This window comes from Takifugu rubripes, chromosome 6 (genome assembly GCF_901000725.2).
Source record: "Takifugu rubripes chromosome 6, fTakRub1.2, whole genome shotgun sequence".
In the NCBI taxonomy this organism is placed as follows: Eukaryota; Metazoa; Chordata; class Actinopteri; order Tetraodontiformes; family Tetraodontidae; genus Takifugu; species Takifugu rubripes.
In genome coordinates, this window is record NC_042290.1 from 6,292,143 (window position 1) to 6,414,038 (window position 121,896).

Sequence of the window (121,896 nt, forward strand, 5' to 3'; positions counted from 1 at the left end):
TTAAACAGATCCAAAGCATCACTCGAAATGATTTACAGCCCCTTTTTGAGTATGGAATAGTCACACTGGAACGCTGACTGCACCTTAGGTTGCTGAAAGTAATAAAGAGGAGCAAAGACTGAATCTTCATCATTATTCCATCTATCTGTCTGACCCATATATTGACGTATATATTTTTAATTAATGTCACTATTACACACCTCAACCAAACAGGCCAAGTGTCTCTCCTGTCACACTGTGCCGGTTTGCTACGCACCGTCTGACGTGTGAGCGGATGGAGTGTAAAAAATGTAGTCATCATTCTTGCTGGAGGGAAAAGGTTCCTGTTCATAGAGAGCCAGTTGGACGAAGCTGGAGACTTAACCTCGCACGCGCACGCACACCCTCCGAACATTTATAAGGAAGTTCTCTGTTTGTCTCAGCTGCAAAACAGACTTCCCGGAAAAAAAACGACATCATTGCAAGTGAAAGAAGTTGACCAGCAGACATCTATAGCTGCTGACAGAGAGCTCACACTGAATTTACGATTTATTTTTATTTTTACTGTTGAATGAATGACATCAGAGCTGTCTACCATGCTGCTGTGTGCGCGGCAAAGTGGGTTTTATTACGTCCAGCTGATCGGAGCGGTTACACTAAAAATGCCTCCCATTACATAGTTATGCTTTATTAATGGGCCGGTCAGAACTGGCGTGCCCATAAAACTGAAGGAAAAGCAGCGAGAAGCAGCGTGTTTTCAGATATAAAATCTCTTTCTGCCTTCTCCAGGTGTTGCAGGGCATTGCTTCAGAGGTGCTTGTGCATGACAGTGACCCACTTTGTGACGCAAAACAAAACTTTATCTTGTACATTCTCAGCCTAAACTGTAAAAAAATGTGTGAAAGATTCATCGCTTTTAATTCTTATGTAATATATAACATTTTCTTATATTATTCTACGGTTGTGTTGGTAGTAATCCAAGATCTGTGTTTATGTACATATAATAGGGCCACACAGGGATACCAGGTGAGACTGGACCCATAGGACCACCAGGCAGACCAGTAAGTTGGCACTGATTTGCTCCTTTTTTTTCTTCATTTCCTTCTTTCTGATCTTTTCACTTGACTATATTTGCATATGTTCATCAGTGAGAGGTATATTGTGAGGCTCTATGGAATATGTGCGGCTGTGTCAGGAAAGATTTGGGAAAGGAGTCGCAGGGCCGGTGGCTTAACAAAGATGCCTTTGAGTTCCTGTAGATGATATTAACATGTTGTGTTAATAGCCCGCCGTGTGTTTGCAAAGTTTTCTCTGAGCATGATGAGAGCTGGCAGGCTCCAGCTGAAACCGCATTACCCTCCTGTCAATCAAAAACCCAACACCTACAACCAATTAGAAGGTGCCCCTGCCCTTCGTTTCCACTTGCCATTGCCTGGTTTGACAGAATATAGGACACAGTTGAAGATGGGGGCCACCGAGCCACCAAAACAAACATAAATACGGGGCTCTTGGGTACAGCAGGACAGGATTCCAGAGCAGGCACTTTAATTGGTGTGACTGACAGATCTAACAACAAACCCTATAGTGTGTTCCTGAGGTCGCTCTGCCTCCCCCCAGGGGTCAACAACCAGGGGGCTCTGTGCTCTGTCAGTGTAAACCTTTGTTTTATATCCCCTTTTGTTCTCCCCTTCATCCAAGTTTGTTTATATTCATCAGGGCCCGCCAGGAGCTGCTGGGCCGGCTGGCATCAGAGGACCCAAAGGCTTACGGGTGAGTCAAAAAACCTGTCCCTACCTGTTACTTTGTCAGTGTAGATGCGCTGTGGTGGAGCGCGTCCAACCACGGACACATGCGATAAATAGAGGCTGATGAGTGCTTGTATGCAACAAGCCCTTGACAGTTAAACTTTGGGGTCTGTTTCAACTCACTGGAAGTTGAAAGGCTGTATTGATGAAAAGCTTTGTTTTTGAAGTTTTGGTTTCCGAATGAAGGCAGCGGTGACGCCCATGACGGCTTGTTGCAGAAAAGCTCATCTGGCTCGGCGGCTTTCACTCTGCAGATACATGAGATCAAGGAGCTCATCAGTTTTTATCTTTCCATTATTTTCAATCATTTGGAGCATTCTGGATTACAAAAAGAAGAGAGTAGCTGCTCAACACGAACCCTTGATTTTTGCTTTGCCGTTGAAATGATCTTTACTGATCCAGCTGTAATGTAGGATGAAATGCATCAGGTTTTAGATGTGTAATTTATGGTCATATGCATTACTAAGGAAATCCTACACTGTACATTTACATGTAAGCATTCGCTGAGACGTCACCATTGTACAGCATAAATAAGAGCTTGATGATGACATCAATGCAACTGATCTCAAATTTTACCACCCAACTTTCAAAAAGGAACACGAAAAATGTTGTAAAATCAGATGCAAGTGATGAAACAGCCCCTGTGAGGGGTTACTAGTAGTACTGTCTTGATTTTCTGGGTTTCTGTTTTACTTTAAGTCACAGGCACAAAGTTGTCAACATCCACCCCGAGCAGTCTGGGGTCTGACTAATCCTTCTAATAATTCTCCACAACATCTGACAAATCTTCTGCTAATGTTCTCCGCATTGAAGGCATTAATACTCTCACGAAAGGTTCTAATCGAGATAGTTGAAATAGATATTTTACGATTGTTTTGAAGATATTTCTGCATGCCTCTGAAACCTTTTGTTTTTTTTAAATGCCCCTAATTGCTGTCAGACAAGATAATGAAGCATCTTCAAACCCTTATTTTCCAGATGGAGAATTTTTGCAGCTGGTGCAATATTTTCTCTCCATATTGGCTAATCAGCCTATGTAAACGCAAGCAGTGGGTAGCAGGTACCCCAGACAGGAATGTTAATGAGTGCTGCTTATCCAGCTCTGTGTATAATAGGCTTATCGCACTTCAGGTAGCGGCGTTCTCCTTGGGCCAATCTCCGACTCTACTCAGTCATCAATCACTCGCACTCCTGCTTGGCTGTGTTATGTTATGTTCATGCGTTCTTTCCATTTTCTGCTTGTTATTAACGAGCTCTATGCGTTAAGACGATCCAAGCGGTGATATCAGTCGCTGGCCATCTTTAATATCTCACTAAATCACCATCAATCACAGCTTAGAGGAGGGAAGATGCATATCGCTCCACTGTCTGGCCCCAATTTATTATTGCTGCACACTTTGTTAGCCGCTATGCAATTGATTTGGATTGAGAGCTGCACCCGTGTAAGCTGTCACACACTGGTCCATCAGTACTGGGGTGTTTTGGGATTTATTTTAAGTGTAATCATGTTTAGTTTGTGGTCAAGTTGAATCCTGCAACCAATACAGCACGTGACATCATGAAGCAGCAGTTCACAACAGATTCCTTCCCCGTTTGTCATAGAACACGTGTGGGTGCAGGTACAGGCCCCTGACATGGGGAGTTACTGGCATCGTTGCCCTAAATAGAGACGTTTATTTATAGTGCGTTGTTGGGCTTCTGGCAGTGTTACAGCGACCCCTGTCGGTGAAGTTACAACTGTCTTATGTTTCAGGGAGCGATAGGCCCTGATGGTCCAACAGGAGAGTCTGGATTAGAGGGCAAGAAGGTGAGCCCCTGCCCTCATTTAAAGTGTGTGTGTGTGTGTTTTTTTTAAATATATATATAAATAAATTGTCACTGGAAATTGATTATTGTAGAACTGTTATGCTTTCATGAACTACAACAATTGGCAGATTTTCAGTCACTAGGAAATAGCAATGAATGTACCATCTGTCACATGGATGATATCTTTCATCCATCGTTGTCATTACAGGCCTCTGATGGTCCTCCAGGAAAAATGGGCTTCCCTGGACCACAGGTAAGACTCTGCTTTTCCTCCTCCTTCCTGCCATTTATTTCTTTTGGTGCTTTGTGTCTCTCTTGAGGAGAGGCATCAAAGTGATTTAGGAAAGCTTTAGAAGACAGGAAGTTGGCCGTCAGATGAAATATATTACTTTGGAGAAGAACTCGTCCTTGAGGAGCTTCGTACATACATCGTAGCTGCACACTAAAAATATTAGAGATACGAAGTCTGCAGCAAAGCTCCATGCTGCATGTGACTTAAAACAGATGTATAGGAAATATATTGTCCTTATATGATTGCATAGCTTCTTATGTGAATTTGAAAGTAGAATATGCTTCAGAAAATATGTTAAAGTAATTTTTCATTAATTCCCTTTTTCTCTTCCTGCTAATACTTTTACATCTCTCAGGGAAAGATTGGTGAGCCTGGGGAACCGGGACCTAAAGGTTTTCCTGTAAGTTTTAAATGCTTGTAGAACATATACATGTACACGAACACAGTTCCACGCTGTGCGTATCATGTTCCCCTCTATCAAAAGTTTGACATATACGGTTGCATTTCTCTGCAACAGTGCTTGAGCATGTAAGAAAATTCACTTTCTTACTTCAGGGTGTTCAAGGACCATCAGGGCCTCCAGGAGACAAGGGAATAGCAGGCGAGCCGGTATGAGCCATGTAATCCTTTTAACCTTTGAATATTTCCCCGCTGTTTATATTTTCGCCATATTTATGCCTGATATTCACTAGTTGGATATCCTCCCCCTGTGTCTTCCACTGTGCTTATTTTTCATTTTGTTTCCTGTTTATATTTTCTTCCTGCAAATGCTGCAGAATTTTTACTCGAGTCCATCTACGTTTTTTTTTCAAATCAAATCAAATCAAATCAAATCAAATCAATCTTTATTCATATAGCGTCTTATACAATCAAAATTGTTTCAAGGCGCTTTCCAGCATCCCAGGGCCTGACCCCAGACAAGCAACAGTGGCAAGGAAAAACTCCCCTTTAACAGGAAGAAACCTTGAGCAGGACCAGGCTCATGTCGGGGGACCCTCCTGCTGATCGCTGGCTGGGTAGAGAGAGAGGAGAGGGGGGAGGATAATGTATAATTAGTTGTATTATGAATTAATGGGACTCTCCTTTCAGCATTGTCAGCAAAAAGGGGAAAAAATAACAGACGGAAATTTACGAGACATGTTTGAGTGCTTGGGCATATGTTCACCAGAATTAAATATTTCCTTGAGAGCAGCCAGATGTTTCTCTCATCTCTCCTGCATCTGTTTTGTAGTGCTGAGAAAGTGAATTATGATCCTGCTGGGCGACTGAATGGATTTACTGCCTTTGAATGAAATGAAGGGGGATTTGTAATAGCAGGGATACATTCCAGTTTCTTTGTCAATGTTTTTGCGATTTTTGTTTTTGAAGAAAAAAGAGATTTTTATAAAATGTAATTTATGTGCGCTCAGTTTTGTCTCGGTAATATTGGAAAATGGCATGCGTCCTCTTTTTTTTAGTAGTATGAATGGCTCAGACACTCTTTGAACTTGCTGAAGAAAATAACTCTCAATATCTCAAAGTTGTTTAGTTGTAGCATTTGACAGCTCCGGTGAATTTAAATGACCAGCTATCACCTTTTGGTCTTTCTTTAAACAGTACGAACAGTTTCCGTTAGGAAATGTGATTGTGCAGTCTGTACAGTTCTAATTACAAGAGGTGACCTATACATAAATGATTTTCCACATAAACTGTATCTGAGGAAGAGAGTGAAAGTGTCTGTGAACATGGGAAGACAGCGTTTATGCACCATTTCTGCAACAGTTCAATGTCAGCGGGAACGGCTCAATACAACTGAGAAAAAAGTCTCCATAATCCAGAGCATAAAAAACCAAGATGTTCAAACAAAAGCTATCTTTAGAGGAAAAATCATTGGCTCGGATTTAATATTTGATGATCTATTGAATAAAAATATTTCCTTGGCAGACATGAAAGCATCTGACTGCAAGGGCAACAGTAACTCCACCACAATCAATATAACTCAGTTCTTCTCAGGTTAAAATATTAAAAAGATCAAAGTTTTATTGTGTTTAACCCAGGAAAATAAATCCTGAGGTAATCTACCAAAGAATGAGACCCTTATTTGGTGGCAACCAGGGAATATTGTTGTTTCACAGTGAACTTATCAAGTATAAATGCCAAAAGTTTAAAGATTTAGAACTAAAATTGTGGACGGGTTGATTGCACTAGCCAGACATTTGTGTTGTTGTTTTTTTTATTCTGTTACCTTTTAAAGGAAATGAAAAATATAAATGTATTGTCATATTTAGGGACCACCCGGGCCACCGGGAACAGTGGGACTGCTGGGAGAAATCGGTCAAAAGGTGAGAAACTTTGCTCACATATCAGATGCACTGATGTATATAAAATATTGAATCCTCATTCATCCTGTATGAATTTATTACATACCCACCCTTTAAAATGTTTTTTCTCTATCATCAATGCAACTGAAGGGTCCTCCAGGAAAGGTTGGGGAGCCAGGTCTTCCTGGAGAGCCAGGAGAGAAGGTGAGGTGTGATATCCATGGACAGTATTAATAACACTGCATGACTCTTTGGATCACAGTCATGTTTCGTCTGTATCAGGGAGACATTGGACAGGCTGGAAACATCGGAGAACAGGGGCTAATAGGACAACGGGTATGTTTATAGTGGTAAACTACTAAATATTTTCACTCCACATTGGCTGTGGCACCTGCTTTAAATATTTTTATTTGAATATGTGTGACAACAGGGAGAGCCTGGCCTAGAGGGAGAAGCTGGCCCAGCTGGTCCTGATGGAGCCAAGGTGACCCACTTTCCAAAACTACTCACGTGTTTTTGCTGCTAGGATTCAGGATCCAAACAACGTCCTGGTAATAGCAGCTATAGTAATTATAGCTATAGTCATTAGTATTCTTGTTTGTGTACGTGCATGCCCTCAGGGAGATAAAGGCGATATGGGCCAAGAGGGCGACAAAGGAGAAAAAGGTGAAAATGGGCTAAAGGGAAAGGAAGGCACACCTGGAAGTTCTGGGCTCACTGGAGTCAGAGTAAGTGGTCTGCCCTGTTGTCACGTTTCCACAGTGACTTAATAGTCCTTGAGTCCCAGTGCTGAGCTCTTTCCTTATTGTTCTCTATGTGAAGGGTCCTGAAGGGAAACCTGGAAAATTTGGAGAAAGAGGCAAACTAGGTTCAAAGGTATTAACCTTAATCTTTTATATCATCAATTAGAAAACAATGACTGTACCTGCAGAAACATTAACTGACTTAAATGGCTCATGTATTGACTTTACTTGTACACGTTTAGGGCTCCAAAGGTCACCAAGGTCAGCTCGGGGAGACGGGACCAGTGGGGAAGACTGGACCACCAGGCTTTGTTGGGCAGAAGGGGTCCAGAGGAACAATTGGGCACGTGGTAAAGTGGACCAGTAATGATATCATTCATTTTCATCATAAGTTTGAATGACATCTAATATTTTGAAATGAGGTGTCACTGATGGAAAATGTCCCCTTAAGGGCGCTCCTGGTCGAATGGGTCAACAAGGTGAACCTGGAATTGCTGGATATGAGGTGAGATTACAGCGTTTTAAGTAGGATGAAGCACATTTTTAGATCAATGATTTTGGAGTATCATTTGATTTCTGTCTTTGCAGGGTCACCAGGGACCGCAGGGCTCAATGGGGCGTCCAGGACCAAAAGGTGAAAAGGTATAAGTATTAATGTCCTTACAGAAAATGCAGTCATACCAGTTGTTTAAATGAATTTGCAAAAGGGAACAAATTGCTATGTTGCAATTAAATATCTAAACTAGATGATTATTGTTTGCAGGGTGAGCAGGGAGATGACGGGAAAGTAGAAGGTCCTCCAGGCCCTCAGGGTGATATTGTAAGTTGTGCTGAGCTTTCTCTTCATCAGCTGCCATGCGGAGCAATATAGATTAAAATATTTAAAGTTTATTAAATATCCATTGCTTTAATAGGGTCCTTCAGGGGACAGAGGAGAGAGAGGAGAACCAGGAGATCCGGGTTACAAAGTATGGAACCTTGCATGATTTCCAGATGATTTATCTGTTTTCCATTGGGTTTCCATCTATTGTCACTGTTTTGCAGGGTCAGGTAGGCGTGGATGGAGAAAGAGGCCGACCTGGAGCTCCGGGACTTCCTGTAAGTGTCAAAACCCGATGGTGACTTCCATACACAGATCTGTTAACAAATATGCATTGACAATATGACATTTGGACATTTGTCTGGTGATTTACAGGGACATCCTGGACCCCGTGGGCAACAAGGACACAAAGGCGCAAAAGGAGATCAAGTAAGAATGTCAAAACATAAACATTTTATCTGCTGTGGGTTTGGGCAAAAGTGCCACTATGTGCACATTTGATGGTTTCTAGTTTCATTGGCTGGCTGGTTTTATCATTTGGGAACATTAGCAGAGGATACAGCTTTGTTAATTATATTTTACAGCATTACAACTGGCAAAGATCTAGGAGAACAATATAATTCAAGCTTATTTTTGCTGTTTTAAGGGTCATATAGGCAAAAAGGGGCAGCCAGGACCGAAAGGATCCAGAGGAACAGAGGTAATCCTACAACATGGACATATATGTCAGTGAACTGCATTAGTGAAAATGACACAATTTGCATGCATGTATTGCATACATGTATTTGTAATCAAAATACTTGAACAGGTTAGAAAACTGATTTAGAAACCAAATATTATACGCTTGATTCAGATGTAAAATAAAGCAGCAAGACTGATAAATCCTTTAATCTCTTCAGGGTGTTGGTGGCTTGCCTGGTCCAAGAGGTGTGGTCGGTCCAGAGGGACAGGAGGGAATGCCAGGGATGGATGGAACCCCAGGAAAAGATGGCAGTAAAGGCATGCCGGTGAGACTAAATAAGACACCTTTTTATGTCCATTTCTAGCAAGATCATGCCTATACTATGATGCAGTAGTAGCAGGGCATTTTGGGGAGGGGTTATTGATGATTACATTTAAAATGTGGTATTGATGTTCATTCAGGGGGGGCAAGGGGATGATGGCGAGACTGGCCTTCCTGGCAAAGCTGGATCACGTGGTAAAACTGGCATTCCAGGACTTCCAGGAGAGCAGGGCACCATTGGACCAAAGGTAAAGGCAAAGCACAGGTTGTCAGTGAGGCAGCATCTTAAGATAACTTAAGATGAATTGTGGATCGCTAACAATGGCAAGGTGTGGTTTGATGGTGGTGGAAATATGACTGAGTATTTCACTCCTCCTAGGGTGAACAGGGCCTTCGCGGCCAGAGTGGACCTCCAGGCAAAAGAGGATTCAAAGGTGGAATGGGACTACCTGGGTCACAAGGAGACGCGGGACCTAAAGGACAACCTGTGAGCGTCATCCTCGCTAACTAACGCAAAAAAGATTTTCTCACATTTCATTTGTTTTTTGGACGATTACCTTTCCCTCAATCTTTGCTAAATTCTTGCATAGGGCGACACAGGGGAACAAGGATTTCCAGGATTTCTGGGAGTTTTTGGACCAAAGGTAAACAAACAGCAGATATGAATGAGTGTATCGGTTATGACAAGTATTTAAAGCATATAAATTGATTATTTTTGGTTTTTAGGGTCCTCCTGGAGACTTTGGGGCAAAGGGTATACGAGGACCAAAAGGGCCACAGGGTACCATGGTAACTACCCCAGCAATGTAATCTACTGATGCACAATGCTGAAAGGGTAGATTCATTTGTTTTCTCCTATTATTCACCAGGGCAGAGGAGGAGTTGTTGGCCCTGTGGGAATTAACGGTCCTAATGGAAGTGCAGTACGTACTGTGATAAAGACAGAGAAAAAGATTGACATTTCTACCTTATGGTTCAGTAAACTAACTGTACACATCTTATTTTAGGGTCCAAGAGGGGAAAAGGGCAATCGTGGAGAGACTGTGAGTTGTGATGAAGATTTAATGTGCATTCTGTCCACTTCATTATAAAAATGAAGCTAAAAATGAAGCTAAAAATACATTTTGTACTCTCTTTGAACAGGGATTCCAAGGACCAAGGGTAGGTCTGAACCTTCTTTTCTGCTGTTCCAAATTGTGTATCACTGTGAGCATACATGCATACTACCGACAAGATGTCTGTGTAGATTCTCAGTCATCCAGGTCATAGTTATCCAAGGTAGTTTTCTGTGACAACTGGACAAGTTGACAAGTTGACTGTCCAGTTGACACAGAAAACTACCTTGGATATTCTACCGACAAGCAATAACTTCACCCAGAATGTACTTTTTTATTTGATTAGGGATCTCCTGGACCTCGTGGACCTCGTGGACCTCCAGTACGTTTCTTCATACATATTTAACAATGATGTGCATGTCCAACATGTCAAATTTGGCAGTATAGGATAATTTATTGTCTCAATAACTCTTCTTCTCAGGGTCGCCCAGCTGTTCCTGCGTCATTTGTAAGTCATAATTCACTAATTTCCCGAATGACTTGAAGTTGTTGCAATTTGTATGTCATATTGTTGCTGATCAAGTAAGATTTTTTTTTTTTTTTACAGCAGGAAGATGGTCTTTTGTTGATGGATTCACACACTCCACTCAGGACAGAGGTTGGTGGAGTCTTTTTAAAATACCTCTTAAAATCTTGTGCTTCGCACAAACTCACTTTTTTACTGTCACCCAGAATAAACCAATGATGGACCTGCCGACGCTGGACCAGGGTGCAGAGATCTTTAAGACCCTCCACTACCTCAGCAACCTGATCCAGAGCCTGAAGAACCCACTTGGAACTCGGGACAACCCCGCACGCATCTGCAGGGACCTTCACAGCTGTGAGCAGAAGTTAAATGATGGTGAGGGGTGTGTTTGTGTATCAGAGAGAGAAAGAGAGATGCTTAGGTGGCCTAAAGAAATCCAAATTTGATGATATTTTCAGGCACTTATTGGATTGACCCTAACCTGGGCTGCTCGTCAGATACCATAGAGGTGTCCTGTAACTTTACTGGAGGTGGACAGACTTGCCTCAAACCAGTGACAGCATCCAAGGTATTAAATACATAAGAACAATCTTCCACTTGCAGATTTAAAAAGAATAGCTTATGTTAACAGCACTTGTCCTGCCTCTCCGAGCAGCCGGCCTTCAGCCCTGGCCGCGTCCAGCTGAACTTCCTGCATCTGTTGAGCTCAGAGGCAGTGCAGCACATCACCATCCATTGCCTGAACACCTCAGTTTGGAGGTCAGCAGAGGATCTGACAGCCACCCAGGGGTCAGTGAGATTCAAAGCCTGGAGTGGGGAGGTTTTCGAGGTTGGAGGGGAGCTTGAACCAGAGGTCATAGAAGACTCCTGCTGGGTAACATTGAAATATTAGTTCCCTTGGTTGCTTCTGTCATTCTGTGCTTCTAATTTTAATATAATGGCCAAAAAACATTTTCTCTCTGTGTCTACAGATGAAAGATGGGCGCTGGCATCAGACTCATTTTGTGTTCCACTCCCTGGACCCCACCCTGCTCCCTGTGGTTGATATCTACAACCTCCCGGAGACCAACCCTGGCTCACATTTCCACCTAGAAATAGGCCCTGTTTGCTTTCTGTGATGGTTCATTCTAAGTCACCTGAACGCAGAGGGGCGGATCATCCCAAGTGATGCCCTCTCTCATCCATGGGGATCAGAGCAGTTGCCTCCAGTCTATGGATCCTCCATCCAAAAAGATCCAGCTTCACTCTGCCAACCTCCCATTGGACTGCAGACACAGATGGGGGGGGGGGTGGGTGCAGGGCTGCCGAGAAGCGGCAGAGCTGTGGAGGAGACGGGGAGTTCTTGCACTAATAGCTTCTCACACAGCAAAGGCTTCTTCATGCTCTTCTAGAAGGATCTCCATAAGTATGCCAGGTTGGAGAAGAGAAGGGCTCTATGCCAAGCAATCTCTCTTGAACATTACTAAGTGAAGGGAGACAAAGGCCAAGTTATCACAGGACATTAGAGTAACTTATTTTTTTAACTGTATACCATCTGTATACTGTGTGTACTTCATACCAGGAATTCTGTTAAAAGAGAAGAATGAAAGTTTTTGGGATCAGTTAAATGTACATAATATATGTTTATTATTATTATCTTTTATACCTGTATATCTTATGTAAAGAAATAACCTTCAAGTGCAATAGAAAATAAAAAGATAATTTGATATTTTAAAACATACAGTATATGGAAGGATTTTTCAGGTGTAACATTTTATTTCTCCCTGGGATCTTTCTGACATAACTCCAGAGGCAGGTTCTAGCCTAAACTGAGCACAACTCACAGCTATACTTACTGGTGCTCCATATGGGGAAAAAAGACTGGTGCCTGTCTCGGTAATGATATCTGAATCCTCACAGAAACCATCCTCTTTGAGAGCGCATTAAATAAGGGGGTATAGGTATTAATCATACACTGTTAATCCAGGTGCCATGGAAAATTTTGAGGATTACATAGCGTCATGATGATGGTTAGAGATGAAAGAGCATGAAACTCAAGTTCTCAGTAGTTTTTTAGCAAGGTATTTACAACTGTGGAGTGTTTGTTCCCTACAACAACAAAAAAAACATGAAGGTGGAAATTATTAGACACTCGCCAACACATCAGAGCAGAGTTTTACCGGTAAAGAAGAGAACTGAGCCACATGAGAGAGGACAATCTGCCCCAGAACCCAAGTAAACACACACATATGCTATTACATCCTCTCTCTAACACATGGTGCTAAATTGCCTACGGTGATAGCCATAGTGCTGTAATTACACCACTTTGCTGAAAAGACTTTATAGTGCATGATTGCTTTAAAGAATTTAAAAAGTCATTGTAATATAATGCAAAAGCATCCATAAAGCATTATTATCCCATTTAAATTTTACAGTCAACTATTTTCTGTGTCAAAACTGTTCTAATTGAAAACTACTCTATTAAAGCTATCTACAGATTTCTCCTGATGTATCCAGGAACAATCACAGGCTTTGATGTATTTCAAGAATAAGGTTTCCTTTATTTCTTGTACAAACCCCCCTGCAGCTGTATGTAATATTTTTAGACACAGCTAGTGCATATAGATTTAATTGAACAAACTTTCTTTGTTGAAGCTGGACACAAGTGTGTATAACTGTGCAAATCTTGCTGTATACAGTGGATCCCCTCTTTCTAATTTAATGTTATTTAATGTTAACGTGGTTGCAGACTGAGCAAATTTCTGTTGGCTGAAGCAATGTTACTCATTCTGACAAGTTTATTTATCAGTTGCCCAACTGGTCTTGGAGTTTATAGATTTTTTTTTTTTTATGTGTAAATTTGGGGCTCCAGAGAACAAATTTATTACAATGTTAATTATCTTTTATTTTTCTAATTTTTGTTATCCTGCTTTACGTTGTTTATTTTTCCTCTATAGTAACCAACCATGTACTGTACCAGGACTATGTACTATACTATAACTTCTGTTTTAGAATAATATGCAAATATGTGAATTTTTTCCTTCTTTTCTTATTTTTGTAAATCTGTTGTAGACATTAAGCGAGCTAAGAATACCTCACATTTGTAAACAAAACTCGGAGAAAATATTTTCTGTTACCTATATACAGTAATTAAACTTGTTTGGAAAAATAAGCCAAATACAGTAAATCCTCAATCTCTGAACAAAACCATTTCTGATGTCAATATCTGTACTCTGTCCACTGTTACTTCATTGTTCATTGTCTGTTTGTTTAATAAATTCATTCCATTTGGATAAAAAGATTATGTTATTACTAGCCGGAATACCAAAAAATAAATTGTAAAATCAAATTTACTACAAGCATATGTGAGCTTTGAAAGGCATGCAAAGACCTTAATATGCTATTTATACATTTAATTATGTGCTGATCTACAACTGTATCACTAGGCTAGATCCTTAGTTTAATGGATGTGGTATAGAGGGGCACAAAGGGGACTAAAATGATCCAATACAATAGAACATCTTTAAAAATATTATTAGGTCATGTTGTGTTTGTTTGTTTTTTTAATGTTAGTAGGAAACACAAAAAGATCCATGATCTGGACCTATAAAATGTCTTTTTGTGTATTTAATGGTTGGTCAAATTATCAGATGGTAGGGAGAAAACCAACAACAACAAAAAAACCAAAACACAAGTCGTCAAACAGTTTTCTACCACTCCCTCGTTGCTTAGCCCACGCGATACCACTTGGTGGCGCTATTGTTTCATGAACGGATTAGATCCACGTCTTGTTTTCTTTCATGTGTCAGCAATACTTTAGTCCTCACTGAAGCCACCTTTATAATAAACAGGAAGACTTCTAATTGCACCAATAGCCACATTCATTTACTCTTATATTTTAAATCAATAAAACTCAATTCAAGGAGACTTTATTGAAAATCTTTGCAACAGCACAACATCGATCTTCCCATATATTCCCGTGCGCGCTAAAATAGATGGTGTCACATACAAAACATGTATGTTGCTCTTAGTCCCGCCCTCAATATTTGTTTTGGCCAATGGTTTCATCCGCTCATCATCCCAATGCCGTGCTGCATTTATAGTCCTCGAATATTATATACTTAGGAGGCGTAAACACTTCAATTTTATTCATTTATTATAATAAGAAAAATATGGACCACTGAAAAACAATTTTAGAAAACATATCTTTGAGTCTTCTAAAAATCTTTTTGTCATGGCTACCATTTGTAATATAAGGTTGGAACATTTCCTATGTAACATGAACGCATCACATCTTTCCAACGTGCACAATGGTGACGTTTACACTATCGTGACGGCGGTTGTCAGGTCTATTTTGAAATTCGTCCCGCTTTTTGAAGTTAACGCTTCGTTTTGTCTTTGAAATGTGGAACAACTTCCAAAGAACTCGAACTAACTAAACTGTCACCATGGATTCTGTCGTGGCGGACGATATGACGCTTCCTGTTGACATAAACGGAAGGTAAACCTAGCATTTGTAGCTAGTTTGCTAACATTGCCAGCTAGCTTTGCTATACATGTACAGCTAACACATTTAAGCCTTAACTAGCTACCAGGCTGTGGGCTGTACGACTATTAATTGAAACAAAAGCACAGACAATAATATAATTTGTTAAAGCCATTACTAACACTGTCGCGAATAAGCACTTCTAGAGCTGCGCATTTGTGTTCAACGTCTTAAGAAATAGGGCAGGACATTTGTGTTTTCTTGTACGCCATGTTTGTAGGCCACTGTGTAGTTGGGTGATCACAACAAATAAGCTATGGGATGTTTAATGTTTTCTTGAGAGAGGTTTTTGGGAAGAAAATGCATGAGAGGATACATGTAACTGTGAAGATGTGCCTTTATCTTAGAACTTGAGTTTTAAATTTGAGGGATTACATAGTTTATGAGGATTTCTAAAGCATAATGTATAAAGTCTATTAAAATTCAACCAGAAACAGCCGCAAGTGAATAGGAAACTGTTTGGCACCCATATTTAGAACGACTGAGCCTAAAACTATCCCTGGACATCACTCTTCTGAATGATCTCCATCTCATTGGATGCTGCTGCGATATTGCTGCGATTGGTAGCTGTTGATAATGTCATTGAGGGTGGAAGAAAGCGGAAATTCTTCCCTCCAGCTTTACAGTAGCGACTTCTGCTCTCTGTGTGCAAAATGTGGCGTTAACGTGTGCTGTTTCCCCCCGTGTGCTCACCATCACACATCTCCCGTTGGAGGAGGCTGTAATTTCGGTAGGTGAATTCCCTGCTTCTTGATTTAGCTGCCGTGTAGATTCATTGGAAGTTATAGCGCAGCATCCCCGGTCTCGAGCGCGTGCGTGCGTGTCTCCTTTTTAGACGACATCGTGCAGGTGGTGCGCGTACCTCTGAAATACAAGACGATAGCTGATATGTTTGCTGCTTGATGTGTCCCTCTGCCATTCGCATATTTATAGTTGCAGGTAGTTTGTTTTTGCAGAACTGCCGCATTGGTTTAGTCTCGTGTTTTCAGCTCAAAGAAACGAAAAGAGGAAGTCAGTGTTTATGGTATGGAACATTGTTTCCACGAAGAGATGTTGGACCTGCTGCAGATTCAGCTTCGACACCGATATGTTTACATCCCTTCTCAATGAGAGGGCTTCATTTGGTGCCATTTTCATGCTTGGGCTTGTTTGGTGTTCATATTATGGTGGTGTTTGCTCAAGGGCGCTTCCTCTCTGCTTTCACAGGAAGGTTCTTCTTGGCATGTGAAACCCCAGTGATGCAACAGTTGTAAACACATTGTTGTGAGCGTTCCAATTTCTTCTGCCCCTTATGATTATACTTCATTCATATCTTTGTATGTAATATGCTGCAAGCACCATTAAAGTATATAAGTTAATGCAACATAGGAAGAAAATGATTGCAGGAATTACTTGTACGTTTGTGACCTGGAAGTACCAGTTTTGCCCCTTTTGTGTCATTAGGGACCTTGAGCTCTCCCTGAATAGCTGCGGTTGATGTTGTGCCTGTCAGGGTCGTCTCTGTCCCTGCTCTGGGTGACGTTTCGCTGCTCGGAGTCACAGGAATACATTTGTCTCCCCTCCAAAACAAGACAGCCTTCTCTGTAAACTGGAATCACTCTTTGCCATGTCTCTGAACATGAGAGCTATGCTGCCACTGGCAAATGTTCTCTCTCCCTCTCCCTCTCCCTTCGTGTCTCCTCTCTTTCTTTTCCGCGCACCCTTAGTCTTTATTCTCTCTCTCTCTCTCTCGGACAGGCTTCAACCGGAGTGGATGTAAACGAGGCAGAGTCATTCTTCAGCTATTTTTAGAGCTTACTTGCTTCTAATTGGGACTAGCCAGCATGAGTAATTCATAAATAGGGTAGATTTGTGTTTTTAATCAGAAAATGGCCTTCTTGTTTCTGTTTTTTGAAATTCCCCCCCTTTTTTCTCCTCCTTTTTTTTTTACTGAGAAGTCTACATGGACTGTGGCAGACATGTAATTAACCAATCTCCAAATAGATTCCTAAAAAATTGATTCTGTCTCTAGCTGCCGACTACCAGACTCCTTCAATGCTGGTGAAGACTCCACCGACAGCATGACAGGTACAGTAAGAGCCTATGTTTGTTTTCTTGTACGGTGTGTGTTCCTCCCGTTGGGGATTAATTATTATTAAAACAAACCACTGCTGTGACCTCCCACGGTTGCCGTTCCAAAGATGTAATGAGGGATTAGTTGGATGATGTTAATGAGCTAATCTTGTCTCTCATTTATTGCCTAGCTTTTCCAGCTGGCAAAACATTTATAGTTTTGTTGCATTTGAATAGTTATATTGTAAATAAATGCATTTTTAATCAAAGCTTGTGTATTCATGTGTTGTGTGAAATCTATTTACATGAACACGTTATAATTCTATGGGTTTCTGATAGAATATTTGAGTATCATACCTCAAATACCTCAGACACATTTAATATTACAATGAATATAGTTCTAGTTAATGTATGGGGTGAAAGCTACCACCTTCTCTATGTTTAATTAAGTTGAAGTTATTTTATGATGTTTAAAATTTAATGTAACTGAACAAGTTGCTGAAACAAATGTGAGTTGCTCACAGTGGACAAACCTTCAGTGTTGGGAAATATGTTGTTGCCTGCAAGTGTTATATGATCAGTTGTGGACTGCCTGTAGCTGGCTGGAGCAGAGGTGCTCCCCGGGAGCTTTTTCACATCTGATGCCTCTACGGTGAAAACAGGATTTCCTGCAGCTTTTGGGGTTTTTTGTATGCAGATTCAAGTGTAGGTGCTGTGATAGCGCAGCTGTGATTCAACTGAGAACTCTTGTTTTGCAGCTCCATCTTTTCCTGCCAAGATGTCCCCAATCAAAGCCCTTACCATGAAGGACTATGAGAATGTGAGTGATGCATTAAATAGCTAGAAGGGCATGGATGCTGCTCCATAGAAATTGTTTGGAGTGTATATTTGTCTTTGGTTTGTTCTGTTTGTGTCTGGCGGGCAAAGTGACCAGAGGTTTTGAAAGGGTGCAGACTTCTGCCTCCTCCCTCCCACAGTCTACCCAACCCCCCATTACCAGATGTATGATGGTCTCAGCCCGCAGCACAATGATGCACAGTTCACTTAACACAAACTCACATTCACGCACACATCAAGGCCTCCCTTCATTGTAACAACCATGCAGTCCTCCACCATCTGAAATTGTAGTCCTGCTCTGGCCACAACACTCCTAATTGCCCCGTTTATTTGATTTTAACTTTTAAAAATACAATTCCTTATGTTCATTTTGGATTTGAAAGCATCTGCAATATGAAATGTTTTTGTTACTGTTTATTTACACGACTGTTTCGATCACTTGCAGCAAATCACAGCACTGAAAAAAGAAAACTTTAATCTCAAGCTCCGAATTTACTTCATGGAGGAGCGGATGCAACAAAAATGTGATGATTCCACAGAGGACATCTTCAAAACGGTGTGGCATTGCCTAATTCACTTCACAAGTTTTTCAAGCATTTTGGCATTATTATCTTTATCAGTGTGTTACTTTCAGTGAAAGCAGCTGAGTTTTGTTCAGCTAAATAACACATTTCTTTTTACCTTTAATGGTTGGAAGACAGATGTAAGCACGCATGAATGTTCTTTAAGAACACATCATTGGCTCTGTCGAAATGAAAAGTGAGTCAAAGGAAGTCCTGAGATTCCAAAGTGCTTACATCTGCCTTGCAACCATTTGTGTGCTATAATGAGCTGAAACCTGTCTTTTTTTTTTTTCTTTTTTTTTTTTTTAGAACATTGAGCTGAAAGTGGAATTGGAGTCTATGAAAAGAGAACTTGCAGAAAAGCAGGAGTTACTTGTGTCTGCATCGTGAGTCGTGCTTAGATGTGGATGTCCAGTCACCAAAAATAGCAAAATTGCTCTCTAGAAGTTCTGTTCTAATCTCTTCTGTGATTTTCATTTTTAAAGGAAAGCATTGGATAGCCTGGCTGGCCGAGAATCTGGGGAACCTCAGCGCTTTCGAGAGCAAGCTCAAAGAGAGATTGATGCACTTAATGATGCATTCAACAAGAAGATAGCCGACCTAGAACAGGTGAAGCGCACTTTTAGAGTTACATTTTCACATGTTCATTTTCTTATTTACTTCAACATTTCCAAGTTTCTTTTATGTCAAATTACCAAGTTTCAATTCATTTTTCTTATTTACTTGACAACAGAAAACCTTATGTATGTAGACCTTTCCTAGATGCATATTTAGACCTTTCTTAATTAAAATTATTATAAGAAATTCACATGAAACTAGTATCAAAGCTGTCTCCATTTGTCTTGTCCATGTATATTTCTTTTATTCAAGGGTTGCTTAAAGGATGGCTGATTGAGGTAGCAGATTATACACAATGCTTCCAATTAGAGAATTAAGACACTGATAGCCTTTCTACCTTTTTAATAGAGGTTGTTAAACTCAAAAATAACTACAAATTAACCAATACCAGGAGTATACTGCAGTATATATAGGCAGTAGTAATACAAGGTTATATAACATTGCAGGTGCTCAAAGCTCTTTGGCTTGTCAAAGTCCCTTCAAAATCTACAACTATTATTGATAATTTCTTAATAAATTCATCAGGTAATCGATCAAACAACTTCAGTTGTTTCAAACAGCACAGTGAAACTGTTGCAATCGTCACAGGATGATTACTAATGCATCTAATTTGGTCTTTTGGTCCCATGTTCAGTGTTTGCAGGTAGCAGAGGGAGAAGTTGAGAAGATGGCAGCCATTGCTGAACAGGAAAAGCTTAAAAATTTTAGTTTGGAGAGACAGCTCCGAACAATGAGTCCACAGGATAACACCAGCACACCAGCTGAAGACCTGCAGGCTGCCCTGCAAGAAAAAGAAAAGTAGGTTTAATACGTGAGATTAAAGTAGTAATGGTAGAAGCGTAGCATTAACATTGTGTTTGTTGTTTACTTTTATCAGAATCATTGAGCAGCTCCAAAACACTGTGAAGAACCAGGAAGTTTTGATTCATCAAAGGAAAAGAAATGCAAACCAAGCCACAGACGCAGCCTCAGCTGACACAGCACAGCCATCAGAGCTCATCACCAAGAAAGAACAGGAACTTAAGGTTGGATTTTCAAATGCTGATAAGACACACTGTTGTCTGTAATTAGAGCTAACCTAAACAGAATTACAGGCATTACCATGTTTGAACTTCAGATAGAATGATTTTTATGTATATGTCTTACCTGGTTTATGATAAACCATCAAGTGACCCTTTGAACCTTTCTCAGGAACTGCGAGAGGAGCTCCAAAGATTGAAGGATCAGACCACACCAAACCATCAGGTTGGTGACTTAGACTTCATTGCTAAATTTCTGGTGTTGATAAAAACAGAAATCTTGCTCAATAACACCGACTCCTAGTAAACTACATCATATTACGACTAGACTGATTAATTACCCAGTGTCTTTTCTGTGTGTGTTTTCATGTGTTTACATGAAAACACACTGCAAGCTCCAGGGGATTGTCTGTGTTGTTATGGTGACTCAGGAAATGTAGTCCAGCGTCAGATTTTTTTCCGCTTCAGGTTGTTCCATTCTGTGCAACTCCTTTAATTTTGGTCCCTCCTTCAGTGCAAGTGCTCCTGTTTGTTGTGGTTTACGATAATGTTGATTTTATGAGATGATGATTATTAGCAATCTGTGTAGTAAATGAATAGAAAAACATCTAGCTTATTATATCCATCAAATCTAGTTTTTATATTTATACTTCATTTTAATCAACAATTTTAATTTTCTTTATTAATTATTAGTTTTACTTCGACTCTGGTGTCTTGTTTCCTTCCTTCCTACTTGATGTCTGGGTCATGGTGTTAAAACTGGATTACCTGTCTGGAGGCAGTTCCACTGAGAGCTATTCATATCTAGTGTTTCTTGTGGAATTAGAAAATAGGACAAGCCCGATGATGTCTATCAGCTCTGTAAACAAGCTATTTTAAATCAATTGGTTACAAAAAAAACAAGAATAACTAAGTCTAACTGTGTATGACTGAATGTATGACTGGGAGGTTTTTTAGGACCTGGCGGAATTTAGATTGCCATCTCCAAATGGGTGTAATCTCTTAGAAAGTATGACAAAATGATTGTTATGATTTTCTACTGCCTCATATCAAAAAGTTCTTTTTTAGATGGATTTCCAAGCCCATAGCATAGACTGGTTTCCATATTCACCAGTCCCTAAAAGCATTTTTAATGGTCTTTAATACTTCTTTTCATACTGATACCCTTTTTCAGATATTTATAGTTTTCTAGAGACGATTTGGCTTTTTGCATGAAACGGGTCATTTCAGCAATCCAACAGGACTTGCTTTTGATTGGATGTGTTAGAGGAGAGTGGAGCAGAGGCGGGTAGTGGGATTAGCAGCGGCTTACGGCTTATAGTGCTCCGCAGTCATTCTATTACTGATGCAGGAGGAGAAATACATGGCTATCCATTGGTTAGTGCTAGTCTGTGTGCCTCTGTCCCAGTGAGAAGACTGTTGGAATTTATTTAGGTGAGTCTGGAATCTAAACATCTAGAGTGTCATGAGGGATCCTTGTCGCATTTGTGGTTTACGTGCGGTGGGAAGCCAGTGCCGCTGGATCTTCAGCTCTTCAGCCAAGAGGAAGCTACATGTCATCTTGTCTCATGTGCTCGGGTGGGAGGTGACTCGGGATGGCGGCGGTGAATTTCTCTGTGGGAAATGCGTGTTCCAGTTGGAAAAGGTGGTCCAATATGATGTTGACCTCAGCCAGCTGCAAGATGAGCACAACAGTCAGATCCAGAAGCTACAGGCAGAGAAAGACCACCTCATCCAATGCATTGTCCACACCTACCGCAAAAACAACCCAAGCCTGAAAAAGATTGGGGAGAACAACAGCTGGAAGACATCGATGAGATTTCCAGTAATGGGCAGTTTAGATGATGACGGACTAAACTGTCAACGGACCTCTGAAGTACAGCAGGTCAGGAAAAGCCGAATGAAAAGATGTGTGAGCCTGGACCAAATTAGCAGTAAAGCTGCATTCCTAGGACACTCTCACTCTGTGAAGAGCTTAGGCCACAGAGGCTCATGTCACCGTCCACAGAGCATATACCTTGATCTGGTTCAGCGTAAGGGCATGCTGCCGAGACCAGGATTTGGAAGCCGCTCAACTTCTCTCCAGTCCCTCAATAGAGACTTTTCTTCGGATATGACTCCAGACCCTTCACCCAGGCATCAATTCAGAGACTCCAGTCTGTTTGTTGACAGACATGGTGTTGTTAATAAGACAAAAGGGATGATGCAGGCAAAGGTGTTGCTACATAGATCCTCAAGTCAACCCTCTATCATTTCTGACCTGATTCAACTCTTGCGCTGCATTTCCAAGCAGAAAATATCCTCCTTTAAAGGGAGCCATATCCCCATCTTGAAAAGTTTAAATACTATCCCCCCAAACTACCGATCCATGTACAAACACAGCGAGGCAGGTTGGCGGTCTCTGCATGACCTTACTGAGGAATTTGATGATCAATACACTCCTGCCACCGTAAAGGTAGTTCTTTTATGCAATGCTAGTTTATATATTCAAATAACATGTCACAGACAACAGGTTACTTCCCTCTGTTAGTGATATTAAAGCATTTTCCCAATTATTCTGTGTTCTCTCTGAATTTGTGTGGAATGCAGCCTGGGGTTAACCAATTGGAAGTTCATAATAAGCTGCTGACTGAGCAACTTGCGGAGACAAAAAGCACAAGTGAGACCCTGACTAAAACGTTGGAGGAGACACAGAATCAAAACAAGGTATTTTGAAGATGGCTTAAAGGTGTGATTTTAAGTTGATCCGGTCCAAACAATTCTTTTAAAAATGTAATTTCTTTACATCAACAGGACTTGTTGGTGAAGCTGGAGGAAAAGGAGACTGAGCTCAATTCAGAAAAGAAAAATGCCCTGAAGCGAGACAAAACCATTCAGGGGCTTACTCAAGTCCTGAAAGAAAAGGAAAAAGAGGTGAGTATTTAAACTTTGGCAAATTTAGATCTCTATATTGACCAACTGTTAACTTTAGCTCTTTAAAAATTCTGTTTGCTCTCAAAGTTTTGTTTGATGCAATTTTTATATCATATCAAACTGGGATTTGATGTGTCCTACCTGCACAGATTGCAGAGTTGTTTCATGAGATCGAAGACAGAGACGACGCTTTGGCCAAGGCCAGAGAGGCAGCTCATAAAGCCCAGCTACAGAAGTACCAGGCAAGGCAAAACTTGGATCTAAAAAGAAGCATAAAAGAAGTCCAAATGCTTATTGCTAGCATTTTACATTGTTTTTCTAGGGAGTAGAAGAGCACCAAAATCTATTAATGGAGAAGCAAACAGAACTAGCCAAACTCCAGGGAGAACACAATGCAAAAGTGTTCGAAGCCCAAAAGCTCCAACGTGCCCTTCACAGGAGAGAACAAGAACTGGCTGATTTGCAACAAGCCAAAGACCAGCTAGAAGTGGAAATGGAGGACCTTCAACAGCAGAAGAAGAAAGGAGACAAGGCCTTGAATGTATGACAACTAGAGAGAGATTAGAAGAGAGTGATGGTGTGTGGCATTTAAACATTGATTCTGTGTGACTTTCCTGCTCCAGGATCTAAACAATCAGCTCAAAAAGATGAGTGATGAGATTGGGGAGAGGGAGTCTGCTCTGCAGCAGCAGTACCAGGAGACTCTGGAGCACACCAAACGAAAACTTCAGGCTCATGAAGTGACCATTCACAGGCTTACATCCACTCTCTCTGATAAAGAGCAACAACTACAGGTGACACATTAAAACATTAATAATATGGCAGAATATAAATTATATATTCAATGTATGCATTTTTCCCATTTAGGAGAAAAAAAAACTCTATTAAATATAGCACATTTGTTTTTCTATAATGTCCTTTGTCGTTAGGATTACATGAACATGGTCAGAGACTTTGAAAGCAGAAGCCCAGTCGGAAACGATAATGTACTTTCCAAGATGCGGCAAAGGCTAAAAGATAAGGAAAAAGCTCTGGAGGTGAGTAAATCTTTTTCCCAAAGGCCACCTCCGATTATTGATTTCTGACACTCCTCTGTACACTCTCACAGCAAGCACTGGATGAGAAGTTTGCTGCCATTGAGGAGAAGGATAATGTGATACACCAGTTGCAGTTGTCACTTAGAGAGAGGGAAAGAGACCTTGAAAGGCTAAATAACTTGATCTCCCATAATGAGGAAACCATCAATGTAAGTAGCGTTAGCCTCGTATGCTGGGTGATTATTAAACCTTTTTAAAGTTAGTTTTGAGCTTTTAAGGAATTAAATCACTTTAATCCTTACAGAGTTTTGATAGTGTTATCAAAGAGAAGGATGTGGAGCTGCAGCATCTTGCAAACACGCTGAAGAACTTGCAGAGAGCCAAGCAAGATGTGGAAGATAATTTGAACAGATCACTGAGGGAGAAAGACTCCATCATCAGCCAGCTGCAGCTCTCCTTGGAAGGAAAGACAAAGGACATGGAGGTCGGTTTAAGTCAATCTCTACATTGTATTTTATATAATGAATTTATTATATTATATATATATTTTTTTTTTTTTATTGTAACACATTAAGAATATACATATACATATTCCTCTGATGTGATTGATGGTCTAACTTTTGTGTGTAGGAAATGGCAGAGTCGGTGTTGAACCAGTCACAGACACATGCACGTGACCTCATTGAACAGATGGGCCAAAGATTAAAGTTCACAGAGGCGATGTTGGCTGAGGCTGTGAAAGCCAGAGAAAGGCTGGTAGCTGACAATGAGAGTGCGGTGGAAGGACTGCTGGCTACAATCAGCAGTAAGGACCAGCTGCTCAAGGTCGGCATTTAATCACATTTTCACTGATTTCAAATAAGATTACCTAAGGGAAACCTAGTTAATGTGTCTACTATAAGTGGTGCAAATGTGCCAGTAAAAGCATCATAGCAATGCAGATAAAATGGCATGCAAATGAGGCCAGAATAAATGTAATTTATTCTGGCATTAAAATGTTAATTGACATTCAAATGTAAGAATTAAAATAACCTTTTATTGCTGTTTCAAAAGTGCAGTTCAGTAGCAGTGAATTCTTTGATTTCCTCAGGAATCAGCAGAGCATTACAACCGGCTGCTATCTGACCGCACACAAGAGATACAGGAACTGCGAAAACAGCTGTCAAACAGGCAGCAACAGCTCACTGCTGCTGAGAGGCACAACTCCACAACAGCCCAAGAGGGTTATTTAGAGATCGCAGAACTCAGAGCCTTACTTGCTGAGAAGGACGGTATCATCAATGTGAGTTCTTCAGGGATGCAATGCTTTAATTGGCACCGTTTTGGAAAAAACGCTGGTTTAAAAGAATACTGCAATCTTTATTTAACTTTTTGTAGAAACTCCTGCATCGTGGTCAAGACAGAGAGCAGTTCTTAGCAGATATGCAGAAGGACCCTGATCATGTTTTGGAACTCAAACATACAATCCAGATCATGCAGGAGCATTTGGATGAACGGGATGGTAAGGTCATTTGAATCTTTACTTCTCTACAGTGGGTCCTTTTTAATCACAGTCCATTGTGGTCTCATCTGTGATCCCCTTTTATTTGCATTGAAGCTGAACTGTCAAAGAGGATCAGTGATGACAATATGGAGAATCTACACGTGCCCCAGAATACAGTCATCCTCTTGAAGAAAGAGCTTTCACAGAAAACTGAAGCACTAAATAAAGCACTTCAGAGGGAGAGTGAACTGAAAGTCAGTTAATCTAAAGTGCTTTACTTGACCCATAATCATGAAAAAGTATTTTCTTTTCCTTTTTCTGGACATCAGTAATGATATTGCATAATCACCTGTTTTTGTTTTTTTTCTGGGTACACAGATTTCGCTGGCGGAGCTACAGTCATTACTGTCTGAAATGGAGGGTCGTAATGAAGCCCAGGCTGCTAATATTGAGTCTCTAACGGCCACTCTAAATACCAAGGATGACATTATCAATGTAATCTTTCTACTGGTCACACAACTGCACATAATGGCATCTTAAATCAGAAATGCACCAATATCTTTTTAGCAGAGGTCATTTAAGTTTTTATATTATATTTACACTTCTGTGCAGACTCTTCATCAACGCTTCAGTCAGAGAGGAGGCAGTGGGGTAGATCAGAGCCAGGATCCAATGACTGGTTCTGGCATAGAGGGATCCCTCCCAAGTCTTCCTCAGAGAGAGACTACTATGATTGGAGGAGACAGCCAGCAAGAAGTAATCTTTCCTCATTTCTCCTCAGTGTAATGATATACTCTTGTTTTGACAAGACTTCTTTATCTTCTAAGGTTTTACCCAAATCTGAAGCATTGCAGCAGGAGCATGATGCTTTATATAAAGCCCTTAGAGCTGAACAACAGCTCTACTCCAGCCTTGTCAGGACTGTGAAGGAACAGGACAGGTAATAATACTAATACTGTAACCAAAATGGTGTACTTATTGCATCAAACTTCACTCTGAATCTACATTTGTTTTTTTGCAGTACACAGCGTCTCCATGCTCTGCAGCTGGAGCTGACATCGGTGCAACTCCTCAGGGAACAGTTAGAGGAGAGCATCAGAAATAATAAGGAGCTAAGGGACGATTTGAAGAGTGAGATTCAGAGAGCCAAGCTTAGAGAAGGTGCAGTGCGAATAAACTAGGTGGTCAATGACAAACAGAATTACAGTGATCCCTCGTTTATCGCGGGAGTTGCGTTCCAAAAATAACACGCGAAAAGTGAAATCCGTGAAGTAGTCAGCTTTATTTTTTTTTTTATTATTTTACAATGCAATACTGAACTATAGAATGAAACCAAAAATCAAAACCTGTTTTAAAGCCCAAAATTTGTTTAAAACAATAATTTTAATCTAGTAATACAAGGTTGGAAACATTGTCACTCGCGTATTTCAGTCCCAGCTGTGCCTCTTCGTCCTGACTCCGCTCCGCTGGAGCGTCTGTTTCTACTGAAGGCGCAGGAGTCTTTCTCCGAGAGAAGAACATTGTTATGGGTAGTTGTTGGCGCTCTTTCTTTTTCTGAGCAAGAAGATTTTTATAAACGGATATGCCACCTTCGATTATATTTGAGAACTGCAATGAACGACTCGCAAAAAAAATCCGTGAAGCAGCGAAGCCGTGAAAGATGAAACGCGATATAGCGAGGGATCACTGTAAAGGAATAAAACAAAGCTAAAAAGATTCACAAAAGCAAACGAAAAAAAAAGATCTCCTAATGGTTATTAGAATTATTATCATAAATATAAATAGCTGTCTGGGAAATTGCACACAAACAACTATGGGTTTGCTGTCAGGTTGTTATATTTCCTGCTATTATATGAACCTTCACATCTCATTCATCTCTTTGTTCAGCTTGCACTTCTTTGTCTTTATTCTTTTGGTTTGCTCTTTTGGTTTGTCATCACCTCATATGTTGTTTTGTCCTGTAGATTTTCTGCCTGTTTGATTTGTGTCTTCTTCAATGTAATGACTCCCACCAATCTGCTCTGTTTGCTTTTGTCTCTAATAAAGTCTGCTATTCATTCTGTCTTTCACGTTTAACACACATCTTTGACAGTGCTGTTAACACATTTCATTGTTCTTTGATAGAATCAAGTTGTCTGTCCTCATCATCCCCTGACTTTTTGTCTTTTCAACCATTTTTGTCATTGTGCATCCTTTGATCCATTTTTTTAAGACTGCTTTCAGTTTTGACAATAGTGACCCATCCAATCAACTAACACTGATACAGAGACTATGATCACTGTGAATGTTTAACATCATTACACAGTCTTGTTTCTATGCACAGGCAGTCATGTCACTCTGTGTATGTCTGCATGGCACACGTGACTCTTTGCCTGTAGATGCAGACTCATCCCCCTGCTCTGTCTAGAGTCAGGTGTACAAAATAGGTCAGCTGTGAGTAATAGGCTTGCTTTCATATTGAAACAAAGACGTGTGCAGCCCCAGCAGTCAACACTGATTTAATTTCTATATTTTGATTTGGTCATATAATTATGAGATATATTTATATATACATATATGATATATTATTTATATATAGTACATGAAAGCTTGCAAGCTCCATTGAAACCAATGCACTGCAGACAAGAGAATAAATTGTCTCCCTAATCTTTTGAGCACTGATCAAATATACAAAAACAACAATCAAGGAAACCTTTTCTTATCTTAATTTTTTTTTAGCATTTTATACTGCTATGTTATATTTTATAGAATTTCCTTTCTTAATATACTTGCTAATAATAATATATACTGTTAAATTTTGGAAATATTAATATGTACTATATTTGTATTAAAATGGGATGTAGAAGGCAGGTAAAAATCATTTTACACATGCTTGGTTTGCATTTGGTTCTGATATATTTTAAAGTTATTGATGAGTACATCACTTATTTTTCACCTTAAATGTGTCTAAATCAGTATTTGATATATGTCACAATCCTTTGAATGCATTACAAGAGTAATATTTATAAAGAAGATTCTCTAGGTGGACTTTCTCTTCAGATAATGTCACAGTATTTTATCTGATGAAGCAAAAACATCTAAAGACAATTTCTTCACATGATACCCTCTTTATATTTTCAGGTGTAGATGCAATTGATCCTAAAGAACTAGAGAGCATGAAACATCAGCTGGAAGACGCACAGCGCTGGAATGCCTCCTTACAAGCTCGCTTAGGAGCCATACAGAACCGTGGAGGAGGAGTGGGAGGGGCGAAAGATAGTGGTAAAAAAAATGACACGAGCTTTTTAATACAAGATTGATGCAATTTTTTTTTGTGGGTAAATGTTGAATATTTTGTAGGTGACACATTGAGTTTCATTGGAGATCAGACTTCCTACATGAGTATCTGTGTGGGAGAGGAGCATGATGAAAGCTTGTCTGAACTTTCTGCACAAGAGCTTAGACACAAGGTGAGTAATACAATACAAATGGTAGAATTTTCATTAGATGTCACATCATAAAAACTGAAAACTCTTAATACTGAATGTCTACAGACTCAAAAGGTTAACAGTGTACCGGTACATATATATTTCTGTTGGTGTCATAGGTGCTAGAGCTGCAGGACTGTGTAAGCAATCTACAGACTTTGAACAATGAGCTACAGAACCAACTGTCACTGGTGGACAAATCTGATGATGTTGCTCACAAGACCGGCACCAAAAATATGAGCAGTAGCCCATGGAAACAGGTTAGAGCCCAGGGATGACTGCATCTCTACCTGATTTTAAGCTCAAACTTTACCTATTCCAACCCTATTACATAGATGGCTATTCTTTAAGCTATTGTTTGTAGTTTGTCCATATTTTCTGAATGCCTAATGAGTCATGTTAGAATCATTGTCTAACATTCACCTTTCTTAGCTCCTTTCTGACCTTTGATCCCACATTTTAACCTTTTTTGTGTCTATACTGTTGGGAATTTGCTTTGTGCTTTGTTTGATTCATCTCCAACAAGTGTGTTTCCTACCTGTTGCTGAATGTTCCCTCTTTTCTTTCTTCAATTTTCCTAATCAGTCCCTCTCTTTTATCTCTGTGTCCATGATATATCGTCTATGCCATGCCACATTAGACACTTCATACCATTCTGCTGCTTCTGTGCACTGTTTTATGGATTTTGTTCCCTCATTAAAATTTATTTTATGGAGCCATGTGTGTCATACTCGCCTCCCATCCCATTACTCTAGCAGCTCAAGACAGCCCAGAAGATGCACAACAAAGGGCTTCACTATTCTGTTATTGACAAAGAATGTCAGACAGACATCAGAACTGGAGAGGTATGATATTGATATTTATTCATTAAAGGACAATAATGACATTCTGGAATTTGTGTAGCTTCTAAAATATCCCTTTTTCGATAACGATTGAAAAGCAGTTTGACGTGGGGACAGATGAAGATCTTAGACAGAGTAGAGAGGATGCTCATTCAGCCAGTGACACCCTGTACACTGAAGAGAAAAAAGTAAAGGACATCACTGCTGATGTATTGGCCCTTGAATCTCTGCTGACAGACTGTGGGGCAACATCTGTTTCACACCTAAGGTGGGTGCTGGCTCAGTGATGTTTCCATCCAGATATTTTTACTACAGCTATGAAAGTTGCCTACAAAGATGCTAATCTAATTTTTCCTTGCAGAGAGACACTGCTCAGACTTAGAAGAGAAAATGCAGAGCTTCGTGGTCTCCTGAAGGAACAAAAATCAGCTGAGTGTAAAGAGAAAGAGAGTGCAGATGCATCAGGGGACAGCAGTGATGGACAGGCTGAGTTAAGGAGGAGTCTGGAAACCCTTCAGTCTGACTCTCAGAGTGGGTCTTCAGTGTCGGATGGGAGCTCAGCACCGGTTGTCAGCAGCACTGATGGGATGGTGAATCTGCAAATTAAAAACTTGTCACACCGAAGAAGTGCAAAGCAGCATGTTGCAAAGCACAGGGTACTATGTTGTGTTTTTTGTTATGGTGAAACTCTTTATAAAAAGCAGCAAATTACTACTTTATTGTATTGTAAGTGTATTAATATAATTGTCATGTATTTCAATTGTAGGCCGGTCTCAAATCTCGACTTCCTGTTCCCTTGAGGCTAAGAGGGGAAGCCAGCAGTAGCAGGCAAACGATGAGCTCCGACATTCTAAAACCTGATCCACTTTCAAACCCTCTTTCTGATGACGCTTGTGTGTCTGACCAGCAACTCCACACGGACGCTGATGGCGCCATGTCATCACAGTACAGCACTTCCCCTTCTTCCACTCTTAGATATTCACATCGTAGCTGCAGTCCAGTTGGGTCAGACAAGGGCTCTGATGCCAGCGTGACACTGGATCACACCTACCCCTTGACTGAACTGGAGCTTCTCCACCAGGAATGTCAGGAGAAAGAGGTGCTAATCAACAAGCTAAGTGAGCAGCTTGCTGACTGGGAAGAGCTTCAGTCGCAGCTCCAGGAAAAGGACCAGCTCAATCACCAATACATGGAAGCCTTACAAGCTGCAGAATCCACCATTGCTTACCTGACTGCTTGTAGTCTAGACAGCCAAGAACAACATGTGGCACACAATTTTGGAACAACGGGGAATTTGGACATAAACCACTATACTGGCCGCCAGCAGAATGTGCTGTGGGAGCAGTGCAGGCCTCTTACTGGAAACCAGGACAAGCCTAGAGTTAAAGATGCTGCCACACAGCATTGTCATTATAACACTGGTGAACACAATATTAAAAGTTTGAGGCAGATAGCTACAGAATCACTTAAAGCACATGGGGAAAGCAAAAATCAGTTGGAATTGGGAGCTTCTGATTACATAAGTTTAAATCCTAAGATGACAGAAGCTGTGGTAAAATGCCTTAGTGCTATAGAGTCTGCTGTTGCTTCTCTGGCAGAACACTGCACAGATATTAGTTCACTGTCATCTGGCAAAACATCTCAGATGAGCTCTGACCTACAGGTGAATCTAGACAATCTTCAGAGAGCCTTGCAGGACAGCAATGACCTTGGAGAGGCCACACAATTTTCTGATTTGTGTGAAACAAAGGGACACATTGAGCTCCATAACAACCTCTGCCACCTCTATAAGGTCTTTGGTGATAAAAGTCAAAGAATTTCAGAACTTCAGGCTTCCTTACAAGAACAGAAATGTCGTAAAGAGGATCACTTGGAGAACAGAACTGTACCAGAGGTGAAGGGATTGCCACCAAGTGTTAAATCTGAACTGGAGACTCTCCATAAGGCATTGAGGGAGAAGAAGAAGGCATGTAAGAGCCTGGAGGAGAGACTGGCCACTGCCCTCACCAACACAACCATCCCTGAAAATGCACAAAAAGGTACTGAAGCTTGCTTTGTCTTGTAATTTAGGGATTGAATTTTGTTTGAATTATCCTGATTTTTAAAATATATTCTTTCTACTTTTGTGTTTATAAACTTCAAAAAGAGATGCGTGTGTGTCTTTAACCAAGCATATTGCTTCCAGCTCTGAGACAGGATGATAAAGGCGTGCAGGTGGATTTGCAAGATCTGGGTTACGAAACCAGTGGCAAGAGTGAGCAAGATAGGGAAGAGTGCAGTAGCACAGGTAGATGTTTTTGAGGCAGACTTTGCATGTCTGTCTGTTGAGTGGACACTAATTATAACTGTGGATCAGTTATCTGCATGGGGAGTGAGTAAAGGCAACTGTATCACCGTCTCTCATCTTGAGATGTGACTTCTCTCAGTGTCATAACATCACCCTGTCGATTGGTTTCGGTTAGAGATCGTTCTGCACTCTTTCCAAAATTTTGCATGCTTTCACTCTGGCATTTAGGGGTGTACTCATTAACCCTTTTCTGTTACTCCTTCTCTTATTTCACAGTGCAGCTGCGTCTGACTTTACTTTTCATCTGGTGTTCCTAACATCTTTTCCAACATGCAGTGTTTCTTGTTCCTGTGCTGACGTTGTCCGTCTGTTGCGTTGATAGATTTCGAGGCCGGTTTGAAACCGAGCTGCAGTGCCTCTAGCCTGCCCACTCTACTGAAACATGAGCAGGCCACATTCTCCTCCACTGAAAACCTGGACTCATCATCCAGCACCCCGTACCCTAGTTCCCCAGCTCTTAGCTCAGCCAAGGTATTAAACTTTATATTGCTTGACCAATTGTTTGGGATTTCAGGTATTTTTATGAGTAAGAAATGCATGTATCATTATCAGCTAACGGGCTGAGTGCTTCTGTAGTCAGCATTCACATCTAATCATTAGCATTAGCACAGCAGCGACAAGCCGCACTGTGTCATTTGAACATTGTAATTTAACATCCTGTGTCATTTTCAGGTCAGTCAAAAAAGCCTTCAGGTCTATAATAAGTACGGTGTTTCTGAAGATCCTCTTCAGCTTCAAGGACAAGTCAGAGAACTGAAGGCCCAGCTGGAAAACCAGGCTAAAGTCATCCTCCAAATGCAAAGTCTCCTGCATCAGAACTCTCTGTCCAGTGATTTGGAATTCCGCACCTCCGATCCTTCCTGTGTCAGGGATCTAAAGGGGAGAAGGGCTGAAGAGGAGAGCCAGGAGGGGGTTAAAAAGGAGGGGGACAAGCCAGTGATGAATGACAAAAGTAGCCACCTGAGCATGGAACTGGAAAGAGAGCGGGCACAGAACAGAAGACTGAGCGAACAGCTGCAGCAGACCCGCAGTGGCTCTACATCACCAGCAAGGTCGGAAATCTCTCCGATTATTCATCTTTTAACCTGTGTAACCTTTTAACTGTTATCTCTTCCTTCTCCCCAATTTCACTGTCTCTTCCTGACAGGCTGGACTCTCTGGTGCAGTCTCAGGCCAGGGAGCTGTCACAACTCCGCCAGCAGATCAAGGAGAGTCGCAAGCTGGGTGCCCTGCAGCGTCAGCAGCTGGAGGAGCTTAACAAGGCCTTCAAGGAGCTGCTGCACGCTAATAAAGTCGACTGCTACATGGGGGAGGTGGTCAAGGAGCAGTTGGACAAAAGCCTTGGCCTTCTGGACAGGCTGGAGGGGAGGCTTGACAGAGGTAGCTCACTGCTACACTCAGAGCCAGTACATTAACATGTCATATGTTAGTCATAGCCATTTCTGACTGTTCTTTACAGACAAGTTACTAACAACATCTTTAACTCTGCCTGCTAGGAGATTCTTGTCTTGATAATGGCGATGTGGCAGCACTGGAATTATCCAGAAGGTACATTTTAAAACTGCATTATTCTTTTGTGCTACTGTCAACTTATTTATTGTTTTTGTTATTTGTAAACTAAAATGAAGAAGTCTGTCATCTTTAGGGACTTATATTATTATAAGGTTGCGTGAAAGTTTCTGGCCGTCAGAGATCCATTTACAGAGGGCGCGGCGTGTAGGATATTATATCAGGGTACCATAGAAATGTCCTTGGTATGACTGTTTGTTGGTCTGATGTTAGTGGCCCTTGATGTAATTTTGTGTAATAACGTTTGTCTGGTGACCTCTTTAAAGACCTCCCCTCCTCCAAATAGCCAATTGCCTCATGTCCTCAGGCAGTGCATGTTTTGTTGGTGTCGAAAAGCCTTTTGCAGTTGACCTGATTTTTTTCTGTAACAATCAGGACTGTTGGGGTTATGAGGTACATAATGGGGTCACCAGTTTGTCTGAGGAATCACGGGGCACATTTAGCACATCTTGTAATTTCTTTTCCCCCAGATTTGAAAAATGCAGTTTTCTCTAAGGTTCATACTGTTTGTAAAATCTTTTTTCATGTATTAATATTACCGATGAGTTAGCATCAAAAGCTGAAAGAGAAACGCATTCATCAGTGTTATTATTAATGTGGACAGTCTTGGGGAGCGTCAGCCGGGATCACAGTCGCTGCTGTCATGTGAGGAGAGCATGAAAGATCCTCCTGACAGCCCGTGTAGAATCCAGCAGGAGTTAGATGACCTACGAATGGAGTTAGAGGGCGAGAGGGAGGTGCTGCAGCAGCACACCAGCCTCCTCGTCCAGCAGAACCTCACCCTGGCTGAATGCACCAGGGAGCAGCTGGACCTGTGAGTTGCTGTGATCCAGACAGGGCGCATGATCCTTTGCTGTGAGCTGGGCTTGAGTTTGGGGCTGCTCCTCTACAGTTGCCTTTGCCTGAGTTTTGCTGTGCAGTGCCCGTCCAGATAATCTTAAAGGCCAAGTTTAACTCTCAGATCTACCAAGAGGAGCCGTATTGATTTCTTTTTCTCCTCCTACTCAGGTTAGCGCAAGAGCTGCAGGAGAAGAACTGCATCATCCAAAATCTGGAGAGCCAATTAAGAGACCAAAGTCCACACAGTCAGCACAGCTCACACTCAGATCTGTGCCACTCAGACAGGACATCGTCCTCCTACAGCAGCCCAACAACTCATGGCAGCAGTGGGACACAAAGTAAGCACAAGAAGCTGTAGATTTCTAGCTAGAATATTAATTCTGGATTATATTTTGATCTTCTCAGCTGTGTGTCAATAAGGTTACGTGAGACTTTAAGCTCCACACTTCCTTCAGCAACACTTCCTTTCCACTCATGTCTATTCTACTGCAGTGAAGCATCGCGGAGAACAGAACATGCCATCCAATGGCAGAGGAGGTGTCCACTTTCAATCCACCTCCACTTTAAGTTGCATTATTCATTGGCCCTATCCAGTTCTGTTTCAAATAGTCTTTCCCCTGGGGAAATATGACAGCAAGAAGCGACATTTTAAACATTTGCAGTGGTTTATGTGTTTGTTTGGTGGCTTTTACTGTTATTGAAATGTTGCCGTGCATTCTGTAGTTGCTGTTGGAGATCAATAAGATGATCCTAATCATAATTGGTTTCACATTCCTGCATTAATGTCAATCTGTTTCTTTGTGCTACGTATGATTAGACCAAAAACAGCTCCCTGATTGGAAAACTGCAGCCGCTCGTCCTGGAGGAGGAGTTCCAGAAGAAGGCGTCTCCGGTACCAGCAGCAGACTGCAGGGCCTGCAGAGGGAGAATGGACGCCTGCAGGAGCAGCTGAGGAGCAGCGAGGAGCTCAACTCCTCCCTACGCAGTGAACTGGATCTGCATCGCTCAATTATGGCCCAGACCTCCTCCCGCCAGCAACAAGACGATGGAAAGGAGGGGTCGAGTTCTCAGACATACATACGAAAACTAGATAGAGAAGTCAGCCCACAGGATCATCCTGCAGACCGTCACTTGAACTCAGGTAAATTCCAAAGGATTTAGATATATTTACATTTCTAGACTGTATCTGTGACACAAATACTGTAGTTAGGATGCACGTGAATTGGATGGAAACTGGGGTCTTTTTGATCCAATGTTTTGGGTATGCCTGCCCATCAGACATGCTGGGAGAACATCTACAGGAGATTCGAGCTTTGCGCCTGCGCTTGGAGGAGAGCATCTGCACAAACGATCGTCTTAGGGAGCAGCTGGAGAAGAAGCTGGCCGAGGTGGAGAGGGACTCAGGTAGACGAGAAATTGGCTTTTGTTCTTGATTTGATGAGCAGGCGGTTGCTTTATTATTTGTTGATTGGGAGGATTTTTTGTGTGTGTGTATGTTGAGCAGCCACAAACATCTTCATTCACGGTGAGGAGCGAGGCCAGCTGGCCAATGAGATTCGAATTCTCTGGGGACAAAACCAAGCACTGAAGGAGCAGCTCAGCATGGGGTCAAAAGGTAGACCACACTCGGAGAATCAGTCACAAATGATTTGATTCAACTCCATTCAAGGCTCTAACCATTAACATTAACACACATTCTTTGAATTCTCTCCAGACAAGCAGAAAGAGAACGAGAGACTGAGAGAGACTGTGGCCAGAAGGACCGCCAAGCTGGAGCAGAGCAGGAAAGAGTGTGAAGCTCTGAGGCAAGAAAACACCCGACTGCAGGAGAGGCTGGAGCAGAGCAGCCAAGAAACGTCCCAGCTGCAGGAAACACTGCAATACAGCAAGGAGGAGCTGCACAGGTACGCACACGCACGTGTACACACACACACACACACACACACACACACACACACACACACACGCACACGCTCCCATGTAACATAACACTACACTCGGCTACTAATGACAACTCTAAAGAGTCACAACAATTACCATTGTTCCATCCGACCGGTACCTCCCAGAAACATGAGTGGACCATTTGTAGACCCTCCAATGACAACATGCACACATACATATGATAATGATGCCATGTGACCTCTTGCCCTTGACTCTACGGACAGTTGAGTGAGGCTGACACCCAAAACCTGGCATCTAACTCACCATCACATCTCTCCCCTCCCTTTCCTGCTCCTCTTCGGTCGGTCCGGGTGGTTTTGTTTTCTATTAGTCTGTTTGCATCCACATTTTTAAAACGTGTGTGTGTGTGTGTGTGTGTGTTTCCAGGTTACAGAGCGAGGTAAACGCCCTGAGGCAGCAGCTATCGGACTCTCAACATCTTCTGAATTCTCTTCGGTTGGAGCTGCAGGTGTTTGAAAAGATGAAAACTGACGTTCATAGATGCCATGGTACTGAAGTTACCTTATTCTGTAGCGTCCTAATCTCCCCGTTCTTGCTGTTAACCTGTCATTTACCTCTACGTCATTGTTCGCAGGACCCAGCGAGGCTCCCCAGGATCCTGCTCCCTCCGGCTCCTGGGATCTCAGCGAGCTGCTTTCGGAGATCCGACACCTGAGGCTGCAGCTGGAAAAGAGCATCCAGACCAACACGGCCCTGCGAGAAAAACTGGAGGAGCAGCTGCTCAAAGGTGCCCACCGCTCTGAAACCATCAACATCAACTACCTGCTGTCCTCTCCAGGTACACGGGGATCACCCAGCACACACGCGTCCTAGAAACAGGGTTTCAATAGTGTGGGGTTTTGTTTCTGTCTTAGACGAAGGTGGCAGGTCACCGGGCCGCGAAGGCAACGACGCGCTCCACCACTCGTTTCATAGTCACAACAAGTGCAGCGGTGGCCTTCAGGGTAAGAAAAACAGGATTTCAATTCACCAGCTAATGCTCCTCTGCAGGGGAGACTGGTTTAACTCACTGAGCCACCACATCTGGATTTGCTTTCTTTCCAGACGAGAGATACCGTGGTCATTTGGAGCTGGACGGCAGTTCACGGGGCAGCAGCTCTGGGGACAGCCTGTCCGGGGCCCCCTCCCGTCTTGTGCCAGGCCATCGGATATGGGCCAATCGCAACGGGCGTCACATTTTGGGTCTGATCGAGGACTACAGCGCCCTCCGCAAACAGATCTCAGACGGCCGGAAGCTTTCGCGCAGCCTGATCGCACAGCTGCAGGAGTGTGTGCAGATTTTCAGACACTCCAGCTCTGACAACAAGGTTCCTCTCATCATGATCCGTTTGCTTTCTATTCGTAACGACAGACAAGGGGAAGGTTAAACGTTTTGTTTCAGCAGATGTTGGAAGAGCAGCGCCTGAGGAGTCTGACTGGCAGCATGAACAATATGCAGCATGTGCTGGAAGAGGCCGGCCGGCTGCTCAAACTGGTGTGGAGGGTCTCTCTGCCGGCTGCTAACACAGCGGGAGACGGCAGCAGCAACCAGCAGGCACGACCAGCAGAAACACACAGCGCCCGATCAACTGAATCCATTTAATTATCTCCAGAAAATGTTAATCTTTTTATCCTGCTCAACAGGATGAGCTGATGAAAAACGAGGTAGCCAGACTGAAGAGCAGGCTGTCCCAGCAGGAGAGGATGCTGTGTGGAGCTGTCAAACGCCTGCGCACCACCAACCAGCTCAAAGAAGGAATGGAAAAAATGATTATTGACCAGTGTAAGATTCTCTTCTTTGATGCTTATCCGGGACAAGCCAAACAAAAAAATGAGGTGTGAGGTTTATTTTCCCCCCTCTCTCTAGTGTATGTAACCCACGGAGTACTGAAGAAAGCCCGGGGGAATTTGGAGGTAGGCTCACGCAACATTTGTCCTTTTAAGGTCAAACCAGCATTTTATCTTTCTGTAGTGGTAAATTCTGTACCAGCAAATCACATTCCTTTTCCTTCTCATTCTCTGTAATTATGATAGACGAATTATAGTTCCCTCTTTAGCCTGAAAGAGCCGTCTGGAGGACCAGACGAAGGTTAGTGTGGTCCAGGTGGCGTTTGATGCATGAGACACCGGCGAAATGTTCATTATCTGCATGACGCAAACAATATGACCACTCCGAGTTGCTGGATTGTTTTAAAACGGTTTGGGACTTTTCTGGATTTGTGTAGCTTTTTGTGAAGCTATTTGCCCACCAGCGGCTCACACATCGTGCAAACTGTTTTAAACAGTATCTGATGCATGCGTTTGCAGTATTCCAAAGCTCATCACAAGCTGTTTCACCCTGCATGTGGTGGATCAAAGGTGCACCGGATGACTTATCTGAATTGAGTTCATTTCTGTTGCAGGAGGTCCCCGCCGGTGGCCAGTAGGGGGCGGTAGAGACCTTCAGCCTGGCAGAGCCGCCGAGGACCCCAGCAGTGACGAATCCTAAAGTTTGCCCCCTTGTTCTCAAGATGTAGGAAACATTTTAAGAATTGCACGTTTGCCTGTAAATTTCAGGTACTAAAGTTGTATTTTTTTTATTCTGGAAAGCTGTAAATAGAAATCCCAGCAGTTTAAATATTCTTTTAATCTTTTTATATGATACATAGGAGAAAATGGAAATGTATTTTATTACTGACTCGTCTTATTACTTATCCGTCAGTATGCAGTATGTATAGATTAGACATTGAGCTATGTACAAATGCAGAAAAGAAAAATGATGAAACTAAACAGAAGTCCCTTTATTGTATATTTTATTGGTAAAAAGTTTGGCAGCTGCTTCAAGGTGGTATAACAGAACGAGGCAAAGGATTGAGGACAAAATTATACAAAAGCTGCTTCTCTTCTACATTTTAAGCTTACATGAACACTTTTCAAACCTGTCATCAAAACGACCTATAAAACTAGGCCTCAATCGGATAAATTGCAGTCAACGACTGTTTCTGAACAAGATCTTTAAAGATGGAGATCACTTCATTAAAAAAAAAAGTTTCATCACACAGCTTCCACTTAACTTCAACACTGAAATCACAATATTTTACATTAGCCAACACACTGGTGTTAAAAAGAACCTTTACATACCCCTTAAACACGTCACAACGTGTGCTTGCTTTTGTCATCTCCCTCCACATGGCCTTGTCAAACTGGTCAGAATCTCCCTTTAGCTGAAATGTGCATCTATCTTTGCACAAGCCTGACAAAGGCCTGAACGAGCTGGATAAAGGGCTCCTGGCCTTCAGGGGCTGCCTTCGAGCCTGGTGTGGTGGGCTTGGGCTGGGCAGAGGGAAGGAGGCTGCAAGCTGGTGATGAGGGTGAACCCCGGCGGAAGTGGCGAGACAGGCTGGACAGAAGGGTGCTCTGGGGACAGGACAACACAAAAGTGAGATTCATCTGAAGCGTAAAGCTAAAATTAGCGCAAACAAGTGTCCGATCAGGTGAAGAGTGCTGCCTCACCAGTTCAGAGCTGAGCTCCTGTTTGAGTCTCTGCTTGTCCCGAGGTACGATGGCAGGATCTTTGAGGTACCGAACAGCTTGAGAGACGAGCACGTAGAAACAGTTCTCCATGGTGAACATCAGCAATGACCTGGGAATAGAGCATTGATCGCCATTTAATGTTGCAAAAGCAGCTGATTGGAAACAGCAATTCAGGTTTTGGGAGGAAGAAAACACACTTGAGTGCCTGAATCTCCTCTGATGATGCCATTGAGGCAATGCTCAAGGACGCCGGCTCTTTCTTCTTCTCCATCTACAAGGCACAAACCAACGTCAAGGATCCGTTTTAAACATAAAGCGACTATTCGTTGATAAAATGACTCGACCTCGCTCAGCATGCTCAGGCCCACGTTGATTGTGGCCAGCAGGGTTCCAAATGAAGGGGCCACATCTGGGTCGAACGCTGGAGTGGTGAAGCTGAGCACAAACAAAGTTCTATATTCGGCCAGATCCATACACTGAGAGGCAGAGGGGGGAAATAATCAATGGTGTTATTGGGTCCTGCAGCTTGGTTGAGTTAAGGTCCTCAGACAACTACCAACAGACCTGGTCCAAGAGAATCTGGCAGCAGTCGGGAGTGAAGTGCTGCAGCGTTGCTAACGTTTTGCTCAGTATCTTCAGTAGACTGCACTGAACAGCCAGCAGAGCCTTCTGCTCAGCTTCCTCTCTTCCCGTCTCCCCTCCGCCAGCTGGCTTTTTAGAGGAGGTGTGGGGGGGCCGCTGTGCCCGAGGCAGTGGTCCAGGGGGTAATGCTTCTCCATTTTTCACCTGAACATTTCCATAATGCCACAATATAAATAACGTACAATTCCGGTGTTGCTTTAGCTTTTAGCCACCGTTTCTCCCAGCAGGGCCGACTTCAGTAAAACTGACCTGAAGATAATGATGAAGCATCTTCTTGCTGTGCAGCAGATATGTGCAGGTCTGACACAGGTAGCACAGGTTTACCTTCAAAGAGAAAGACCGGATGACTGACGGCACCGGAGGAGCTGGGCCGCCGCGCCGGCTGACCTGTGCTTACCTGGACATCATGTAGCAGCTTGGGCAGGTGAAACTGCCACTCCTTGCAGAAGTTTGAGAGCTGCAGCAGAAAACCAACCGTGTGATCCGCCTCATCTAAACACGCCAGGCTCTGCACCGTGCGCACTGCGTTCAGGCACTGCAGGAGAGAACAATCTTAGCAACGGAACACTGAAACCCTGTTGTATTATTTACCTGCGTGTATGTTAATCTGCTGTTTACCTGTAGAATGCGTTCCTGGTGTACTCCCACAAAGTCCAGCGCTTCGTTGATGAAGTTGTAGCGAAGCGTCTTGAGCAAACTCTCCATCAGGGACACGCACAGGCGGTAGACTCCTGGCCAACACGTGAAATCCTGGGACTTTCGGGCGAAATTCTGCACAGAGGTGTCCTGATTTGGTTAAATGACCTGATAATCTGCTTGGGCCTTGATCGAAAATGACTCCACACAAAGGCTAAAAATATCCCAGTAACATGAGTTGCAGTTACCTGTGACGCTCCATTTGATGAACCCTCGTACACACTCAGAAGAGGGAGGCAGATTGTTTGGGTGACTCCTGCTGATGCAACCGCTGCTGCCCCCTGCAGGACCAATGAGACACTGTCACATTCTCCTGTGTCCTGAAGCACGTTTAGCCACTCCCGTATCCCCTTCATAGCATGTTGACAACGACAACGTCCCATAAACAAAACTGATGTGTAGTTTTGAGTCTACCTGAGGTGTGCGGGCCAGTGTGAGCAGCAGGTGAAGCGCTGCCTCGGTGAAGTAAAGGTTGCGTTTGGATCTGAGGCTGAGCTCGACTGCGCTGAGGACAGAGGGAAGTACCGGAACCTTCTTCATCACAGAGACCCAGTGCTCACCATCCTCATCGGTTCGACACAGTTCCTTTGCCAAGTGCAGCGCCATAACACACACCTGATAACGGAAAAAAGTACCGCACCTCGAGTTAAAGTTACTTTAATCTGGATTTACACCATTCCTGTGGTGCAAAAAAAGAGTGAAATCAATCGGCTCACTCCGTCTCTTTGGTCTTTCTGTGAGCTGCGTGGGGAGTCCGTCTCCATGCTCTCCTCATCCTCAGGGCCATCACTTTGGTTCAGGCGACCGGTGATATCAATAAGAGTCAGGACCTCGTCTTTCACAGTCTCACACACAGACGACAGTAACTGAGGTAGCTGGGAAATGTCTCCGCCTAGTGGACAAAAGACATAAACGTAAGACTGTAAAGAGATTTTGGCTTTCAAAATCAGCCGGCAGCAGCATGTCTCACCATTGAGACCCTGAATCTGTAGCACTGAGATAAGACCAGACAGGATTTTGGTTTTGGTTCTCTCCATCATCTGCTGGTCAGCTTTTAAGACACTCTCCAGGATCAGGGAGAGAGGTGATAGAACATCGGGCGCTGTAGCAACCACACTGCAGACAGCAAGAGATCAACCTTTTAGATCACGTCAGCATGACAATGTCATACAACTCCTCGCTTCACCATTAAAAAGAACACATGAAAGCCCGTTCAGACCTTCTCCACTGCTTGAGGAGGACGAGGAGGAGGGTGGCCATCACGGACCCAAGGCGCAGACAAGGCGCAGACCTGGGTGTCGTCAGCTGAGGAAACAACGGGTTTAAATATGGAAGAAAAGTGAACCAAGACTGACAATTATACTGTACCACAGTGTCATGGTTGGGAGGACTTACAGCAGCTTTGGTCCCATCCAGGACATCCATAAAAAGCTTCAGTTTGGTGGAGTCGTCCGTTAGGTGCATCACATCTGACTGAAAACACAGGATAGAAACACAATGCATCTCCCAGACACGAGGACCATCGATGCCTCAACTCTGCAGTCTGTGCTGTGACATACGTGGGTGGTGGAGAGGATCAGCAGCGTCCGCCATGCAGAGATCAACATCTGGGTCTCTGTGAAGTAACAGATACCCTCTTCCTCCAGCTCCACCACATGACACACCAGAGACTTCACATACTGGGACCAGTACTCGTATCGCCGGGCGGTAGAAAACCTCTGCAATCCCTCCTTTAAAGGCTGCTCCAAAGCACCGCTGCAACGACAGACTTGGTTATGAAACTCGAGATGGGATGTGTAAGTGAAAGAAACGAGCCGACGGGTGGTTTGGACCGGGGAATTACCTGACCACGTAGTAGATCTCCAGGCCGATGATTTTCATGACAAAGGCACACGTCTCCAGGACACAAGGCTGAAGATAAGAGACGAACACGAGTCTTAATTATTTGTCCGTTAGTTGCAGAAAGAAATCATTTCCTGACTGTTCAAAGCAATGTACCTCTGTGGTATCTGATGGTGGAGTGAGGGTTCCAAAGAGAGGCGTCGTTAAGTTTTCCCAAAACCTCTCTCTATATATCAACAACAGCATAGTCCATTAATCTTATTGTCAACAACAGGTGAACAAATACTTATGGGATGAACTCGCTCTTTTTCCGAGGACGTGCTTACTTTTTCCGCAGGACCGAGATCGCACTATCTCTGCGATCCTGCCAGAGTGCAAGCAGGAAGGACAGAGCGGCTCGGTGGAGCAGAGGGGGGCACCAGTACTTCCCCTGCTGTTTAGAGTCAATCAGCTCCAACACCACATGTAAACAGCTCCACTCACCAAGCAGAAATGCCTAAAAAGTTCAAAAATAATCACACACCTTTGAATACGAAGCAACACTTCTATGCCACACCGAGGATGTAACAGGCTGTTACCTTGGACCCTTCGCTGCCATCTTTAACTTCCAGGTTGAGGAAAAGCTCAATAAGGCCAGGCTGGGTTTCTACGGCAACAGTGAGGAACTCCAGGATCATAACCTTGATCCTCATGTCTTCGGTCTTACTCTGCAGCCGAGTTAGGAATGCATCCCTGATGGCTGCAGCGTCGCTACCCAGGCAGGCGTAAACCGACATGGGAGCCACCTACAACACAAATGTCAGCGATGTTAGTCAACAAAAATAATGATGGCCCAAAATGATCACAGCACAAAGCTTCACAGGTAGTGGACGGATTGGTAACGCGGTCATTAATGTTACCCTGAAGCAACATGATGCATTAAAATATTCCACGTGGTTATGGTTATTTACAGATGCCCTGGAAAGAGTCATTTGGAGCTCTTGGTAAATAAAATAAACCATATATTAAGAAGGACTTTCTTACGGTTGCAAGTCTTTTAAGCAGCTGGATTGCCAGACGAGGTAGTGCCGGGTCGTGTTTATGGTATATATACTTGGCCAAGACGGCGATGAGATTGTTGCCATGGCCGCCGTGTTGTGTCAGAGCTTGCTCCAGTGGGGACGCCACATCGGATGGCGGCTTCAGGCGGATAACATTGTTGGTAACCGAGAAAGCCAGTTTGACAGTCTGGATCAAGATCTGACCAGGACCTTCAGAAAAAGAGCTAGGCAGGGCAACCATGGAGAAAACAGTGCGATTAATAATCACTTAAAAAACAAGTACTAAATATTTGGAAGAGAAAACAAAGTCATGAGCACATGTTCACCTGCTGGGCTGGGCAGCCAAGACCACGTCTATGGTGTCCACTCCCACTCCCATGATATTAACCACCGCTTGGCCAGCCTCTGTGTTTGCCAGGCTGTAGATGCACAGTGACTGCAGGGTGGGGGTGCTGCATGAAGCAACAGTTTCAGAGATATCATTCGATGTGTCAGACGAGTGGCAGTATCCGTTACCGTGACACTAAAACCAATAACAGATGCAGATGATTGTTACCTGCCCTGATCCTCCCCCTCTGAGCTCAGATTGAGAATGGCATGGATGAGCTCCAAAATAAGACAACCTGTCGTAACAAAACATTTCATACTTACTTCCAATTCCAGAACTTCAACTATTTATCTATTTCTTTTTTTTTACCGATTCTCTCTCTGACTCCGTACGTGTTGTAACGCCACTTATGGTATGTAGGCAACATTTCCTTCAACACCAACAGCACACAGGGAATGAGTCCTTTGTTCTGAGTGCTGCCTAACTGACCCTGAAATGCATCAACATGGAGGGGGAAAAAGGTTACTCTGGACCAGATGAGATGCAGGTCAACTCTAAGGGCAAAACCTCACCTTCACTAGAGTTTTGATGAGGGAAAGGAAGGCGATGGTTATGGCATATTCTCCTCTGGGCTGCTCGATCTGGACCAGCAGGTTACCGTAGTTGCCTGCCTTCATCCCCTCAGCACTACAACAATAGTGTACCCAACACAATTTAGCACCCGTACTCAACCCAAAGGGGTGTAAACACATTAGAGAATTTTTTTTTTTACCTTGCACATTGTGCCAAGCTGCTCAAAGGAATAGAGGAGAAGGGAAGGAAACCCGTGTGATGTAGACTGGACCAGACCTGAAGGTAACAACAGAGCCACAACATGTATACACATAACATTTACTTTGAAAACCTGAACTCTTTCTACTCCACAGCACACAGCAGCTACCTTCACTGGCATCCTGGCAGCCAAACTGGAGAGACAGTTGACACAGGAGGCGATCACATCCACAGGAGGGTTAAGGACTGATGTCAACCTGTAGATTAAAATTCACAAACCACAAAATTCTTTGTTGGTTTCCAGGCAAGAACATAAAGATGGCAAAGCTGAAGAGGGCTGATGAATACAGGAAAGGCCAACTACCTCTGCAGCAACATGTAGATGCGCGACGTTAGAGGCAACAGACAATCGGAGATGGTCCAATCGCTACTTATGATTTTATTGACCAGATCCAGGATGGGTTTCACACGTGCACAGTGCACTATGACATCTTGGATAAATGTAGGAACACAGTTATATTCAGACACTGAGTGGAAATGCCTTTTACAACAATAAAACAAATATTAAATGATGACAATGAATATAAAACAGAAGCCAACTTTAACCCAATTCATGAATTCAAACGCGTACATGTAAAAATTAAATTACTAACAAACTGAAAGTTGGTTTCAATCTTCATGTGATACCATCTATAACCCAAATGTGATACTACAGTGGAATTGGTTAATTCTTTCCCACACAGTGAAAATAAATGGAGTAAACAGTTGTGTACCTGCAGTCGAGACAACATGAAGCAACATCTCCACCTCACAGGTGAAGAGAGTCCAGGAGCTGTAAGAGAACTCCCAGCGAACCACATAACCCTGCTCGCCTCCGATTATCACTTGGCCCTGCACACCCTGAGGCATCCAGAGATTAGTCTGCCCCGCACCTGGGGGATCACATGGAAGCATTATGCATTGTACCAATATTCATCAAATATTCATGATTTAGGGAAATGGAGGAACATAAAAACTAACCAAGAGGGTAAAGGAGCTTTGGCGTCTGACTCCTCCAGACAGTCTCATCATCCCTAGAGATAATATCAGCCGACTTGTGTTTGTAAACTTGAGTATAGAAAGACATCTTATCCAAAAAATTGTACACCTGCAAAAACAAAAACAAAAGTTTGACTACTTAAATGAAGCAGAGCTGATGTGTGTGTATAACAGTGCATTTGTGAAATCGACCTTTTTAACGGTTGATTTGTTTGAAACAAGAGCAGTAAGAAGCTGCAGGAGTGGTCCGATCTTATGGGGGAACATTCCCACTGCACTGTCCAGGATCATTCCCAATCCCATGTTTGGTTTCTGTAAATCAGGATGCAAGTTTAAATAAAAATAAAAATAAAGTACATCTTTTGAAACTGTTTCTCAATCTCTCCCACTCACCATTTCCCAAAAGATTTCAGTCAAACTGGGCGCAGACAGAACTTCACAAGCAGCATCGATCAGATTGGAACTCTGCGTTGCTGCACCGTCAGTCTGTCAAAGAAATTACAAATGTAAAGTTCACAATGCCCAGAAGCATATAGGAGAGTGCACCAGTCACATTTGTAATTATATACCTGAAGGCTCTCCTCTTCAAAAGAAATGATCACAAATGAAAGCAGCCCGTAGATACACACCTTTGCTGTGCTTGCTGTACACTAAAGAGAAAGTGGCAGAAAAGCTTTTAAGTGAGAAAGGCAATGCAGCTGAAAACAATCCTTTCGATGTAAACATCTTCTTTTTATCCTCTTACGTTATTCCCCGAGACTCTGAGGCTCTTCAGCATGGTTGAAATGTACTTGAACACACCCAGCTGCAGAGCTGTGTTGCCTATCCTCCTGACCACAGGGCTGGACTCCTCCAGCTGCAGAGTGTGCCTGAGTAGGACCCAAGCGAGCAGGACTGGGCCATGATGAGGAATGTCACCCAATGTCAGCAGCAACCGATCCATCTCCTAGTGTAAACAACATGATCAATATTATATACAAGCACTACAAGTTTTAAATCCCAATTTAATAACTGTATATTAAAAAAAAAAAAAAAAAATCAGGTCAAACCTTGATAATGTCTGGAGCGGTAGAGAACTGATGCTGTTCAGTGCAATCTTCCAGCGCACACTTGTGCAAAAAATCTATGTCAATGCCTTCAACCAGGATGAGAGAACTCATATATCTGTGAGGAACATGAATTTATGAGTATGGTCAGCAAAGCAAATAGGAAATCTATATAAATAAGTGAAAATGAGACATGATGCTACAAAGAACTAACTATATTCTCAAATGTCAACTGAAGCAAAACATTGGTTTAGATTAGACTTTCTGCAAAATCTATCTTTACATAAAAATTTGGGCAATCGAAGTAATATTCCTTTATTTTAACTCACAATTGTACTCACTAGAGAAGAGCTGATTTTACTATACCAAACGACACGAACTCAAAGACGCTCATACACGACTCTTACCCAATGCGATCCACCAACACGTCCATGCTTTTGTCTACAAGGTGCCTGTTGGTTTGACGTAAACCGAAGCCTTGTTCTTTAAACATTTTGGTGAAACCGAGGAGGTCTGAAGGGCTCATTTCAAAGTAAGCGAAATACAGAAAGATGATCTCCAGGAGCAGAGACTGTTCTCTCAGACACTGGCGAAACCACAGCGACACCTGCTTCTCGGTCTTGGAATAATACAAACAAATGCATTTGTTCATTTTGTGAAGTTCTTTAGAGTTAGGACAATAATTACCGTAGCAATTAAACATCTAAATCAAATGATCTCACCATGAGGCTGCCATGAGTTTCCCATGATGGTGCTTCGGCATTAAAAAGCTTTTTAAATTGCAACTGGTAGTTGATCACCAGGTCCTTCTCCAGTTTGTTAATGCAGTTACAGTACTCAGCCTGGAAATAAAAACCCTCCGTGAGTTGCTACGTGATTCAACTATTTTCAGTTTATAAATGTAAAACAAGGAATTCCGAATTCAAAAGCTGCCACAGCTCACCCTGTAGGCATGTCGCTCATCCTGAAAATACGTCAGCAATAGCAGGACACATCGCAGAAGACAGATGCGCTCGTCATAGTAATAGTCTGCTATCTGTGAACAAAACCATAGAAATGATGCTAATTGCATCCAACGTGAAGCCTCAATGAGACATAAACTGTCACACAGAGGCGAGTGTAGAAGAGTGTAAATGAATATAAATGGAACAGTAGGAATTGTAGAGCTCTGGACTGACCTTAAGAAGTAATGCCTGGCTTTGTCGCTCATCCTTGAGAACAACCTATATGAAAATCTGTGTTAGCTACAACAATCAGCTCTTCGAGTAACATGTTACATTCTAGTAAGATGTAACTGAAAAAATACACAATGCAATATGAGAATCTTTCAGAAAATATTCTGAAATAATAAAGGAAATAAATTAGAAAATGGAATCATAAAAGGAGTAAATACCTTTAAGGAATCACGTGTTCCTCGGTAGTCTTCCTGCAGGTAGCACTGTAAAAGCTGCACGCTCTGTAGCTCATCAAGACCCTGTAACGTGAATATAGTATAAAATCATTACCTTCAGCAGCACAAAAGGAAGACAATATTGATGTTTTGGACTACCTACCAATAGTTTACTAATCCTTAAACCAAAATCCTTCAGCGGTTGTGCAATATCTTTGTTTTCTTTGACCTTTGCAGCAGACGATGAGCTTCAACAAGCAATATGGTTACCATTTTACAAAGATATAGAGGACTTGTAATGTTACAACCAGCCTGTGACCTACCAGGGGGGCTTGTAATAATTAAGGCCTTCATGTAGTCTGTCCCAGTGCCTATCAAGCTCTGCCTCAATCTGAGCCTGAGTTCAACGACATTGAATAATCAATAAAAAAGGGGAAATCAAATTTAGGAAGGTTCCATCACAATAATAGGATTGTTTTTAATAATTTAAGAATTCTGTGCAATAATTAAATCAATGCACTCTTGCAAGTGAACAACAGATTGGTGGCTGAATTAACTGAGGGAGGATTTGGAATTTGGATTTACAGATCCCAACTTAACATTTCACTGATAATAACATGAATCAAAGCACTTAGAATAAAACCTGATCCTCTCTCAGGAATTTAAGCAGCAGGCTGTTCCGTGTCATTGTTCAACACTTGCCAAAGAGTACATGAAACAGTAGTTGTGATGCATCTTACCGGTTCTCTTAATGCAGATCTCCCTGCTAGTATGGTCCACAGCTCTCTACAGCTTCTATAAATATAAATAAATAACAATAAGTGACACTAATGAAGAGGTCTCGCTGCCACGTCTGGCTGCAAACAACCAGCATTAACATTTAACTGCACATCAGTTGTGACATTTCATATGTGTCTGGTTATACTGGCAAATATCGGTCCTAGCTTAGTCAGTTTGATATTTTAATTAACCCATCTTGGAGCTAAACCGCCCTATTCTCTCGTATTTGATTATTTTGGTTGGCTCTCATCCGCTTACCACATCTCCAAAAGACGAAGATGTAACAGTATTGCAACCAGAAAGAGAAAGGACCGATCGTAGTGCTGCTAAAGATAATTTAATATAATCCGATTGCTGACATGCGGCTGACACACCATGCCGATAAAAAAGCCATTCAAAACTTGTGCGCTATAGCATGTGCTAAATTAGCTTAGCGGTGGGGTAAGACCTCGACAGACACACCGGCAGATGTCTAATTGCCAATAAAAGTTTAGAAACAACCAAATTATTACAAGCATTTGTATGTTTGTAATATTTTGCGCAGTTAGATGATAAACACCCTAACTTAATTTCGTTGTTATATGCCTACCTGATACTCAGCTCCGATTCCGCCATCTTCGTTCCCGCCATGTGATTCGTTGTTGTACTATGTCGTCACCGGTGTCGCGTTAACTTTCTTCTTCGTTGGTTATCCGTTTAATTTTGCACTGCCACCCCTTGGCGATAGAAGAAAAAGCACAACGGGGATTGCATTTCTGGCCCAAACAATATCAAACATATTCTAGAAATTGAAATAAATTCTGTGTTGCCACTTAATCCATCCTCCAATGGTATGATTATTTAATTCCTGCATATGTTCTTTTTAAAAAAAATCTTATACATAAGTAAGAAAACGATCTTGTTAAATCTGTGGGGTTTCCAACAAAGTAATGAAATGACACATTATGATGCCCTTAAAAAATGATTTTAAAATATATAGTACATTATTAACGTCATAAACATTAGCCACGCCCTTACGTTCACGTTACATCCGCACCACGTGACTTCGCTATCAAATATGGCCCCCTCCTTTTAGGCGTGAGAGGAGCCGACTGACAAAGAGAAATCTGCCTCAAAGAAAGAGCATTACCTATCCGTTTGAACTGACATTGTATGGTACGTACGGTTTCCTTTGTCAACACGAATTTTATTTAAATTCTGTGTGCAGTTTCGTATCTTTTGCTGGTCTGGTAACTCAGAAGATTCAGCTATATTTACAATTAGCTTGATACTGACCGTCGTTCCAGCATCCTTGATTTAAAGAGGGAGCATTAATACATTACATATTGCCATTTTTTTCCCGTTTTTCCTGCATTGTTATTTCGGGACGTGGGAAATATATTTTTTAAACATTCCACTAACAAGTTATTTGGGAAATATGGCCAACCATTTACCCTACAGGGACAAAAGGTTGCAGTTTATATATATTTAACCTATGCGTGTCTGTGTGCGGCTGTGCTGATTTTATACCTATTCTTAATGTTCGGTATAGTCATATTCATAAGATTAGTAGATGGAGCAAGCTTCAATAACGTTTACATTTTATTCTTTGACCACGCTCGCTGATTTATTGTCTCCTTTTTTTTATACCCTCAGCAAAAAATGCCTGCCAAACGATGAAGCATTCCAAAGAAAGAAACTAACAGAGCAAGGCCGTCATCGTTCAAGACCATCTGTTTCTTCTTCCCTGCAAGCCTCCAGCCAGTGGCAATGGAGATTAATCCAGTCTTTGTAGAGTCCGCTATAGTTTTTGCCATTGTGGGGTGGGTCCACATGGTGCTGTGGAACCAGCATTCCTGGTGCAGCATTGCACTCTTCATCCAGGCTTTCTACGTTCAGCACAAATGGGATCGTTTGCTCAAGTCGGGGGGTGCCGTGTTCCAGTTCCGTCCAGCAGCAAACAGTGGCATCGTCCCAGCCTCCATGGTGATGCCTTTGCTGGGCTTGGTGCTGAGACTAAGGTGCTCTGAATCAGGGAACGTTTACCTCGAGCGCTTCTCCATGGTCATCACCATCACCGGCATGATGCTGGCACTGTTCCTCTCCCTGATCGCCTTAGGCATTACAAGACCTGTACCCACCAACACTTGTGTGATTGCAGGCATGGCCGCCAGTGCAATTCTGTACATGACGAAACAGACGTTAACGGTGTCTGAGGTCATCGAAGTCTTAGAGGTGTTGTTGATCTTCGTCTATCTCAGCCTGATCGTGCTTTTCCTGCTGCCTCGCTGCTTCACACCCGGAGAAGCCCTTCTCATCATCGGTGGAATCAGTTTCATTGTCAACCAGCTTATCAAGCGCTCACTGAACTTGACAGAGGTCAAAGGCGATCCAATAAATTATTTCCTGCCGGTCGTGGTAGTAGGCTCGTTGTTGCTGGGCGTGTTCTTTGCTCTGCTGTTTTGCTTCATGGAATCAGAGACCTGGGTGTCATCTGTTTTTTTCCACATCATGACAGCCGTTCTCAGTCTGGGAATTCTGTTGCCATGGCTATCCCTGTTCATCGGCAGGCATCCCATCATGTGGCTACTGGACTTTGTCACATTCACTGACAGAAGGCTCTCTCTGCTGGCATACTGGGTGTTTCTGGTGGTCCTGGCCACCTGTGTTGTGTTACACCAGAACTATCAACGTCAGTCTGGGTCCAAGAAACACCAAGCCTCGACTGTAGTCCGGAAGTACTTCCATCTAATTGTGGTGGCCACCTATGTTCCAGGTCTCATATACGACCGGCACCTGCTCCATGTGGCCTCTGTTGGCTGCTTGGCAGTCTTTTTGTTCCTGGAGTACGTGCGCTACTTTCGGATCAGGCCACTGGGTCAGGTGCTCAGACAGGTTCTTACATTGTTCCTGGATGAGCGGGACTCTGGGCCTCTTATCCTGACCCACATTTACCTCCTTTTGGGCATGTCTCTTCCCATATGGCTGTTCCCTGGACCATGTGCCCCAAAAGGAATACTTCCTGGTGCCGGTGGGCTGATACCATATGCAGGTGTCCTGGCTGTCGGGGTAGGAGATACTGTGGCATCTGTGTTTGGCAGCACCATGGGAGAGATTCGTTGGCCCGGTACTAAGAAAACCATTGAGGGGACTGCAACATCTGTGTTTGCACAGATTATTGCTGTGGCCATCTTTCTAATCTTTGATACTGGCATCAATCTGAACTCCAGCTACTCCTGGATTGTTGGTTCTATCACTCTGGTGGCAATGCTAGAAGCTTACACCTTCCAAATAGACAACCTCCTCCTCCCACTTTACCTCTTTATCCTGCTGTTGCTTTGACCAGCAGACTGTTGGCACAATCAGAAATGGATGATTTTGTCTGTCAGCTCAATCTGGAGATAAGAATGCCGTAGAGAGCACTGCAGCACTGTGCAGATACTCAATGCAGACACGACATTCAGATAACTGTTTCCACATCTATCTATTTTTTTCTTTCATTCAACCACCACTTTAATTAAGTTGGGAAATATTCCGAAAAACACCTCAACACTCGTTATCTTTAAGTGATTTTGAGTTCTTGACCTTTGACACTAATAAATCCTGAATCACATAACGAAGGTACTAACAAGGATCACAACTGCGAAAAATGTTATTCCTAATAAGTCACATTTGGATACAGAGTGTGTTGTCTTATCCAGGAGGGACATTTTGTTTTAATCTAATACGATAATAGGTGCTGTGGATGGAAACATTTACATCACCACTATTTCTTCTTGCAATAAGGCAAAAGGAAATCATTGACTCTGCATGTTCAGATGTGGTCATGTACACATTATGCATTATATTTCATATTTGAATGTGATTTCTTCAAAGTAAACAATACAGATTTGTTTGTGAATCCTACGATCCCTGACATTTTGAGTTATTATTGTTTGTATTTGGGCCAAGCATGAGTGCTTAATTGCACCCACATTATTTGCATTATCAGATAATACGAAATGTCCCCAGGCTTTCTCTTTAGAATCTGAAGTGTATTCTCTGCAAGGATCCATTGACATTTAATGTTTGCAAAAAGATATTGCTGTTTTGCCATAATCCAACAAGAATGGTTTTGTTTAGAAATGGTTTTTGCAATGCTTTTTTCATCCAGATATGTAATAATGCATGTTGTGGGCTTCAGACAGGAATGGTGCAATGATTTTCTTCATAATGCAAGGATGTCAAGAGCGGTAACATTAAGATAAATAGGATTAAACTAAAGTTGACTTGTTTCTAGAAAAGGCTGATTGTGCAAAACGGAACATTTGTACTGCATGTAAAAAGTTTGGACTTCTCAGTTTATCAGTGGCTTCTCATAATGCAGAGGAAATTCTATATACCATCAACGTGATACGAGTAACTCTGGTCTGATCACCCCCAGCTGGATCACTTGGCTGGAGGTGGATGAAAATTAACCCACACACCCGATCACCTCACCCCAGGATAAATCACTGGTGATGCGTTCAAGTGCTTTGAAAAAATGAATTCGACAGGGCTGGTTAGTTATTCTGACCTTATGGTAGGACCATTTCTATAGAATGTGGCAAGAAAAATGCTGATTTCCTGATGTCTTTGTAATTCTGCATATTATTATACTGTATACAGTATAATACAGTATCCTGTGATTTGTTCTACTTCCTATTTAGTTATTGTAAAACTTTCAACATTTTACAATTCAAAACATTTTTATCTTTTTCACATTCTTCCACTTCTAAGTTTTTGGATGTAAATCAAGCATTGATGCCCGGTCAGGGGTGCATTCAGGTGTTTTCCTATCAACAACAAGCATTACTGATTCACCACTGTCAACGAAGGTAATATAACTAATGTGTACATATCTTAATATGAAAAAAGGCTTTGAATAAACCAAAAATCTCAACTCGTACAAAAAACCAAACCTTTTATTATGTGGGAAGTGTGTTGTGTTTACTATCACAGTAAACTTCCTTCATGTCCTGGGACAGATGTCTAAAACTGAATTATTGGAACGTACAGTTTATTCATGGTGTGGGGAAGCTTTGCTGCGGGGGGACCTCGCCGGGTCACCCTCACAATGACGGCTGCGTCCATGGACTGGCCTTTCATAGTTTCCTCAGTGCTCAGAAGGGATCATAGAGGAGTGCGTCTGTCTGGAGGGCTGAAGGCATCGGCCGCTATCAAGAGGATTCCTTCAGTAGCCAATTTTTAGGCCTAATCTTGGATGGAGTTCTCAGACGCCGATGTCCCACACATTTGATGGGATGTAAAGGATTCTGTGTTCCCCTCATCAGTTTCCCCTGGGTCTGGGGGCTCTGATAGGTCAGAGTCCCACTTGTTGAACTGCACCTCCTCGTCTACCTCAGTGGTGATGGAGGAACAAGCGCTTCTGGTTGAGTTTTCCAGCGGGGTCACGTGAGCATTTTCAACTGTCGGGTTTGCTTTTTCCAGCTCTTTTTCCATCTGCTTGGTCTTATAAATCTCCACCTGCAGTAACTTGATGTACTTCTTTTCCCTCTTAGTGAAAGTGGAGACTGTAGCAGAGAGCTTCTGCTCCAATCGCTTCCTGATGTTCTCGTTGTTCTTCTTTATCCTCATCAAACGCGCAATCTTTTTCTCCTGAGCTCTGATTTTAGATTGATACTTTGTTTCCAAGTTGTCCAGATTAGGATCTATCTTCCGGTTGTCGAGGTAAATACTTTTAAGAGTAGCGACTTTGTGCTTGAGCTCTTTGGGTTCCGTAATGATCGACGTGCAGGCCTGCAGGTCCTCCTCGAACCTCCTGATGTAGGTCTGCAGTTGTTGGCACTGCGTCTGTAGCTGCTTGCTGTTAGCCTTTTCGGTGTCGATGAGGATTTTGGACTGGTCCAGTTTTTCCATCAGAACCGTGTTGTGGCAAATGAGCTTGTGCATCTGCGGATTGATGTTTTTGTTTTTTTTCAAACTGTGCCTCCTTTCAATCTCTTTCATAATGTTCCTGTATTCTTCAGCAAACGCTTTGTTTTCTTGAAGTTGGACCGTTAAACTTTCTCTCTCTTCATTGGACCTGATCAAATCCGCTTTGAGTGTTCTGATGACTTCTTTCTGTTCTTCCACAGTCATCTGTAGCCTGTTCTGCTTCTCTGTGCTTTTATACTCCAAATCCTCCACCTTCCCTTGTAAATTTTCCATCTCTTCTTCAAGTCTCCCAAAGTTATTTTGCAGAGAGTTGAGTTGCATTTCCTTTTCTACGCTTAGTTCCCGAAAAGCACAATTTGTGGCTTTGACTTGAAACTGCAGCTGATCTCGCTCTTGCTGTAACGTTTCAAAGGCCAACTCCGGGCTCCTCTGGCCTTCTAGCTTTTCCTGGGATGGGCTTCTTTCCTGAGCCTTGCTCACCAACTTTAGCAACACTTGCCTCAGCTGCTGAAAGTGTTGCTTCGCGTTAGCTATAATCAGACGGCCCCGTCTGATTTCATTTTCCGATAATCTCGGACATTCAAAACCCTCATTTTTCTCCGTGGCTTTTTTGTTTTTGTCCGTTCTCTTCTGATTGATTTTCTGACAAGGCAGATTTCTTTGAGGCCTGCGATTTTCTGCACTCATGTTGAACTTTGTATGTGAATTTAAAACCAGATAAACACTAAAACCGTCAAATTATAAAACAACGTATATATTATTAACTGTAGTAGTTATAGTTTTTTATAGTTATAGTTTTAACTGTTATAGTTTTACGTATATGCCTGCAAATAAAGGATCAAAGCAAATGAAAGCAAACAGTCAAAAGATAAAAGCCAGACAGTGTTGGCCAATGTAATACAATAATATTGCTTTCATTTCATCTCCTGGCTAAACAGACCTTAATTCCACTTGTTTTATTCAAATATCTGTAAATGTATGGCAGACACTATTTTTGAGGCTTCTTAAAAAAAGGAAGGTAAATCAAATATCTCAGATAGTTTCAATGAGTGGAAATAATGTCCTCAATTTGAGAACAGAAAAAAGGGGATGTTTTCATGCTCAGTATTTTTGTAAAAATGCATTTAATTGAACTTATTAAACAGATGTTCAGATCCCATATTGTAAAGCAGCCCTATCATATAACGGAGCCGCCAAAGAGAGGTATCATTGTGAGTAATTAGCTTGTGGCTCCACCATTGGCAGCTTTTACTTGATTGACTGGAGATCAGTCTCAGGTGTGTTTCGATTGTCCGGCGGGGTCTGGAAGCCGCCCCGCCCAGCCTGAGAATAGACAGACAAGGGGAACAGACAAGCCATAGATGGGGAGGGGGAGAGGGAAAACACTCGGGACTCCTAACAAGGTGCTGCTGCGCGCTCCTGAACGCACCTTTCAGTTTCAGTTTCAGCTTGAGGGAGCGCGAAGGTCACGTTGCCCGGGTAACTCTGAGCGTCACATTTCAGGGCCGACAACATCAAATTAGCATTTTGGAGCTGCACGACCAGTTCCCTGTGTTCATTCAATTCTTTTTCCAATGCGTTGGACTTCTTCTTCTCCTTGCTCAGTAGCTGAGTGTAGTGGCTCTCTTGCTTGTCAAATCTTGAAAGAATTTCAGTCAATTTATGCTGCATTTGCTGCCTGAGTTTTGCATCATTCTGCCTTGTTTGTGTCAAAGACTCCAGCTTTTTCTCCAGGAAGCTGATTTTAGCCTCATATTCTTGTCCGGGCGTCTCGCTACAAAGCACTTCCTGACTGTTGTCAAGGTAACGACTTTTAAGGTCGATGAATTTCTCCTTGAGCTCTTTGGATTTGGTTATTAGTGGGACGCATGATTGCAGATCCTCCTCAAATCTCCTGATGTAGATCTGTTGTTGGTGATGTCGCGTTTGCATTTGCTTAAACTGCGTCTTATAGGACTTGATGAGTTTTTGGGGATTTTCCAGTTCTTCCTTCTGGATTAAGTTTTGGGACGTGAGCTTGTTCAGCTCTTGGATGACCTGTTTGTGAATTTCCACCTCCCTGCAATGCTCCATTTCCAATTTGTTCATGAGTTTCTTGTTTTGATTGATTCTATTTTGACTTTCTTCAACTTGATAACGCAAACTTTCTCTCTCATCCATCAAACTACTGATTTTCCCATTTTGCTTTTTGGTGATTTCCTCATTCTCCGCAACAGTAGCAGTCAAGGCCTCCAGCTGCTGCAAGCTCTTTGTCTCCAAGTCCTTCAGACTTGTTTGGAGAGCAGCGTTCTCTCCTTTGAGTTTTTCAACTTCCTCCTGCAAAGTAGAGCGTTTTGCTTCATTAATCACGTTCATTGTAGAAAGGGAATTCTCCATGGCTTCAATCGCAAATCTGTGGTCCCGGATTTCTTGGTATAACCTCGCCTTCTCCCCCACGTCAGCAGCCTCACTCTCGTCCGAGCTCATCTCCATGAGGCTCGTCCCGTTTGACAGCACCGTCTTCTGCTGACAATTCTGCTTGGCCGTACATCTAAGTTGTTGCCCTGTTTTGAGCATTTTATCACTCAAATCAGGAACGTTTGACTGAGAATGAAATTCAGCTTTGTTACATTCCTCTTCTTTCTCTAGCTGGACTTTTTTTATCGTATGTTCTCTGATTTGTGCCTTGATGTTCAGACGAGGCAAATTTTTGAAAGACTTTGTTTTTCTTGACATCGTTTTGTAGAAATGTGCTACTAATAATTTAATTCCAACTGTGGCAGCTGTCCACTTAAACACCTGACATTTTCCTTTACTTAACCATTAAATATGTCCTTATAAGGGCATCAAAGCTTATAAAAGCAATGAAAGCTCGTAGTCAAATCATCAAAGCATGATAGGATTGTAGTTTGATAATGGGACAATAATGCTACATCCATTTCCCTGTTCATGTCACATTTTTACACATTCTACACACATTTTGTGCACCACTGTTAGTTGTTTGTACAGAACAAATGCAACCGCATTAAGTGTAAAAATGTTTTTTTTAAAAACCCTTATGACTGCAAGGGAGCCTATAATAAAAGATGGCTTCAATTTAAAATAATTCTCTTGGATACAGTTAAGGAAAGGGGTGGGAATGTTAACATATGCTACAAGTATCAGTAAATATCACTGTTTAGCTCTGCTTGTCTCAAATCAATTTTTATAATTATAGCAAATTCTGTCAATGCTAGTGCTATAAATGACAAAATATACTGCTCATCTGCCTGGCAATATTTGTAAAAGATGGCTTATTCACATGATTTTTATCAGTATAATTGTAAAAACATGAATGGGAAAATAAACCCGAAAGTTTACAAAAGGTCGGTGTATTCTTCAGCGGTACTGACAAAAAAGACACATTTATATGGTGTAGAGAAGTGGAAAAGGGAGCTCTTCGGTGGGTTGTAGCCTAAGGAAGTGCAAAGAGATAATAAGAGCTGGGTTAAATGATTTGTCTGAGAAACAAACTTTCTGGTTTTGGATTTAAAAGACTTTAGATTTAGAAAATTCAAACAGTTGTAAGCAGTCTCACATTAGATGTTTTTCAGTGTTGGAAAAGTGTTTACACTACTATTTTTTGGTAGCGTTTCAAATGGGTCTCACCAGTTGTCGGGGCTCCAGCGAGTGTCCTGCGACTCCATGATGTGGAAGGTGTAGACGTGGCGCGAGTCGTGTGAGTTGTTTTGTGCGCTGCGATGCACCACCTCCCCATGGATCAGAATGACCCCACCTGAGAGAATAATGTGAGCATCAAATTAATGTCATTGGTTCAGAACAAAAAACTCTGTGCAGGATTATGCAGTGAGGACAAAATAAACCCCTAATTCTCATCACTTTAACCAGAAGCTACACGGACGACAGATCCTCGTGGGCACTGCCCTCCCTCAACATTGAGAGTAAATCATTCATTTGCACTGAGCACAGCAGAAGGGGGTGTAGCGATCGGTTCAGTGGCACAAAGGTCATTGATTCAATTCCAGGCCCCTTAATAAATCTGGAAGTCTCCTTGAGCAAGTGACTGAATCTGAACCCCCCCCCCCCAAATGGTTCACATAAGCTTAAACTGGGTTATCTTTAGAAAACTGCTGAGCGCGATACCTTTTTTAACTGGTGCAGCCACAAATTTTCCATCATCATATTCAGGTTCTCTCCCAATGAAGTCTGTCAAAGGAAATGTACCAGGGGGGCTTCGTACCATACGCCGGGAAATACCGCCTGGAAGAAACTGATTTATTAGCATTGATCAGGTAATCAGCATTTCAATAGGCAATTTCTGATATTGGCATTTAATTCTACCTGTTTATTGTCAAAATATGCTTTTTATATCAGAATTTCATTAAACGTCAGGCTAAAACTTTAGTGTTGTGTCTTTTGCTTTCATCAAAGAGAATTTACATTTTCAACAAAACATTTTGAAGCTTCTTCAAGCACTTTTGGTGATGCAGTAAAGCCGAAGCTGCTAAACACGAGGAGCGCTCACTCTTGTGTGATCCCGGGATGAACCACAGGCAGCTGTTGTCAACGGTGGCGTCCTCCAGGGCGATCCACATCCCCATAACTCTGCCCAGGGGCTCCGTGTTTAGGAATGAGGCATCTTGATGTGGCATCACTGAGATGCACAAACCATAGAAAGTATGTTTGCTGCCAGAACATCACATTTTAAATGATGTATTTCAAAACAAGCAGGTTTCTTTTACCTTCGCCGCCAATCCCTGGTTGCTGGAAGAAGAAAGGAACAAGAAAAGTTACACGTTGAATTCTCCTGCCTGTGCTGTGATATTGTGAGGCGCTTTTAGAGGCAAACGTGAGGACTTTACCTTAAAAATGTACATACTTTGCAGCACAACGGGGCGTGCAAATCCCAGCGTCCTTGCAATGCTCTAAAAAACAGCGCTTGTGAGTGGGGGCAGGCTCTTCTGTCACTTCGTACACATCGTTCAAGAACTCACCTGAACTTTGGGTGAATGTGTAACCCTTTTGTATAATGGTTCATAGGCATGGAGAGCTGAAAAGACAGCAAAGGGGATTAGTCAAGACAGCCAAAGGAATCTCTTTGTAAATGAACAAAAAAGTCACCGTGTCCGACTTTGTTCAGTGAGCGATGCTTTGGGACTGTGAATTCCCCTGGAAAATGTACACATGTACAGATTTAATTCCAGAAGCAGGTAATGGCATCAGATCATTTCACAACTCACCTTTGTCATCAAAAACTCCTTTTTCGAAGAAAAAACGAATCTTATCTCCACTGGTGATAAAATAGTCAGCACTTCCCTGCAGGGTAAAAGGTTCGCAGTAGTCACATGATTCAGAAGGAATAAATAAATTATGCATATACATAAAGAAAGCTGCTAAACAACATCGCTTAGACTTAGACTGTTGATCTAAGGGTTTACTATTAGCCTGGAATCAAAGCAGGAGGCCAAGTTAAACAGAGGGAACCAGAGAAGTTAAACAGCTACAGGCTGTATCTTTACCTGCATCTTTAAAAGCAACATGGAAAGCATGCGAGAGAACTCTTCAGTGTTGAAATTGAGTCATCGGTTATCTTCTGGAGTGTTGGGCTACCTGTGCTTTAACCTGCTCTTCCTGATCGGTGGAGAAGGTGATGCGGCAGTGTTCAGGGACGTCTGTCTCATCCACGATGGCTGAGATCCTCTGCCTTAACTCGTCACACTCTTGGGAGGTCAGCAGGCCTTCCAAAACCACATATCCGTCCTCCACGTACTACCAAGAGGAAGAATACCTTCATGTTGGCTTTTTTTTTTGTTTGACTTAAATTGGTTCTGAAAACGTCATAGCAAACTACAAAGCAAAATAAATATATTCCTGAGACAATAATTATAGCAATAACTTTTCAGTCCAACAGTCCATTAAAAAACAAAAACAGAAAATATAGACAAGAAACTAAAATCGAATCGAATCGAATCGGTCTGTTTTTATGTTATGCGATTCTTACCTTTTGCGCGTCGCGGTTTGTCATGAAATCCTCCATATCCCCCGTACGGATACTGCTCGGATCAAACGCAGGCCTGAGTTGTTCTGGCGATATTCGACGCGGCTGGATCAATAAGAGAAGCCTTTCTGTGAAATCTGTGCAGGGTTAATCCGAAAGGATCGGGAGATTTTCTATTTAACTCTTTCGCTGCAGCGGAGGTTTGCGTGAGACGGCTGTAGTACTCAGCTAGGCCTCTAGATGTCGCTCGCGTTCTCCATGTATATAAATGAGCAACAGCGCCCCCTTCTGACAACCTTGGTTCAATAGCGCACGCTGCGTATCTGCGTAATTAAAACTGATAAACAGAAGCTGCAGCTTCGGGTTAGTGTCATATTTTCCCTTTTTGTGTTGCAAAAATCATTGAATTGTTAGCCTGCGACTCCAGCCAGAGGTTAATCAAGGTTTCTAATACAAACAAATGAACATACTCAACGTTATTTTCCCCCCAAATGTTTACTTTAACAATGGAATTTTAAATATACTCGTGAACTTTCCCAGACAATGCTGTTAAAGTGGACGCTCAAAACAAGCAGAAAAACGCAGGGTTTAGTGTTGTGTATTTATTTTATTATCATGTCTCAGAATGATACAAAAGTCAGTTCTGATTTTTAGCATATCAAATATAAGTTGGCCTGATTAGGAAGCCAAAGTTGAGTCCATCTGGCAACGATTTATTGATCACTAGCTCGTCATGTCAGCTTGTTTATTGAACGATTGCTTTCCCTATGTTTAAACAGTAATGCTCAGCATCAACAGTCATGCTGTAAAACAAACAAACAAGAACTGATGTGAACCTGCGGGAAAGCAACATTTCATATTTCCCTGACATACAGGCTTTACAGTACAGAGAATAAAACAGACAATCATGTTCTTCAAAGGTGATATATACAGGTAGGGATGTGATGTCAACTTAACCAAGGCAGGTTTTTCATTTTTTTTGGACAGATCTTAGAAATGTCTCAGCAACAATCCAACAGCAAAGCGACAGAGATGGGCGATTACTTCTGATAGCGTATTAAGAAGTAGAAGTAGAAGTGCTGTATGTCGCCTGGTTACACAAATCAACATGGATTATGATGCGGGAGCATGATGCAGCAAAACACACTTTGATTATTTGGAGTAAAAAAAAAAAAAAAGTGGTCAGGATTCTGCCGTTTTCCACAAAAACTTTTACTGTAACAAAATTATTTATATTAATAATGGACAGGTATTTTTACATAATACAGGGTGATGTTTTTTGTTAACAGCGACGTGTTCCTTCTTTTTGTTCCCTGTAAAGAACTCCAGAGGGGCTCCAGCAGAGAGAAAAAGCTCACCATCACACTTCACGGTTCTGTTTTACATTCAGTGTTTGGCAAAAACAACTCTTTAAAATGTAGATGCCTTTACTCCAACCCAACATCCCACCCAGAAAAAAACAAAACCATGGCAGACCTATTAAGGCAGCCCTGCCACTCCTTAATGCTAAAAAAATGTGACTCAAAGTAGAAAAACAATCCTGTGGATTCATCGCTTCCTTTTCTTTTTCTCCTGTGACCTTTTCCTTCAACGCTAGAACTGGTTGCTAGTCAACACATTCAAGACGGGGTCTCCTCTAACACAGCACATGTGACCTAGAGAAGAATGTTTTACTCCTGAATGGGCGTAATTACAGAGGAATCGAGCTCACCTTTCTTAAAAGTTGGCCACATGTGAAGTGACTGTATGGATCATGGACAGATGTAATCATTTCCCTATGGATTTTACAAGATATTCAAGCAATAAATGCGCTGTTTGTGATTTTAACAGGGAGTGGAGCTTGTAAAAGATATTAGCAATGAGCAGTCTGGCTGGTGTATGGCATAGCTGGGTTACTGCAAATTATGCTATTAAATCCAGCCTTTGAAGAAGGAAACTGTTCAAAGCACACAAAGCATATTGTATTCATTTGGACCATGAATGTTGAAATCCCATATTTTGCATACTCTGCAAGAAAAAACACCCAAGTTTCACTTTTGTGTAGGTCGGTCGAAAACCCGCTTTGCTAAACCAGGCTGTGCTAATCAGCGTCCACCCATCCACTAAAAAAAACCCAGTGAGGGTCATGGCTAAAGCCCGACTGTATTTGAATAAATAAAAACAGATTAAGCATTAAAATGCCTTTGTTACCCTGTATATTCACTACAGGGACTTAAAAACAGAGAGGGAACATGCTGTAAAACCTGACATTTTTGACCAGAGTCATGAGAACTAATGAAGTTTAAAAATCAATAAATATGTGGGATGCCAAACATGATTTAAACAAAAGTATAGCATCAATAAAAAAAACAAGAAATCGCAGTAGTTTGTGATTTTAAGGCATGCAAATAAAGTGAAACCAATCATGATGTGAAATAATCCAGGAAGAGTAGAGCACTGTGTGTTCCCTCCCGAGTCAAACTCGCAGACTTTAAGGCCGAAGCTGTAAAATGAGTTTATGTTCTCAAGTGTCTCGTTTCAGTTAAAAATGTCTCACTGTTGTGTGTGAACAAAAGTCCTGGAGGAAACGCGCTCGTGAAATGAAACCCCTCGTGAGTTGAAGGGGTGGTCCACAAAGACATGATCAATGAAGTGGGTTGCAAAGAAGAATGGCTGAGGTTTGACTGCAAGCGATCCAACAGGAGCAGTGGGTCGACGCTCACATGCGTTTACAGAATCAAGAGTCAGCTGAGGGGAGGGGAACGCCTCTCAAATGGATCCTTCCTAAGCAAATTAGGGATTTGACCACAAAAACTGAGCGTCAGTGGTTTTGACATCTGCCATTATCGTGAAGTACAACTAGAGATCAATACTGCATTAGTTAAACTAACTGCATTGTTTTCTGCGTGTGTCACTTGTACGGTAAAGAGCTGATAAAGGCATGGCTGAGTGACTCTACGGTTTTTTTTGGCTTTCATCAATAAACTGGTTTGTTGGTGTTCCGGTGGCATGCATAGTAGACGACGCCCGCTTGCATCCCTGCAGCTTTTACATTCAAACTATCCTTTCTTTGCCAAGCTGGGTTGTTAGGCTGTTTCTTAATGACTGAATATAGGGTTGGTAATTTCCCAGCTCCAAATGAAACCCCAGGTCCTCGGTTCTTCAGGCCTGCTCCTTGTCGGCCCGCCAAAGCTGCTCTTTGACTTCTGATGGCAGGGTGTTGAACAGGTCTTCCTCCACCACCAGGCTGCTCTTCTTCAACAGTCGGCACTCGCCCAGCTCCACCGGCAGGCACTCGAGGCGGTTGCCCCTCAGCTCCAGCTGGGTCAACCCGGTGAGTTCACCAAAGCGTGACGGCAGCGTCTGCAGGCAGTTGTTTCCAAGGTTCAGAGTACGGAGCTTCTTGCACTTAAACAGCTCCGGGGGCAAAGTCTCAACCTGAAATGATAAAAGGAAACATTATGATCATCTCATTCGACCTTTGAAGAACGGAGAGGAGGGCAGAAAGAAGAAAAGGTCGCTCCTCACCCTGTTTGCCGTCACGGCGAAGTATTGCAGGTTCTGGAGGGAGCCAACGTCGGGGTGGATGCTGGTCAGATTGTTGTGACTCAAGTCTAAGAAGCGGAGCTTGCGACAGAAGAAGAGCTGATTGGGAATCTTCTCGATCTTGTTCCTGTTCAGGTACAGTCTCTCCAGGTTGGTCAGCGTTCCGATCTGAATGGGGATGTAGGCGATCTGATTGTACCAAAGCTTGAGGCACACGAGCCTGTGGAGATGCTGGAAGCTGATGATCTCCTCTATCGTCTTCAGGTTGTTGTCCTTCAGGTCGATCTCCTGCAGGTTATGCAAGCTGAAGATGGAATGTGGAATGCGTTCAAGATCGCAGCGGAGGAGCTCGAGCTCTGTGAGGTTGACCATTTTCTTCAGGCTGTTGAGCACGATGAGCTTGGTGCCCTCGTTGTTGACGGAGAGCTTCTGCAGGTGCACGCCCACATCTGTCACCACCTGTGGCAGCTTGGTCAGGTTGCTTTTCAACCGGAGAACTTTGAGGCTCTTGAGCTCCCGAAGCCCATCGATGACAATGTACCGATTGTTTTCAGCACTCAGGTTCCCAGTTAGGTGCAGCTCGTTGAGGTTCTTCAGGCTGTAGATCCACAGAGGGATTTCCTTGATGTCGGTGAATTTGATGTGGAGGGACTTGAGGTTCTCTCTCAGGAAAGCAAGAGCTGGGGCCTCAATCTTGGCGGGTGTGTGATAGAGCCACATCTCTCTCAGGTTGGAGAGCTGGGCGATGGTTGGAGGGATGGTCACGTCGGGGATGAGCTCCAGCTTGAGCACTTCCAGCTCAATCAGATCGAACACGGTGTCTGGAATCCCGCTGAGCATAAACAGATGCAGCTCCAGCTTCTCCTGGGAGTTTTTGGTGATGCGGTGCCTCAGCTTCTCCAACGTCCACTCGTTGTTGAGGTTCAACTGCCGAAGTTTGTTCTCGCTCACTTCCGACAGGAACACTGCAAAGCGTTTAGAATAGAGCGGGTCATACTGATCGATCATGTGAAGCATGAAGGCAAAGTCGTTCTTCAAGTCGGGGATGTCGCTGTAGCTGCTTTCCTCGCGGATCGCCTCGAACGAGTACCGTTTAAGGGAGCGGCTGAGCATCCACCAGAGGGTGTACATGCAGATAAGACCATAAACCACCACCAAGCTGATGTAAAAACAGGCCAGGATCTTAAAGAGTGTCGCTAAGGGGTGAGCGCAATGAAAAGTTTTGTAGCCCGTCAGATTCTGAATGTTGACTGAACAAACTACGCTAAACCTGATGTAGCGAACATGATAGGCCGTGTAGCAGATGATTATCATGAACTTGATCACTTTGATGATGGTCTGACGGATGTAAAGGCAGTACACAATGTCGCCCTCCTCTACGTGGATCCTGAACTTCTTCACCTTCTCAAACAGAGCCTTAGCCTGCTCCCCCTCCTTTTTGTCCAACACCCCGGTTTCAGAGTGGTCTACAATTCCTTGTTCGATCCTGGACTTTGTACGCTGAAGCATGGGCATGCTGGCCTCGACATCCTCGCTCACAGACGAGGCCTTCTTGTCCATTGAGCCGTTCATTTTCCCCAGCGGCTTGGGGTCGCTCTCCTCTACAACGGTTTCAGACAAAGCCCTTGTTGTCCACGGCGAGTCGAAGCATTTGAGGAGGATGGAGACAAAGTGCTCCAGTTTTGAGCTCGTACGTGGGAACTTGAACCAAAAGTTGCTGCAGGCCAGGAAGATGAGGGTGTGGAGTAGCACCAGATAGGGGAAATATTTGGCAAACCAGTGTAGTTTGTTCTCATAGCAAACGGCATCCACATAGTTGTACTGGTGGCGGTCCAGGTCGTACTGAATGCCCTTGGGTTCTGGCTTATAGGCAGCAGTCATATTTAGGGTGGGCATCGTCTCGCACGAGTCGTTGATCACCCATTTACAAGGCAGACAGATCATCTTGTCTTGCGTGACCTGCAAGGTGCCACCAAACACCGCGATCATCAGCATGACGATGGAGATGTAGTCCGTGAAAACGTCCCACCATGGCTTCAGAATACGGTACGCTGGCTGAGTGTCAGCAAAGTACCGGAGCTCGGTGATGGGAATCATGATGGTTTATCTGGAAATCAGGAATAAAGCCCAATTAATTATAGGTTTTAATTTTTACATCGTCCCTTTGGCATGAATAACACTTGTAACTTTACTTGTAAACATTAAAAAAGCACCAGCAGTCTCGTTTTATCCAGTTTAAACTCGAATGGAAGTACAGTCTCTGCAGGCCTCCGTTAATCAGAATGTCCAGCACACAAAGCTTTTGGTCATTTTGCATTTAAAAAAAAAGAAAAGAAAAAAGATTTGCATATATTTACATGTTTAAAAAATACTGTTAAGTGTACATATGAAAATAGAACAAAATCTTCTCAGCAGGTGAGGAATAAAACGCTCCCTCTTTCAAACTGTCAACTAATGACTCAAAAGTCAAAACCAGTTTGGTGTGAATTTAAAAGGCTTTAATCTACCGTGCTGCTCCTCCCTGGTCCAGCAGGTTTCTTACACTTCAAGATCTCTGTATAAATGAAATGTCACCGATCTCTAAACTTGATACCTTGTTCACAGCTTTGCGTCACAGTATCTTTGCATAGAAAAGAGATTAGTTTACCCTCCCTAAGATAAGTAGATGAAAGCCATCCTAGTTCAAGTCTGCTCTTTACTTCCTGTTTTTAACAGTAGTTGCAAAGATACAGTTTCCTTATTCACAGAATACTTTTAACTCATGCCTGATGGTTGCTTGGATAATTTCCAGCGTACTGTGGGACCAGTAATTAACAGAGGATGATCGGCAGATTAAATATTCGTGTATGACGGTGCTTTTGTGCATGCAGCTTCTGATGGCGAGGTCTCAAGAACGAGACTGTTGCATGTGGACTTTGTCCAGAGTCGGCAAATAAAACCAGATTAAGTTCTTCGTAGACTGCAGCTCTACTTCATATTTTGAGGGAAATCAAATAGCTCCATTAGAGGCAGAACATTTACATTCAAAAGTATTTAGTCCTCAATAAAATGTTTCGGACCATATTCCCCACAAAAGTGCATTGACCGCAAGTAGTGTTTGCAAGTCAGTAATAGAATATCTAAAATTAAAGATGTAGCTGTTTAAACAAACCCAGAGAAAATAAATATGTGGTGGACTTTGGAAAGTGGTTCAACACTTCAATAAAGCTGGTGGAACTGATCCAAACTGGTGGGTGTCCAGTACCTGGGACAGCAGCTACATGCCAGACTGGACTGGTCATCCAGTGATGACACCATGTGCAGGAAGGGGCAGAGCAGACGCTACTTCCTAAGGTGGTTGGGGTCCTTCAACAGCTGTTACAAGCTGCTGCTGCTGATCTGGTATCTACCTGCGTAAACACTGGCTCACATTTCCCTTGGGGTAAATAAATGGATCCATCCATCTACTTCCGCTGCATCTAATCTGGACACTCAAAGGTATTGAGCAGCATCCCTCTGAATGACACTCTTGTGATTGTGCTTATCTTTTAAAACATACAGTGAGTTTATAATGACAAATGTTCCTGATTCAGTGGATCAAATTGCCCTAAACTATAAAGACTGTTTATGAGAAAAACAAAGACAAATGTGTATATTGTTTTATAAGATTGCTGGACTTTCTCTCCCATTATTCCATTTAATTCTCTCAGAAGTGGCTTGAACTTGAGTCCATTGAAACTGGGCAATGTTTCCTGAGGTGTGAAGGGTAAAAGTGGACGCGAGGATATGAGTCGCGTTCTTTGAAGCTGGAAACCAGATCATGAGCAATCACAGATTCCCATAAACAGTCCCCATCTTCCCAAAAACAAAATTCCTTGGTCAGCACTAGAAAGCAGTCCTGTTCCGGTGTTTAGAACTGACTGTGGTGGATTTGACTCATCGCTCTGAGGTCTTGACCAGATCTGACTTGTTCTTACCTCCTCTTGTTTTCATAGCAGGGTCGGATGTTAATCTGTCCAGTTCTCTATTTAATATCTAATAGATAACGTTTATCAAAAAACATCTTTCAATTCCATGAGGAACATACGGTAATAATATGTTACAATTGTGACTAAGCACATCAGAAAAAGGCTACAAAACGTAATTAAAATGATATTACATCAACAGTAGATTTGGTTCACCCATTTAGAAAGTGAAATACTAATTCAAACACAGACGGAAACATTAAATATGAATAAAAAGTAACATAGAAATCCAAATCTCTTGACTCAATAACTACACAAGAATATCCAATTTAGCTTGATGGCTTTCGACTTAAGACCAAAACCTAATGAGTGACTGTGTACCTTGGCTTTTCTTCATGGGATAAGAGTGCACGGTGTGTAAAATAATGACTAATTTACCACAGTGAGTAATATTTGCGGTGGACTTTTCAATACACAGGCAGCAACGGGAATCCTCTCACCCGGGACTGACAGTCTACGGCGGCAAAGAAATCATGGTTAGATGGTTCCAGAGAATAAGCCATAACGTACCTGGTTTGTTGAAGTTGAGGTCTCTCGCCGTCTCCGTGCACGGGCGACACATTTCTCTGACGTTCCTCAGCGGCTATGGCTGGTGACACAAGGCCGGAGCCCCGTACAAACAGCGACGGAGAACAAACGGCAGGAAGGCCCTTATATACACGCGGGGGGAGGGGCGAGTGAGGTCAACGGAACACCCGAAGAAAACTTCCTGCGGAAGTGCTAAAGCACAGTGAGTCACCGTGAAAGTAAAAGCACGGAGCCGACGGCGCCGTCAGGCCCTATAAATGCAGAAGTGATTTCAAGTCTGTGTAAATAGCAACTCTCCATTCCGCATACCACATGACGTGTTTTAAAAGCACATTTTAATACAAACGTTTTATAAAATCGTGTCATTATTCGCACAACTATTCTGCAAGCTTGAGAAGCTACCGTTACGATTTTTAAACACCGCATTCTTATAATGTATTATTCTGAAAAACACAGCGGTGACGTTATCAGAATGCGACACTCTATACGGTATTGGAATCTCGTGTAAGACATACTTCATCAAATACCTGTACATTGATTGCCATGTTGGCTTTACGGGGATATTTTGTTGTTTTACGTCCATTGAATTCTTGGAGGACGATGCAGACCGCCTGTCGGTTGTTTCGGTGTTGTCATACCCGATCATTATCGCCAAGATACGGAATTATGTCTTCCTGTGGACCTGCAACTGCCAGGACAGGTTATCTCTCCTCTCAGGACCGCTACAGACAGTTGTCAACTAGTAAAGATATTGGAAAGATCCAGGCAACACATTATCATCTTATTTACACCTGCAAGGCACGTCCATTTTTCCCGTGTGTGTGTTGGAATATGTATTTCATGTAAGCTTAGCTTGATTAATTTGTAAGAACATTCGTGTCTTGCAGGTTTGCTCTACCAGGTCCAAGCAGAAGATTTCCAAGCACGCTTATCATAAGGGCGTTGTGATAGTGACATGTCCAGGCTGTAAGAATCACCACATCATCGCTGATAATCTCAACTGGTTCTCTGATTTGGAAGGGAAGAGGTTAGTGGTGTTTATGAACGTAACCCTGCAAAAAGGTGAAAAATGAGTGAGACAGAACTGAGCAAACACAAAATAAGCATCAGCTATTTACATGAATTATTTACAATATCAAACATAGTTGATATATTTTACGATATTTATTGATTGTCTGTGGTGAAACAAATATATAATTATTGCCTTTTGAACAGTGAAACAGTGCTTTTGGAGTGAATTCGGAATTCTCTGTGCTATGAGAATTTTTTTTTTTGTATTGCAGAAACATCGAGGAAATTCTCGCTGCCAAAGGAGAAACAGTGAAACGGGTGGATGGAAATGCGGCTTTAGAGATAGTTGTGGAGGAAAGCATTAAAGAGAAGTCACAGTGTGATAAAGACGTGGAAGATCCTGACAGTCAATCAGAAAAATAACGTTAGTAAAATGCAAAAAGTTGCAAAAAAAAATTTTACAAGACATTTTTAATAAACGTAGTCTAAATCCCATTTGTTGCGAGTTTGTCCACGAAAATCTAATTAAACATGCAAAATCTACAAAGGCGATTTTATTTCAACTATTATAGAGTAAATATTGCAACTCTCGCGAGATCTTTGCGGTAGCTTCGACAGTGCAGCTAGTGCAAAGTTATCTGGAGTTCTGCACCTATTTTATCAGACTTTGTGGGCCGAAATGGATGCTTCTGGAAGCCAAGACGAGGGGGACAAACCACATCACCGACCCTTTCTAATAGGAGTCAGTGGGGGAACTGCCAGCGGCAAGGTGAGATTTGTTTTCTCCCCGATACAAACATTAGCATCCCGCTTAGCTTAGCCTGCTTAGATCGGCGCTAACATTTTCAAACTCGCTGTTGGATCCCTGCTAAAATAACATCTTCTATGAATCAGACATTAACACCACTTGATTTCCCACCTTCTGCTTTGTCAATATTTACTGACGGTGCTTCTTGCGAGCCTTTATCGTTCATTTACATGATACAGGAAATGAGGCGCTGCAGTTTGACAGTTGCCTAATTTTGCCAAACTGTCACCTGATCACATCGGTTAATAACCGCAATAAATCAATTTTCAATCACTTATAACATTATATTACACGTTCAAGTACAGAATGTAAAAGGGTTCTCTCACAGTCAACAGTTTGTGCCAAGATCATGGAGCTCCTCGGGCAAAATAAGGTGGACCATCGCCAGAGGAAGGTGGTGATTGTCAGCCAGGACTGTTTCTACAAAGTGCTGACACCAGAGCAGAAGGCAAAGGCACTCAAGGGCCAGTACAACTTTGACCACCCAGGTAACATCGACACAAGTGTGCTTTTTGTTTAAGAAGTTTAGCACTTGTGCCGCTAACTGCAGCTAATCATTACACTGATTTGTGATGGAGGTTTATGGTCGCCATATCTGATCATCCAAGTGTAGGAAATGACCAACACATTTATTGGGTATCTGGAAAGCTCTTAGCAGTCTACATGTAGTTGTGCTTGTTATTGTGTGACCCGTTTCCCAAGATGACAAACTAAACATGACACGTTTCCTCTCTTCCCACTTAAATTTCAGAGGCTTTTGACAACGAGTTAATGTACAAAACCTTAAAGGACATTGCCGAGGGAAGGGTAGTTGAAGTGCCAACATATGACTTCGTCACTCATTCTAGGTAAGACGGTCCTTTTCTCAGAGCTTGTGTTTTACCCTGAACCTGCATAAAGTCTTTCTTATTTCCAGGATGGAAGAGAGGATCACGGTCTACCCAGCAGATGTTGTCCTCTTTGAAGGAATCCTGGTGTTTTACCCTCAGATAGTACGGGAAATGTTCCACATGAAGCTCTTTGTGGACACAGATTCTGACGTCAGACTCTCTCGCAGGGGTACGTATGACATTCTTCACACACCAAATTCCAGATACTGCCACGGCCTAATGATAATTTCTGGTTGTTCCCGTAGTTCTGCGAGACATGAGCCGAGGGAGAGACCTGGAGCAGATTCTCACACAGTACACAACATTTGTCAAACCTGCCTTTGAAGAGTTTTGCCTGCCTGTAAGTGTGACTTTCCACTGTTGATTTATTTTTTTCTGCTTCGTTTAAAACACGTTTTGAATTTCTCCGGTCAGACTAAGAAGTATGCAGATGTAATCATTCCGAGAGGGGTTGACAACATGGGTGAGTGTTTCTGTAAACATGGCTGACCTCAGAGGTCTTTCTCCGGCATGAACGGATTCTTCACAGGTGATCTCTGTCTCAACAGTGGCCATCAACCTCATCGTGCAGCACATCCAGGACATACTAAATGGAGACATCTGCAAATGGCAGCGGGGCCCCCTCAACGGGCGGACTTTGAAGCGGGCCATCACCGAGCAAAGTGACCTGCATAATGGAACCGGTAACCCGCCAGTGAAGCGGGTCCTGTTGGAGCCCAGCTGTCGACCTCACTGAGACGGCGAGCTTGCGGCTGTTTTCAGACGAAGTTCTGAATGGAAATTGTTACTACTGATGAGTGGCGGGCATGTCAGTGTTATTCATGTCATCTCCTTCGACTAAAACAAGATTGTCCCCGTGGCTATGACTGGTGCATATATGTTTTCCTGTGTAACCATCTTCCTTGGTGTGGAACAAGTTTTTAATGTTGAACTGTGGAGGAAGGTTCATTTGGAGGGCAAAATATTGCAGGAGTTATTAATGTAATGCACTATGACTTTATATTTATAACCTTAATTTGAGACCTTATGTCAATTAAACTTAAGCTGATGTTCTTGTTTTCCTTGTGTGTTTTAAATTATTAATATCCATTGTGGTAGCCGTGATCCAAGTGCTTCCGGTTTGATTATACACAGCACAGGCCTTAATTTTTTTTGATTTCTCACCACGTATCATTCTGTATCATGTTAGGTGAACATTTTCAAATGTGATATTAAAAAATAAAGATTTTGATCACAGTTTGTATAGAAACAGAGCTGTTTGTTTTATTGGTGTTGGATAGCACAGTGTGATGTGTTGGTTTTGACCATTATCCCCCCCAAAAAGTGAATCAAGATGGGTTTTCTTTCTCTACAGCACATTTTGGAATGACAAACACACAAGTTTTCAGTCGCACACGAACACTCGCACACGCTGATGTGGCTGAGATGCGATTGGGACTGCCAGATGGTCTCTACACCTGAACACAGCACACGATGATTCAGTATGATGTACGGAAATCACAGCATCTTTAGTAATTCATCTTTTGTTTTTGCTTTTTTTAGTGCACATGTGTTATGGCACTTCGGGAGAAGCTTAGCTCTTCTCATAAGCATAAACATCCTTTTTAAGAACAAAAGGAAAACTGTATATAATACATTTCATAACCATACATGATTCTTACACAAAATGTTTCAAAACACACTCAGTCTCTTAAAGGCCATCCTCTCTTCAGATTCAGATCCCCTCGTGGCTGCAGCAGGTTCTCGGCTCGGCAGTCTGTGTTTGTGTGTGGAGGCCACAGTTCGTGACAGGCAGCTGTCCCGGTTTTGCTGTTCTGAGGAGAATCTGCGAGTCTCTGAGTGGGTTGGAGATTAGAACCGACAAATGGCACATAAGGAATGGAGCGTCTGAAGAAATAATGGACCGTTCAGCGCAAACCCAGGCACACACAACGGCTCCGCTCTATAACAGAGAGCCCAGGGAGCAGACTTCTGTTGTCTGTGCACCTCCCTGTTCTCTCTATGTGACCCCCTCGCTCCTTGGCGTCAGGACTCCTCCCTGCTGGAACTCTTCCCCATCTGATGGCCAGAGCCAAAGTAATCCCAATTATAATCTTCTGGATCAGGACAGCTCTTTGTAAACCTCGTCCACATTCAACTGTCTGCAGTTTGTCCTCCGTTCCCAGATCGATTCTCCCATTATCTCCGACCGTTTGCTTTCATTTTTGTCTGCCCGAGTCTATATTAAAGTGGAGTTAGTGTCGTGAAGCACAGTTGCAGGTCGGTCTCGGAAAGAGCCACGTACCCTAGGTCTTCTCCTCGCGGTCAGTCTTGCGTCTGGTTATGTTCCTGGGCTTGATCTTCAGCGACAGCTCCCACAGGGCCTCTTCTGCCAGGTGGTCGCTGAAGTCGTTGAAGAAGGAAACGATGTCTTCGTTCCGCTTCAGCTCATAATGCCTGAGATGAGACGAGTGCGAGGTTCGATTAATGTCGTGAAAACAAAAGCGCTGTGTACTTTCATATGCTGTACATTGGCTCTTACACTTGCTGGAAGCGCCGCATGCTGTCCAGAATGTTGAACTGCTGCCAGCGTTTGGAGAAGTTGACCTTCCCGTCAATGTAGTCTGGGTTCCCCAGGTGGACAAAGGTCAGGTCCTGCAGAATAAGACCCCTGCAAGACAAAAGAGTTTTGAAGCTGTTGTGGCGGCCAAAAACAAACTTGTGACGGTTTTATATGGACTCACAGGTATGGGATGCACGGAGGCTCCACTTCAGCCAGAGCAGCTCTGTACGCTCTGAAGGAGGAGGAACTGTCGATCAACGTGCAATATTCTTCCAATCCCTGAGAGGAAAAAAAGGACATGTTGTCATGGTTAAGGAAGGTTTAAAATAGTTCTTCTAACGACTGCCTTCACAAAATAGGTCTTAAATATTTTATGTGTTACCTCTGAGGTCTGTTTCTGCCACTCCAGTCTCCGGATGGGGGCAGAGTCCAGAGCAGACAGTATTGCCAGGTAGGAGTTGAAATTATTCAACTTTCTTAAGTGCTGTTAAAAAAGTAGGAATTTAGTTACAAGATTTCCTTCCTTTGCTACTTCAACACCTAAATGGGTAGTTCCGACTAACCTTCATAATCTTGATAAACTTTAGAAGCAGCTTCTCTCTGTCCTGGGCTTTCTCCTGCTGGATTATCAAAGAGCGAACCCTGTAGGATTAGGAGAATAAAAGCATGCAGAGTCAACAATTACCATCATCCAACGGAGAGAATATGGTGATGCCACTTTTGGGCGTTTTAGCCTCACCAGTAGCTCATGTTGTTAAAGTGCTCTGTGAACTGAGTCAGGTTTGGACTCTTCTCTTCATTCTGCTCCTTGGCCCAAAGCAGCACCTCAGGGATCTGGAGAAGATCAGCAGGGGTTGACTGAGGGTGCAGCTCGGAGTCGGAGTTCAAACAATGCTGAGCAACAAAAAGGCAATGACTGCTTTACCTCGATCTTATAGAAGAGCTCGGCGTCCAGGAGAGTAAGCTGATCTGCAATCTCATGACTGCGGAAGTCGTGGAGCGTTCCTGGCCTGTTAGGACACGGATACATATCAGCTCACCAGACCAGATGGAATGAAATTATCCAACTGATTGTGAAACTTTTGATATCATATTTTTCCAAATACAGTGCTGAATGACTGCTTGAATATATGCAATCACAGCGCGTGAGTGGTACCTGGCAGAGACGCCTCGCGCGGCCAGTGGCTTAAGAGAGTTAGTGTAGCGCAGTAACTTCTTCTGCTCCACTTTGTCCAGGATGTTTTTCCGGAGAACACGGGCAAGGCTGAGCTCGCCATTGCACACCAGCGTGAACACCAGGTCCATCAGCTGTTTCAATATGTCCTCTGTCAGTTCCACCAAACTGGAAGACAGAGGAAGAGAAAAGGAGGAGTCAGCTCTTCGCGTGCTTGTGAAACACCCGCAAAAGACAAACCTCTGGATAAACACTTACCACAGCTCATCCACGACCCGAACCAGCACAAAAAATGTGTTCTTGCTGACTCGCTTCTTGAAGGTGTCTGGGCTGTGGCAGAAACTTGTGTATGTGCACTGGGGTCAAGGTCAATACTAAACTTTATACTAAAAAAAATTTCATTAACAGAGATTTTACACATTAATGAGCCATTATTGTCCTGGTGCTCCTGTTTATGCTCAAAGGATTATGTCAATAGCATTTGGGACAATCCTAAAAATATTTTTTGTGGTGAATATAAACACTAGTAATACAAAAAAGCCGAAGATCAAACAAGATAAAGATGAATTTCATTGGGAAATGGGGAATTTTACAAATAAAGTGAGAAAAGGATATCTGTAGTGCAGCTTCTTAATGAGGTCCTCAGGGGTTATAAAAGTCCTATATGTTGTCAGAAAAGCTTCACAGTACAAAACAAGATCTGCAAAACCAAAACAGAAGAAAATAAATATCAGGGTTCAGGTTTTAAATTGATTAGACATGACAAGTCTGTTTTGGAATATGGAAATACTGCTGTTGTATGACAACTGTTCCAGTGACCTCAAAGCCCATTAGCACACTGTCCTGTTAAAAAAAACACAGAGTGAGCGTAGGTGTCGTCACACGGTACCTTTACGTTCAGTTTCTGTAGCATGGACTAATAAAATATCTCCCGATCCAGCACGGACGTCAGGGCCATCATCGTTCTGGAGAAAAAAAAAGAGGAGAATTCAGAAGATGAATGACAGACAGGGTGATGGGTCAGACTAAAAAGTGGAAATGGCTCATGTGCCATGACGCAGAATAGCTTGAAACCCATTTTTGTACCACCTGTCCCGCTCCTTTGATGACGAAGAAAAAGTCTTGTGTGTGATAAAAGCACTGCAATCCATCTTCTGTGATCTCTCCTTCTAAGAATCATTTCTGTTGCACTGCCCCCCAACCATGCAGGATGCTGAGCAGCATTTTCACACATCTGTCTATCATACTGCACCATGCAGGACAAAGGAGGAGGAGGAGGGGAGGAGGCAGCACAGGAGAGCAGGGCGGTTCAATTCCAGCCCTGCAATTCCTCCGAATCGCCTCCAGGGGGCAGCAACTGATCTTAAAGGTGCCAGTCTGACAATCTGATTTGACATCTGACTGAGTCACACTGAACTTTAGTCTGTGTGGGACTAACAGGATAAAACACAGACTGGTGATACATAGCTCTGTCACAGCATATTCTTACAAAACAAATGGAAGAGCTTCAGCTTACCTCTTGTTTTAGTGTTATTCGACTCATGATCTCCTTGTGATCTATGAGAGTGAGCTCATCTACATCTTCTTCGTCGCTGCCTGCTGACTCCGTCGACTTTTGCCTCCTAAAACAAATACATGCAGTACATGGTTCAGTATATACAGTATGGTGACAAATATACCTGTAATATGGGATAAGGAATACTGTTACCACCCATACCTTTCCTTGTCCACAGTCTCTTTGCTATTGGTGCATGGCTTCTGGGAGGTGGGGTCATCAGCTGTGATCGTTTCCTAACAATTGCAGGAAAAGCAATGGTCATTTACTCTCGCTTCAACAGACCGTCGGTGAAGGACGATGAATGAAGTCAGATCAGACCGCGTGGACCAGAACAGTGCATGCAGTACGGTTTTCATGGGAGGACAGATGGTTCGTGACCCTACCGGAGTCACTTCGATGAGGCTGGAAGCTGATGAGTAACATATAGAATCCAACACGACACCCAAAAAGATTCCAACACCACAAACTTCAATCAAACACCCACAAGTCACTTTTGCTTTCACACTCACACACCACAACCCAACCAGTGTACAAAGCTGTTATGGGAAATGTTATTTGAAAACTGAAACCCACTGAGAATCCCTTTAAGAGGAGCTACATATCCATTACGTTGGAGCAAAGGTAAAATACCTTTTAAAGGTGAAGCACAGCCACAGAAAAAGGTCACCTAAGTTAGAACACGCATGGATATCTTTCCCCACGACACCAAAGTCCCTTGCAAGCAAACTGCAAAACTTGAAGACATGCTCAGTCAAGTTTGGCTAAATTTGCATTCCATTTAATCGCCATCAGCTCAAGAGATGAATCGATCAGAACCGCTTGAGTGGAGGGAATGAGATCTGCCAGTCAAACTGGGAAATCCTCCGCTGCATTTCAAATCAATTCATATCCTGATGGGTCGTGTAAATGGAACTGACCTTTAACCCGTGGCGGTCAGCTACTTACTGTGAGGGAGAGCGGCAGCTCCCCATTGGCTTGGCTGGATGAGTACAAGTTGACATACTCTCCCTCCCCGCCCTCGTCATTTGCGCTTTCGCTCTACGGGAAGAGAGGAGGGACAAACCCAGGCGTAAGGTACCCGAGAGGGGCACTCTCGGGTAGAGCATTTGGCTTGATGGTAAAGCTAAGAAGAAGAGTGTTGCTCGTCGAGGTTTGCTGTGGTACAGTGATCAGTAACCTTTGGAGGTCAGTCTCGCCACTGCCGCCAGGTGGCACTGGAGTGCGTCATTTGCAAAGGTATAGTATTTACTGAAAACAAGATCATGCAGAGCATCATACTGAACTGAGATTCTTTAAAACCAGTAATCAGACAGCAGGCAGTTAGTGGGCGGTGAAGTTGACAACAGGATGCAACCAAGTGTCATTATCATCTGTGCAACACTGAACTACCCTGCACAGCAATCTGCCAAAACCCAGTGTCTCGTTTTATTATCTGTTTCAGAAAACTGCTACATGCTTCCTGTATATGCTTCCATCGTTCCTTGGTAAGCTCACCGCGGAGGTGTGGAGAGAATCAGTGAGCGAAGGCTCAGAAGGAAGACAGACAGCCACGGAACCCATTGAGTCGGCCAGGGAACCATTGGGCCCGCCCCCACTGCCATCCAGAATGGTGGCATTGGTCAAGGTAACCTGGTCCAAGCTCTGTGATTGGTGGAAAGAATGAAAGCAGGAAACGAAAAAGAAGTAAAGAGTAAAATAAAAAAGACAGCACTGCAGGATCAGAGGGGTGAAGCCAGAACAGACAGAAGGAAGCTGAATAATAGGAAGGAGAAGGGAGGAGTGTTCACTTCATTCTCCATTCACCTCAGTTATGCTTGGATTATCAAGAGTGATCTGCCTGAACATGAAGCACACTGCGCGCCTTCACCCACATGTGCACGCAAACACACACACACACACACACGCACGCACACATACACACACACACACACACACAGCATCAATGCAACAGCAGCACCACCAGCTAAAACATCTCCAGTGCAAATGACAAAATAGAAATAGTTAACAAGGAAAGGATGCTTTGACAACACTATTGTGCAAGTGAGTGAGGATTTGTGTGTCAACCTTAAGAAATTCCTCTCTGAAGGGGAGGCATCGGAGCTTGTTTGAACATGTTGCACATTTTAGCTCTGTTTCAGCATACCAGCATGTGGGGCATATACAGACCACTGACACATATTGCACACAAAGGCCTGTGTTTCTTCATGCACAGACATGCAAAATCAGCTGGAGCTTCTTCTAAAAAAAATTGGAATTGAAGAAAATCACCCAGAATTTTAGGCCTGAGCATTTCCTTCTTTTAACTCAACATATGCAAAGCAGCTTTGTTAGCATGCCTCCCCCAAAACACATTACCCCATTGAGCTCAGGAATGCCAACATTCTACAGAAACAGACAAACGGAAAGTTTGGAGGTGTGTGCATAAGGCGGGGTGAAGAGGAGGGCAGGAGAAATGGATGGGACCGCATCAAATGTGTGAACAAGAGCTCTGTGCTCGAGGATGGAAAAAAGACGAGGCGAAGACATGGAAAAGGAGGAATGTGTTTTCCATCAGGTCCATCTGGTGCTGCATTCCACTGGAGATATCCTTAGGGAGATCCACACCTTGTGTTTTAGGGTGCCCGCACCAAAGGGTCGTCATAGGTCAACCCCTCCCAAAAACACTAGCATGCAGCCAAGTCTGTAGTAGCCAAGGAACACAGCATTTTATTCATTAAAAGTGGTCGAAAGGTTCCAGTCCAAATGAACGTTATATATTCCTACAGCTAAAGGCTTGGCAGTACTGATGATGTTGGGACGTGCTGCTCCAGACACAAACACCTCATTCAATGCAGAGAGGAAAAAGGTCAAATAATGACCCATCACGTTGAGAACCATTTCGGCGACACACACTGCACAGCACATCATCAACTGCACACACTCAAAAGCACTGTGATGACAGCGTAACTAATGCCGGCCAAACCACAACACACAACAAAAACACACACAAAGCACACATGGATGGGTGAATGGATAAAATGTTGGGCCACACAGCAACCACATTAGTGACCCTGGAGGGACGGCCACACGTGAAAGCATAGACGGGCAGGGGGGAGATAAACAGACTGTATCACATATGGAGCACACACACAGGTCAAGCCCCTGGGCCAGTCCAGGACCACACAGCACCCACATTAAAGAAAGGGTGGTGGACGGATGGGGGTGTCGGAAACTCACCGTGGGTGTGGTCAAGGACGCTTGTCCAATCAGGTAGGAGTTAGAAACGGACATGCTGAGGCCCAACCCCGAGCCTGCCTCCTCCATGGCCGCCACAGACGGCTGGAGGTGGCAGGACAGAGAAGAAGAGGAGGAGGACGAGGGAGAGGAAGAGTGGGAGGCCTGAGATGGGAATAAAGGGGATAGGAGATAAAGGAAGAAAGTAGAGAGTAATCGGGGTTTAGAAAGGGCAAATAAGGAGAAGAGGGTGTTAAGGGAGTAAAGAAAAGGGGACAGTTGATAAATAGAAATAAAGAGTGAGTTAGATTTAATAGAGATTAGCAGATTTAATCAAAGCTAAGCAGTAGAAAAGTCAAAGTGGTGAAAGGCTAAAGATGATTTTAGCAGGTCATCTTGCAGACTACCACTGTTTGACCTTCCCAGTGTGGCTGTATTTGAGTTACAGTTAAGTCCCCTTTGGCAGGTTCAACAAGAAGCACATAGGTTACGCACATTTATCATTTACAGCATCCAATAAACTCCTTTTAGGTTCCGAGCTTTAATAGCCTTACAGAAACCAGGCCAACGACAACACATTCTAAACCGGGTCAGTATTATCCACTCTGCTTTTTGCCGCCCTTTTCCTTATCCACACAGCAGCTGAAATTACTTTTTTCCCCTCCTTTTTTTTTTTTGAAAAGCCGTGTAAAGTCCCCAAAGCATGTAAGCCTAGAACACGGGCTTATGGAGGAGGCAAACAGGCTTATTCCACTGGGCCACGGGCTCATCAAGTCCAAAACATGAAGCCAGATTAGGCCTTGCAGCAGGAGCAGAGATGAGTGCAGTTTCACTGATGGCACCGGATGCACGTATGTGGCTGCACAAAGGGGCTGGAAAAGGAAGAAAGACTCTGAGGTGGCATGAGCGGAGAGCTGCTATAGTCACGCACTGTTTTTACTAAGGATGCAGAACGTCTGACAGCATTTATACATGTTAAACCATAGTTTGCCCACACACAGCAACATGCTAGTTTTATAGCCCTACACTTTTGCTTATTCAAAGATTTCGAAAATACTTATAAAAATGGCATAATTGACATTTCAATACTTCTTTTGAACCACCACCATTTAAACAGTGGGAGTGGAACAAAGAAGCAGTGACATCATATCGAGAGAAAAATTCAATAAATCTATGAAAATATCTTACATATTTGGAGGGGAAAAAAACTTGTTCCAGATGGACCTCATCACTCTAACAAGAGGAAGGATTTTTTAGTGCTGTGTAAGTGCCTTACACGCTTCACCGAAGTGTGAGCGCTCTATGAGCCGTCTCTCCCTGCGTCCCACTGCCTCTGTGAGACAGTGGTCTCAATTAAGCCAAACATCGACCCAGAATCGGATAAATGGACGGGGCCTGATGTGGCGGCTGATAAAGGCTGGTCTTATCACTCGCGAACCAACCAGACAACTCCATCGGTGCACAGACCTTTCGCTGTGGCTCCAGAAAACGACCGGGTGGGAAGTAAGGAGGAGGGATTTAAGAGGTGAAAGAGATAACAAGATAGGAAAGGGAAATTTGACGAGGATTACCGCAGGAATGCACTGGAAGGCTTCCCAGCCATTGGTTCGAGTTCCAAACCTCTGCCGCAGAGGGGTTTTTAATGTTCTTTTGATATGCCAATAACAATCAAAAGAAACAACTTTAATATGATCCTTGGCACAATCTCAGTAATTTAAAGAGCGATCAAAGAAGACTCCGTGTTATCAAGGTTTTAGAGAGAATGGGGACTTACGGGAATTTTTAAAAAATGTATATTTTTAGAGAAATATACCGTGTTTTAAGTGCCCATTTCTTAATGCAGAATGTAGCATCAGTTCAGTGGCCTTACCAGTTGCCTTTGTTTCGGGGGCAACGCTGGAGGCTGCACAGGCTCGTGAACAGAGTCGGTGCTGCTGAAAGAGTCATTGAAGCCGTAGACCTCCTGAAAGCGCTTGTTTCGCTGCTCGTAGATGCTCTCGCTTTGTGGCATCTGGTAGAACACTGATGGCTGTGGCTCGGAGTAGTCCTCCATAAACTGCATGTACTGGAGAACTGAAAGATGAAGATAGATTAGGTAAAAAGAACAATGCATTCGTATGAAATACGTCTTTCTTTTGTTGTGAGTTCAACTAAATCCGATAGTCTGGTTTTCTTTTATAAAGGACCATATATCACTTGTCATATTTTTACAGCAAAGGCTGATTTATTCTGATTTTCCCTCTCTTTAAAAATAAAAATAGATCCAACAATTCCTGTAATGTGAGTTGAAAACACACCCCTGCCTACTTCTTTTGTTCTTTTTTTCATTTCTTGGCCTCTCTGGAACACACATTTTATGAAAAACTAACCCAGGAAGAGATCAGCCGGGTGCGGCTGTCAAGATAACATATATTTCCTTCTTACAAAACCGCAGTGTTGTCGTCATAGATTATGATATATAGTTTATCTGAAAACAATGAGATCGGAATGAAGGTATGGAATGACATAATACACTAGCATCTGAGGAAGTGATGTAGCTGTGGGTCAGGAAATGACCAAATATTGCCCCTTGTGCCCCGCGTTTGCATCATTGTAGCACTTCTTGGTATTCGTATCCGGCATCTTCTCAATATTTCCTTGACTTAAGGAATTTTTCAATGAAGTGATGACAAATTGCTCCAACCTCCGCCCCGCCCACTGCCCTTTCCTCAATCGCTTCCTAAAATATCCCTTCTTTAGAATCTTTGTCAGTGCTCTCACTTGTTTTGATCATTTTTCTTTCTTGGCTTCATCACTTCGACAGCCCACCCAATCTCCTCCTTCCCCCTCACTTACTGTGTTTGCTTTTCTTTTCCGGCAGTGGCGGCGGACTGGAAGGTACATCAGCACTCTCACTGGCTCCATAATGGGCAACAAACACCCCCCCATTCGTCTGGGGCATGGGTGAAATGGGTGTGAAAAGGGGAAATGGTGGGGTGGGGTGTCGCTCTTCTTCTGACAAGTTGTCGTACTGGGAGGGATAGCGTTCGTACAGCACTCTGGATCCAGCGTCAGGGAAGGGTGACGTCTGTGTGCTGCGTCGCTTCTTTTGGGGAAGGGCAGGGGGGGCGCTGATGCGTGCTGACTGGAAAGGATGGGTTTGATTGGGCTGCGGTGTCCAGTATTCTGGCTGCTGATGCGGGGCTATGAAGCGAGGGTGAGAGGGATGCTGTCCGGGGACCGGGGAGGACGACTCGCTGTGAGACTCGGGTAAGGGGCTCAGACACCCTCCTACGGGTATGGGAGGGAGATTTTCGCCAACTGACAGGTCCTGGTGGAGGAAGTCATAATCCGGGTCGTAACACTCTGTGTTGTCTGAAAGGAAGGAAAAAAGAAAGTGACTCATCGTGAAGTTAAAAACGGAAACATTAACTGTAGGATGGCGTTTATTTTTAACACCTTCCCAACAGATGGGAGAAATATTAATGGCGGCTATTTGCAAAGGTTAATCACAGGCCAAGTTTAATTTTTGGCTTTATTTTAGAAGTGACTCACTGTCATAATCTCCAGATTTAATAACTCCAAAATGAGTAACAACCTTATATTTCGTCCCTGGCTTAAAGAAAAAAGTCGAGCAGATCAACTTATAGATAACAACCAAAAATAGCCAATAATAGCAGCCAACAACAGTGGACGGCTGGAAATAATACGCTACAGTTATAACAGACTCATTTTAATAAGTCAAAGCAACACGTCCAAATCGTTTACATCTTTCATTTCCCTAAACTGGATTAAAAGGGAAATATTTTTTTGCGTTTTTGAAACTCATAACGCAAATGAATGAAGTGAATAAGAACCACCAAAGGATGTGAACTGGAATTAATAATAAATATCAAACCAATGTCAATGACCTTATCTAACAGAGGTCCAGCTAACATGCTGGTTGGCTCACAGTGAAAAAAGTAAATTGTGAATTCATTTAAGTGAATTCAATCTTTAAAACAAATATACTGAATATGAAATGTAGGAATCTATACATTAAAAAGGAAATATTGTGCTTTCTAGGCGATTTCTTTTTCTTGGCAACATAAAATAAATGCTTTGGTCCATTGAACTGAGTGACATCGGCAATAAAATAGAAGCATTTCATATTTAAAAATGTCTTCACAGCTGAAGAGAAGGTTCAACATCAGTAATGGAACAACACAACTGGAGAGCAGCTCTTCATGATGTCACACTTCTCCCCTCTGCAGTTGCCTATAGATGGCAATCTCTTCATCCAGCTCACACACCTCATCTGTGTGTGTCACTTTCACAACTTTAAGGAACATATCAATTCTGCATTTTTGATTTCAGTGGACTTATTTTAAGAAAAGTCAAATGTAATTAGCAAGTTATCATTAATCAGGGTTCCAATAAAGGCTGCACTATTACTTTCTCTCCTGGAAAGAATAAAATGTATTCAGTTAACCCTTATGTTTGAGAGAATTGTATAATCAAATCTAAATCAAATGGGATTATGCTGAAGAATTCCAGATTTGATCCGATGTTAACTCTTACCGAGAGTCTCGCAGCTGGTGTTTCGCGAACACTGACCGCTGTCGTGGTCTATGGAGGAGAGCTGCTCGTCCGACTTGCTAAGTTTCCCCATACTGCTGCACGGAGACAAGCGTGGAGAGTCGCCCCCGTACGACTGACTCCCCCCGGAGAATCGTCTCTGCAGGAACTCCTGCTCGTAGTCCTGCTGCTGAGACAGATTGCATTTTTTTAAGAATATTTGGGTCTGTATGCTGGCATGATCTAAACTAAATCTGAAAGTGCTTTGTTATCTCACCCAGTTCCTCACCTGTCTGTGTACACTGCAGGGCAAACTGGAGCCACGGCTCATTGGTGCGACCACTGCAACCCTTGTGGGGGAAGGGGCTGACTGCCGCTTCTTAGGGGGGAGAGCTGGTGGTGGGCTGTTTGTAGATAGATATAAATAATGAAATAAGTAAAAGAGGTGGCAATGTTAACAAATTTAGCAGGATCAAAGAAGCAAAAACACAAAATATGGCTTCCACAGGCATGTATACACACACAAACCAATGTATGAATACATGAACAGATATTATCTTCACACCTGCGGGAAAACAAGATAAAGGGTATTTATTATTAGCCACTCTCAGGTATGGTAACGATCTGCCCTGCTTATCTAGCCTAGGTTTGTGAGTTAATTACAGGTCAAAATGGGGATGGAGGAGGAGACATTGCACATCTGAAGTCAGTCACACGCTTTCATGCACTGAACAGCCTGTTGATTGGATGATCAAATCTGGAAATACCCTGAAGGTTATTAACTCAGGGACAACGCAACCATGCAGGTCAAACTTTCATCCAATCCCAGGCATTATGAGGTTTAGGGTGGGATGTGACAAATGGAGACGGGTGGTCCGATGGTCTAACATACTTCTCCTTCTGAGAGGGTCTCCTTTGGCCAGCATCAGCACTCAATTGTGCTCTGGACCCAGTATCCAAAAGAAAACCACAATGGGAAAAACAATGAGAGAGACAGCAGAAAAAGTGAGGCAAGACGGGAAACGGCGCAGCAAACAAACCAAAGGACTCCGTGATTTAAGTGAGAGATGAAAAACTGTGAGGAAGTTGGAGTTTTTGAGCATTTGCAGCTCAGTTGCACAACGAAAATACAATATACCAAAATCTTAACTGCAATAAACTTTTGTCACTCAACTTTAATGGTTGATTGGACGTGATTGTGTGTTTATTCATAGAAGTGCTGCTTGTCATTTGTTATCATCAGTCTGTACTTCTGTGTAAAGGATGGTTTCATGTAAGCAGAGTGTGCAGCCCCCAGACAATAACAGTAAACAGGAAGTAAGGGCAACACATCAGCAAGTCCTCACAAATAGATTAAAACCAGGCCAGTATTCCAAGCAAAAACATGTGTTATGTGACTAAACACAGGGCAGTAATCCCACAGAGCAGGGAGCACCTGAGGATCTGCAAATTTCACTTTAAAATGTAAACTGTTAATTTCCTGTTTCTGCTAACGCTTCGTTTTCTGTGGCCACTACGGCGATTTCATTTTCACTTGTTTCAGGTGCAAACAATCAGGACTTAACAAGACGGTTAACGCAGAAATGGTCTGTTCCTTCATTATAAGCTTATTCCACTTCCTTCAGGATTCACTTTAATTCAACCAATATTTTTATAGCGACGCTGCAACAGAAGCAGAAATCTGTAGCTGCACTGAACAACCATCTGTACCTGAGCTCGGCCATTTTGGCTTCCGGAAGTGGAGGCTTTGGAGGGGCTACATCTTCATCAGGTGTTTCAGAGGCAGTCTCAGCAGGGGTGCTGCTCTTCTTTGAGACCTCCTGCTCCCGATCTATCGAAGGCATCTCCACTGGCAGGTCGCTACGCAGATAATGTGAATGAATAAATGAACTACTCGTGTTTTGGGGAGCGTGTTTAGATGCTACACTCACCCCTCTGCTGGGGCCGAAACAGGTGGGGCTGGTTTGTTAGGCGTGGTGGGCGATGGCTGCTCTTGCTTCTCAATGGTTAACTTAACCAGTTCCTGTTTGAACAGAACAACATGGATCGCTTCAGAACCGTGGAAAAGCATTAAAAAAACACCGCTAACACTTTTACTATGGCCTACCTTGACTCCATCCAGGACTGCTTTGATGACGCTGGTGACGGACGCCACATTTTCCTTGTCCTCCAAGTCAATGCCATCCAGCATCACCTGGTCCGCCCATCGGATAAGGTTAGCCAGACTTTGATAAACTCGGTTATGGCAGGAAGACAGCGCCGAACTGTTGAATGGGAGACGCATACGGGTGGGGAAAACAGGAGGTTAGGTATTACCCCTCAGCAAATCTCCTTGTTTATTTAAATTACATATATAGGGGTTCTTATGCAGAGAATAAGCCAACTTCAAACTTCAAAGTAAAAATAATCAAACTAAAGAAGGTGTAACCACACTTGGAGAGGGAAGTGTTGTTTCGGCCTGTAGTGAATGCACAATGAGACCAATAAATAGGGTGTGGAAAGGGCCTGCACCAACATGCTGTAGATAATTCACAGTGTTGGAATATCCATCTAGTGTATGAGCACAGCTCAGCACTGTGGTGGCATTAGGCAAATGAAAGGCCCTGGAGAGGCGAGCGAAGGGATTTGAGGCATGGTATCAGAACTGAAATAGAGGGGATCATATTTGTGACTAAGAAAGGCTATAGACAAGCTTTAGTTTGTGTTGAAATTAAACTTAATTAGAAAAATATACCTTTCGTTTAATACAGACAACATTGTAGTACTCTGAGCATGTAACAGACAAAAAAAACAATGAACAGGTTCTGTTTAGCTTGGAATCCATTAGACTGAAGTCAGATCCACAAAGAGAAATGGCTGCTCCTCCATGCTGCAGCAGTAATCCATCAACTGCTTTAAAACAGAGCAGCAAAGCAAAAATACTGCTTCACCTCTGACCTCTATGGCTTCGTACAAAGTGACTGGGAAAACAAAACAAAAAAACACAGGCCACACGCAACGTTAGCTAAGCACGGGCTATTTTGTCTGTTTTACCAGAGGCTAAAAGCAAGTTAATATGCAGGATGAGTAAAATTTACTCTTGTTTGCCTGAAGTAAACGACACAACAATGAACAACATCGCACATAAGTTAAAAAAAAAGAAAAGAAGAAAAGCATTTTTGTCTTCAGGCATCACACACTAGAGCCCTTGAGGGGAGGGCCTCTGACAACACTCCAATCTCTACAATCTGCTCAGTGATGCTAGTTCCAACATGCCCTGCCCTTACATCTGGAGGGAAAAGACACGTCATCCCCAGCAACCAGAGAGCACAGGCTGATATCCATTTTAAGCAAAAGACTTTGTGGCCTTATTACAGAATATGCATCAGTAGGTTTTTATGTGCTACAGATGGCTAGCATTTCAGAAAAGTGTGCCCCTTACCTGTGCTGTATTCGGGAGTCACCCTGGACGAGAGGAAGGATGGCTTCGAGCACCTTGCTGGCTGAGCCTGGAAGCATCTCTAGCACCTTCTTCTCCACAACCATTTTGTCAACAATCGTCTTGAAGTAGCGCAGGGCACTGACTACCTCCTTCTCCTGCTCCTCCAGTCGGCTAACCTTCTGGAAAGACAATAAAACAAAAGAGTGCCTTAAATCGGAAAAACAAAACACCTTCTTGCAAGCTCAACATAAACAATCGCACTAAATTTATAATGGCTCTCATCATTTCCAGCACCAGCTATTAAGTTATGTGGCTTGCTGCCATCTTGGTGCAACAGCAAGTGGGTCTTTCAATTCCTAGGGAATATATTCATTACACTAAAATCCTTAAGAGGGCGTGGTGGAAGTCATTCAGGAAGCAGCTCAATTCATGTCTATATAGGTTTAGACACCTGCTGTAGCAAAGCCAGCTGAAGTACGGGTAGGCTGTGGGAACCAGCAGAGAAACCCGTGTACACACAGACACAATGGAGTACAGAGAACACAGCACATGAAACAGGAAAACAATCATCTCCCAGTCAAAGGCGCAGAATCATGTAGGAAAAAACGGTGTACTTCCCACAACACACACAAATATGTTCTGGTACACACACACATGCAGAAACACACACCTTGTTAGCAGGTTTCTCAGTACTCTTGGCTGTTGGCTCGGGCTGAAGCTGCTTGGACTTCTTGGATGGAGTCCTCTTGATTTTGGGGGAGTGAAACTTGTCCTTTAGCTTCATTGTGAAGGAGGACAGATGGGACCGTTGTGAATCTAAAAGTAGTAGAATCCAAAAAAGAATCAAATAATTGCATTGTTTCCGCTGATTATTACACCTAGATGTGACTGTTAATGAGAGGCACAGCCATGGCTGCACTGGTGTGTGAATGCAAACGTCTGTACACAGAAATGAGAGAGCGCGCAGATGAGTGTGGTTAGTAGTACTATAGCAGCAAGATAAAAGCAGTTTCAAACAGAAGAAGCCACATATTTAGAATAATCTATTTGGTTTCTCTGACGGGACAACCCCAACCTCAACACCGAGTTGCGATTTCCACATCAGAACATGTGGCAAACTGGAAACAGTTTTTCCCCCCTTTATGTTTGTGTACCGGTAGATATGATTCTATACACATTGTAACAGATAAGTGATGAGTTTCTTTCCCTCTGTGGACATACAACATCTTTATATCTGGTTTTCAAGAAGAAAAATGCAATTACTGGCAGAACATGTCAAAAAGAAGACAGCGAGCTGCGTGCTGCTTTCAAGTGCGCCATCGATCTACTCATCACAGAAACATCCAGCCTACTGTCCTTCCTCACCCGTAATCCTCATTGCACATATCTCAGCAAGGAGACACATTTTGCAGAGACAGTCAAGGACAGTTACGTGTCTTGTTAAAATGTAGACGAACACTTTCAACAAGTCAGTCCTGATTCATTAAGCTATTTTTATGCCATGCTATCCTTTTAATGCTATCTTGAGCACTACTAAAAATACAACAGCTTCATAGTCTGCAAATTACTAACAGTACGTGGCATGACTCAATAATGTCAGCAACTGGAAATGAATCTCAAGGCAGTTTAGTCACATTTAATCTGCATTTGACCCAGTTCCTCATATCCAAACAGGTCATTATTCACATCTGTAATGAGCAAATTTATCTTCCTAAATAAGATCAACATTGCTGGAATACTTCTTTAACAATTCAATGTCATGGCAAAGAGAAGTGTACAATAGTTTATTTGTACGTCTCTTTTAAGTCACTAAGGTGTAAAAAACACCACGTGCGCGTTCTCCTGCAACGTAAGAAAAAAGATGGGGATTGACAGCAAGAGTAAAGACCCTGCAACAAGCAGCTTTGTGGATGAACAATGTGTTGAAGCACATGGGATTGTAGGGTGCTCTGGTGCACCTCAGCAGCCTGAATAGACAGTGTCAGAAGATTTTCATACTCCCAGCCTGTACTTCAACTTTTAGTCAGCTCTGCTCTCCTGGCATGGCTTCATTTAAAGTGTCAAGTACAGCATATGATTTTCATACCGCAGCAGACTACATATGACTCCCGTAATCCTATGTTTGACCTATTTTCCTCTGTATTCCTGGCCTGAGTACAGCGACTGTGTCTCACGTCACATATGCTGGATGTTCTATCTAATTTTGAACCGGCTCAGAGGAAATATGTGTGAGTTTATAGAGGGCCCAGAATGGAGAAGCGGTGACAGTGACTCACAGGCTGTGAGATACAGCTGGTCCCTCAGACACGGCTGCAGCCCCACGGCTCAAATGTTTATCATGCAGACGTGGCTGCCTCTCCATCTTCTCTGTTACTTATTGCGTTCGCTACAGCCTCCCCGCCGTACTCTTCAGCTCTGCAAAGCGAAAGCCGCCCCCACCCCCTTTCCTCTAGAGGACACTGGAAGTCTGCCTCGGCATGGAAATGATGTCATCGAGAGAAAGAAATGAAGTGTTAAGAGAGAAAGTCTGCGAGAGAGAAGAAGAACACAGTGGTGTTACACAGCATCCACCCTCCGCCCCTCCACCCTTCGGAGACGAGGCGGCGAGCCATCCCACCCTCTCTCCCCAGCTGCCTGCCTGCTGCTGTTTAGAGTTATGAGATGGTGATGTCATTGGCTGTAACGTCTCTTTCACTTAATCTGACTCAGTAAAACACTGACAGAAACACCACAGTGAAAACATTCTTAGACCCTGTTGTTTGTGCAGAGGTCGGTGCCTCAGTGCACCTTAAATGTCCACATCCCACCATTTATGCTGAACTCTGTCCGTGAAATGCGGACTTTTACTGTCCGCATTTAAGGAACTGCCGCCGAACAATGAACACTTTGTAGAATCTTTCGCCTGAGGCCCCCAGATTTCTACATCGCTTAAAATACATTGAAACAGAGCAGCAGAGGTGGCCTGATAAACAGTAAAGTGAGGTTACAACTCCATAAAGGGTGAAGTCTGTATCTGCTGTTGTAAACTGCTGTCCCACCGAGGTCTGCACGCAGACTCTGCTGAGCCAGGCCTCAGCAACTCACACTTGGTTGAAATTTGCACAGTGGAAATCGCACAGGCGCGTAACATTTGGCACGCTAAACCGTGCAATTTTGAATCAGTATTATTGCTTTCTTGTTGAACAGATTGCCGCGAAACGTACAAAATGATTGAAACTGTGCATTTAAATGTAACCGTTTAAAAAATAAAAACCCTGAGGGTCTACAAGTTTCTCCTGCAGCTTAATTACGCAACAAATAAACACACACACGCATGCAAACAGAGTAAATTTAAGGGTGTTTAGCAATAATAATATACTGTTGAATGTATGCAATACACCTCACCATGGTTATATTTCCCTGAGCTCACATATTTACCTCATAAAACAAGAGGCGAGGCATGACCTGGTTATTTCTGTTGCTGAATTATATATAAGGCCCATTCAGGAATTTGAAATGTTTCCAGTCCCGCTATCATGAACTGTATGGGTTCCAACTGTCTCATTCCATTGGGTCTCAAACCTTGTGCAACAATGTGCTGAGGAAACGTTTGGTTCATTTTAAAAAGGCTGCTGCAGATCAGCGGAGAACTGACTGATCGATGTGCGATGTGTGTTTAAAATAGGTGTGATCTACAGTACAGCTGGAACCTGCCCCCCCCACCCCCCCACCCTGTTGCCAGCGCTCTAGAAATAGGGTGAAAACCGGGTGGACAGATAGATGCTGAGCTTAAGGTTACACCCAGCTGTCACCGTCTGCTGGACTCCCGTCAATGTCAGCGACGCAATGAAAGCGCGCAGGCCTAATCTTAAAACTTCATAAAGGAATGAAATAATGAGTAAAATAATCATCCTGCAAGCGACTGAAGAGGAGAAAATATTTAAAAAATTAAGGTTTTCAGTTTATGTCTAAAAAATAGAATACATCAAGCTGATATTTTACTAAGTAACCAAGTAACTCAAATAATTACAACGGAAATGGGAGTCCTGCAAGTTTGTCCCTCAAAAAAAAACCAACAAAGAATCACACGTCTACAGTAAACTTGGTGTAAAATAAGTGTAAAGAATGCAAGCCCAAGGCAAATGTGATTATCAGCAGGAACCAAAACTGAGAGGAAAGCCAGGACATTCAACAGGAAATAATTAAGGCCTTCAATAATTATCTATCCTCTTCGCTGTAGCGGGTAACTTCCTGTTGGTGGTATTTAAAGTTGAATACGAATCCCCTAGATGCCCACAGTTCTCAGCAAGCAGCATCACAGGCGCTATATGCATGGGTGCACGAGAAAGAATGCGAGCTAAGCTGTTTACTCATGCCAGGACAGGAAGAAAAATGAAGAAGCGTTTATTCATAGCTGATTCGAGGAGGAAGAGGGGAGCTGGTGGTTTTAACAGGTTGTGCTGCTCAATGCTGAGCTGTGAGAAGCCCGAAACCATCGTGAGAAAGTAAACGAGATTCAGCGAACACCAGCGAGTGTTTGGGTTTTCCTTTTTTTAGCCCATGAGATGCATACATTGGGTTTTTTTTGGTCAGTGCATAATGACACATAAGAAAACAATAGTCTGCAAAGCTAACTCACGTAGCATCTTAAAATAAACAGTTTTATTGTTGATTCAAATACCAGACGCTGATGAATTACAGTAACCAGCGGAAAGAGTATTGTTAAAAAAAAAAAAAAAAAAAACCCCAACAAAAATCGACCTCAGCCACAAGCTTTTAAAAGCTTACACAACCATGTCCCTCCTAATGTCAGTGACTAGAAAAGCAGAGCTCCACCATCCATGGGTCAATGGCCAGAAGCAAATATCAATGTGGTGATGGAAGAGTTCTGCATAATGGTTGCATGGGAACAGACGGCTCAGGCGACTGTGGTTAAGTGTGAGTCCATGCAACACAACGTGGATCTATAATGTAGATCCATATTGCGAAAGACTCAACCATATCCGCTTCAGAGCAGCCTGTTTCGTTGAGTTCTGCGACAGTAAACAGACCTAAACAACAAAGAAAATAAAGAAAATGCAGCGTTTGTGTCACTGCTTGTGTCAAACGTGACACCGGCTGGTGACAGACGATGCATCAACGAGGCGTCATTAACCCGCTATGAGTCAAATCATTGCATTCTGAGAAACATGATCAGAAGGAAACCTTTAAACCCACAGAGTGGTTTTATTTCTTGAGCTGTATTAGCTGGAAAACAGGAAACAACAACCTTCGACATGCAAATGCGGGCTGGGACAAAAATGTCCCTTCTCACACCACAGCCTGTGATGCCTTCACTACAACCTACTCCAACCTCCAGAGAGGAAAACTGAAACACGCATCATGGAAAGAAGAACAACATCTTCCCGTAAGAGGCACAGCTTTCGTTCCTTGATCTATATTTCATATGTACGGTTTCATGTTTGTTTGTTTTTCCCTCAAAGTCAGGCTGGAGTTGGGAGAAATCCATAACTCATTAAAATTCTGCTGCACTGTTCACGGTTTGCGCCATTTTGTTCGCAATCTACTTTTGTTTGTGGCTGTTTTCGTGCCCAGTCAATAACCTGATTACTAAGGAAGAAGCCGGTTTCTGATTTCAAAAAGTAATTTTATATATTCAGCCGCGTTTGAACGCACCATCGGGACACTCAATTTACCCTTGCGTAACAGTTGGGTTATTGAGCCAACCTTGAACACATCACTGACGTTAGCCAAGTAGCTGCTTTCTGCCAATTGCTCCACAGATGTCAACACTGTTTCAATATAACTTGCTACCATATTTGGGAGGTAACGTCACATGAAGCCCGATTAACCCTGACTTAAACAACTACGCCACAGGTCCCAGTATCATTTCCCGGAAGTTCCCCATCCTTGATGTGTTCACACTGCAGAAAGCCGGAATATTTGTAGTTGGAAAAGGGCCATTTGGAGAGGACTGTTTCAGCAGAGGCTCTGAACTATAAGAAAAACTGCCAGTGAAAAGTCTTTTTACTGAAGCTTGTAGATTCAAATGGAACATTGCAAAAACTGGACACCAGCCTCCTATCATGCATAGGAGGTTCCAATTTGCCACATATAACCACTGGTGCAAACCTGACCCAGGCCCTGACTGTAATGCTTTGTTTGCCAAGCTAGTTCACAAAAGGACAGTGAAACATTGACATTGTGGCAGCAACTTGACAGAAAAAACAAAGATTGAGAGAGAAGAATGTCTGGAAACCGCCGCGAGGATTAAATATCAGGTTGTACAGTCATAACACAAGTCAGACTAATCTAACAACATTATGCACCCATGACTCCTGAGGTCTGAAGAGACTATTCCCAGTTCTATAATTGCACAGCTTTAGGGTGAAATGTGGTGGATGCTGAGCTATACTGGGGGGTATTGGCTCAGTATCAGTTTTACATCCTGCTGACTCTGACAGTTTCACAATGTCAGGATCCCCAACAACTGGTCTGCTGCCATACGTGTGGCATTATGATAACAGGGCTTTTTGTTAAAGTGTGCCTACTGCCTACCTCAGCCCATATACGTCTCCATAAATGCACGTCTGATGGACTTTTTAGTTTGCTACTGCATTTTAGTTTAGTCTCAAGCTTTCGTTGGTGCCTTCAAATGAAATTGCACTTCATTACAAATGGTTTTCTGCATCTTTTGGCTCCTCACATGGCTGTTACTGCCAAAACAAAGAGGGACGATATTCCTAAATTAAACAAACTGTGCATTTGTTCACATTTAAATTGAAGGTCAAAGACTTTTATTTTATATCATCTATCATCAGATTTGACCATTTAGCTGTGTCCCAATTATTTAGTACTTTTGTTTCAGGTTTAGTCCACTAATGAGGGTTGTTTTTTTTTTGTGTGGTTCTAAAAAAGTAACTGACAAAATCAAACTATTTTGCAGAAGGCCGCGACACGCACAGTGGCGAGGATTTCCGAGAATAGTGAACAAACACCCAGAGACTTTCAACGTTTATTACTCTGTACTCTGCAGCCATTTGTCACCCTATTCACCCTTTATCATCTCCTTGATTCTCACTAAATGAACGCAGCAGCAATTTATTTGCACGAGGCGGCTTTTGCATTCATGGTGGATTTGTTTTTTTGTAAGGTTTCCAATATAAGCTGCAGGCTCATATGGGGCAATGGACGTGTTAATGGAACAGTAAATGGGAGCAGTTGGCACAGCAGGTCAGCGGGGTTATAATGAAAGCTGTGGAGAGAGCCCTCAGGCCTGGGTCACTCGATTGTCCCCTGTCAGACAGGCGCATGTGCGCGCATGTGTGCAAACAATGCAAACACATATCCACCGACACAGACAAAAATGAGCGCACAAAGAGCCCCTCAAAACTATTCAACAGCAAGCAAAAGGCTGCAGAGGCTTGTTTTCGACAGCATCAGCAACAGTGGTGGAAAACACATCAGCAGACGTTGACGCTCCAATTACGGGGAAGAAAAAAAGAGGATCATTGATCAATGCTCCATAATCTATACCGTAGGTTTTAATTAGCTGGTGTCCAAGTTCTGTTATTGATTAAAGCTCCTGTTGTGATACAGAAGCTGCGGCGACAGCTCCCAGTTCCACTGATATGACATGAGCGATGGGTGAGGAAACAGACTGTGACACACACGGTCGCAATGTTTTATAGGAGGGCAGTGAGAGCCCATGTGAGGTCGAGCGGGAAATCGCAGGGCAGGCAAACACATGCACACACACACACACACACACAGACGTACACATCGTCCTGGGTACCCCTCCCGTTCCTTCCCCCTGACGCCGAGGCCATTGGCACCATTTCCTGTCCCTTGTCTCCCTCGCTGAGAACCGCTCCCTCTTTTCTGGACACGTTTTGCAGTCTGGAGCCGCCCGAAAGCCTCCTCTGTGTAACCAATTACCTCACCTAAACAGGCGACACTTAACAGCAGCTTCCACGCACAGCCACACAAAGCAGCTCAGTATGATACACCAGCAGCTGACAGGCATGACGCTCATTCAGGTGACCTTCTGGTTAGGCCACATTTACTAGCATTCTACTAAAGGCCTTTGAGCGGGGCGCCTGGCAGGCACCCTGGTTCACCTTGGGTGAAAGGAAGAGACCAAAGAACCGCAAAGTACTATAAATACCCAGCTTGTCAGTATCTGTAACATCAAGGGGTACCAGAACAGAGACAACGCGACAGCTCCAAAACACTGATCTCCAACCAGCGGGTTCTGAGTGAACAGCAGCTGCACGTTGAGAGCCCGACAGACGCTACAAAACTTCAGACAGGAGACTGATCCCACGCAGAAACAAACACCCGCCAGACAGCCAATCGCTTCGCCGTCTAACTACATGACAGAGACGCTGCAGAGAGATGGAGAAGCATAAGCAGCGGCTTTCTCTGAGTAAATGGCCTCCAGCGACGAGGGGCGGTGCTGCCGCCCTGCATCCGACAGATGCACAAAGCCGATCTCGTCTGTATCGCGGGCTGCTCATCACTCTTGACACTGCTGCAGAAATCCAGGATATAACAATACCTACACGATTCCACTCCACTCTCTAGTCATCTGTCACAGCCGCGCATGCTAAGCTGATTAGCAACAAAACAACCGCATGAATAAGCAGGTAATTGATGAACAAACTTTGCCAAAGAAGAATAACAAACCATGCACTAAACCAGCTGATTCCGTGTTGATTTTCAAGCACATCATCACAATAATGAGTGTCTTTGATTGTATAATAATAGATAATAAGGGTCATCTGCATAAGGTGTGGGCCAGAAACTTCTTTCCCCATTAATACACCAGTGTGCTTTACTGCCTTTATAAAAACATATCCTCTCATTTAGGTTGGAACATAGAAGGAACATCGAAGAGAAAGTGGGTCATTGAAGGCAAACAATAAACACCACATGCTGTGTAGTGTTTTAGTCTGATAGAAAAAATATGATAATGAGTATGATAAATGTGTCCAGACAAAACAAATATTCTTCCCTGAAAACATCTCTGGGTTTTTATTAACGAGCGACGCCAACTTTTCTCCATTCCTGATTTAGACTGGCAGCAGAAACTGGCAGCAACTGCGGGACATCCCCTTCATTGTGTGCCAGCGCGCTGACCCAGCCATGCCACCCCGGAGTCTGACTGATTTGACACACTCAATACAAACACGTAGGACTTGATAAAACTCACTTTCCAGGGTGTTCATGTGCCCCGAGGCCACAAGCTACTCCCCACGCACGCTGCTGCTCGCTTCGCTTTGGCTGCCTTGAATAGAGACAACTTGCTTCTGTTTCCTCGCCGTTATCCACAGTGGAGATGCCTGAAATGTGTCGGCTTTGTTCCCTCCATGTCACACGTGTGGCAACAAGTTTAAAAGTGTGCAGAAGGGTGAACGCGACTGAGCTCCTGCTGCAGAAAAAGAACTGAAAAATGTCAAGTTTCAGTCAGGGCTCTCAGTTCTGCTTGCTTTACCTCTAACCCCCCCCCCCCCCCCCTTCCCCCCCCCCACACACACATACACACACAAACACACACACAAACACATCTTGCTGGGATGAAACAAACAGATATATTAAGGTGACTATGCCACAGATTGCCTGTCTCCAAAACAAGTTATTAAGGCACATTGTGTAATTGCACGACTGGGATTCAGCTTCCTTAATTATGGAGCCTCTGTGTCCTACTGGGAAGAGCCGCACACACATCTTAATGGGAAAAGCACAAGATCATGGTGAATGACAAATCGGAGACACATTAGTGTCAACAAACAGCCTGAACTGCAAAGGTGGAAAGACTGAAGGAAAAACACCAAGATTGTGCAAATAAAAAACCAATACCAGATTCCTGGTGTTGTGTAAGTGGATTGAGACCAGGCATGTTGACAAATCCTCACCTGATGAGCCCAGATTAGCGGAGCTATGGCTCCTGTCTACACAGTGTGAGGGTGATAAGACAGAGAGGAGCCTGCAATGGAAAGATGCGGCTCCGCAGAGCCGTCTCCTCGGACCGGGTCCGCCCAAAACTGCAGCGGAGCAAATGAGCACCTTCAATAAAGCCACACGACACAAAAAGCACAGAGAGGAATGTCCCCTGCGTTCGGCTCAGCCAGCGGCTCAGCTTTACATTAAAAAGGACTAAAACTGGTGACAGTGGGCTTAGACTAGACTGATCATTTAAAAAAAAAGGCTTAATAAAAGCAAAGTGCGCTTTTGTTTGACTGTAAACTCCAAAAGAACCTTTTAATGGTCCGAAGCAACATCACACAACAGCCATTTTGTCTTCTCCCGTCACGACAACAGCAGTTTGTACCTGTGTCCTCATCTAGGTCCCCCTGTAAAGAGTCTGCGTCCCCTGAGGAGCCCTGGCTCCTCCAGCTTATATTACCCATCAGAGGCTTCGCGCAGCAGCTGGCGCGATTCTGACGGTGAGAGTTACGCTCGGCGTCCGGACGGACGACTTGTCGGTCGGGACAGCGTTTCTGCAGCCATCATTCATTCGCACAGCTGAGAATGAGTCACGAACTAACGCGTCCACATGATCGGTCTCTCTTGAGTCAGCGCTTCGAAGCAGCGCAGGGGATCTACGCGCGGCGCCCGAGAAGAGGCGGGTGGAATCGAAACATGCCGTGCTTGTGCTGAGTTCATTGTTTATTTTTGGATGGCCGGCATCATGTCATCCTGTGAATTAACGTGTTGTCTGCATTCCTGGCTCCTGAAGAGGGTCCTGGGATGAACGTGCCAGTCTTTGGGAGGCCAAAACGCAGCAGCGGAGGCAACACCCTCTAAAACAGGCACCTTTGGAAAACCATTAGCAGGAGCAACTTCACATGCATGTGGACGTTGACCTGTAGATCAAGAGAGAAAAATCCCAGCACCAGCTCCTCAAAAGATGTTGATTACGGAATGATCCAACAGCCCTGTTCCATCATCTCTCCTCGATCTCCTTAACGCGTACAGCCTCGACTTCCATCACGTTCTACCGTTGATCTCCACCCTCTTTCTTTTCCTTCCCTTAACTCCATCCCCCCCCCCCCTTCCTACTCGCACACCAAAACATATTTACAACACATCAGATCCGACACGGGGACGGCGAGCCCGCCATTATGTCTGAGGGACTGCGAAACGTCGTCTGCCCTCAGAATTGCGTAAGTAATGGGCGACATGTGTAAAGCTGCTGGTCTGGGAAACTCTCGTGATAATTACTTCTTTAGCCGGAGCTCAGCGTTGTGGTGATCGGGGCATGTGGACTTGGCTATTTCTGTGCACCAGACAAGGAGATATTTCAGGCCGAAGTGATGCAGTGACCACTTAACAAACATGCAGCCATTAAAAAGACTCACGCTTGAGTGTTAAACACCAGGAATGCCTGAGAATCAACTCCTGGCATTATAGCTCAAGTCTGTCAAAGGTAAATACACAGATGCAGCCGTATGCTGCGCGCGGGGGCAGGGAGCCTAAAATAAGAAAGTGGAGGATCATTTTGGGTGGCGACCAACGCCGACTGTCCAGTGAGAGAAGAGCTACAGGCTAATTATACAACGCTGCTACACCCAGAAGTTTTCACCAGGAGTAACACTGACAAGAAACATGCGATGGCTTCCTCAGCTGTCAAGGAGGCCGAGCGCTCCTCCCTAAAATAACTCAAGATGAGCCAGAGTCCGCTCTTCCAGGCTTACATATCAGGAAACAATCATAACAACAATCATTTTGTTTACAGGTAAGGTCAGACTGGTACATATAATTGTCTAAATACAGTTCATTCTCTCCGACCTGATTTGCAGCCGCAGCCACCACAGACACCGGTTGGGTTAAAGGACGACAAGCTGCACGTGCAAATAACGGGGCTTCACGTGCAAATAATGGGGCTTCACGTGCAAATAACGGGGGTTCCGCGCTGAACAAGACGCGGGAGCCACTCACGACGACGTGGTTCTGGGGGACAGAGGTCCAGTGAAGTTCGTCCGCATCTCAGATTTGAAATGCATGTCAGTTCTCAACCACTCACAAGGTGAATGAATGGCGTGGCCGCCCTGTGGGTGCAGACAGTCCAGATGACACATAGTTTGCACCAGAGAGGCGACAGGCGGTAGTTCTGAGTGACTCACGTGCAATTCAACCTGTAGTTGCCAAGAAGCTCTCATTAAAGAAGAAGATAAATGATTTGCTTCCGAGTTTTCTATTTGGCTGCAACCTTGGAGTCATCTGTCTACAACCCACGGAAGGAATTGGAAACTTTTACGCCTATGGAGATTATCTGGGGTAGTAGTGGATGGCACTCCCTTAGTGAGGGGGTGCGTGCGTGCGTCCGTGCGTGTGAATGAGAGTGCGTGCGTGTGTGTGAGTCCATTTACTGCAAGCATCACCGGGCAGGGCTGCATGTGGAGCGAAGCGGAGAGACAGCTGGTGGCGGGCTACGAGTCTAGCTGGCGGGTGTAAAGTTTCTCCTCCGAAGGCATACCCGAGACCACCCTGCCGCCCCCTCACGCTGCTGTGTTTTATTCACGCTCACATCTGCACACACAGTAAAAGGACTGCAAAGCACAACAACGAACGATGCCACGTGCACGGTTCTGAAAATCAACATAAAAACACAGCACAGGCTTGGGCGTGAACGCATCACCAAACCACCGTGGTGAATAAGAGGGCTGCTAGCGCTAGCTCCCTGGGTGCTAGCCGAATGCTAGCCCTCGTAACAAACATCGTAAATATCGGCTGAATACCAACTGTGGTGAAACGGGGACCTCGGATTAAACGAGCTGGTTTATTTAAAAGGTTTCTCCCCGTTCCGTCCGGGGCAAATGACCGACGTTTGTTCTCGAATGCCAGCGATGCTTTCAGACAATCAGTTCATGGTGTATTTACGAGGGTTCAGCTGGGAGCGAACGGTGAAGAGCCGGTGGAGTACCGCGTAGCGTTGGGCTATAAAATGATCCCAGGAACACACGGCGACACAGATCTAGCTAAAGTGCTGGGAGAGGACCGTTAATCATTTACTGGTCAGTTAACCAGCCACCTCCGGTCAGCAATGAAGCCGAAACGCCACAGAAAGCCATTTACGCCAGTAAAGCTACATGCAGCTAGCCGATAGTGACGCTTGGATTTAAACTGGAAAACCGTGGAAAAACACCCCATAAGGCCCCAATTAAATCAGAATTTACAGGCTGTTTCGGTTCAGAGTCCTTTAAAGCCACATTTCTCACACACGCTGGTGTACAGAACCCACATTTGACCCATCTCTGCCTCTCGTACGGAATACCGTTATGCAGTACCCCGAGGAGGAGCGGTGTAGTCGAACCTAGCCGGGCTGGACTTACCTTGCTTGCTCTCTATTTTCCCCGACATTTTCGTAGCCAGCAGCTGCGAGTGCGATCCCACTCAACAAACGTAAGCCACAGACGAGCCTCGCCGTGCGTCCCCTGCGCGATTATTCCCTCATTTTCGATACACAGTGGTGTCCGTGAGATGAGTCCGCCGGGGTCAAAGGGAGATCTTCACAGCCTACACACATTGGGACGGTCAGGAAAGCTGCCTCGACTCGCCTCTGCGTGATCTTCACTGGAAAGCCACCCGCAAACATCCACACTGGGTACGTTGATGTGTTGAACCCAGTGTCGGGGAGAGAGCCGGGGCTGCCGGCCTAACAGCGCCCCCGTGCGGCAGGAATTAGAAGCAGCTACTGTCAACACAGCCATGGGCGTGTTTCGTCCTCGCTGCAAAAAGTTGTTTTCCAGGGCCGAGAGTAGTTTTTAAAGCGGTGCAAGGAGCCCGAGACACCAGCTAATTCGTTTGATTGCTAGGTAGAACGGTGCGGGCAACAATATTATTGAATATAAACAGTTATGTGCATGCATATCCATGCACATGGATTGCAGTGCACTGTCTGCAGATAATGTGCAGAAAATCACTGTGTTTTGCTGTTGTTGTTTTTCCCCCCCCGAGGTGTGCTGTGTATTTCCTAAATAAGCACCAAACCAGCAATAGCCGTGAGGTGATGTGAAACTGCTGAGACTCCAGTTGAGCGCCCCAGACGCTGATGAGACACATCATATCTTTGGCTCTGCAGTAGTTTCGTATCACTTCTCCTGTGCTGCAGTTTTTCATGATGGAGAATAGAATGAAAAGGAAGTGAGAGCATTCAAGTCTTCTGATTTCCCTCCGATACGAGCAAACTGCTGATAATGGCTTTTGTCTATTCGGCGCGCATTCCATTAAGGGACGTCAACGCAATGACTGGCACAGTGAGACGAAGCAAGCGCTCTCTGTCATCTTTTTAGATGAATAATTGATCTGAGTGAACGGATCAACATCCTTTGAGTGATCTGGGTCAGCTCGTGTGCTTTGCAAAGCTCGCATGAAAGCAGAGGCCCGTCTTGAAATACCGACACTGGGGCGTTTTAACCTTGTGGTTAGAGCCTTGTGCGGGCTTCCTTCACCAACTGCGCGCAATCCGCTCATGGGCCGAGACCTTAAGAGTGTCGGAGTTTGATATTTACACGAGCTGTCATTAGGCCTTTTGCTCATGCTTGCACAATACTAACCACACCCGTGCAGCAAGTGCGAGGTGCTCTCTGGTTGAGTGTGCATGCACAATTGCGATTGTGTAGGCGTGTGCAGATCTGGAGATTGAGTGAAAATACCTCCCTTGAGGCTATGGTAATGTCACACTGGAAAGAAGCAGAACTCTTGTCGGGACAGGATAGACCTCATCCCGTCTGAGTAGGTGTGTTTAAGTGGTACGGTTCACATCGGTGCAGCAGTCAATGAACATCAACGCTGTCTTCTTATTTATTGGACCTATTTAACTGTTATACCTACATTTCCCCACTGAGTTTACTTTAGCGTTGCCAGGACAGCTAAGGATTTGAAAATGCCATTGCCATCTACAAATCCTGGCAATCTTAAATCATGAAAAAATAATTTCATTCGAAAAAAGTGCTTACAGCTTACAAGGCAGTATAAATCTCACAATCAATCAAATTAACTTGTTACGTCTTCTGGAAATTATGGGCGTAGATCCCGTAATCACAATTCACAAAGGTTTGACTAAAGTTTAGTATTACGTATATTTTTACAGGGTAGGTTTAGGACCAATCTATTCGTTCACTGGCTCTTTGCTGCCATCTGCTGGTCACATGTCCGCATGCAAGTCAGCTATTGCAATTCTACCTGTGGCCACAAGATGGTAGTAATAAACCGCTGATCGTGCTTGGTCGTTTGTTCGCCCTGCTTTAATTTTATGGGCAGATTGCTGATGAGATGTATCTAGAGAAGAATTAACCCAGTTTGACTCTTGAAGGAAAAAAATGAGAGACCAAGCTCATCAAAATTTTAAACTTGAGACCATTTTAATTTTAAAGACTGCATCAAGTTCAACAAGTGGAGTGACTAACAAATCAACTCACTGTTTTGAATTAAAGTTTCACTTAAGATGGAAACAGTCATCTTGAACTGACACAGATTAGTGAATCAGCCCATTCTGTTGTGGGCTGAGGGCAAAGGATTGAAGTGGGACAGGTTTGTTAGCACAGAGTTGTCAGTGGGAGCTGGGAGAAGAACTGTGTTTGATCTCTGCGGTGGTGGGCGTGTGACGCAAAGCTCAAACACAGTTTAAGGCTCTGTTAACCTTGGCCAGCAGTCAGACCCCTCCGTCTGTCTCCCATCTGAGCGTTAGGGAAAAGCAGCTCGGGATCAGTGAGGCTTAAATCACTGAATAGATTTAACTGAGAAGAAGGGGAAAATACCTTCACAGCGCCAGGGTCGTCTTTTAGTCCCCCTGCTCGCGCACAACGGTTTTCTTTTTAAAAGCGTGCTTTCATGCCAGTGTCATGATGGAGGGATCGAGGCATCAATAAGAGGGTTGGAGATTGAAGATGGAGAGGTGTTGGATGAAGAGGACAAGCTGTCTGGGTCATAACCTACTCAATACTGTATGAGGACGGAGCACTCGGTCTCTGCCACAAATACACAGGGACACATTTGACCTTGTCAGCAGAGGAAGGTGACAGCAACTCCAAACCAAAGCTGCGTATTTTTAACGCATAAAACAATAAGACACGATAAATTAACACACATGATTGCCATTGAAAAACACATTTTTAGCAACGGCATTAATATGGCTAGGGATGGTTAATAATTCCTGAGACCCAGTTGTCCCTGCATGCTATTTTTAAACCTCAGGATCTCCGAGAGGCCCCCAAGGTTGATGTTTCTCCCTGAAACTGTGATTGGTTAAACAGCCCCGGCCTTCAAAATCCTCGAACCTTAAACCGTGTTTTTCCTTGACGCTGTATGACAGGATGCACACAGACTGTGGAATTATTTATGTGCTGAAAGGCATTGTGGCGTTGCTCTTTAGAGCCTTACAGGGGCACGGTCCCACCGTTTGAAAAGCACAGCTTCTCGCCTTTCAAGAACGCTGCGTCGCATCACCATGACAATGCCGGTCCCCCCCTTCGCCCTTACTTCTCCTCTCCGCTTCTTGCGAAGAGTTCAAACGACGGAGGCAACCTGGCCTTTTACTGCGACCGTCCGCACCCCTGTGCCACCCTGTCCGGAGCTCTTGATTGACATTTAACTCCAAGGCTGGTGTAGAAAAAGGGCCAAGGAGCATGAAATGTGTCTGGTCGCAGGGGTGCACACTGGCCACTCCCTATCTCACACCTCCGTCTCTCTGAGATGCAGGGGTCCCCTGAGCTTGCAGCTGCATTCAGCGAGAGAGGTGAGCCGGTATAAAAGCACAAAGCCCGGGAGTGTCTGGACGGACGCTGTGATGTAGTGACACAGATGTCGAATGCATTTCTTATTATCACTGCAGCGGTGCGCCCCAGCTTCCTGTCCATCCTTTACACTTTAAAAGGACCAAATATCAGCGTTTGCCCTTTCTCTGACTGTGCACAGCAGGCCTGGGATGTTTAATGTGCGCTTTAGTTTACATTTCAGTGATGTTGAACTGCTCCTGTCCAGTATTTCTTGGGTTAATGACCTTTTTATAGGTAGGTATGTTTTTTTTTAATCCGAACTACTAATTACTTCCATATTTAGCGCTGAAGCTTTCCCGTGTGTTACGCTGCTCGCTGTTTCTTGTAGCCGTTGGCTGCAGAGGTTTCATTCGAACTAACACGAGTCACTGGCCACTCACAGGTCCTGTTTTGTGAGGGCTCGTTATTATCATGGGGCGTGGAACAAGACAAATCCGGCTGGTGGGTTTCAGAGACAGGCTCATGTGTGAGGGGTTTACTGAACCGCCAGGCCTCAAGAGTCCTCCAACATGGCTCAGCTGCTCAGAGCTTTCCAATTTAATAATCCACACAAGGGCCATTTAACGGGATCACTGATTAAGCCTTAATTGAATTAGGATCGGAAATCTTCAGGCTAAAGCTGCCTTGTGGAGACTCGGATGTAACGACAGCAGAAAGTGAGCGAGCATAGAAAGGGAGGTGAAACAGGCGCTCACCTTATTTAACCCATAATGGGTAATTACATGTACATACGTAAAGAGACGTGAGCCACAAAGTGATGAAAAGTTGTTTGATGTTGTGAGTTTATCTGTGCATATCAAGAGAACGTGCTCATTCATATATTAATGAGAGGCTACAATGGAAAATGAAAGCAGGTCGTTCTGTGCGTTGGTTCACGTGGAATCCATCATGTCGCGCACTAATACCATTGTTACCCTCCTTCATTTCATGGGGTTTGGCTTTTGCGTTGGGCAACAGAACCCAAATATCATCACTGTGCTGCTGTAAAATCGGCAGAGTGTCGCACCATGGCGGCGAGACGGCTCCGTTTAAATAATTGTTTGGGGACGGAAAAAAACAAAACATGCTCTGTCTCTTTGTTAGGTTTCCAAGCTGAAACTGGCAGCGGCGTTCCAAACGCAATGCTTAATTCATGTTTGCTGGCACAAGCTTTGCATCAGTGGTAGAACAAAACAGCAAAGAACACGAATTACTCGAGCATTAACTGCCAAAACAGAGAAATGTGAAGGCTGCTGCAGAGGGAAATTATGTTAGGATATGGTGGAGAAGTGAGATGGAAATGAAATCAATCAGAAACTGCCTGCACATCTATTGTTTGAGGGATTTCTGAAGCGTCACTTCTGCTTGGCCATGATGGGATGGTAGAAGGGGTTGGGTGGGATATAAGCAGGAGTCAGGGAGCCTCGGCCATGTTGTGGGACCTCGTGGGAGAAAAAAGTCGAAGGAATCCACTTGAACGGATCAAGACTAAACAGAACGCATGCACCAGTGGCTCCTGCAGGCCCTGGACCCTGTAGCTCAGAGGGTCCGGTTGACCTCCTCTAAACATCACCCGATGGCACCAATCTGGGCTTTAAAGCATCGTTTATGTGAGTATCACAAATAAAAGGACGAAAGCTTGGCTGGTTTTTACATATTTGTGGTAGCATAACCTCATCTTTCCCTCTGTTTTAAATCATTAAATCCAAAGAAATACAGCAAAACAACAAGAAATAATAATATTATATATAGCTGTCAGAAATACCAGTATCTGCTGACAAATGTGTCGGTGTCTCGATTACACCTCTGCCGGCTGCATCTGACCTGTCAGAAAACATCTTCCTCTGTGTAAATGGTGTCGGGATCTACTTGCTTTCAAGATAAAGAACCTGAAAGAAAACAGCAAAGGAGGGACTATTTATTCTAGTTGGAATGATACAGCTACTTGGAAGCTGTGATATTGTTGGCTGTTTAATTAAAATATGAACAAATGAACGAACGAACGAATGAATGAATGAATAAACACCACCCCCCTGAAGTATTAATCAGCACTTTCAGGGTCCCTTTAATGGAAAAGAATCACCCAGGAGCAGAAAAGCGCTGAAGGCCACCTTCAAGTTCAGAAAGTGCTTGCTTGAGAGTGTCAACGCGCCATTCTGGCGTGTTCACGACGTGTCTGAGGAGACACGTGTGAGCAGAACTGCTGCGTGTGCATGTACAGGGCTGCCATGTGGTGTATAATTTATGGAATGTGCTGTGCATAAGATGTGCGGCCTCTGAAGTGCGATGATGTCCATCACAGGCTGCCGCTCGGTCCTCCTCCATCACTGGACGGCTCCGGGACGCCGGTGATGCTCCTGCCCCGGGTGGCGAAGCTTGAAGGTAATAAATGCTGCTTCTGCCACGCCGGGAGGGGGAGGGTTGCGGAGCCTGTGGCTCCCCTGGCCCACCTGGCCCTGCAGCATGATTCACCTGTGCATAATACCTGCTCCCCTGCCTCAATGGAAACCACACAGATAAACAAAAGAAAATGAAAACGTGCCATTTATTGGCGTTTAATCGGCCGGCCTGCGTGTGTCGTGCAGAACGTTGCGATCCTGGTGCGGACCAGCCCTCCCATTAGAGAACGGCGTGCATGATAATTGTTGGAAACAGCCCCCAGCGCCCGCCTGCCCTGCTCTCTGATCTCGGGTCCTAATGAGCTCTGAGAAGATGGATTCAAAAGGACCCTTGATTCTGGAGGAGACCTGGGGTGAGGAACGCAACACAGGCCTGGGACGATGCCTCCTCCAATATTAGTATTCCCATCCTTTCCCCCCTGCAACATCAGTAAAAGCCTCCCACCCTTCGCCTCAACGGAAGGTCACTTTTATGATCATCAACCAAGTCGGAGAGTTTTTATGAACAGGAAGTATTTGTTTACGATATATTAATGCTCCCCCCGCCCAGTAAACAGCTTAATTGTGTCAATAATTCCCTTTGTACAGATGGCAGCTCTCCGCCCACTCCTGGGTGTATCGAGTCGAATTTGTTGTGAAGGATTAAGCGCGAAAACCCACCGGTGGGCTGAGACTCTGCCAGGGGAAAAATATTTGTTAAACTGCAAAGTGCTTGTGTACAGCACATTCGGTTAAAAGCAAAATCCCACTGTGAGAATATGCAGCTGGATATGCAATCAAGAAGAATATTTAATGTGTTCCCCCTCGTTCAGATTCAGCACGCGCCGCTCTCTGGGAAACGTTCGGGCGCTCCTCCGCCGCCGCCGGGCCCGCCGCGCTTTAGCCGCACGCATCATTAAAGAACACTTGCTGGACACGGCAGCGACTCGGAAACGAGGAAGGGTTGGATTTTTCCAACAAAGCTGAAGGCCCGAGTTAGCGAGGGCGGGTCATTTATGACCGTGAAGATGGGCTGGGCGACGTGAGGTCTGCAGAAGCTAGGCCATGTTCACGGGTGATGGAAACCATCAGGTAGCCAGTTGTCTTCCGCTGGCTAATGATACCCCGGCCTCCTGAAAGGCTCGGGAAGCAGCAGGACATCAAAGAGGGCCTGACAGACGGACAGAAGCTGAGTTGCATGTTAAAAGCCCACTCCTCTTTAAAATGAAAGCCAAGCGCACGCACCTGCACCCCCCCCCCCCATCATTGTGCTCATCTCAAACCGGTGAGTTACCTCATCCACCTGACTCACACGCCCATGGCGTGCGTCCGTTTCCTCCAATCATCGCTGTTGTTGCTGCTGTTATTAATTATTCTCCCCCCAACCTTCAAACGGCTGGTGCTCAGGCACAGGCAGCCGCCCCCCCCCCCCCCCCCACCATCATTAGAGCTGGCGTATTTGAAGACAGACTAATGACAGCTCGGATTTCAGGCTCAAACGGGAGCCGCCACTCATTTACCCGCTAAGCGGCGCAGAAAAGGATGGGATGGCGGAACCCCGTCACGTCGTTCCCACGACAACCCGAGCGACCCGACATCTGACTCCTGCCATTTGAATTACAGTCACAGGTTTGCTCGTCTGCTGAGAATGTTAATGTGTATTTTTCCAAAACAGCAAATCAATCGGATGCCGGAATGACCAAGACGAGCAATGGGAAAAAAAGAGAGCGGAGCATGGCGTGCTGCGATAAATTTATTGGCATCTGTGAGTCATGGGTTGACAGCCTCAGAGCTGCCGGCGTCCTCTGAAGGCCCGAGGTCCTCCCTGATCCGTCCTTCCCCTCATTTATCTTTCTGTATCGTGACTCTCCGTCTGACGCTAACTTCCGCTAACTTTCCTGAATGTGTCAGACCCTCGCCGACGCGTCTTTATTCATACTGCGTTTATTTGCCCCGGCGCTGCTTGGCCCGGCAGGTCTGGATATTGTCGCGCGGCCAGTCCAGGTGCTGGTATTGCTCCTTGTCTGTGCTGACCTGACCTGCTAATAAAGTATTAACCAAACTCAGTGGCCCTGTTTTCTTGGACTGTCTCCAGCTGAAATTACAGCTTGGTGACACTTCATAAGGTCTCCACAAACCCCGCGTCTCCAGCGGCCCAGGGCGATACAGATTAGACCCTAATATGGATTGATCCCTGCTCCCCTTCCCCTCCCACCTCTTATATTCCAGCGCGGAACAGAGTACACGCGTGCCCCCGAATTTGTGCACAATTTGTGAGCCGGCTTCCGTCCCCTCTCAGACCTTTCCAGATGGGCCTTTCTTTGAGATTAATTCTACTTTTCCCATGTTCGGGCTGTCAACTCAGGGTATCGAGTCATTTTTTAAAGGCCGCCGTTCTCGAGGACGAGAGACTGATTGAGTTGTGGCCTTTTCCTGAGTAGGTAAAGAACAGGATTAATGCGTAACTCCCGAAACGAGCGCGTCAGAGCGAGCAAAAAGAGGTGGGGAAATACGTGAGTAAAATAATGAAATTTTATGAACATTGTGGACTTTGTCTATTAGGCTCTTATATAAATGTGTGATCAGCAACTAATGTTTAGAATAAATAAGAACGCTTCCATTTTTAGCTGATAATGGTCTCACCAAGCAAGGAAGGAGGTAGACAAGGCTCGGTGTGGAATTTTCCATAGATTAAAGATCCAGATATCATAAAACCATATTGTGTAAACAATGTCACCTTTTATGCAGCCTATTGTTTAAACATTATCCAAAGGAGAGAAGCTGATTATTCGCTGACACGCAGGCTGGCAGAGGAGGTATATCTGCATTCAGGAAGGGCTTCCCGAGATCCGACGTTCTTTACAAAGGGAGTGAATCAGAGGTTGGGCCTGCACTTTCTCATGAACTCCACCCCACACTCTCCCACCGCTCCCTCCGCCCTGATTCTTCCCGTGGCCACTCGGAGCCGAATAGCTGATCAAGCAGACATTGATTAGCACGGACTCATTAGCATCCTGTTTGCATTGACCCCCCCAAACTCCATGATTCTAAGCAGCCATGGCCACATGTGCGCGCGCGCACACACACACACACGCACACACACACACACACACACACACACACACACACTTTGACTGTAGCCCCTTGCTGCTCTGACTCAAATGGATTAACAAGCACAATATTTCTGCCAGGGACAGGAAATCACTGAACACTTGTCAGGAAGTCATAGATCGATGGAATTCAGATCATTGACCCCCCCCCCCCCCCACACACACACACACACACCATGCGTGGCTCCTAACCCAGCCTTTGCCCTCCACGTTCCCCCGACCTTTTCATGCAACCCACAGCAATTCCTCTTCAAGTGGAAGATTGCACCAGCACACACGCGGGCACACACACACACACACACACACACACACACACACACACACATACACATTCACACACACACACATTCACACACACACACACACGGGCTTTTTTCTTTTTTAATGAATGCAGACACTAGAATTCTCTTTTCCCTCACACACACAGAAATGATTTTACTCTCTTTTTCCTTGGGTGTTCTCATCTTCTCATAACCCGCAGAGTGTAAGGCAGCACAGCCAGCTGCAGCCGCGGCACCACGGGGCGTCTCCAAGGTTAACATAAAACATTACAAACAGTAAAGACTGCAGGGAGATGAGCAGACCGACCGAGGTGCCCGTGCTTCTGAGTGTGTCTTGTAATTAGGCCCAACATTTTATGTACCTCTCTCTCTCTCTCTCTCTCTCTCTCTCTCTCTCTCTCTCTCTCTCTCTCTCTCTCTCTCTCTCTCTCTCTCTGTCTCACACACACACACGCGTGCACGAAAAAACTTTGAGAAGAGTTTATTAAACTGTTTGTGAAGCGCGTTCCTAAATGGACACATTATTTCCCTAAATGATGTAAGATCAAAATATCTCTGCTGGAGCTAAGTCAACATACACTAAAATATGTGTCCTCGTGTAGCCGTCCAATTATGACATAATTTTGTTCAAATAAAGGAGAAGGAAAATAAATGTGTTGCTGATTTCTTCATCTGCCATCTGTTGCTGGAAGAGTCATAGGGAGGGGGGGGTGCTGTGGGCTCCAGAGCTCAATGTGGAAGGCACCTATAATGGATTTGGTTTTACTTTCGCTTAATGGCAGGAGATGTTTTCAGTGTGTATTCTCACGTTTGCTTTTTTCTTTCCACAGCTTCAGAGGTTTTGGCCTCTAAACCTTTTGCAGGTTCTTTCTTCCCTGCCGCTGTGAGTTTTTCTGGAGTGTGACAAATAACCCGGCAGGCATGCAGCCCATAGTTCAGTAAGCATTCCAACAATGCCATATTACTGCATCAATATTTCAGACCTAATGTTTTCCTAACTGGCCTTCAGACAGCTAAAAGCTAAAAGCATGTCGAGCTCCCTCCTCACAGAAATGGTGGTTGTTACTGTGCTAAAGGTTTGTAAAGAAAAAACAACCAAAAACCATACATAAAATTCCTACCCTAACCCTAATGCATGCACAGCATAAATGGATTTTATTAAACTCTAATACAGGGATGCTCTTTCATTTATGTCATTAATAGCTTATGAAGGCTTGACTGCAGATCTTTGCACACCAAGCTAACTGCAACTGGGAGTTGGACTGGATTCTTGAAAATATTTGCATTGAATAGCAACGGCCAGATGACAGCAGACGAGCATCAAGCATCATCTGAACAATGCCAAAATAATTACAGCTTTTTATACATGTGTTGTAGATACTGTTTATATGCAACATGCCAATACTGTGCCAGGAATCATCGCCACTGTTTTGTCCACCCATTCTCTGAAACTAACCCGCCAATCAGAGTTTGGAGCACAGGAAAACTCAACAGTTATGTCCAATTGGCCGAGGATGTCGACCGCTGCTGGTGTGTGAGCGGTGGAGGACGTACAGAGCTGGCTAGGCTGGATCCCTGTTTGTGTGCTGTCACTGGGTTTTTGGGTCCGCCACAGACATCAGTCTCATAAGCCTATGACGGCTCTGAAGTGACTTTGGCCTTTGGTCATTAAATTCTAACTGGATTCCTGATGGCATTCCAGGGAGATCTCAAATGGGAAAGGAGGGAGCGCTACCAGGATTAACGGGAAATATGTTTCATTATGGGTGCTATTTCATTTACTTTCAGCGATGATAAGTTTGTGATGATATCTTCAGTGCAATTTAATCAAAGTAATGTAGAGTAATGATTTATCACACATCATTAGTGTGTCTCTCTATAGTGACTAAGGATATTAGCCCAACTGATCACTTTCAATTGGAGGGAGAAATGCCAGGAATGTTAAAATTAGCTAATGAAGCTTAGTTTGCCCTGTTTTCCTGCCCCGTGTTAAAAACACAGGAGTGACTGTGTGTGCTTGTTGTCCCTGTCTTTGATTGTTGCCCTGCTGTCTGCACGGCCCATTGTGGTCTCCAAAGAACCAGCTGACAGTGAGTGAATGACATCACCGCTCAGATCCCAGACAAAATTATTCCAAAGCAGGTTGGAACATTTGAGGATGGCAGACAGACAAACAACAAAGCATCTTGTGCTCTGCTGCCATCTGACCTTGACTCACCAGCAGCAGCTCTGATGTCGCCTTCCTGTTTAGGTCATTATCACTTCAGGCCCCGCCATGTGTGCTAGCACATTTTTTATAAGGCTGATTATGGAAACGTGCTTTGAGACATGCATCAGTCACAGAAACACCTCACCCTCCAGCATGTATTACAGACCTTATGGCGCCGTGAGTGGCTGTTAGTTTCCTCCGCAACAACCATTTTCTCTCAGGCTGATTGAGTTCCTACAGGTAGCGGCATCATCTGCACTGGGATTACATCAGCACAAGGACCGCGGCCACGAACAAGAACGCGTGGGAGTTGGTCTGTCTGATTGCACAAACGCAATAAAATACAGCCAGAACGACGCAAAGTGGAAGTTCGTGGGGTCCAATCAAGCCGGGATGCTAATGTTACGTGTTGGGGAGGAGGAACGATAGCGAACAGCTACACTATAGCTGAACCCGAAACTGCAGATCAGCGGGGGGGGGGGGGGGGGGGGGGGTAATCACTGACGTATGCATGTGTGTAAGCAAATGCCTGTGCATATTTTTGAGCTCATGCATGTGTGCGCAGGAGCGTTTGCCACCTCTGCGTTGGAAGGAACAGATGGGCGGGGGAAGTGGACTCCTGTGCCTGAGGACTACTGTGGCGCTCAGGATCAGAGTGCCGCCTACGTCCCACTCTGGGCCTCAGTTACCCACTACAGCACATGGAGCCCGTCCAGCACCAGCCCATCATGGACCAGCCCCCCACGCCATCTGTCTCCTAGGACAGACAACCCTCCTTCCCTTCCCTCCTCCTTCTCAGCGCTGTGTCCTCGCCAGCCTGCTCCTCCACCACCCGCCTCCCGAAACCAAAAAAACAGTTACATGGGTGTTACATGTTGCTTTCCGGAGCTCTAAAAGAAGGATTTAGAGGGGATGATTCAATAAGAAGGAGCGCCAATTTAAAAAAATCTATAAGAACAAGAAGTTGAAGTGATGATTCATGGATGAAAACCAGTTTCCACAGCCACAGCCGCTTCTGCAATTATGCAATTAAAGGATAAACGCATGAATAATTGTTTGGTAATACATGGAACAGCAAAGTCACCTCATAGCAAGAAGCTCTTGGGTTCTTTTATTTTCTGGACCTAGAGTTGCATTGTGCTTTTTGCCCCTAGATGTGAGTGAATGCTGTATATGCCCGGTACAGGGCGTATTCCCACCTCTCCCCCCTTGACCTCTGACAGGCTCCAGCAGCCCCTCAAAAAACCTCTGACTAAAGTTCTTTAACATAAACTTGAAGAGAAAGTAAGCTCCAGCTGCAGGGGAGGGACGGGGCATTCTCCCAGCTACGACAGGGTCCATCAATTTCAGAAATCTGTGAGCGTCGGCTGCTAATTTTTCACCGTGAGCAAGTGACAAGACGTCATTGGATGCATTTGGTTCAGGCAGAAGCTCTGAGTCAAAAGCTAAAATCAGGGCTGCATAAGGAAGAAAACCCCCCACAACAGCAATAATAGATGAAAAGAATCTCCATCATGTTGCCTAATGACAGCTGTATGGGTAGCTGTATGCTAAATCCTTTAGCCTTACTTAATCACCTGCCTGCTCTGTGTCACTAGCCCCCCCAGTCCACTAACCGAGGGGGAGTGTCTGATGTCTCTCGGTACCCCTCGTCTCTGGCGTCTCCACCGATAATGAGACAATGCAGTAGTGTAGCTGTGTGACACCATGCTGTGTGGCGCGGTCGGTTCGGGTGCAGTTAGGACCGATAATGAGGGACAAACTTTTGCAGGCTTTGGGGCAGCGGCTGTGGGTGGACCGTGTTTGGAGGCAATCGCGGCAGGGGGTTCTAGAAGAGCGAGGAAGAAGGCGACGAAAGAGGGAGTGGAAGAAGGGAACAAAGACCAGCAACTAAATGTGGTGGACGAGTTTAAGAAAAAATAAAGTCATAGCTTACAAAAGATTAATGAAGACAGGGAACAGCTGGATGTCCGTTACACTGTGTATATAAGCATCTACCAAAGGACGACTGGAAACAAGAACTAAAGGAAAACTCTGAAACTTTGATCCTTAATGACAGCCAAAAATATGACTTTTGCAAAATAATTTGGAAAGAATGTTTATTCTGCAAAAAGGAAAAACATTGATTTGAACACTCGTCAGGCTCCTCGCCCTGACACAACTATTGTCTTAGTACAGGATGGTAATGTTAATTTAGCACAGGACAAACAAAGCTCCTCTTACTACTCCCCCTGTGTTATATTAATAAAGCTGCAAAGACTCTCCCCAAGGAGTCACCGCCTGAGCTCTGCGCCTCTTCTCCAGCCTGAACCTAATCTCCCACACGCCGCCTTCATTTGTACCTCACTTATTTTCTACACTAAGCTAGTAAAATAAGCTGGTTTCCCTCTCTCACCTCGACCCTTTCATGTATATATCCCTGCATTTGTTTTCTTCCCCTCATTTCATCTTCCTAATCGCACAAAGAACTGTAAGATTTGTACTCCGCGTTGCCAGTTTTCAGCTCTTCTGCCGCAGTGGCACGCGCGCGCTGCAGCAACCATACCCACACGGGCACACAGGGCAGCCAAGGTTCCTTATTTCCTCCATCCCTCGGGAGAAGCAGTGTATCGATTGGGCCTCGGTGCTGTTTGTCACAGGTGATCGCAGTGATTGGGACACTGCTCAAGCATGTTATGCCGCTCTGCCCTCGAGGAAAAGCACCGAAAAGACTTAAACAGCACTAACTGACTGGCACTAATGGGCGGCGCTGCTGTCATAACCTGAGTCACTCGCGTGCCCTGTTGCACCATCAATGCACAAAACCTCTCTGGTTTGGGTCCGTGCACGGTGCAGAGTTGTGTTTAATAGGTTAAATGTTTGGTATTCAGCGCGTGACTTTGGTTTATTCCCAGAGGTTAGTGCACGCACACCGGTGGAGTGTTTGATTTTCCTCCATCATCAGCTGCATTAAACTTGTCTAACATCTGCCCGGGGACCTTGGTGAGAATCCTCCTAGCAGGATTCACTTTCTGTCTTTCTGTCAGGCTCAGTCCCAAGATCAATCCATTCCATCTCTGTTCTGGCCTTTCTCAACATATGTCCTTTTACACGCGTTCCATTCTCCCAACAATTTAGTCCTTTCAAACAATCATTCCACAAGGGCGCCGGCAGAAACAAGCCGACCAAAACCCTCAAAAAGGGTGGCACTTGAATCTTCTCATCATATCCTGCGCAACCAAATCAACCCAGATGAGGCCAAGAATTCTGTTTATTTGTGCAGGAATAACAGTCTTACATTTTTGTGATGATGAATTGTGGACAGATGCGTAGCAGGGCCTAATAAACTCTGACCATTGTGGAATGTTTGGCAAAAGGATGATGGGAATATTTATCTCACAAGGTCCTCGGCCTTTATATAATAGAGCTGGAAAACATGTTGAGAAGAACGCAGCACGTGCCCTGAGCCAGATTTGAACCCATGGTCAATAGTCACTTATTTATGGGGTACATCCTGAAGCTCTGTACTCTGAAGTACAGAGCAGACAGACTATCCTATTAAATCATGCTTAATAGATAGTTAAAAGCAGCTGAGCCAAGATCTTAAACTGTTGGTGATTTAAATGGATTGTGCTTGCTGAGTTAATAAGATTTAAACTAACTGGAAGATGATGTCATGATAAGATTGAGAAGAAAGTAAAACATCGGGACTTGTACACGACAGCTAATAAATATATGTGAATGCACTCCACAAAGAAAAGCGATGGTTCTAGATTGAAGGCTGAAAGCAACCCATAGCACTTGTCAGTTGCTAGAATAGGATGAGACTGCAGATTTTTTTTTTTTTGCTAAGTGGTCACATTTAATGCTGAGGCCTCAGTATTGCCAGGCGGCCTCCAGGGATCTCAAGGAATTACCATAAGCAAATTGCTCAACAACTAAACATATCCCATGTCAGGCGCTTCGCTGATTATAACCACTCTCCTCAATGACGGACACTGCTCCATCACCTTTGGCGAAGTCAGCTGATCAACTTTACCTCTCCAGTGCTGCAGGACACATCGTGTAGCAGGTGTAGGGAACGCCGTCATCTGCATGACATCAAACATTCATGACCTGACCTGGAGTGAGAGCGGAAGCGCGTAAAACCTCATGACACGATGCAGCGGGGAACAGAATAATGCAAGTAGAAAAGCATAGCCGCTTTAAGATATTAACCCCTTAATAATAGTTTGATGGCTTAATCGCCGATCAATACCATTGTGCAGGGGCAGCGGCTGGTTGGTAACAGGCCGGTGGTGATGAAAAATGCATGAGGCTGGGACCGAGGCGGGGGGCCAGAAAATTAAACCCTGTCCACCACGTTTGCTGAGTTGCAGAGGTGGAGCTGGGATAAGTTTGAGTAAAGATATGTGTGTGAGTGTGTTTGCGTGTGTGTGTGCATGTGCGTGCGTGTGGATCACAGGAGTGGATTCAGTGTGGTATATTTCACACTTGAAAGAAACAATATAAAATATAGAATTATAAAACATAATTGATTTATTTTTTCTTGAAAAGCTTCTTTTAACTCCCATACACACCCCTGGCGAGAAAATGTTACCTATGATCATGTAATTCAGACTATTTTTATCCTCTTTTCCTAACTAGTAAATACCAAGTGGACTCATCCTCCCCAGAGTAAGGAAACACTAAACACTGAAAATTGACCTGAGATCATACTTACACTTAAAAACAGCTTTCATTGTAAGAAGTGATGTTCCATTTTTAATTTATAGCATGTCGATAAATCAAAGAGCCTACATCTTTAATTGATGCCATATTATTCCACCCAGGACAAGTCAAAGTCACTGAAAAACTCATACTTGTGATATGGGACGTATTGAAAGTTTATTATCAAGCTTTCTCAAAACTGATAATGGTCACATAATTTGCAATATTTCCTTCGGAAGTAGTCAGATCTTAAGAGACTAAATGTGGTCCTGCAATGTAGCTGTATGTTGTTTTCAACTCAAGGTATGTCCTGCAACGTTGGGCTGCGTGTTTCTTGCCTCTCCGCTGGACGCCACGGCTCGCCACGAGGTCGTGATCTCACCTGTCAGAGTGAATTTAGAGGCATGTGTGCTCAGCTGGTGGCTACCTGCAGACTACAGCCCCGTTTTACGCTCCAGTTGGCGGTCTCCTGCTGAACACGATGCTGGAGAAAAATGGACAATGCCTATTCCCCCCTTAGTGCCCCACGCTGCACAGGTACATCCCACTTCCTGTTGGAGAGGCAAAAAAACAAGCAGAATAATAGATGGGCTTCCTGGTTTGAAATGATAACCTGATATTGTGATAATTGTGCCTGTAAATGCCCTGAAATTCACTTTCTCTGCTAGAGTAGAATAGCAGTGAGGGATGAGAAAGGAGTTCAGATGCTTTTTGTGGCCTTGAACGCTCCATCAGCGAAGCTTTATTCTCCCGTTCTGTATGAAGTTAAATCAGCTCTGCCCCTGGCACAAAAAATAGCTTTGCCATTGATCCGAGCGCATCCTGGCGAAGAGGCACAACCAAAATAGTGTTGTCATTGATCTCAAAAGGAAGTCCAATCAATCTGTATTAGTTCTGAGCAACGGGCTTGAAATACAGCAACTCGGGCGCTGTATCGAAAAGGTTTCGGGAAAGCCTCAGAAGATCAAACGCTTCTGTTACCCTGGCACTGTACAAATCAACAGCTCAGATGGAAAAGCCCGAGTAACCTCTTCACACGCAGACAAGCAGGCAGACAGGGAAGTGTTTCAGTCAGCAGGAACCAACTGTGTCAAACAGCCGTACCCGACTTAAAGGATAACGCCTCCCCGGGTCAGGCCGGGTCAGCTGAATGCGCTATCATAACCACAATAGGGAGGCCAGCAGCTGACATCATTTTGAACAAAAGAAATCTATATTTTCCATCATATAAGATGCCCTTACCGAGGGACCAGGGACCCATCTGCATCTGATTACAAGTTGTAAATCTGGTTGACCCCTTTTTTCCCTACTGTAGACACATATAGCTCAGCATTTGTATTGATCTTGGTGAGTGCTGAGACCTTGTGCAAACAGCCATAAAGTGCACCAGCAGCCCTGTTTTAGCCGCTGATATAAGAAGATTCTATTGACACTAAGAGGAGCCAGTTTTTCTCCTGTTCTCTTACACATATTTTAGTCATCATCATCATCCATGATCTTGGTTTTTTTTTTTTTTTTTACAATATGGGTTACAAACATCATTTTGAGCTCATCTTTACAGTATTGAATCCCCCCCATAAAAAGCAATGACAAATAATAATAACAATAATAAAGATTGCGTTTAGCATCAATTGTGTTTCTTCACCACGTTAAGAGATGAATTTAATTGCAGATCACACACACACTACAGATGGGATATTTCCATATTGTAGAATTCTTATCTAATATCACAGGTTTTTAGTTACAGACTGTAACTGGCAGGCTGGAAAGGTCACGTAACTGAAGGTCACAATGTGGAGGCCAGTTGGCCGTGATCGAGCAAGATATCTAAAGATTGGCATTTAAATATTTCAAGAGGCTATATTAAAAATTCTGGCTTTTTCAACATAGAAAATAGCTAAAAAGCTTTGCGTGGAAAACAAAAAGCACGTTCAGAAACGATGACATTCGGAAGACCCTGGATGTGAAATCGGAGGAGGCTGCCGCATTTAGCGTAATTCCTACCTAATGGATGGAAAGTTTGGTTGGCAGAAAAAAGAGAGATGGCTAAGCAATGAGGGAGAGAATGAGCAGGTTTAAGGAGCTCCGCAGGAATGTCTTTGATCCCAGCGGACAGATGTTGAGTAGAAGAGGTCTTTTCTGTGTGGAGATCCACCTTAGCTGGCAGGTAGTCTCGCCCAGATGGCTCTTTGTTCCAAACCCAGTGCTAATGAGCAGGGAATCAAGAGATAGGGAATCAAGAGGAGGGTCTCTGTCAGGCACAAAGAGGAGGGGCGAGGAATTTGGAGATAGCGTGAGGAGTTGTAACGAGCACATCGGTACTAACACTCCTGGAGGAGCGCCAAGCGAAAAACGCCCCTGCCAGGTTAGACCACCGATGACTAGAGTGCCCAGAAGGAGGTGAGCACCTGTGCCTTGCTGATGATCTCATCGACAGCCAATCGTTGGGGTGTGGAGGAGCAAACTGCAGCGTTGAATATTCATTACACAATCCCATGCTTCTATAGATCAATGGAAATGTATGCTTCCATATGCATACAAACCACCGTAGCGCACGAAGCATCAGCCACACTGCAGAATAAGCAAATACCGCAATCATCCCCCGGGTCAGTGAGGATGCAGTGCAAGACGATGCTGCATGTTTTATGTGCCAACATCCGCTTTGACATGGAGCTGTTTTTAGTTCCGGCAAAACTTTGAGTCCGTTTTGTTAAATCGGAGCCGCTAGTCCTACAAATTTGTGAAGGTTGATTAAGTTAAACTATTTCACCCTAATACTCAATAAAATACCCCTGACGTCCGTCAAACTCGCTTGTTGGATTGTCTTGGTATTTTTATATTTTCCCCTCTTGTCCGTCCTGTCTACAAAGATATCTGCACCGTAAGCTAACCTTGCAAAATGTCACCAAAACTGCAACGCCTGGCGCGCATTTGCGTGCAGATCGTCTGTTGTTCCCGCCCGCCCAATTTGGCGCAGCCCGGTCTCCAAAAATAGCAAACCGACGGACAAAAGCCAACAAATTAGTCTGTGCCTAGACTTGCGTTGCTCCTCCCGTTTTCCTCACGGTCGCTGTGTGTGATCGAAAACCACCATAAGGCTCCAAAAAGATGGAGATGGTCTTTCAAGATATATCCTGATATTATAGAGAAATATCCTGATATAATAGAGATATATCCTGATATTATAGAGAAATATCCTGATATAATAGAGATATATCCTGATATAATAGAGATATATCCTGATATTATAGGGAAATATCCTGATATTATAGAGATATATCCTGATATGATAGAGAAATATCCTGATATAATAGAGATATATCCTGATATAATAGAGATATATCCTGATATTATAGGGAAATATCCTGATATTATAGAGATATATCCTGATATGATAGAGAAATATCCTGATATAATAGAGATATATCCTGATATTATAGGGAAATATCCTGATATTATAGAGATATATCCTGATATGATAGAGAAATATCCTGATATAATAGAGATATATCCTGATATAATAGAGATATATCCTGATATTATAGAGATATATCCTGATATAATAGAGATATATCCTGATATAATAGAGATATATCCTGATATTATAGAGAAATATCCTGATATAATAGAGATATATCCTGATATAATAGAGATATATCCTGATATAATAGAGATATATCCTGATATTATAGAGAAATATCCTGATATAATAGAGATATATCCTGATATAATAGAGATATATCCTGATATAATAGAGATACATCCTGATATTATAGAGATATATCCTGATATAATAGAGATACATCCTGATATTATAGGGATATATTCTGATATTATAGAGATATATCCTGATATTATAGAGATATATCCTGATATTATAGAGATATATCCGGATATTATAGAGCTGTATCCTATTATTTCACAGCTTTTTGTCTGCTCC

General features: G+C 43.7%; 9 protein-coding genes across 26 annotated transcripts in view; 5 read left to right on the forward strand and 4 right to left on the reverse strand.

Annotated features, from left to right (window-relative positions):
* The window catches only part of col27a1a (collagen, type XXVII, alpha 1a), a 47,677-nt gene extending 34,070 nt beyond the window's left edge, over positions 1 to 13,607 (forward strand). The window contains exons 27-61 of the mRNA XM_011604630.2: positions 987 to 1,040; positions 1,696 to 1,749; positions 3,538 to 3,591; positions 3,799 to 3,843; positions 4,238 to 4,282; positions 4,438 to 4,491; positions 6,150 to 6,203; positions 6,333 to 6,386; positions 6,465 to 6,518; positions 6,613 to 6,666; positions 6,803 to 6,910; positions 7,005 to 7,058; positions 7,168 to 7,275; positions 7,377 to 7,430; positions 7,514 to 7,567; positions 7,689 to 7,745; positions 7,840 to 7,893; positions 7,970 to 8,023; positions 8,121 to 8,174; positions 8,392 to 8,445; positions 8,645 to 8,752; positions 8,889 to 8,996; positions 9,128 to 9,235; positions 9,339 to 9,392; positions 9,475 to 9,537; positions 9,618 to 9,671; positions 9,756 to 9,791; positions 9,892 to 9,909; positions 10,150 to 10,185; positions 10,285 to 10,311; positions 10,411 to 10,461; positions 10,536 to 10,704; positions 10,788 to 10,897; positions 10,985 to 11,203; positions 11,301 to 13,607. Of these exons, the coding sequence (XP_011602932.2) occupies positions 987 to 1,040; positions 1,696 to 1,749; positions 3,538 to 3,591; positions 3,799 to 3,843; positions 4,238 to 4,282; positions 4,438 to 4,491; positions 6,150 to 6,203; positions 6,333 to 6,386; positions 6,465 to 6,518; positions 6,613 to 6,666; positions 6,803 to 6,910; positions 7,005 to 7,058; positions 7,168 to 7,275; positions 7,377 to 7,430; positions 7,514 to 7,567; positions 7,689 to 7,745; positions 7,840 to 7,893; positions 7,970 to 8,023; positions 8,121 to 8,174; positions 8,392 to 8,445; positions 8,645 to 8,752; positions 8,889 to 8,996; positions 9,128 to 9,235; positions 9,339 to 9,392; positions 9,475 to 9,537; positions 9,618 to 9,671; positions 9,756 to 9,791; positions 9,892 to 9,909; positions 10,150 to 10,185; positions 10,285 to 10,311; positions 10,411 to 10,461; positions 10,536 to 10,704; positions 10,788 to 10,897; positions 10,985 to 11,203; positions 11,301 to 11,447 (2,481 nt within the window). The 3' untranslated portion in view covers positions 11,448 to 13,607. The remainder of the gene's footprint in view (positions 1 to 986; positions 1,041 to 1,695; positions 1,750 to 3,537; positions 3,592 to 3,798; positions 3,844 to 4,237; positions 4,283 to 4,437; positions 4,492 to 6,149; positions 6,204 to 6,332; positions 6,387 to 6,464; positions 6,519 to 6,612; positions 6,667 to 6,802; positions 6,911 to 7,004; positions 7,059 to 7,167; positions 7,276 to 7,376; positions 7,431 to 7,513; positions 7,568 to 7,688; positions 7,746 to 7,839; positions 7,894 to 7,969; positions 8,024 to 8,120; positions 8,175 to 8,391; positions 8,446 to 8,644; positions 8,753 to 8,888; positions 8,997 to 9,127; positions 9,236 to 9,338; positions 9,393 to 9,474; positions 9,538 to 9,617; positions 9,672 to 9,755; positions 9,792 to 9,891; positions 9,910 to 10,149; positions 10,186 to 10,284; positions 10,312 to 10,410; positions 10,462 to 10,535; positions 10,705 to 10,787; positions 10,898 to 10,984; positions 11,204 to 11,300) is intronic.
* Positions 13,608 to 14,604: 997 nt separating this feature from the next.
* cdk5rap2 (CDK5 regulatory subunit associated protein 2) lies at positions 14,605 to 39,151 on the forward strand. Of its 9 annotated transcripts, none has more exons than XM_029837279.1 (52): positions 14,605 to 14,809; positions 16,866 to 16,921; positions 17,665 to 17,726; positions 18,189 to 18,299; positions 18,616 to 18,692; positions 18,792 to 18,915; positions 19,559 to 19,722; positions 19,802 to 19,949; positions 20,116 to 20,169; positions 22,533 to 22,649; positions 22,737 to 22,856; positions 23,006 to 23,098; positions 23,179 to 23,397; positions 23,480 to 23,650; positions 23,786 to 23,893; positions 23,965 to 24,102; positions 24,198 to 24,377; positions 24,524 to 24,718; positions 24,984 to 25,175; positions 25,271 to 25,394; positions 25,491 to 25,630; positions 25,755 to 25,871; positions 25,989 to 26,132; positions 26,204 to 26,316; positions 26,398 to 26,537; positions 28,497 to 28,637; positions 28,716 to 28,825; positions 28,963 to 29,103; positions 29,599 to 29,688; positions 29,784 to 29,953; positions 30,047 to 30,341; positions 30,452 to 31,724; positions 31,871 to 31,972; positions 32,355 to 32,503; positions 32,705 to 33,084; positions 33,180 to 33,412; positions 33,529 to 33,580; positions 34,206 to 34,415; positions 34,610 to 34,779; positions 35,259 to 35,582; positions 35,720 to 35,845; positions 35,946 to 36,056; positions 36,156 to 36,345; positions 36,770 to 36,891; positions 36,978 to 37,181; positions 37,258 to 37,347; positions 37,448 to 37,710; positions 37,788 to 37,937; positions 38,027 to 38,165; positions 38,250 to 38,296; positions 38,417 to 38,471; positions 38,785 to 39,151. In XM_029837279.1, the coding sequence occupies exons 1-52, from the start codon at positions 14,757 to 14,759 to the stop codon at positions 38,868 to 38,870; spliced, it is 8,583 nt and encodes a 2,860-aa protein (XP_029693139.1). In that variant the 5' UTR covers positions 14,605 to 14,756; the 3' UTR covers positions 38,871 to 39,151. The 9 variants fall into 9 exon arrangements, with proteins under 9 accessions (XP_029693139.1, XP_029693144.1, XP_029693140.1 ...); XM_029837284.1 differs by having other exon boundaries at positions 36,978 to 37,130; XM_029837280.1 differs by having other exon boundaries at positions 29,787 to 29,953.
* An 8-nt stretch (positions 39,152 to 39,159) lies between these two features.
* Positions 39,160 to 50,163, reverse strand: nup188 (nucleoporin 188). Its single transcript, XM_011604631.2, has 43 exons — positions 50,058 to 50,163; positions 49,429 to 49,483; positions 49,012 to 49,085; positions 48,852 to 48,936; positions 48,692 to 48,772; positions 48,477 to 48,521; positions 48,242 to 48,334; positions 48,021 to 48,140; positions 47,706 to 47,917; positions 47,302 to 47,416; positions 46,998 to 47,198; positions 46,822 to 46,902; positions 46,646 to 46,738; positions 46,445 to 46,564; positions 46,235 to 46,361; positions 45,988 to 46,146; positions 45,579 to 45,705; positions 45,384 to 45,471; positions 45,216 to 45,292; positions 45,016 to 45,130; positions 44,813 to 44,933; positions 44,672 to 44,738; positions 44,442 to 44,567; positions 44,099 to 44,339; positions 43,654 to 43,860; positions 43,402 to 43,571; positions 43,232 to 43,301; positions 43,077 to 43,144; positions 42,793 to 42,988; positions 42,629 to 42,706; positions 42,453 to 42,538; positions 42,204 to 42,349; positions 41,950 to 42,125; positions 41,648 to 41,848; positions 41,422 to 41,514; positions 41,156 to 41,308; positions 40,935 to 41,072; positions 40,787 to 40,861; positions 40,460 to 40,681; positions 40,240 to 40,371; positions 40,093 to 40,166; positions 39,875 to 40,004; positions 39,160 to 39,778 (listed from the first exon to the last, which is right to left on the reverse strand). The coding sequence occupies exons 1-43, from the start codon at positions 50,096 to 50,098 to the stop codon at positions 39,599 to 39,601; spliced, it is 5,259 nt and encodes a 1,752-aa protein (XP_011602933.2). The 5' UTR covers positions 50,099 to 50,163; the 3' UTR covers positions 39,160 to 39,598.
* Positions 50,164 to 50,500: 337 nt separating this feature from the next.
* dolk (dolichol kinase) lies at positions 50,501 to 54,371 on the forward strand. The gene is made up of 2 exons (XM_003965241.3): positions 50,501 to 50,623; positions 51,104 to 54,371. Exon 2 carries the CDS (start codon positions 51,218 to 51,220, stop codon positions 52,787 to 52,789), a length of 1,572 nt encoding a protein of 523 aa, XP_003965290.1. The 5' UTR covers positions 50,501 to 50,623; positions 51,104 to 51,217; the 3' UTR covers positions 52,790 to 54,371.
* A 3,867-nt stretch (positions 54,372 to 58,238) lies between these two features.
* Positions 58,239 to 61,513, reverse strand: phyhd1 (phytanoyl-CoA dioxygenase domain containing 1). Of its 4 annotated transcripts, XM_003965286.3 has the most exons (11): positions 61,344 to 61,504; positions 60,953 to 61,111; positions 60,583 to 60,658; positions 60,464 to 60,511; positions 60,337 to 60,392; positions 60,205 to 60,267; positions 60,085 to 60,106; positions 59,868 to 59,996; positions 59,486 to 59,602; positions 58,991 to 59,117; positions 58,645 to 58,796 (listed from the first exon to the last, which is right to left on the reverse strand). In XM_003965286.3, the coding sequence occupies exons 1-11, from the start codon at positions 61,377 to 61,379 to the stop codon at positions 58,748 to 58,750; spliced, it is 882 nt and encodes a 293-aa protein (XP_003965335.2). In that variant the 5' UTR covers positions 61,380 to 61,504; the 3' UTR covers positions 58,645 to 58,747. The 4 variants fall into 4 exon arrangements, with proteins under 4 accessions (XP_029693462.1, XP_029693463.1, XP_029693464.1 ...); XM_029837602.1 differs by lacking the exon at positions 60,464 to 60,511 and having other exon boundaries at positions 58,239 to 58,796; positions 58,991 to 59,119; positions 59,487 to 59,602; positions 61,344 to 61,513; XM_029837603.1 differs by lacking the exon at positions 61,344 to 61,504 and having other exon boundaries at positions 58,239 to 58,796; positions 58,991 to 59,119; positions 59,487 to 59,602; positions 60,862 to 61,001.
* A 558-nt stretch (positions 61,514 to 62,071) lies between these two features.
* lrrc8aa (leucine rich repeat containing 8 VRAC subunit Aa) lies at positions 62,072 to 69,587 on the reverse strand. The gene is made up of 3 exons (XM_003965242.3): positions 69,380 to 69,587; positions 64,848 to 66,972; positions 62,072 to 64,757 (listed from the first exon to the last, which is right to left on the reverse strand). Exons 2-3 carry the CDS (start codon positions 66,960 to 66,962, stop codon positions 64,482 to 64,484), a joined length of 2,391 nt encoding a protein of 796 aa, XP_003965291.1. The 5' UTR covers positions 66,963 to 66,972; positions 69,380 to 69,587; the 3' UTR covers positions 62,072 to 64,481.
* A 250-nt stretch (positions 69,588 to 69,837) lies between these two features.
* Positions 69,838 to 70,951, forward strand: dnlz (DNL-type zinc finger). The gene is made up of 3 exons (XM_003965287.3): positions 69,838 to 70,195; positions 70,285 to 70,424; positions 70,681 to 70,951. Exons 1-3 carry the CDS (start codon positions 69,941 to 69,943, stop codon positions 70,829 to 70,831), a joined length of 546 nt encoding a protein of 181 aa, XP_003965336.2. The 5' UTR covers positions 69,838 to 69,940; the 3' UTR covers positions 70,832 to 70,951.
* Positions 70,952 to 71,040: 89 nt separating this feature from the next.
* Positions 71,041 to 73,351, forward strand: uck1 (uridine-cytidine kinase 1). The gene is made up of 7 exons (XM_003965243.3): positions 71,041 to 71,177; positions 71,545 to 71,704; positions 71,968 to 72,064; positions 72,133 to 72,275; positions 72,352 to 72,446; positions 72,521 to 72,569; positions 72,655 to 73,351. The coding sequence occupies exons 1-7, from the start codon at positions 71,088 to 71,090 to the stop codon at positions 72,840 to 72,842; spliced, it is 822 nt and encodes a 273-aa protein (XP_003965292.1). The 5' UTR covers positions 71,041 to 71,087; the 3' UTR covers positions 72,843 to 73,351.
* On the reverse strand, positions 73,344 to 102,176 carry rapgef1b (Rap guanine nucleotide exchange factor (GEF) 1b). 7 transcript variants are annotated; one of them, XM_029838045.1, is made up of 27 exons: positions 101,867 to 102,176; positions 89,221 to 89,366; positions 88,551 to 88,729; positions 87,237 to 87,393; positions 87,061 to 87,152; positions 86,840 to 86,989; positions 86,022 to 86,072; positions 85,407 to 85,533; positions 85,133 to 85,319; positions 83,429 to 83,947; positions 82,464 to 82,666; positions 80,597 to 80,758; positions 78,875 to 79,021; positions 78,326 to 78,418; positions 77,540 to 77,613; positions 77,339 to 77,444; positions 76,712 to 76,787; positions 76,438 to 76,522; positions 76,081 to 76,173; positions 75,805 to 75,990; positions 75,574 to 75,658; positions 75,388 to 75,482; positions 75,212 to 75,290; positions 75,031 to 75,132; positions 74,830 to 74,927; positions 74,628 to 74,756; positions 73,344 to 74,542 (listed from the first exon to the last, which is right to left on the reverse strand). In XM_029838045.1, the coding sequence occupies exons 1-27, from the start codon at positions 101,892 to 101,894 to the stop codon at positions 74,392 to 74,394; spliced, it is 3,600 nt and encodes a 1,199-aa protein (XP_029693905.1). In that variant the 5' UTR covers positions 101,895 to 102,176; the 3' UTR covers positions 73,344 to 74,391. The 7 variants fall into 7 exon arrangements, with proteins under 7 accessions (XP_029693905.1, XP_029693903.1, XP_029693904.1 ...); XM_029838043.1 differs by lacking the exon at positions 101,867 to 102,176 and adding an exon at positions 98,863 to 99,504 and having other exon boundaries at positions 85,419 to 85,533; XM_029838044.1 differs by lacking the exon at positions 101,867 to 102,176 and adding an exon at positions 98,863 to 99,503 and having other exon boundaries at positions 85,133 to 85,316; positions 85,419 to 85,533.
* Positions 102,177 to 121,896: the final 19,720 nt, after the last annotated feature.

Bases quoted from the DNA above. Each gene is read 5' to 3' on its own strand.
- phyhd1 (XM_029837602.1), bottom strand. From the start codon at position 61,379: ATGGAGGATTTCATGACAAACCGCGACGCGCAAAAG. The intron at 60,393-60,582 runs GTGAGTTGTGAA...CTGTCTTTTCAG, and splicing joins AGGAGTTTTTGATGACAAAG to CTCTCCATGCCTATGAACCA. The intron at 59,603-59,867 runs GTGAGCGCTCCT...AGTTTCTTCCAG, and splicing joins CATCCCGGGATCACACAAGA to GCGGTATTTCCCGGCGTATG.
- nup188 (XM_011604631.2), bottom strand. From the start codon at position 50,098: ATGGCGGGAACGAAGATGGCGGAATCGGAGCTGAGTATCAG. The intron at 48,522-48,691 runs GTATTTACTCCT...ATTTTCATATAG, and splicing joins GAACACGTGATTCCTTAAAG to GTTGTTCTCAAGGATGAGCG. The intron at 44,340-44,441 runs GTGAACATGTGC...TGCCCTGCCTAG, and splicing joins TTGGCTGCCCAGCCCAGCAG to CTCTTTTTCTGAAGGTCCTG.
- cdk5rap2 (XM_029837279.1), top strand. From the start codon at position 14,757: ATGGATTCTGTCGTGGCGGACGATATGACGCTTCCTGTTGACATAAAC. The intron at 35,846-35,945 runs GTAGACGAGAAA...TATGTTGAGCAG, and splicing joins CGAGGTGGAGAGGGACTCAG to CCACAAACATCTTCATTCAC. The intron at 36,892-36,977 runs GTACTGAAGTTA...CATTGTTCGCAG, and splicing joins TGACGTTCATAGATGCCATG to GACCCAGCGAGGCTCCCCAG.
- rapgef1b (XM_029838043.1), bottom strand. From the start codon at position 98,941: ATGGGTAATATAAGCTGGAGGAGCCAGGGCTCCTCAGGGGACGCAGAC. The intron at 76,788-77,338 runs GTAAGCTGAAGC...TTTTTTCTCCAG, and splicing joins GAATAACACTAAAACAAGAG to AACGATGATGGCCCTGACGT. The intron at 76,174-76,437 runs ATATCCTTTTCT...ACCCCAGTGCAC, and splicing joins ATTAAGAAGCTGCACTACAG to ATACACAAGTTTCTGCCACA.
- lrrc8aa (XM_003965242.3), bottom strand. From the start codon at position 66,962: ATGATTCCCATCACCGAGCTCCGGTACTTTGCTGACACTCAGCCAGCG. The intron at 64,758-64,847 runs GTGAGGAGCGAC...TTATCATTTCAG, and splicing joins TCGCCGTGACGGCAAACAGG to GTTGAGACTTTGCCCCCGGA.
- uck1 (XM_003965243.3), top strand. From the start codon at position 71,088: ATGGATGCTTCTGGAAGCCAAGACGAGGGGGACAAACCACATCACCGA. The intron at 71,705-71,967 runs GTAACATCGACA...CTTAAATTTCAG, and splicing joins GTACAACTTTGACCACCCAG to AGGCTTTTGACAACGAGTTA. The intron at 72,570-72,654 runs GTGAGTGTTTCT...CTGTCTCAACAG, and splicing joins GAGAGGGGTTGACAACATGG to TGGCCATCAACCTCATCGTG.
- dolk (XM_003965241.3), top strand. From the start codon at position 51,218: ATGGAGATTAATCCAGTCTTTGTAGAGTCCGCTATAGTTTTTGCCATT.
- dnlz (XM_003965287.3), top strand. From the start codon at position 69,941: ATGTTGGCTTTACGGGGATATTTTGTTGTTTTACGTCCATTGAATTCT. The intron at 70,196-70,284 runs GCACGTCCATTT...CGTGTCTTGCAG, and splicing joins ATCTTATTTACACCTGCAAG to GTTTGCTCTACCAGGTCCAA. The intron at 70,425-70,680 runs GTTAGTGGTGTT...TTTGTATTGCAG, and splicing joins TCTGATTTGGAAGGGAAGAG to AAACATCGAGGAAATTCTCG.